Raw genomic sequence first — 141,123 nt, 5'->3', positions numbered from 1 at the left:
GCCGCCGCCTAGCCATGGATGCTCTGAAGAGTTTCTCCATAGCCTCAGACCCAAACTCATCATCCTCTTGCTACTTAGAGGAGCATGTGAGCAAGGAGGCTAACCATCTAGTCAGCAAGTTCCAGAAGCAGATGGAAGAAGTTGGGCACTTCGAACCTGTCAACTTAGTGGTGGAATCAGTGGCTAATGTCATTGGAGCCATGTGCTTTGGGAAGAACTTTCCCCGGAAGAGCGAAGAGATGCTGAGCATCATAAAGAGCAGTGAAGACTTTGTGGAGAATGTCTCATCAGGGAATGCTGTGGACTTCTTCCCCATCTTGCGCTACCTGCCCAACCCAGGCCTCAAGAAGTTTAAGAACTTCAATGATAAATTTGTGCTGTTCCTACAGAAGACTGTCCAGGAGCACTACCAAGACTACAGCAAGGTGAGACCGGGAGGCAGAGAGTAAACCCATCACTCACAGGCCCAGAGAAATCCCCTCTCATCCTACTCCACAGTACTCAAATTGCCATTTGCTGCCAAGACCTAATAAGACTCAGGACCACTCGGAGCACCTATATCCTGCAGTCATGCCTTGTACAATACTTCTCCCCCCGGGAGCTTCTTCCTACCCCAGAAAACAGGGGCAGGTGAATGGAGCCTTGGCAGAGCTTTGCAATATGGGGTGTTGTTCATCTAAAGGCCATTGTTCTGCAGGAACATGAACCTCAACAGGGGCTAAGTTACAGTTTCAGGTCACATTTCTTCCCTGTGTTCACACATACTTCTTCCTTCTCTGAAACTCAACTCCTGGGTTATGGGAAGAAGGGTCAGTTGCACAGGAAATAACTACGCTCTATTTAGGGCTGATGAGAGTTCAAAACTCTGAGCCCAAGTCCAGCACCTGGAGGACAAGGAAGTTTCCAGACACTGGGGACATCTCAAATGGGATGGGGCATGGTCGGTCTTTGGCTCTCAAAATGCTAAAGTTCCCTTAAACTTGTGTCCTCTAGAACAGTATCCAGGACATCACAGGTGCCCTGTTCATGCACACTGAGAACTCCAAAGACAGTGGTGTCCAAATCCCTTATGAGAAGATTGTCAACATTGTCAATGACCTCTTTGGAGCTGGTAGGAGCCATGCCCCTGCCCCTTTCTCCATTAGTGGCTATTTACCCATACCCACCCTATCTACTAACTCACCAACCACATGGCAGGTGGCACAGGACAGACAAGTGTGACGTCATGATGTGCCATTAACTCCTGGGAAAAACTCGACCAAGTCCCCGTTTGTTTTGGGTCCTGGCTTTTTCTATATGGAAAGTAAAAGGGTTCTACAAACTGGAGTCTGGCTTACAATTTCAGTAGCTGACTATGAAACCATGTTTGCTTCATTTGTTTGGGTTTTTGATGTGGTTGGTTCTGACTTCTTAAGTCTGAGACAAGGTGTCATCCCTGTATCCTACCTAGGCTGGTCTCAAACTTGGAACAATTCTCCTGCCTTAGACTCCATAATGTTGGGATTCTAGGTATAAGACACCATGCTTGGCTTCAAGTTTCTGTTGAGGACTCAGCCTTTCCCTCAGGATACACAGGGGTGGGAGCCCGAGAGGATAGGGCTTGCTCTGTTTATGGAGAAGCGTGTCTAAATTTTTTTCCTTCTCCCTGTTGTCCTTTCTCCTTCTCCCCACTCCCTGCTACCCAGGATTTGACACAGTCACAACAGCCATCTCCTGGAGCCTTTTGCTCCTTGTGACACGGCCCAATGTGCAGAGGAAGATCCACAGGGAGCTGGGTATGTGTTGCTCTCGACCCTCGAGTCAGAGAAGCCTTGAGCCTCCAGGTCACTTGTTGATCTACAAATAGTGTTCATGTGTCTACTATGTGTAAGTCCTAGGACATAGCATCCCCCACTTGTGCACATAGGTGTGGGTGGACCATACCTGTTCATGTGTCTACTATGTGTAAGTCTTAGGAACATAGCATCCCCCACTTGTGTACATGAGTTGTGGGTGGACCATGGGGTCTCAGAAACGTGCGTAAACATAGCCAACATAAAGTGACCCTAGTATAACAAGGACACATGTGTGTGGAGCAGTCAACACCCCATGAGCTCTGCCTGTGCTTTGCAGACACAGTGATTGGCAGGGATCGGCAACCACGGCTTTCTGACAGACCTCAGCTACCCTATCTGGAGGCCTTCATCCTGGAGACCTTCCGATACACATCCTTTCTTCCCTTCACCGTTCCCCACTGGTAAGGGCCCTGTTCTGTGACCCCTAAGTTGTCATACTGTTTACCTACCCTGTTCCTGATTTCTGGGAACAACTCAGGCTGTATCTCATTCCTGAACATGGTAACTTCAACATTTGAGCCCATCAATCTCTGGTCTAGCCCACCCAGTCCAGTTGCTTATGGCCTCAGCGGTCACTCACCTCCACTTGTGTTTGCTCCCTATGGAATCTTCTGCTCCAGCCAGGCCCTCCTCACCATCCCTCACAAGGGTAATCCAGACTACTATCAATCAGACCTTCTGCCTGGAAACGTGTCTATCCATTTATCTGGTTCCCAAACTCTACCTTTGCCTAAGGTCAATCCTGAGACATGAGTCTTTTATCTAGAAGCCTCATTTGGCTATCGGCCAAGTAGAGCTTCATCCTCTGAGGATTTGTAAGATTTACAGCCCAAGTTCCCCGACTGTGGGAGTTGAACATTCACCTCTGCCCACCCCATAGGCTAGTTATTCCTGGTACAAAATCTGTGGACTCCCCAGGGCAAGGCCCAACCACTGATTGCTTGGCTTCAGAGACTGCCCCAACGCCCATCTGAGTGCTGTGGGACAATAGTCTTTTACTCTGCAAAGATTTGTCACTTGTATTGGTTTAATTAAATGCCGTTTGGCTAGTAGCCAGGCAGTAAGTGTAGGTATGGCAACCAGAATAGGATAATCCAGGGAAGAGGAGAAGTTCAGTCTGCAGTTGTCATCCAGACACAGAGGAAGCAAGATGAGAATGCCCCACTTATAAAGGTACCAAGCTATGTGGTGAACACAGACAAGTATTATGGGTTAATATAAAATATAAGTTAGTAGCCGGGCGGTGGTGGCGCACGCCTTTAATCCCAGCACTCGGGAGGCAGAGGCAGGCGGATCTCTGTGAGTTCGAGACCAGCCTGGTCTACAGAGCTAGTTCCAGGACAGGAACCAAAGCCACAGCGAAACCCTGTCTCGAAAAACCAAAAAAAAAAAAAAATATATATATAAGTTAGTTAAAAGAAGCCTGACCTAATAGGACAACAGTTTATAATTAATGTAGGCCTTTTTGTGTTTCTTGGGGACTGGACAACATTGGAACTGGGAGGGACAGAAACCTCTGTCAACATCTGAGCACAAGAAAAGTCTAGTAAAGAAGTGTTGAAGTTGTAGGACAGGATCCCAGCAAAAGGAAGGATAATCCCCCCATGTTCCCCGCCCTTCATATGACCTTCCAGTATGGAACTTGGAGACTGTGGTAATCAGACACTGGGATGCAGTGGAGGGAGGAACACGCCACATCACAGCCTCTCCAAGCCCTGACTGGACACAGCTCTCTTCTCTCCTCAGCACAACGAGGGACACCTCACTGAATGGCTTCCACATTCCTAAGGAGCGCTGTATCTTCATAAACCAATGGCAGGTCAACCATGACGAGTGAGTACTTAGCCCTGGCAGGAAGGTCAATGCTCAGTATCAGGAAGGTTTTGTGTCCCTTCGGGAACTGCTTATATAAGGACCAACACTCACTGTTACATAGCCTGTCCCAAGTGACAAAACTTAGAGCTACTTCCTCAAACTCGGTGTACAGAAGAACTTAACTAGGTATCTGGTGTGGATGGTAAATGCCTGTAATCAGGTCTCCTTGGGAGGCTAGGCAGGAGGATTAGAGTGAGTTCAAGGCCAGTCTGAACTTCTTGGTGAGTTTTAGGCTAACCTAGGCTTCTCACCCCTCTCAAGAAAGGAAGGAAGGAAGGAAAGAAGGAAAGAAGGAAGGAAGGAAGGAAGGAAGGGAGAGATTGACTAGGAAGTCTCTTTGCTCCAAGGTCCCAGTTGGATGGATAATGAGGATACATCATATGACTTATGGGAATGATATAATGATCTCCTTGAAAAATTTCTCTCTTATTCCATCCAAATCAGGACATATTGACATGAGAACCCAACATATTTGTATTGTCAATTTTTAGTTCAGAAAGGAAGCATAAGCCAAGCAAGCCAGTGATTCCCCTTGCTATAGGCATACAGGGAATAGGAGGTAAAGAAACATGTTTTCCTTCTTTCAATTTCCTTTTGATAAAGCATTATATCCTTCAAGTAACAAATCAGAAAGGATCTATAGCTCACTGGTAGAGTATGTGATGTGGACGGTCTTAGGAGCAAATCTCAGACCACATTAAAAAAAGGAACTAAGAAAACCACTATCAGCCATTGGGTAGTGTTCCCACAAACCTTTAATCCCATCACTTGGGAGGCAGAGGCAGGTTGATCTCTGAATTCTCTGGCAGCCTGGTCTATAGAGAGAGTTCCAGGACAATCAGGCTACACAGAGAGACCCTATCTTGAAAACCAACACAACAAAACAAACCACTATCTTGTTTCATGGGAATCTTGCAGCAGGTAAAGGCATGTGCCGCCACACCTCGCATCCTGAGTTCAATCCCCAGGCCCCACATGGTAGAAGGGGAGAGCTGACTCCTGCATGTTGTCCTCTGACCTCCACATGCATACAGAAAATAAAAATAAAATTATAATTTAAAAATTAAAAATAGTCAAAATCCACTCTCCTTACGATGGGTCGTTTTAGAGAGAATGTTATTTTCAGAAGCACTACCATGATTGGAGGTGCAGCTCTGTGGGTAGAGTGCCCTCTACTGTGCCCAAGGTCTGGGTCCATCCTCAGCACCAGGTGTGGAAGCCCAGGCCTTCATCCCAGCACTTGGAGGTAGATGCAGAAGGGTCAGAATCTCACACAAGGTGACCTGGGGTCATCTATGGAGTTCAGGGCCAACTTTAGACCCAGGAGACAAGTCTCAAAGCAAACAAACACAAAAGAACCATCACAAAGGAGATAAACACCGAGTCTGGTACCTTCCCCACAGGCTCTTGTTACCCTCAGTCTTTTCTAACACCGTGTTCTCACAGAAGCTGGGAGGACATAGCTCCCCTTTCCTCCCAGAGCCCACCCACTCAGGTCCTGTCTGTTCCTCTTGCAGGAAGCAGTGGGAAGACCCCTTTGAGTTCCGTCCAGAGCGGTTTCTTACTGACGACAGCACAGCCATCAACAAGACTCTGAGTGAAAAGGTCATGATTTTTGGCCTGGGAAAGCGTCGGTGCATTGGAGAGACCCCGGCCAAGTGGGAATTCTTCCTCTTCTTAGCCATCCTGCTGCAGCAGCTGGAGTTCAGTGTGCCACCAGGCCTCAAGGTGGATCTGACACCAACCTACGGGCTGATCATGAAGCCTCCGATCTGCAAACACCTTCAGGCATGGCCACGCTTTTCCAAGTGAAGATGGCCAAGGCAGGGAAGAGGCATCCACGAACCACCAACTTGTTTCTTTCCCTTCTTTTTAAATCACAGCTTTTTTTGAGTACAAATCTTTCACCATTTAATTCACTTCCAATCAATTTTAGAATATTGTCTGTCAAAATCCCCATACCTGTACCCATTAAGATTCATGGCTATTCCTCCTAACCTGTCTCCCTTGCCCCTCCACAACCAATCTAGCTTTTGACAAGTAGATTTGCCTACTGTCACCATTTCACACAATGTCACCTGTTGTTTGGAGAGGCGGGCCGCTTCCCACCGCTCTTTACCCGAATTAATTACACCGAAACTGTATTCTTTTAAACACTGCTTGGCCCATTAGTTTTAACCTCTTATTGGCTAGCTTTTACATATGGATCTAACCCATTTCTAATATTCTACGTAGCACCACAAGCTGGCTTACCAGGAAAAATCTTAACCTGCGTCTGTCTGGAGTGGGAGAATCATGGCTACTGCCTGACTAGGCTTCTTTCTCCCAGCATTCTGTTCTGTCTACTCCGCCTACCTAATTTTCTGTCTTATTAAAGGCCAAGGCAGTTTCTTTATTAACCAATGAAATCAACACAAAACAGAAGTCTCTCCCCGATCAGTCGCCATGATGTGTGGTCTGTGACTGGCTCTTTTCACTTAACACAGTTCTTTCAAAGTTCATTCATGTGGTCTGTAGGGTAATAAACATCGGTTGCTTTGAGCCTGCGACTCCAAGCAGCCCTCATTCTGTTTCCTCATAGTTAATGTGGGCTCCTCTTTCCTGCTTTCTCTTCCTCTCTTCTTCTAGGACTTCAGTCTTTGAATACTTAAAAGGGACAGAGAGGAAGGGACCAGCCTGTAGTGAACATGTCGTCCCTAGGTCCTATCCTCAAAAAGTAGAAACCGTAACTTTTTGTGGTGAGGGGAGAATCACAACCCCAGATGTATGTGGGTTGACTGGAGAGTGAAGACAAGGACCTGGCCAGATGATTCTGTGGCCAAAGGAGATTGCTGTGCAAGTCTGAGGACCTAGGTTTGAACCCCAAGGCCTCATGTATAACATGGGGACATAGCCATACCTGCCTATAACCCCAAATCTATGGGGCAGAGACAGGTAGATCCTGTGAGCTTACTGGCCAGCCTAGCCAAACAGTCAGCCCCCAGGTCCAGTATGTAATCCTGTCTTAGAGGAATAAGGCTCAGAGTGATAGAGCAAAACCCCTGCCACACTTCTCTGGATTCTGAACGCACATGCATGGTTTGGGCATGCACACCCCCTTGTTCATGTGCACATACACACAACACACCAGACACAAACATAAATGGGGAAAATGGACATACAACTCATAGGATGGGAGATAATTGCAAAATATACAACATGTCAGGTATATGCAAAGACCTTTTATAATTCAAACACCCTCCAGTTTAAAAGTGGACAAGGGATTTGAGTCAACGATTCTCTAAAAAATATAAACAACTGGGGCTGGAGAGATGGCTCAGTAATTAAAGAGCCCTGACTTCTCTTCCAGAGGCTCCTGGTTAAATTCTCAGCAACCAAATGGTTACTTACATCTGTTTATATCTGTACTTCCAGGGGATCTGATGTCCTCTTCTGACTCAACAGGTACCCGGCATGCATATGAAACACAGATATACATACTGTTAAACATCCATACACATAAAGATAAATAAATCTTTAAAAGATATATAATTCACCAATGTACATAATGCATCTAATACCATAGTCACCAGGGAAACAGAAGTGAAAACCACAATAAGATGAGGTGGGTAGCAAACACCTGTGAGCCCAGTCACTCGGGAGACTGATAGGAGGGTCACTTGAGCCCAGGAATTCACTATAAGTATGGGCACCATAGCAAAATCTGCTCCCACAAAATCAAATTTAGCTAGAAGTGGTGGCATGTGTTTTTAATCTCAGCACTTAAAAGACTGAGGCAGGAGGATCATTAAGAGTTTCACACCAGCCAAGGCTATGAAGTTAAACCTTGTCCCAGTAAATAAAGAAATTTAAAAGTTATTCATGGCACAGCTTGTAACAGTTGAGTCCATCATGAAGGGAAGTCAAGGCAGGGACTCAAGGTACAGGAACCTGGTAGCAGGAGCTTAAGCAGAGACCATGGAGGAACACTGCTTCCTGGCTTGGTGTTTTCTTACACAACTCAGGACCACTTGGCTGGGAGTGGCACTGCCCACAGTGGGCTGGACCCTCCCACACCAATCATTAACCAAGAAAATGTCCATATACATGCCCACTGATCAGTCTATTGGAGACAGTTTCTCAGTTGAGGTTCCTTATTTCCAAGTGACTCTAGTTTCTGTCAAGTTGATAAGTAGGATGTCACTAATTTTTTAAATGGAACATGATAAGTATTGGGGAGCATGTGGAAAAAGTATAACCTTCATATGTTGCTGGTGGAAATACACTCTGTTTCAGCCTCCGTGAAGAATGATTCAGTAGTCCCCCATGAAGATAAACACAGATTTATCTAAGATGTGACCACACCACTCCTGCTCTTCCATACCCTCCCTACCAAGACAGAGTGTATCTCCTCAAACTGTAATCCCTGTAAAGTCTTCCTCCCTAAGTGGATCCCTGTGAGGCATTTGGACACAACCATGAGAAAGGACTCATACATGTGGTCAGCTCACAGAAAGGAACACTGGTCAGCCCAAAGTAGGTCAATTTGCATAAAAACAAGAGGTTTCCATAGGTTTAGAGAAGACAAGAATGAGGAGCTGAGTTTTGTTTTTCATTTTTGTTTTTTTGTTTTTTGACTTACCATCTAAGGAATATAATTTCTGTTTAGGATTATGAAAGAATTCTAGAAAAGGGATGGTCATTGTTTTGTTTGTTATTGTTTGTTTTAGTTTTCTAAGACAGAGGTTCTTTGTGTAGCACTGCTGTTCTAGAACTTACTCAGTAGACCAGGCTGGCCTCATACTCAGAGATTCGCCTGCAACTGCCTCCCAAGGGCTGGGTGGGATTAAAGACATGTGTCACAATGCCAGGTTCCTTCTGCACTCCTGTTCCTTCAGTTTATTTCTGCTCTCTTTAAGACTCAGAAAGTTCCAACCAAATATGACCTAAAAATTATGATTCTCTGAAATAAGGAGCTAGACTTATTTCCAAAGGGGTTAGTCCTCTTTGAACTAAAGCCTAGAGAGTTGTTGTCTGTGGATATCATATCATGGTTGTCTGTGGATTTGAAAAAAAATTAATATTGGGACTATAAGGAGGAGGAAAGCCCAGCCCTTGGAGGGCAGGGAGCAGCGGCCTTCTTCTCCACTCCTTGTTGAGAGAAGAGGCATAGCTCCAGTCTGAGGGGCATGGACCGCACTCCAGAGCCTTTAGCTTAGTGGAAGACTCCCTGGGCATGATAGCTCATATTTTTGTGATACCTGTGAGTCATTCATGGTAACAGGTGTCAACTATGACATTGTCATAGGTGTGTTTTATGTGTCTAAGCATAATATTCACCCCACCACCCTCTCTCATCACCTTCGGCTCCCACTGATTCCCTTCCTCTTCTCCACTAGTCTTTCTTTGACTAGGGTTTCTTCCATGAGCACAGGTGTCAGGTTTGTTTTTTTTTTCAGGAGATTGGAAAAATTACAAGTGGCTATACCACTAGGAAAAATGTCTCTTCCTCCTCCAGGAACCATTGACTGTCCATATCAGAAAAGGATGGGGCCTCATGATTCCCTCTCCCGTTTATGACTGAGCATTGACTGGCCTGGTCTTGTCAGGTAACCAGAGCTGCTGTGAGCAGCACCCTATCACGGCCTCAGCTCTCACAGATGTTCCAGCTCCTCTTCTCCAAGCCTTCAAACGGTTGATGCAGATGAACCAATCTTACATGCATACAACCTCACATCAAATGATACATTTGGGGCTGAGCATTTAACAGTCACTTATTCTTAGCTCTTTGACCAGTTCTAAGTCTTGGCATTGACTGCTTCCCACTGTAAAAAGAAGCTTCTCTCATCAAAGTAGGAATAGTCCTAATCCGTGGACATAAATACAAACATTTAGAAGGCAGTTTGACAACACATCCATTCAGCAAAACTACAGTAGCAGTGATCCCATCAGAGCCTAGGAGCTTGCCAGCTACTAGCTATTAGCAGGCTTCAAATCCAATCAAAGTGTTGGGCCTTACCAGTTATGCAACTGTTGTGCAAGGGAGCACATATTGGTGGTTAATCTTGAGTAACTTGATTGGATCTGGAATCAACTACGAAACACATCTCTGCATGGCCCCAGAGTGGATAGGCAGCACCCTCCATCAGCAGCCCAGATATAAAGAGGTCCAGGGTTGGGGGCTGGAGAGATGGCTCAGTGGTTGAGACCACTGGCGGCTCTTTCAGAGGACGCAGGCTTGATTTCCAGCACCCATGTGGGTGCTAACAACTGGCTGTAACTCCAGTTCTAAGAGATCCTCTGGCTTCTAGGGACACGAGGCAAATATGTGGTGTTCAGATTTGCATGCAGGCAAAACACCAACCACAGAATAAAAATAAATATAAATAAATAATTTTATATGATTATGTATAGTATTCTGCCTACATGTATGCCTGCAGGCCAGAAGAGAGCATCAAACCTCATTACAGCTGGCCGTGAGCCACTATGTGGTTGCTGAGAATTGAACTCGGGAAGTCTGGAAAAGAGACAGTGCTCTTAATCTCTGGGCCATCTCTCCAGCCCTAATAAGTTTTTGGAAAATGCAAAGCATGTACACGAAAATGAAGACATATCAGATAAAAGAAGCAGGTGTTTTTCTGCTTGACTTCACCTCTTTTGTTTGTTTGGTTTTTTGTTTTGTGGGGCTGGTTGATTAATTTTGAGAGATGGTATCACTCTTGTAAATCAGGCTGGCCTCGTACTCACTCTGTAGACCAGGCTGGCATTGAACTTACAGAGATCCATCTGCCTCTACTTCCCCAGTGCTTTGATTAAAGGTGTTTGTCACCACTCCCCAGCATGGATTTTCATTGTCCTAGCCTGGGGTAGGGACTTAAAAGTACAGAGTAGGAATTCAGCTGTCCCCAAAGGACAGTTGACACAGAAGTGAAAGTAGAAAGGACTCTAAATGCTTGGTTTACAGAAACCTCAGAAGTCCACCATCAATGGGGTGACCATGTAACTCAATATAGGAGCCTCCCCAACTAGTCTAGAATCTTCTAAGAATAAAAGAAGGCACTTTAAATATTTATGTCAGGACAACAGGTGTGCTCATGACTTCCTGCTGCTCTGGTAAAATAGCTGAGGGAAACAGTCTGAAGAAGGAAGGCTTTCTTTGGCTCTATTGTGGTAGGAGGGCACAGCAGTAGGAACATGGGCCAGGCTGCATCTGCTGTCTGGAAGCAGAGGGAGGTGAATGCGGCTACACCTGGCTTTCTCCCTTGTAGTTGGTCCTGGACCCAGACTCAAGAGACGGTGCCAGCCACATTGAAAGTCAAATCTCTTGGAAATACATTGGAACACTCAGAGGTGTCCATGGTGATTCTACCCTCCGTCAAGTTGACCATCAAGACTGACCACAACCACAGCGTTAGAACAAGACTGTCCTAGGAAAGTAACATTGCTTTAACTGCAGCAGGCAAGAGTCAGGCAGTGGAGGGCGGTGCCATCTGAGCCTGGGTTCTACCGACTGAATCTCAGTGGATCTCTGGGCACAGATAGGGAAGGTCCTCAGGGCTCATACGTTGGCTGCACTGGAGGGTGACTGGTGGGAAGAGGACACAATGAGAGACAAGTGACAGTTTCCACATCTCCACAAACTCCACTCTTCCCACACTCTTCCTCCCACCGTCCACTATTGTTTTTGTTCATGCTGTGCCACCTGCCTAGGTCATCAATACCTTCCCCTAAGTTCCTCACGTTCCTTCAGGTGCCCCAGAATCTCTGTGTCACCTGCCTCAGTCTTCTCTGGTTGCTGTATCATCTATGGGCTCTGCCCAGGCTTTCTTTGGGGTGTGGCTCCTCTCTTCCCTGTGGAGTAAGAGATTTTTGTAGGGTCTTGTTTCATTCCTAGCTTCTGCTCCCTAGCCCTCAGCAGTACTGACCAGAATCCCCCAGCTGTTGACTCTGTCAGGATGACTCCCAAGCTGTTTGCCTCCCTCCAGCCAAGAGCCCTCACCCTCCCAATGTGTTCCTGGTATCAGTCACTCAGAAAGCCAAGGAGCTTCTCACGCAAAGGCATAAACTTTGAACTTGGATTGGGTATTAAACTCTGTGCCAAGGTCTCCAAACCTTCTGCCTGTCAATTAGACAGGGATTAGCGAGGGCCCTGTTCCTTCCAATGTGGCTGTTAGCCCAGACAAGTCTTTGTGACAGTGGATGTAAGGTTCCCAATTTTCTAGTGCACAGGGCCTGGGGAGATGAAGGTCTTAGCTTAGAGCTTGAGCTTGTGGCCCTGCAGCTTCCCTTAGCAGGAAGATCCATAGCCTGGAAGCAGGATGCCAGAGATTTAGGCTCTGATTTCATCTGCCCCAGGTCACTGTGCCTGTTCCTTCTGGCTTCAGTTTCTCCAGCTGAGAAGGAAAAGAGAGACTGCCTTTATTAGCTAATGAAGGTTTTGGAGTCAAATGCCTGGTTGAGGACAGGAGCCAAGCAGTGAGGCTTCCTGTGTTCAGGGTGGCAAGTCTGAGAACTAGGTCTTCCAGCCATGATGAGCAGGTTTCCACGACTCCCTGGAGCTAAGGCGTTGCTAGGGACAACAGAAACAGGAGGAAGACAGTGACTGTAGAGCAGGCTGAGGGATCTAGAAGGGTCTGCCTCCCACTTCCTGGCCAGGATTTATGTCTGCACTAGCTCTTGCAGTTCTCTGGTTCTGGCTCCAAAATGGGTACCAGGAAATGTCTTAGTCTGAGTAGAGATGCAGTGAGTGGACCGGCTGTGAAGATGCTGAGAAGGCCACTCCACCTCCTATGTCTCCTGCTTGTTCTGTTGCCCAGCTTATCCCCTCCCCTTCCTTTTCTCCTATTCCTCATTGTCCTCCTCCTTGTTTTTATTTTTGCCAGTCTTCCTATGTTTGCTCAGTACTCCTGGCTGGGCTACTGTTACTATGTAGCCCAGACTGACCTGGAACTCATGGAAATCCTCTTGCTTCAGCTTCCCAAGGATTAGGTTAATAGGTTTGTACCATCATGGCCAGCACTTGTTACCTAATCATTATCATTATGTACTGGAGGCTCAATGCTACTGATGCCATGTATTCTTCTAGAATGCAGTTTTGGCAACCATTTCTTCCTCACAAAGACTTGTATACTTCATTAAATTTCAACATGCGGATTTCCTACATTGGGGCATAGAGGAAGAAGAAGCAGATTGGATAAGGATCATAGCTATGGGGTCAGATGTCCTGAGACTGGCCATGAAGAAGTGCTGGAACTGATATCAGGTGAACTCTAACTTGCTGTGGAAAGGATATGGGGGGTACATGGGTTATTGAAGACTTAAAATGGGGACCACTAGAAGCCTAGATAGGCAGACCTGGTGGAATCTGCAAGAGGTTCTAGTTTCTATCTTCAGATACCAAAGGATCTGAGCAAAAGTGGTAACAGAAAGCTTTTCACACTCTGGAAGGCACAGTGGGGAAGGAGTTGACAGAGTCCAAAAGCAAAGAGGACTCCATTCTCTAGGGAGCAGTGATAGGGGCCTTGATGAGACTGTAACCACGGGGCTAGACAGATGTCAAAATGAACAGAGGTGTTCTTGGTCCTTCAGTCTATTTCCAGCAGAGAAGCCTGAGTAATCTTGCTCAGGTCACACCAGGCCCACACTACAGATTCTCATCTTCCTTGTTGGGGGGAGGTACTTCCTGCACTGGGGCAAATGTCAAGAGAACATCCCCCATTCCCACAGCCCTACCCATAACTAGCCCTGTGGAGCCACTGTGTCTAGGAGGTGTACCCGCTACAGGTGCATCCCCAGGTAGGTACCTGGGAGGCTTCATTCTTCATTCGACACTTTTACCCCTGCCCAGTGTCATCTCAGACAGCATCACACCCCTGACAACCCCACTGCAGTTGCAAACTGACCTCTGTTTATCATTTTTGTTTCTATTGCGCCCCCTTTTCTGCACTATTTCTGTCTCTGTGTTGTGTTTCTTATCACCTGTCTCCCCCAGCAGATGATAAACGCCATCAAAGGAACACTGTTAATTCTGCTCCTAGCATCCAGCCCATCGAAGGCACTTGAGAATATTTGGGCAACTTGGGTGACTTGTGAGTGGAGAGGCTGCTGAGGGGGTGGATGAGTTTGGTTTTCAATTTTGTTTTGTTTTGTTTTCCGGTCTTGGTCCCAGAGCAGATGGCAGTGTTACTTCTGGGCTCGGGAGCTCACAGGAGAGGGCAGGTGAAGATGTTAGTTGGGAACAGGTGGAGCCAAGGTAACAAACAAGTTTAGCTTTTCTCCTTAGACTCTTACTGAGGGAGCACCCTTCAGGGCCAAAGAGCACCTCCAAACAGCCAGCTAGGTGTGCTGGGTGGTGCTGCTGGGTGTCCTGCCACTAAAAGTGTGGACACAGGCTGTCAGACCTTTGCTCTCAGGCAGATGCTGAGCTTCGCACGCGAGCCTGGCCCTTTGCACTGCCTGACTTGGTCTAGTTGCGCTCTTGCAAAGCCTAGATTATTTCTCTCTCTTGAGACCCACCCCAACGCCCAGAGAAACTGGCCCTTAAGAGCCTCACTCCTCCCCCTCTGCCTGTTAGCTTGGCTGCGACCCGTGCCCATTTCTGAGCTGGATGGCTCTTTTCATGCCATTTGTCACTTACGGGGCACCACATCCCCAGCCAGGTGGGGCAGGGACAGGCAGGCCTACCTCTGCCCCAGAGGACGGAGCATGCTGAGGCATGCAGGCCCCCCGAGAGCCTAGTGCCATGCATATCTCCCCACTGGCCCCTATGCCCCCTGCAGACCGCCTGGATCCCCCATCACCCTTTCCTCCACTATCTGCAAGTAGCTCCTCAGCTACTTCTCTGTGGTCTGCCTCTGTATACAAAACACTAGCAAGCCCCGGGAGCCCAGTGGGAGCTGCAAGAGGGGTCTGCCAGGCTTGTAGCTTGCAATAGGTGACATTAAAGGTGAGATCTGCATGCTCACCAGCCACCCTCAACCTTAGATCAAGCAGCGCGAACATGCATCATAAGCTGGTACCCAATCTGAGGGAAACAGAGTCATCCAGTGGCGCCACTGGTCTTCCTGTCCATCCTCGGGGCTGGGGTCATTGTGCTTCTCATGAGAGCTTGGACTCAGGAACCAGGCAAGAAAAGTCACCAAGTCACCAACCAGCTGCTCTCCCTCCACCAGGCTTTCCTGGCACCCATTGGCTTGAAGTGGGAGAGAAAATCTTACACACCCAATGTTTTCCTTGCATAAAATAGTGGAAAGGAATCCCCGTGGTCTGGGATGCAGCCCTCCCCCCCAAATTAGCTATTATGCTGCCCCAGGATTCCCTCAAGATCCTCCCTCAACAGGATAATAATCAAAACTGTATCATTTAAAACACTGCTTGGTCAATGAGTCTAGCAAATTTCTAGCAAGCTCTTACATATTTAATTAACCCATTTCTAATACTTTATATTTTACTATGGGGTGTGTGGCCTACCGGCAAGGTTCCACTTGGCAGCTTTCTTCTTTCTCTTCTGGCAGCTCCATGGCATCTCTCTGTCTCCACACACACACACACACACTCTCTCTCTCTCTCTCTCTCTCTCTCTCTCTCTCTATATATATATATATATATATATATATATATATATATATATCTTTTCAGCCTGGCTTTACTCTGTTAAGCCATTGACTGAAAGCAGCTTCTTTATTAACCAGTGGGAATAAAACATATTCACAGCATACATCACCTCCCACATCAAGGTCCTATAAAGGTGGTGGTGTCTTCACCCTGACCCTGAAGGTGGTAGGTAGTTCCTTGGAGCCTTTCCTGATCCTCCTTGGGATCCCCAGACAGCACTCGTGGGTTCAGCACCTCCTCACAGACGAAGGTGAGTACTGGGGGCTCCTGGTTTGCCCCTCCTTCCCAAGAAAAGGAAGTTTGGATGATGGAATGCTGGGTAGCCCCTCCAAGATGGAACACTAAGATTCTTTATTGTGATCAGGAAATTCCTTAGGGGAGAAACTGAGGCTAGAGAACTAAAAGGATTTGCCTAAGGTCCAGTAGCTAGTGTCAGATCTTTAGATGGAAATGAGATACCCTACACTTTCAGGTCAACTCCCACTGCCTCACTGATCTTTGGGGGCTTCCCCGTTCCTGCATGCACATGTAACCCCTTCCTCAGGACTGCCAATAGGGTAGAGGGCTCTCTCTGGGTGGGTAGGGTGGATAGAGGAGGTGTACTGAACTTTTCCTGTGTACTCCGTCTTATTTCAAAACTACCCCTGATAGCCTCCACCCTCCCAAAGGCTAGCATGGCAGAGCTGAGAGTTCTGCCGTGCTCAGCAGGAGCCTTGGAACCACCCACTGCTCAGGGGTTCCCTGTCCTGCTGACTGACTCTTCCATCCTTGCTGGGATACAGCCAGCTTGATAGATTGCTAGCTGGTGGAAACAAGAGTTGTATTTCCCCTGGCTCTTCCATCTTACAAAGGCTTCCTTGGGTTACCAATTATGTTGAAGGAGAAATCAAGGCACACCTAGGCTGGAGCTCTCCCCACTACATTGAAGGAACTAATTCTCCAGTATGCTTTGTGAGTTAACTCCTCTGGACAGCCCCTCTCTTCAAGGTGGCTGTAGTATTTGGGGTAGGAACTATACATCTTCTTGTCTTATGTGATTCAGATCTTTTTTTAGCATCTGCACTCTCTGAATTGGACAATCTCTTTTTGTTTGTTTGTTTTTCCAAAACAGGGTTTCTCTGTGTAGTCCTGTCTGTCCTGGAACTCACTCTAGACCAGACAGGCCCTGAATTCACAGATCCGCCTGCCACTGCCTCCTGAGTGCTGGGTTTAAAAAGCCTGCACCACCAGCTCCTGGCTGACTTGGGCAATCTTGTCTTACCTCTCTGGGTTACGTCACTGAAGCCCGAAAGGTAAAGCGACTTCTTCAAACTACCGGACTGGATGTCACTGCAGAACGACTCTCCCGGCTGGGCACACCCTTAGGGCAGTCTGTGTATTTGCCATTAAAGTGTGGCTCTGTTGAACTCAGAGCACTAGAGCTGAGAGGAATGTGGCTTGGGCACTGATTTTCTGTCCCCTTGCATCCCTGTCCTCTACCAGGGTTAAGTGGAATTCTTTAGATCCTAGGATGAACAGAGTGACCTGAGAACTCAAATTTTTTGTTTTTCTAAGGGAGGCACCTGTGATAGTAGCTGGAAATCCCGTGGAATTTTCCCTAATAGCTCTGAATCCTGACTCTGTTGCAATTGCTGGATGACTTGGGCAAGTCAGTGCCCCATTTGGAGGCCTATTTCCCTGCTAGACTATGAAGTGAGGCCGAAGGAGCAAATGATCTCTAATTCCCCAATAGCATGGCATCCAAAAAGTGTAGGACCCAACGGGACTGCTTGTGTGATTTGTGCTAATTGTGCAATTATTGGAATTGGTTGGGTGGTCCAAAGCTGTGTTTAGACACAGACACTGCTTAGGTTGCTGCTCATGATGGATATAAAACCGACAAAGGAAACTACAGCGTTGGGGTGAATGGAGACCACAGACATTGGAAGTCGCTGTTTGAAATCTCACAGTAGCAGTTCAGAGAGGCTCTCTGGAAGTGAGTGGCAGCAAGAATATTCAAATTCCCTAGCTGTGCAACTTTGAGACTGTCACTCACCCTCTCTGAGTCTCACTGCAGCCTTCTTTGTAGGTTTGGGTTCGAGATTGAATAAGAAACGTCTGTGTGTGGGAGGAATATGATCAAAACCAAACCACAATTTGCTTCCAGGGTACAGAGACTTCTCTATAAGAGCTCAGTCCACGAGACCCCAGCCTTACTGTGTGTGGAATTTTTGGCACAGAGTGGCAGCTCAACAAACAATCCCTGTCTCCCTCCATGCCCAGTGACAGGCTTCTCCTTTCCTTGACCAGCATGGTGACGCTTTAGGAAATCCGTCCCTCACCCTCAGTCTGATGGTCTGTCTTTCCTTTTCTTGCCTCTCCTCTCAGCAGCCACCTAGAAGATGCCTTCCCTATATGGACTTCTAACCTTCCTGTCAGCCACAGAGCTGCTCCTGGCCATCACCACCTTCTGCCTTGGATTCTGGGTGGTCAGAGCCACAAGGACCAGCATCCCTAAAGGCCTGAAGAGTCCACCTGGGCCCTGGGGCTGGCCCATCATTGGGCACATACTGACTCTGGGGAAGAACCCACACCTGTCTCTGACCAAGCTGAGCAAGCAGTACGGGGATGTGCTGCAGATCCACATTGGCTCCACCCCTGTGGTGGTGCTGAGTGGCCTGGACACCATCCGGCAGGCCCTGGTGAAGAAGGGAGATGACTTCAAGGGCCGTCCAGACCTCTACAGCTTTAATTTCATCAGCAATGGGCAGATCATGGCTTTCAAACAAGACTCTGGATCAGTATGGGTTGCCCAGTAGAGCCTAGCCCAGGATGTGTTGATGAGATTCTCCATAGACTCAGACCCAGATTCTGCATTATTTTGCTACTTGGGAGTGGTGGGGGGTATGTGAGCAGGGAGGTGTAATACCTAATCATAATGTTCCAGAAGCTGGTGGCAGAGGATGGTCACTTAGACCCTTAGAGGTGTTTGGTGGTGTCAGTAGCCAATGTCATCTGTGCCATGTGCTTTGGTCAACGTTATGACCATGATAACCAAGAACTGCTTAGCATAGTCAATCTGAGTAATGAGTTTTGGGAAGTTACTGCCTCTGGATTCCCAGCTGACTTCATCCCTGTCCTCCACTACCTACCTAACTCGTCCCTGGATGTCTTCAAGAACCTGAATAAGAAGTTCTACAGCTTCATCTAGAAGTTAATCAAGGAACACTACAGAACATTTGAGAAGGTAGAGGCTGTGGAGGAGCAGGTGGTGGTGGGAAGCAGGTCAGGTCCAGGGCCAGAACGTCACAGGCAAGCTTGAAGCCAGTGGCAGAGTACACTCCATTCTCACCAGGGCACTAGAACTTCTCTTGGTTAATCCCTCTGTGCATCCGTCAGACAAAAGCCACCAAATAGGAGTTCTGGGCCAGTTCTTGTTGGACCAGGAAGAGATAAAACCATGTCTCCTGGACTCATAGTAGAAAAAAATTCAAGAACGTCTAACACTAAGAGTGTCAGGCTCTGTGCCTCAAGGGTCCCGTGAGTTGGGGCCACCAGTTCTCTGAAGTAGGAAGGAGACTTGGAGAGGGAAAGGACAAGTAGGACAGCAGCCTCAGAGTGTCAGCTCTTGCACAAAGGCAGTAATGGCAGGGAGGGACCAGGCCTAGATGGAGAGGTAGGACTAGACTTGAGGTATGTCTCACCTTGTGCTCCTTTGCCTCCCAGGGCCACATCCGGGACATCACAGACAGCCTCATTGAGCACTGTCAGGACAAAAAGTTGGATGAGAATGCCAATGTCCAGCTGTCAGATGATAAGGTCATTAGTGTCATCTTTGACCTCTTTGGAGCAGGTGCGTGCTCTTCAGTGTATCATCCTGTGCTCAGGTGCCCGAAGCTGCCACATCCCTAACTTCTCTCCCTCTGTTCTGTCCTGGTCAGGGTTTGACACAGTCACCACTGCAATGTCTTGGAGCCTCATGTACCTGGTGACAAACCCTAGGGTACAGAGAAAGATCCAGGAGGAGCTAGGTACGTGGTGGTTCCATTCAGAGGAGTCTATGTGCAGGGACCCTTATAAAGTCTGGGCAATCCCTTAATCCTCTTGGATCCCTGTATTCTGTAGACACAGTGATTGGCAGGAATCGGAGACCCCGACTTTCTGACAGACCTCAGCTGCCCTATCTTGAGGCCTTCATCCTGGAGACTTTCTGACATTCATCCTTCCTTCCCTTCACCATCCCCCACAGGTCAGGCCATAGAGCTATTGGTATTTGATACTAGGCCTTAGTTAATATGCACAGCCAGTTAAGGCTCTTGAGAGGGACATGACATGAGAGACAGGGGACAGATTCTCCTGTGTCCCTGAATCTGACTAAGCTTCCTCTTTCCCCAGCACCACAAGAGACAGAAATCTGTGTGGCTTCTATATCCCCAAAAGATGCTGTGTCTCTGTGAGCCAGTGGCACATTAACCATGACCAGTAAATTGACAGAGGAAGTGGAAACTCCTGGGTGTGCGAGGTCCATCCTCTCCTGGGCTTCAGACCCTCTTACCTCTCGGGGATTGACCTAACTGTTGCGTATAAGCTCCTGAACATCTACTTCAACTCTCTTCCTTTGCTTACAGTGCGGTGACCCAAACAAGTTCCAGCCTGAAAGTTTTCTCACCTCAAGTGGCACTCTAGACAATTAATATCATTTTATGTGTATGAGTATTTTTCTTGCTTGCCTATTGTGTGTATGTGTGGTGCCTGTGGAGGCCAGAAGAGGGCGTCTGGTCCCTTGGAACTAGAGTTACAATTTTGAGCCACCCTGTGAGTGCTGGGATTGGAACTCATGTCCTCTGAAAGAGCCAGCCAGTGCTCTTAACCATCGAGTCATCTCTCAAGCCTCTCATTCACATTCTTAGTTTTTGTTATTCTTGTTTTTCCCTTTTGGCTTTTTAACCCTTTTCCCCACTAGCTTTTTCTTGATTCTTGTGAAATGTTTATGTGTATGGGTTTTTTCCTGCAAAGTGTGTTGGGGGTGGAGTGAGAGGGGAAGGTGCACTTCACAACACATGTAACTGGAGGTTTCTTTTCTGGTTACTATTTCCTCAGTAACCACTCTGAGGCTAAATATTAATTACAAACTGTTCAAGCTATTAGCTTAGGCTTCTTATTAACTAGTTTACGTGTCTTAACCCATTTTCATTATCCTATGTTTTACTATGAGGCTAATGGCTTGCTACTCATATCTTACTTCTCTGGTGGCTGCTAACATCTCCCAGACTTCACCTCCCCCCCCCCCCCATGTCTTTGCTTGGATTTTTTGCCTGACTCTATTTTGCCTGCCTATTGGCCAAATCAGTTTCTTTCTTAATCAATGGTAATAAAACATATTCACAGCATACAGAAGGGCATACCACATCATCTCCCTGTCTCTGTCTAATTAAAAAGGAGGGTTTTAACTTTAACATTGTAAAATTATATACAACAAAACAAGTATCAAGCAAGAGTAAAAGTCATAATATTTAGTCTATTTGTATTGGACAAAATTTAAAAAATGCTCTTATCATTTATTCTATCTTTGTGAGTCTAAAGTTTTATATCTAATTTGTCTTTGATCATAACTAAGGAAAACTATAATTATAACTATCTAGTATTCAACTCCATCAAACACCCCTGAAGGATATAATATTACCTATATAAATAGAAAATGCATTGTAAGCAGCTTTCAAAATTCTAAAAATGACAGAAACATCTGGCTGCCTGAAGAGTCACCCAAAGTTCTTCTGTAAAGTTGGGACATCCACCTTTCAGCCCAAAGGCCTAGAGTGACTGGCAGATTTCTCAGGGAAGCATGAAATCTGAGGGACTATCCTGCCCATTTTGGCAAAATTCATCAGCTTCCTTTTGTGTCCTGCAGAATGTCTGGCAGACTCCTTCATGAAGCAAGAATACTTGAAGGACTGTCCAACTTTGTTTTGGTTCAGCAGTCATTTTTTTTCTGTGGGTACTACACGTCCACGTTCTATAACATATTGTCAAGCAGAAGCAGGCAAGAGCAGTTTCTTTCCCAGATGTCTAGCCTTGCAACATTGAAAGCAAACTCCATAAGGAGCTTCTTCGATGCCCATCATCCTCTTGAAGTAATTGGTGCTGTCAGGAGCAGACATCTCTCACTGTTGAGAAAGGTCTAAACTCAAAACATTTTAAATACCATGTTCTTTAGGTCTTTGAAGTGTTCAAAGATTACCTATCTATCCAAAAATATATCTCTGCATATCTATAAAACCTAACATGAGAAGTTTGACTTCTTATGACTATTAATTTATATTTTTAACTATACATTACATTTTTTAATGAGCTGCATAAACATAAAACTTTAAAAATGAGTAGAAATATATATATATGGTATAACAAATTATATGAAAATTGACCTTAAATTTGTATCAATAAACCAAAATCCAAACCTATATAAAATATTCTGAGATTAACAGCTGTGTTTTGGATTAAAGTAGATTTAGCAATCTCTCTTTTTTATAGTTTCTATATCATATCCTTCTTTTTTTAGAAAGAGATTGACTGTGAACATTAACCATTTATAAACAACCTTCTTTAAATGAAAACAAATATTCTCAAACAATATTTTGGGAATTTCGGCATAGTTTTCCATCTACTTCTTGCTAATTGGCAGTAAACCAATCTTATGGAGACATAGCAAGAGAGTAGGCCAAGTCACAGAGATGCTATGTAGCCACCGAAGGAGACAGATGCCAGATGCTGGATAGAACCTTACTGGTAGGCCACAACCATGTGGCAATACACAAATTAATAGAAATTGGTTAATTTAAGATGTGAGATCTAGCTAGGAATACACTAGAACTGTTGATCAAGCAGTGCTGCAATTAATATAGTTTCAGTGTGATTATTTCAGGACTAGATAGCCAGGAAATAAACACGCAGCCTCAGACTACAGATTGGAATGCCAATGTGGGTTTGACTACTTCCATGTAAGAACCTGAAAAAACTTGGAAAGGAATTCTAGACCCAAAAGAACAGAGTTAAGCATGGCTTCTTGGTAGCCAGCATTTTTTTTCCCCAGATGGGCTCTGTTTGCTAGTGGCAAGCAGGAGACTGTGGCTTCTTTAAGAAAAGGCTTACTGACTCAGCATTAGAAATGGCAGCTTCCTGATTCATGCTGCCAGCATGAACTCTGACTCTTTCAGGAGGCCAAGAACTTAAATGGGGTTTGTGAGCAGCACATTGTTAGTAGTTTAATGGTGACATAGACCCGCTGTGACCCTGGAGCTGGGGCAGCGTGAATGGCTCTCAAAGGTAGCAAGCATGCCTCCACCATGTTGGACTGGGTGGAAACAACAGGTAGGACAATAGAGTTGGTCCTAGCCACAGCTGCTTAGCCTTTTTTTTTTTTTTAAAAAAGTGCTCCTGGTCAAAAAATAATTACAGATATGCATGCAATAAATATAAATTCAGATGGAAAAGACCTCCAAATGAGACTCAGTGTGTTTAAAAATGTACATAGCCTTGGGATATAGAAGAAAAAGAATATAGAGAGTTATAAAAAGAAGCAAATTATTTAAAAAATAAAACAAAGTCTTTAAAGAGACAGAGTACAGACAGTCATAGATTAAAGGAGTAAAAAAATTAACCACATAAGATGGAAAATACACAGAGAGTCTGGATTATGTACATTATTGTGTTTTCTTTGAATTTTTTTTTTACTGTGAAGGAGCTAAGTACAGAGAGACATTTCATTTGTAAGGGCTGCTAAGCTAAACCAACATATATATTTTAAAGGTATCGAGTTTGAAATTTGGGTCTAAGGATATGTTGCTTTGGAAAAGAGGTTCTGCTTTTGTTTCCACAGAGGATGAGATCCTGTGGATTCCTTCCAGACTAAGGTGCTTTGATGGAACAAGAGCCCCTGAAAGGTCTCCATAAACCCCTAAAATTATTTTACCCAACAAAAATCAGGAAGCAGTTTGGAGAGAACTGTACCCAAATTCCCAAATATTGTTTATAAACGTTTGTTTACATTAAAGGGGGTTATGCTATATAGATGAATATTTTGCAATGATATAGATCTTGATTTATTGATACAAATTTAAGGTCAAGTCAGTTTTGTTATATGTATATTTCTGTTCTTGATTAAGGTATTGTGTTTGTGTAGCTCATTTAAAAATGTAATGTATAATTAAGAAATATAGGTTAATAGATAATCATCTATAATAGTCAAGCTTGTAGTTATATTAGTTAGGTTTTCTAGATAGATAGAGATATATTTCAGTTAGATATGTATTCTTCAAACTTTTCAAAGGCTAACAGAATATGACATTTAAAATGTTTTTAAAACTTAGGACTTTTCATGACAATGAGGCACATCTGCTCCTGGTAGCACCAATTACTTCAAGAAGAAGATGGGCATCAAAGAGGCTCCTTATGGAGTTTGCTAGCCATTTGGGCAAGAAACTGCTCTTGCCTGAACTGCTTGAAGTTATGCTGTATAAACTGGACTGCAGGACCCACAAAAAAATGACTACTGAACTTGCCTAAAACTATCCTTCAGGGTTCCTGCTTCATAAAAGAGTCTGTCTGACATTCTGTAGGACACAAAAGAAAGTGACTGACCAACTGCCAACATAGGTGGAACTGTCTTTGAAATGTCCTGCTTCATGGAAATGTCTGCCAGATACTATGGACTTGTAGTCTGAAAATGGATTTCCCAATGATACAGAAAAACTTTGGGTGACTGTCCAGGCAGCAAGATGTCTCTGTCAATTCCAGAATTTTGGAGTTGATTGCAATGTACTTCCTGTTAACTTAGGTAATTTTATATCCTTCTGGGGTCTTTGATGGTGTTGAAGAATAGTTATAGTTTTCCTTAGTTATGATAAAAGATAGATTAGATATAAAAATTGGACTCACAAAGATAGAGTAGATGATAGAATATTTTCCTTAATTTGCCAAATGTAAATGGACTAAATATTATAACTATAATTCTTGCTTGATAACTGTTTTGTTGTATGTAACCTTGTAATGTTAAAGTTAAAACCTTCCTTTTTAATTAGACAGAAAAGGTGAGGTGATGTGGGATTCCCCTCTGTATTCTGTGAATATGTTTTATTGCCATTGGTGAATAAAGAAGCTTCTTTGGCCTATAATAGGGCTGGAAAAGATATAGCAAGAGAGTAGGCCGAGTCAGAGAGATGCCGTATAACCACCACAAGAGACAGATGCAGGATGCTGGATGGAACCTTACTGGTAGGCCACGCCCACGTGGTGGGTGCACAGATTAATAGAAATGGGTTAATTTAAGAGGTAAAATCTAGCTAGGAATACACTGTAATCATTGGCCAAGCAGTGTTGCAATTAATATAGTTTCAGTGTGATTATTCCTAGTCTAGGCAGCAGGGAAACAAACAAGTGGTCTTCGCCTAGAGTTGTGTGCCATCTGTAACTGGAGGTTTCTCTCCCACAAACTAGTTCCCAAATAACCACTCTGAAGCTTAATATTAAATACAAACTGTTTGGCCTATTAGCTCAGGCTTATTATTAACTAGCTCTTACAACTTAACCCATGTCTATTATTCGATATTTTACCATGTGGCTTGTGGCTTCTTACCTCACATCTTGTTTCTCTGGTGACTTCTGGCATCTCTCAGACTCTGACTCCTTTTTCCCTGTGTCTTTGATTGGATTTTCCCTTAGCTCTATTTTGCCTGGCTATTGGCCAAATGAGCTTCTTTATTAACCAATGGTAATAAAACATATTCACAGCATACAGAAGGGCATCCCTCAACAATCCCAATCAGCAGTCAGAAGGGTACTGAGAACTCTAGTTCCTCACATTCCTGGGACTAGTGATGGTGTGTGTGTGTGTGTGTGTGTGTGTGTGTGTGTGTGTGTGTAAGCTATGGTTCTAAGCTTTTCCATGAGATCCTCAGTATCAAGCCCAGGCCGGCCTAAAGCTTACTCTGTGGCCCAGCCTGGTTTCTAGCTCGAGAGTCAAGTCTTCCTGGCTCAGTCTTTCAGGTGTTAGGATTTCAGGTATGTGTCATCACACCTGCCTGGGCAAAGAGTTTGTTTCAAATTGGTCTTTAAAAACAGGTCAGGAAATGATGCAGAGAAAAGTGGGATAAGTCCATGTTATGGCCACTATTAGTAGCTTCTCTAGAATTTATGGAGTGAAAAGATGTAGTCAGAGGCTACTTCAACCGGTTAACTTAGACCCGAAATAATCACACAGAAACTGTATTAATTAGATCACTGCTTGGCCCATTAGCTCTAGCTTCTTATTGGCTAATTCTTACATATTAATTTAACCCATCTCCATTAATCTGTGCATCACCACGAGGTCATGGCCTACCAGCAAAGTTTCATCATATCTGTCTCCGGTGGCGGCTCCATGGCTTCTCTCTGACTCTGCCTCCTTTCTTCCAGCATTCAGCTTAGTTTTTCCCGCCTAGCTCTGTTCCCCCTGCTATAGGCCCAAAGCAGTTTCTTTCTTCATTAATGGTAATCACATCATACAGAGGGAAATCCCACATCAGAAAGACCTGAGATTTCCCTTGAAGTTGCATTTGTACCACAAACCACTTTCCAACCTGATTGCCTACTACTTCTGGTGGGGTCTGTGGGTTTGTGGGTAGGTCAACCACTAAGGGAAACAGTTTTCCCAAATGACCACAAGGGGGCGGCGCAGACCACACTCTCAGGGCTACAGCCCAGACCAGTGGAAGCTAAGGGCAGCTCTTGGTCAGAGAATTCAGGTGTGTGAAAGGAAAAGAGGATAAAACCAGCAGTTTAGCTGGGTGTTGTGATACACATCTTTAATCCTAGCGCTTGGGAGGCAGAGACAGGCAGACCTCTACGAGTTCGAGGTCAGTCTGCTCTAATTATGAAGTTCCAGGCCAGCCAAAGCTACATAGTGACACCCTGTCTCCAAAAACAAAAGGAAAGCTGGCAGCTACGAAACAGTGAAGATGAAGGACTTTTCTTCTGCCCACAGTTCACAATCCTGATTCTGTTTGCTTATTTATAAATGGTGTCTCACTGTGCAGTTCATGGCTGCCCTAGAATTCAGAGTGGCCAACAACTCCTGCCTTCTGACTGCGGGGACTGAAGGTGTGAGCCCAGATGATTCTCAGTCTCTCTCTCTCTCTCTCTCTCTTTCTCTCTCTGTCTCTCTCTCTCTCCTCTCTGTCTCTGTCTCTCTCTGTGTGTGTCTGTCTCTCCCTGTCTCTCCTCTCCTGTCTGTCTGTCTGTCTGTCTGTCTCTTTTCTCTCTCTCTCCTCTCTCCGTCTCTCTCTCTCTCTCTCTCTCTCTCTCTCTCCTCTCCTCTCTGTCTGTCTCTCTGTCTGTCTGTCTCTCTGTCTCTTCTCTCTCTCTCTCCTCTCTCTCTCTCTCTCTCTCTCTCCTCTCTGTCTCTCTCTGTCTGTCTTCTCTCTGTCTCTCTCTCCTGTCTGTCTGTCTCTCTGTCTCTTTTCTCTCTCTCTCTCTCTCTCTCTCTCTCTCTCTCTCTCTCCTCTCTCCGTGTGTGTGTCTCTCTCTCTGTCTCTCTCTCTCCTCTCCCTCTGTCTGTCTCTGTCTCTGTCTGTCTCTCTCTCTCCCCTGTGTAGCCTCACTGTCCTAGAACTAGCTCTGTAGACCAGGGCTGTCCTCGAGGAACTCAGAACCTGAGTGCTGGGATTAAAGGCATGTGCCACCCCTGTCCAGTGCCCAGATTATTCCTTTTTTTGTTTGCTTGTGGATTTTTTGAGACAGGATCTTGCTGTGTAGCCCTCAGTGATTCCTCCTGACCTCATGTCCACTCCACTTCAGCCTCATTTTTAAAAATTTTGTTTTTCATATGTACAGGCGTTTTGCCTGCACATATGTCCCTCCTCTACATGCCTAGGTTGTGTGACCCTGACGCACAAGGAGGCCACCAGAAGAGGGTGGATCATCTGGAACTGGAGCCTAAGAGGATCAGGACCGGCCATGTGGGTGCTGGATTGAACCTGAGGGGTCTGGAAGAGCTCTTAGCTCTGAGCTGTCTTTCCAGCCCCGGATTCAGCTTCTTTTTCATTGTTGTTTCATTTGTTTGTTTTGTTTTGTTTTTGTTTGGTTTGGTTTGGTTTTTGGTTTTTCAAGACAGGGATTCTCTGTGTAATAGCTCTGGATGTCCTGGAACTCACTTCGTAGACCAGGCTGGCCTTGAACTCACAGAGATCTCCTGCCCCGCACACGTCATGACTGCCAGCTCTGTTTCAGTCTCTTGTGGCAGGGGTTACAGTTGTGTGTTACATGGCTAGCTGGCTTCATTTTTTTTTTTTTACTTTTTTGTTTGTTTTTGTCTTTTGAGACAGGGTTTCTCTGTAGCTTTGGAGTCTGTCCTGGAACTAGTTCTTGTAGACCAGGCTGGCCTTGAACTCACAGAGACCTGCCTGCCTCTGCCTCCTGAGTGCTTGGATTAAAGGTGTGCACCACCACTGCCCTGTGCTGGCTTGAGTTTTTATTTCAAGTGTACATAAGGTGGGAGAGTGGGACAATTTCCTCTGAACATCAGGGCCTACTAATGGAAAAAGTGTTGAATTTGAAGGATACTGTTCCAGCTTGACACTTTGAGGCAGTCCCCCTTCTGAGTCAGGGGTAACTTGAGACAGGGCTGCTGGGAAGCAGGGAGCCTGACTCAGGGGTCGATCTTTTGCCTATCACAGGAGAGGCTCTGGATTCAACTCCCAGATTGGAAAAAGAAATCTCCATCCCATACTCAGGAGGCAGAGGCAGGCAGATCTCTGTGAATTTGAGACCAGATGGTCTACATAGAGAGTTCCAGGACATCCAGGGCTACTTAATAGAGAGACCCTTTCTACAAACAAACAAACAAACAAACAAACAAAACCCTACATCACATAGACATCTATAACCTCCCATAGAGAAGTCCATCTTTCTTCTCTGCCTACATTACCTTATACTTGTTTTAAATCATTAAATGGGATGTAGCTAGTACCTGGCCTACACAGATACCCAGGTTCCATCTCTAGCGCTGCACACAGCACAGCTGCACATGTAGCAACCAAAGGCATAGGCAGGGAGATTGGAAGTTTGAGGTTATTCTAGGCTCTTGTGATGTTTTGAATAAAAATGGCCTCCATAGGCTCTGTGTTTGAATATATGGTCTCTGATTGACTAAATGTTTGAGAAGGGTTGGGTGGTGTGGCCTTGTTGGAAGGGGTGTGTCACTGGGGGTGGGCTTTAAGGTTTCAAAGGACACCAGCCCCAGCATGCCTCTCTGCCTCCTGCTTACAGATCAAGACATGATCTGCTGCCTTAATGTCACGCTGCCGTTCTCCAGCCATGGCGGTGACTGGACAGGAAGCCCTAAGCTTGCCTTGGTTGTGGTGTTTTATCACAGTGATAGTAAGGAAACCAAGCCTAGTATATACTGAATTCCAGAACCTTTCTCCAAAACAAAACCCCAAACCAAACAAAAACATAAAAACCCACAAAAAACCAAAAAAATATACATGAAATAAAAATATAAATGTGAAGCCAAGCAAAGTGATACCTGACTCTGTCTCAAAAGCCAGCGAGGGAGCAAACAACCCGCCATATAGGCCAGTGAGCTGCCTCTGTAGGTAAAGCCAGAACCCACAGAACAGAGGAAGAGAACAGACTTCTGCAAATTGCCCTCTGACCTCCATATACACACACGTATGCACTAATAAAATAAACGTGAGAAGCAAAAATATAAAACCACTGGGGAAGCCAAGGCAAGAGGATCAAGAGTTCCATGCCAGTCCAGAATAGACAGTAAAACTATATACAGAGAGAAAGAGAGAGAGAGAGAATACACACACACTCACACACACATACACACACACACATATATCATCACAAAAAATCATAAATGGATGGACATAGTGGTGATCACTTGCCAGCCTAGGAGTCTGAGGCAGGAGGATTGAGAATTCTAGGCTAGCCTGGGGTACATGTTGAGATTCTGGTCTCAAAAAAGGGGGCTGGAAAAATTGCTCAGTGGTTAAGAGAACTTGTTACTCTTGCGGAAGACCTGGGTTTAACTCCCGGCATCCACGAGACGGTTTACGACCATCTGTAACTCCAGCTCAGGGAATCCAATGCCTTCTTCTGGTCTCCCCAGGCACTGAGCACATGTGGAACACAGACATACACGGAGACACAACACTTGTATACGTAAACTCAAACAAAAACAAAACAAACAAACAAAGAAGAAAACCATATATATTGGTCTGGAAAAATCTTCACATCATGGTATTATTTGATGTAGTGTGTCATTTTTTAGTCATTTTAACTATTGCTGGTATTAGTGGACTACTGAGCCATCCTAAATAACACAGAGAGAATTTCCAAATATAAATTGTTGTTGCTATTGTTTAGTTCTCGGGTTTGTAAAAGAAGACTTGTTCATTTTCATTCTGTGTATACAGGTGTTTTGTGTGTTTGTCTGACTGTGTACTACATGTATATAGTGCTTGCAGAAGTCTGAGAGAGGGTATCGGATCCTCTGAAACTGGCATTACAGACGGCCATGAGCCACCGTGTGCACACTGGGAATTTAACTCAGGTCCTGTGGAAGAGCAGCCAGAGTTCATAACTGTTGAATCATTTCTGTAGTCTTTTTCTGTTTTTTTATTTTATTTAGTGGCAGGATCCCAATGTATAGCTCTAGGTTGGCCTGAACCTTGCCCTCTAGACCAAGTTGGCCTCAAGTTCACAGGGATTCACTTGCCTCTGCCTCCTGAGTGCTGAGAGCAAAGGTGTGCGCCACCACTTCTGGTTGTTGTAGCGTTTTTTGGTCATCCCACCTCCATCTCGCAAGTCCTGGGACAGCAGATTTGTACCCACAAGTCAACCTTTCAATAGGGTTACTAGAGTAGCTTTGGCACAACAATACCAGCCGTGCCACAGTAAATCGCGTGCCTGCAAAGAGGATGGGGCAAGGAGCAGGAGTTAAAGGTAAAATGAGGAGACTTTCGTAAGTTATGTTGATGCAATGATCGTTGGCCACAGGATCAATAGCAAGGACCGCAATTGTCCAAGGTTGAGCAGACAGCGATGGGTACATGTTCTCTTTGTGAGGCTGCTATTGACTGTGTGGGGTGGTGTCTATGACAGTCTCTTGTCAACAGTTTTTCTTATTAACCATTTGTGAAATTGTTCTTTCTTGATTTTACTTTAGTGTCTTCTAATGCTTGACAAAAGCAATTTCACTTTCTTTCATTCGTTCATTCATTCATTCATTCTTCTTTCCTTTTCTTTTGGAGACAGTCTCACATAACTTGGGCTAGACTTGAACTTTTGATCCTCTTGCCTCCACCCGCTAACTGCTGGGATTATAGGTGTGGACCACCCTGGCAAGACTATGTTGATGCTGCTGAGAATAAAACCCAGGGCCTCGAGCATGACTGGCAAGAACTCTATCACTGAGCAACATCCCAGCCCTCCGTTCTGATTTTGACCACTGCCACAAAAGTCCTTACTCAACCAGACTTGTCAACCTGTGGGGCTCAGGTGATCCTATCACCTCACTCTCTCAAATAGCTGGGGCTGTTAGAGCACGCCACTGCCCCCAGTCATGTCTTAATCACTTTTTAAAAAATTATTCATTTGTATTTTATGGTACAATGGTATTTTGTTTGCATGTATGTCTGTGCGAGGGTGTCAGATCCCCTGGAACTGGAGTTAGGGACAGTTATGCCATGTGGGTGCTGGGAATTGATTCCCGGGTCCTCTGGAAGAGCAGCCAGTGATCTTAAACTTCTGAGCCATCTCTCCAGCTCCCTCCCCCCCCTCCACACACCTCTGCTTTTCTTTTAAAGATGGGGTCTCATGTAGCTCAGGCTGTCCTAAAACCCTTGCTATGTAACTCAGCATGACTTTGTACTCTGAGCCCTACTGCCTTTATTTCCTGCATGCTGGCATTAGAGGTGTGCTTGGTTTTCAAACCTCTGAGCAACAATCTATTTTTGAACATTTCAGTCATGCCAATCTGATGGGTAAAAACATATGTTTTTTGTTTTGTTGTTTGTTTGAGACAGGGTTTCTCTGTGGAACAGTTCTGGCTGTCCTGGAACTAGCTCTGTAGACCAGGCTGGCCTCGAACTCACTGAGATCCGCCTGCCTCTGCCTCCCAAGTGCTGGGATTAAAGGCATGCACCACCATCGCCTGGCTCAGCCACTGTTTTTATTAAAATTTTCTCTCTTGCTTTCCTTTTTAATGTTATAGCTTTTGTTCAAGTGTAGTGATTCAATACATTGCCTATAAGATCAGCAGTTGGGAGGATAAGGAGGGAGCTGGCTTTGAGTTTCATGCCAGTCTGTTCTGCCTAGTGAGATTCTGTCCCAAGAAAACCAAAATAAACAAAGTAAGCAAGTAAATGGATAAATAAAGTTTTGATTTTTTTTAAACTTAGGCTTGGTGGTTCATGCATGTCATCCCAACAGTCCGAAGGTTGAGACAGGAGTGCCATGAGTTTTATGACAGCCTGGGCTACCCTGCCTTAACACCCCCTCTCCAAAATTTGTAAAAATAAAATTATAGTTTTTTTTTCTTTTTAAGCTAGCTGTGCATTGTATTTCTATAATCCTAGCACTGCGGAGGCTAAGACAGTAGGAGTGCTGTGACTTGGGGGCCAGCCTGGTCTATATAGTGAGTTCTAAGATAGCCAGGGCTACAGAAGAAGACAATGTCAAGAGAGACAGAGAGAAAGGAGGGAGGTGGCACTCTCCCCTAATCCCAGCATTTGAGAGACAGAGATAGGAAGATCAGAAATTCAAAGTCAGCCTCATCTACATAAGTTCCAGGCCAGCCTAGACCACATGACTGCAAAACAAAACAAAAATAATGGGCCTTCAGGATGGCAGTTGGTAGAGGTGCCTGCTGCAAAGCCTGAAGGCCTGGGTTCTATTCCTGGAATCAATATGGCAGGAGAAACTGGCTCTACAAGATGCCCTGTGACCTCCACATGTATGCTATGACCCGCCTCCTTGGCCATCATATACACATCATCTTAACTAATTGTTAAAAATCTGGGCAGTAGAAACATAGCCCAGCCTAGGTGAGGTCACAGGCTTAACCCAAGTTGGAAAAAAAAAAAAAGAGCTCATATTTCCTGGGGCCACCTGACAGAGTTCTAGTGTGGCCAAGTGGGAGGTGGCTTTGTACATCCCACACCAGTCTGTGTGTGTGTGTGTGTGTGTGTGTGTGTGTGTGCACAAGGCCTGAGTTGTGCAGGATCTACTCTCCGTGGGCATGTGGGCAGGTGTGGCCAGGTGTGTGTCTGTGGGTGAGTGCACCAGGTGTGCATTCAAGTGGGCCAGCGTGCCAGTCAGGTGTGTATGTGTTTGAGGCTGGGCATGTGTTTGTAGGTGTGCCTGCCATCCTTGTGTCTTCGGGCCCTAGGAGCTTCCAGCTGGAATGGTGAGAACCTGGCGGGGGTGGCTGTGGGAGCAACTAGCCCAGACCTGGGAAGCCTTGGGAAGCAGTCTTTGCTTCTTCTGCTCCCTGGTAATGGTCACACTTGAGGCTGGGGACACTTGGAACTGGTGTCCATGCACGGGGGAGAAGAGTTCCTGCCCAGGGACTTGAGGGGTGACAGTGAGGAAATGTATACATGGGCGAGAACTAGTCAGACTTCAGCACCTCCCTACTTTGTTAATAAGGGCCAGATCAGGAGGGCCTATGGCGAGGATGGTTTCAGCCACTCCCCTAACCCCTGCCATGTCTTTTATGGGGAAAATGGAGCCCCAGAGCCCTTGATCAGCAGCCTGCCAGGTGGGGTCCCTCTGAGCTCTCAGCTGGATGTGGACAGGCAGAGTAGGAGAGCTGTCTTCCCTCCCTGACCTGTCTGTAGAGAGTAGAGAAAGCTGGGGGTGTAAGAGAAAGGGCAGTGCTGTCCTACATATGAAATGGTGAGCTGAGTGCCGGAAGTCTTCAAGTATCCTCAATTCCAGATGTCAGCCCTATTCTCTAACATATTTCGGGGGCTGTTACTTCGTCCCTTTGTAAAGAACAGGACCTTTGGCCTCTCCATGTCTATCCTTCCCTCATCTCTCCTGGCTTGGCTTCTAGGATCCAATGGTCTCCAGATTTGGCTTCCTTTCCTAGGCCATTCTTTCTGTTGGTCAGTTCTCAGCACTCATGGAGACTGCCCTGGGCCAGGACACACAGACAAATGAGAGCAGGGATCTGGGCTCCCATGAGGCCCCCGACCCAGCTGCAGACCCAGAGATGCCTAGTGGGGATGCCCTTCTCTGAAGGAAGGCGTGGGGGAAGCCAACCCAGGTGATATAGACAAGAGAAGCTAAGAGAGAGAGGCTTGGAACAGAAAGAGAGCCCTGCAGCTCCTGCAGGGCTGACGATAAGGGGGCGGTGACCTCTCCCACCAGGAGATGAGTTTCCTTCCCAAAGTTCCTTCTCACGCGATGGGCCGGAAGGGGTTGTCAACCTATTGTTCCCTAGCACGCTATCACCCTCCCAGCCCTTGCCAGCATTTGGGTGGGTAGGCGTGGGAGGAAGTGAGCTGAGCCTGGGTGCTGGCAAGACCCCAGTGCAGAGGGTGCAAGTCCTGGAATGCTGGCTCACACGTGTATCTGAGGGGTATACAGCTGCTCATGGTATGCATATAGGTTTGCTCCTACACTGAGAACACCTTTCCCAGTGTTTCTGATGTGTTTGTGTGTGTGTACACACACACACACACACACACACACACACACACACTCACCTGAGGCCTGACACTTTATACATACTCTCTCATTAAGCCTCTTACCAGCCCCATGAGTTAGGCTTATTATCCTCAGTTGCAAGATGAGAAAATCCAGACTCAGGTTATGCAACTGGCTAGTGAATTTGAGCCAGCCACCTGCTTATCACTTTCCACTTCCCAATCCCTGCTGAGGTGAAACACCTCTTTATTTGCTACAGAAGTGCAGAGATGAAGGAAGGGAGGGGAATGAAAAAGCAAACAAATGTCACTTTATTGTCCTTCTAAAGCCATAGGTAGGCAGGCGGGCAGGAAAGCACAGGTAGTCTCGGAAAAGACCAGAGGCTGTTTTCCTCCTCAGAAGGAGGTGAGCTTCTTCAGAACCAGGTGTGTTTCTTGCCTATAAAAGTTCCTACTACATAACCCGAGAGAACCCAGAGGACCCTGTGAACTGTGCCCTGGGAGAGGGATATTCAGAAAGCAGAACCTTAGTGACTAGCTGAGGGGGTGTTTCGTTAAGAGCTGGGAAGTTCTTAGTAAAGTGGAGGACAGACTTGGAGACCGACTCTTTGAACTCACCCTGGTCTGGGAGAAGCAGCGTCTGGATTCCTCAGTGCAGATGGTACTCTTATCAGTTACAAACAGTTCGCCTCATCCAGAGATTCCTTTGCCAACTGGAAAATCCTTGCTCGGGGAGCAAATTGCCTTAGGATGAAATTGACCTGGCAGATTTGGGTGAGAGGAAAGTTAGTGATTGGGTTCATTTGCCTAGGTACCAAGGGGGAGACATGACCTTGAGGATAAAACAACCAATAAGGAATGCGTGGCCCAGGGCCACAGCTCCTTCCGAAAGGACAAGCTGCTGTGCCCTCAAAGCAGCAGGACTGGCCTGGGAACTATCAGTAGACCCTATCTTGGGGTCTTTAGGTCTGGCTGAGAACTAGAGTGAGCTAGGTTTGCACTGCTGTCGGGAAAACCCAGGAAGGTGACCGCTGGCAACCCCTGTGTACCTCTGCTGGCTTTCTTCTGTGATACCATCCCCCGGGGGCCTATTGTATTGGGTTCACCTTCCAAGGTAGTCTGGCTATTGTGATTAACCCTCTCCCTTCCTCCATCACTGAATTATAGTTCCCAATACTGGGGATGGGGTGGAAGCTGACCTAAGCAATCTAAAAGAAAGACCTGATTGGTGGGAGCTGCTTAAGATAAAGAGCTAGGAATCTGAGATGTACAGACATGGGGACCAGAGGAGTCCCTCAACATCCATGGGGAGACAGAGGCAGGGTCCCAACTGCCTCTACCATTTCTTCTTTGCCCAAATTGTCCATGCCTGGTGTACCATACTTCAGTGTTAACCCACCTCGTGGAGTGAGATGATGTCTCTCAGATGATGTCTGCCCAGGGGCTGCCCAGGACAGACCGAGACAAAACTGGCTCCATATGCCCCTTACCAGCTGTCAGTCAGGAGTGGTGAGTGAAGGAACAAAGTCTCCTGTCCAATTGTCCAATTCTTCCTACCTTGGCTCTGGCCAGAGTGGCACCCTAGGTCACCTGGTTGAAGATTGACCATCTCCAGTCCATGTGCATTCAGATTGGTCCGTAACCATTAGATAACAATCAACAGATCAGTTTTGAAACTTTGCGGGAAGCTGGGCCTTGCTGACCTTGGATTGGAGAAGTATGTTGATATCCGCCATTGCCTCTGAGGGTTTATACATGCTGCTATGGTACCCAGTGCATCAGTCCGTGCTCTCCAGAGGAACAGCAGTGCTAGAACGAATACATATCATGAGATACGGTTGGCTTAGACAACAAGGGCTGTAAACACCAGCAAGAAGCAAAAGTGGAGCCGGGTGTGGTGATGGTGGTACACACTGGGGAGGGAGAGGCAGGAGGATCTCTGAGTTTAAGGCCAGCCTGGTCTACAGAGTGAGGCCCTGTCTCCAACCAACCAACCAGTCCCACAGAACAAAAACCCAAACAAAAGAAGTGAAGTCAACAGGAAAAACAGTGGCTTCTTTTGTTTTGTGGTGGGTGTCTTGGCTGCACACACGTCAGCCCATCGCACGCTTGCCTAGTGCCCCAAGAAGCCAGAGGATCTCTTGGAACTGGAGTTACAGCCAGTTGTTAGCCATCGTGTGGGTGCTGGGCATCAAAAGAGCAGCCAGGGCTCTTAATCACGGAGTCATCTCTCTAGTACCGCCCCCACAGACCTCTTCATCAGCTGCCCTCCACCAGGTGCTGCCTATCCACTCTGGGGCCATGCAGAGATGTGTTTCGTAGTTGATTCCAGATCCAATCAAGTCACTCAAGATTAACCACCAATATGTGCCCCCTTGCACAACAGTGGTTAAAGTCCAGCCACTTTCTGATTGGATTTGAAGCCTGCTAATAGCTCATAGCTGGCGAGCTCCTAGGCTCTGATGAGATCACTGCTACTGTAGTTTTGCTGAATGGATGTGTTGTCAAACTGCCTTCTAAATGTTTTTATTTATGTCCATGGATTGTGGTCCATGGATTGTGGCTCTCCTCACTTTGAGAGAAACTTGTTTTTTTTTTTTTTAAGATTTATTTATTTATTATGTATACAACATTCCTGCAATGTATGTTTGTATGCCAGAAGAGGGCACCAGATCTCATTATAGATGGTTGTGAGCCACCATGTGGTTGCTGGGAATTGAACTCAGGACCTCTGGAAGAGCAATCAGTGCTCTTAACCTCTGAGCCATCTCTCCAGCCCCGAGAGAAGCTTGTTTTACAGTGGGCAGCAGTCAATGCCGAAACGTAGAACTGGTCAAAGGGCTAAGAATAAGTGACTGCTAAATGCTCAGCCCCAAATGTATCATTGATGTGAGATTGTATACATGTAAGATTGGTTCATCTGCATCAACCGTTTGAAGGCTTGGAGAAAAGGAGGTGGAACATCTGTGAGAGCTGAGGCCGTGATAGGGTGCTGCTCACAGCAGCTCTGGTTACCTGACAAGACCAGGTCAGTCAATGCTCAGTCATAAACGAGAGAGGGAATCATGAGGCCCCATCCTTTTCTGATATTAACAGTCAACGGTTCCTGGAGGAGGCAGAGACATTTTCCCTAGTGGTATAGCCACTTGTAAGTTTTCCAAGCTCCTGTATAAAACAAACAAACAAACAGATCTGTCACCTGTGCTCATGGAAGAAACTCTAGTCAAAGAAAGACTGGTGGGGAAGAGGAAGGGAATCAGTGGGAGCCGAAGGTGATGAGAGAGGGTAGTGGGGTGATTATGCTCAGACACACAAAACACACCTATGACAATGTCATAGTTGACACCTGTTACCACGTATGAATAAAATGTCACAAAAACATGAGCTATCATGCCCAGGTAGTCTTCCACTAGCCTAAAGGCTTTGAAGCACGGTCCATGCCCCTCAGACTGGAGCCATGCCTCTTCTCTCAACAAGGAGTGGAGAAGAAGGCCGCTGTTCCCTGCTCTCCAAGAGCTGGGCTTTCCTCCTCCTTAGTGGGCTGTCTCGGAGCAGGGGCTTTCCTGTGGAACTCTGGTCCCCTTTTCCGTTTTGAAATATCTAGGACTGGGCTATGGCCTGATCAGTCTTGGAATCCTGGGGCATCACTCTCTCACTTTAGAATGAGATTGCCCAGGGTTAGAGATGTGCCTTTCTGAGTCTAGAAGAAGAGCTGGTCTCCTCCTGTCTGGAATTCCTTGAGGAGTTTGCCTTGGATTTGAAGATAGGTGGGTCATAGGCAGATGGAACTCCAGAAAGGGGCTCCATTGCTCCAGAGTTTATCACAGGTTGGCCGTGCTTTCACCTCCTAAACTTTATTATTACTACTTTTCTTTCAGGAAGATCTATCTTACTTTTAAATTGTGTATAGTTGTTTTGAGAGGGCCAGAGAGCCAGACCAGAGCCATGAAACGTTTCTAATAGGCCCTGCCAGGGACCGGGCCTTAGTTTCGGTTTCCTGGAGCTGGTTGGAGCTGAGCAAGCAGTTCTTAGGAAAACAACTCAGGGGCAACCAATCCTCAGGCACCCCACAGCCTTCTCCTAGCTAAAAACAGCTTCCTGCCCTGCTGCTGGGAAGACCCTAACCACCAGAGAAACCTACCAATCCTATGAACGTTTTGTTTAAAGTCACCAATTAGCCCCCAGACTAACCTCCGCTCCCTGGAGTTCCCTTAATCTTCTTTAAAAGGAGCCTGCGAGTGTCTCTTGTTGTTGCTATTTGCCACCCCAACATGTTGGCAGTTTTTAATAAACACTTTTGCTGATTGCATACAACTGATGGTCTTCTGTGGGACTTCTCGTGGACCCTGACAGTTCGTGTGTATCTGTGTGTCCATTGTGCCTGTGGTGTGTGTGTGTGTGTGTGTGTGTGTGTGTACTCACTGAGGTCAAGGCGTCTGGCCCCCTGAAGATGGAGTTATAGGTAGTTGTGAGCCTCCCAATGTGCCTACTGGGAAACGAAATTCCAGGGGAGCAGTACCATTATCCAGAACTTTGTATAGAGTTGACCAAAAGCTAAGCTGCATACTATGTGAAGAGATGATTGTGGGTCAAAGCATCTGTCAGTCTTTCCACTTCTTCCCCAATCCTACAAAGGGTCCATACAGATGTTCCATTTAGTACTAAACATTTGACAGTCACTTTGACCAGTAGTTAGGAGCTCCAACATTATTTTTTTAAATATGTAATCCCAAATATTATTTTTTCCAAGTCACAGAGAACCATGATATTGCTATCTGTTGTTGGGTGATAACCATTGGACAAAGCTCTTTGGAAATAAGTCTATCTCATTTTTGTTTCAGCTTGGAGAATCATAACTCGTAGGACATATTTGTTTGGAACTTTATGAGTCATAAAGATATCAGAAATGAACTAGAGGAGCAAGAGTGCAGATGGAGCCTAACATGGTGGCACACGCCTTTAATCCCAGCACTCTGGAGGCAGGCAGATGAATCTCTGAGTTTGAGGCCAACCCAGAACACAGAGAGCGTTCCAAGCAGTCAGGGCTACAAAGAGAAACCCTGTCTCAAAACAACAACAACAACAAAAACAAAACAAAACAAAACAGGCAAATAAAGGATTGCGACAAAATATGTTCCATTTACCATGTACGTATGCAGTTAAGGGTGTTAAGGTCATCCATAATGCGGTCCAACACTGACAGCCATCTGCTTCCTAGAATGTTTTATAATCCTAAACAGAAATTATATTCCTTAAACACTAAATATAAAAAACAAAAACAAGAAACAAAACAACAAAACCGAACTTCTCATTCTTGCCTCCTCTGAATCTCTGGGAACCTCTTGTCCTTATTCAGCGAATTTACCTACTTTGGGCTGACCAGTGTTCCTTTCTGAGTCCTTTCTCATGGCTGTGTCCAAATGCCTCACAGGGATCCACTTAGGGAGGAAGACTTTACAGGGATTACAGTTTGAGGAGATACACTCTGTCTTGATAGGGAGGGTATGGAGGAGCAGGAGTGGTGTGGTCACATCATAGATAAATCTGTGTTTATCTTCATGGGGACTACTGAATCATTCTTCACAGAGGCTGAAACAGAGTGTATTTCCACCAGCAACATATGAAGGTTATTCTTTTTCCATATGCTCCCCAATACTTATCATGTTCCATTTAAAAAATTATTGACATCCTACTTATAAGAGTTGACTTTTATCAACTTGACACAAACTGAAGTTATTTGGAAATAGGAAACTTCACTTGAGAAATTGCCTCCCTTAGATTTGCCAGTGGGCATGTCTCTCAGACATTTTCTTGATTAATGATTGGTGTGGGCAGTGCCACTCCCAGCCAAGTGGTCCTGAGTTGTGTAAGAAAGCACCAAGCCAGGAAGCAGTGTTCCTCTATGGTTTCTGTTTGAATTCCTGCCTCCAGGTTCCTGTACCTTGAGTCTCTGCCTTGACTTCCCTTCATGATGGACTCAACTGTTACAAGCTGTGCCATGAATAACTTTTAAATTTATTTACTGGGACAAGGTTTAACTTCATAGCCTTGGCTGGTGTGAAACTCTTAATGATCCTCCTGCCTCAGTCTTTTAAGTGCTGAGATTAAAAACACATGCCACCACTTCTAGCTAAATTTGATTTTGTGGGAGCAGATTTTGCTATGGTGCCCATACTTATAGTGAACTCCTGGGCTCAAGTGACCCTCCTATCAGTCTCCCGAGTGACTGGGCTCACAGGTGTTTGCTACCCACCTCACCTTATTGTGGTTTTCACTTCTGTTTCTCTGGTGACTTATGGTATTGGACGCCTTGTCTTATGTTCATTTGTCAATAATATATCTTTGAAAGATTTATTTATTTTTATGTGTGTTGTTTCTTGCCAGTATGTATATCATATGTATGTGTATCATATGCATGCCTGGTGCTTGTGGGGATGAGAAGAGGACATCAGATCCCCTGGAACTACAGTTATAAATGGTTGTGAGTGACCATTTTGTTGCTGGGAATTGAACCAGGGAGAGCAGTCAGTACTCTTAACTGCTGAGCTATCTCTCCAGCCCCAATTGTTTATCTTTTTAAAAGAAAAATTGACTCAAATCTCTTGTCCACTTTTAAACTGGGGTATCTTTGAATTATAGTTCTTTTTTTTTTCTGTTTTTGTTTTTCGAGACAGGGTTTCTCTGTAGCTTTGGTGCCTGTCCTGGAACTAGCTCTTGTAGACCAGGCTGGCCTCGAACTCCCAGAGATCCGCCTATCTCTGCCTCTCTGGGATTAAAGGTGTGCGCCACCACCGCCCGGCCCTTATAGAAGGTCTTTACATGTCCTTGACATGATGTATGTTTTGCAATTATCTTCCATGCTATGAGTTCTATTTCCATTTCCCTGTGTGTGTGTGTGTTGTGGTTGTGTGGTTGTGTGTTATGCTGTGTGTATGTTTAGTGTGTTGTGTATATGTGCACGTGTGCATGGGGGGTGTGCATGCCCAAACCATGCATGTGCATTCAGAATCCAGAGAAGTGTGTCAGGGATTTTGCTCTATCACTCTGAGCCTTATTCCTCTAAGACAGGATTACGTACTGGACCTGGGGGCTGACTGTTTGGCTAGGCTGGCCACTAAGCTCCCAGGATCTATCTGGCAACACCCCATAACTTTGGGGTTACAGGGAGGTATGGCCACGTCCCCCTGTTTTATGTGAGTCCTTGTGTAAGACTTTAAGACAATCCTGAAGCCATTTTTGACAGTTCTAAATCCTCTCAGCCTCTGTGCCATAGTGCTTCCCCTCCTCCCCTGGGAACCAAGGACCTAACAGCTACACTCGCACATACTCAGTTCCTGAACAATTACCCATATACGTATGCTTTGGTTCGGTCCCCTGGAAAACGGGGTCAAAATGACCTCTTACCTCATCTGATCTGGCAACAGCTCTCCAGTCAATTATTGGTAATAGTCCTTTCAAATAAGCCAATCAAAATAGTCAAAGAACAACCCCCCTTGCTTCTGTGGCCCCTTTAAAAGTAGACTGTACCCGCTATTCGGGGTCCCTCGGCTTCCCGAATGCTGGGGGACCCTGTCATGACAGAATTAATAAAATCCTCATGCTTTTGCATAGGCTGTGGTGTATGAGATGGTTTCTGGGGGTGACTCCTTCGCGGTGTTTGGACGTTAGAGTCCAACATTTGGTTCCCTGACCGGGAATCCAGTCGCTCCCAGACACACTCTGGGCCCAGTTGGAGGTATAAAGAAACGAGCTCATTTTTATGTCTGTCTGTTTGTGTTTTGTGTTTCTGTTTCTGTATAATTGTGAATCAGTAACTTGAGAATTGTACCTGCGCAGGGCTAGTATTTGAAGGGGACCAGGCAGTGGGACATACGTGTCCAGGAATACTCCCTGGCCCAGCCGTGGAGGATGCTTCACTGGCAATTTGTGAAACTAGGAGCGACCAGGTCATCTTAGTTTCTAGGGAGTGTGGCCCTTATCGCCCACTCCCTTCCAGGTTCGTATCAGTTTGTTGCTGCTCGGCTTCTGATTTTGAGTCTATGTCTGTCTTTTTGTTCTTGTGTATTTTCAGTTTTAAACCAGAGTGGTGGTGAGAGCACCAGCTTCTGGTTTTGAGTTTATGTCTGTCTCTGTATTTTTTGTTTTTGTATGTCGGTTTGTCTTTGTTAAAATCCACCTGCAGGAATTCAGAACCTGGCCCCGCCCCCTGGCCATCATCAGTTTCCCTGATTCAGAAAGCAGCCCCACTGCTGGAGGAGGTGATGGCTGCTGCTCCCCAAGCCCTTTGTCTTCTCTCTTTCCTGTACAGGAGCAAAAGAAACCCAGAATCCAGGCACCTCTGGTTCTCCTGATATCCAGCAGAGCATGACAGACTTCTCCCTCCTCCTCCCCCGGAGGAAGCACTTCGTTCCTGAGGAGCCCCGTTGGTCGGGGCCTAGCCCTGAAAACTTCAGTACTCAGCATCTACACTGGGACAGGGGAAGGATGAGAATGACTTCCCAAGCATTCCCCCTTTGCTCAGTAACAGGCCAATTACAATACTATAACCCTTCCTTTTCTCGGGACCTTCAGGCCGTGACCGGGCTTATAGAATCTGTTCTGGTTATTCATCAGCCCACTTGGGATGATTGCCAGCAGCTCTTACAGGTGCTCCTAACCACACAGGAAAAAAAGAATGTCCCAGGAGCTGACAGCAGGCCAACCCAATCACCAGACAAGATAGAGGATGGGGCTTCAATACTCCAGCTGATAGGGAGCAGCTCCGTCTTTATTGCCAGAGTCCAGTTGGCGGGTCTAAAAAAAAGGAGGGGGGGGTTGCAAAGCACCCCACTAATTTGCTAATTTGGCTAAGGTAAGAGCAATAGTACAAAGGTCGGATAGTACTCCTACAGGAATTTTAGAAAGACTATTGGAGGGGTACAGGATGTAAACCCATTTTGATCCCATGGCAGCAGATCACCAAGCCAATGTAGTGATGTCTTTTATAGGCCAGTCAGTATCAGACAGCAAGTTGCAGAAAATGGAGGGACTGCAGAGATGCTCCCTCCAGGACTTAGTAAAGGAAAAAAATTAGACAGATAGGGAGGCAACAGAAGACGACAGCTGCAGAGACTGCGCACCTCAGACAGAGCAGCCCCTGAGTGGCCGAATGCGGACTTCATGAGGAAAAATGGCCCTACAGAACTTTGGGCTCAAGACACTTCCCAAAGCAGCTGCTGAGCAGAAGCGGGTCGGAGAACGGTGCCGAGCACAGCCGGCTACTGAAGCGATGCTCTGCCCACCTGAGAGGCCAATGCAGCAGCCACAATAATAGTACTGAAATCCCCCCCCCTTTGCTTATGCTGTGCACCCAGGTGTTCGATTCTGGGGTGTACGGAAAAAAAAGGAAAGGGGTTCCCCCTTGCTATGTCTAAAACTTTTGACCATGGACACAAGGACTGAGGATTATTCCTGAGTGTCCCACGCTTTTATTAGAAAAAGACCTGTTGGAGACTTTGACTTCCCCTACTGTTCTCCAGGGCTGTAAAGAATAGCAGGCTACTCTCTGCCTTTGCCATGCCCACCTTGCTGAGGAAGGCTTTGCAGCGGCTACCAGCTGAATCCTCCTCCCAGCTGCCTTGGTCACAGCCCACGCCTGGGGACTCTGCTTCCAGCCACCTGCCCCGGCAGGTAGTGACTGATTAAAGCCAGGAGGGGCTGGGAGATGCCGGAGCCCAATTCCAAACAGCCTTCCTGAACTGCTTGCAAGTTTCACAGAAAACAACTGCCCACAGCTCCCAGACCGCAGCTGTGTGAAGCTTGGGGTTCAGCAATGCCCAAGCAGAGCCGGTTTTGGTGGCGCATGCTGGTAAGAAGGCAGGGCAGCAATGAGCTGAGCAGCCTACTTAAAGGGACATCAGCCGAAAGGCAGAGAAGCTTTTTCTTACCAGGACTAAAAAGATCAAAGAAGAAATCTTCTCGAGGTTTGGCCTGCTCAAGGTAATCGAGGTTGATGGTAAAACTGCCTTGTTGCTCAAAAAAGTCAGGGCACAGGTAAGACTGGAAAAAATTACATTGTGCATACAGACCCCCAGAGTTCAGGACAGGTAAAAAGGATAAATAAAGACCCTTACCAAATTAGCCTTTGGAATCTGGCACTAGAGACTGGGTACAGCTCCTTCCCCTAGCCCTGTTCTGTGTACGAAACACCCCGTCTCAGCTTGGACTAACCCCCTATGAGATCCAATATGGGGGACCACCCTCTTAGTTTCCTAAGGCCCCTCATGACCCATTTGCTCACAAACCCGATCTACAGGCGCGGTTGAAGGCTCTCCAGATCTCCGAGCCCAGACATAGAGACCCCTGGCCTCCCTGACACCTGAAAATCTCGCATTCGTTCCAGAATTGACACCTGGGGTATATCCGGAGGGACATGAGGAAAGCTATAGCACCCCACAGCCAAAACAGCAGCTGCCCCTGGAGGCTGGCAAAAGATTTTCCCCTGGAGAAAATATTTGGACACGGGGGTTCAGACATCTCCCCCACTTGTTTCCCAGGGGCGAGAAGCGGGACTGTCTCCATGGGTGTCGGGAAGGACTTGGGGCATAAGATGGTATTTAAAACCAAGTACTATCCGACCAGAGCCTGCTGCTGCAGGCCAGACTAGACCCTCCCTAAAGGGGCCCTAGTTATCCCGGCTGCTGCCCGCTGGACTAAGCTACTCTCCCTGCTTCTCTGCTGGCACCTCCCAACACCAGCCCGGGCACCCGGAAATCTCACACCCGTTCCAGGTTGGCGATTTTGTGTATGTTCAGAGACACCGGTCCCAGAACCTTAAACCTCGCTGGAAGGGACCCTACACCTACTGCCCTCAAAGTGGACGATATTGCAGCCTGGATGCATGCCTCTCACATCAAGCTTACACCTCCACAGGACGACCCAGGACTATCCAAAGAAAAGCTTCAGCGTACCCAAAATCCTCTCAAGGAGGCCTGACTCTGCCAGGCTTGCTGATCTTTGCCCTGATGTTTATACCTCAGGACTTAACCTGGACCCCGACTAACTTTGAGACTGGGCCAGCCTTAAGGCTAGCCACTGGAGTTTATTCCCTGAATACCTGGTTCCCCCAGCTAACTTTTGACCTGTATGTTTTAACAAATTACTCTTGGGAGGATACTGAGAAAACCCCCAGAAACTTTTATCCTGTATACAAATATTCTGAATGATATATTTGTCCGGGGGGAAGCAATATGGGGGGGCCTAAAATATTTTATTATGCTGCCTGGGGATGTAAAACCAATGTCAATGTCTCCTAGTTGAGGGTTAACAAAAAGGACTTAGTCTCTTTCACCCGTACCACACCAAAAAAAAAAAAAATCTAAAATCACAATCACTTTCACTGAGAAAAAAAAAGAGCTAACCAGTTAACAGACAATGCTTGGGGTTTATAGTTATATGATCCAGGAAGAAAGACATAGGGATTCTGTTCACCCTGTGAGTTGTTGTAACAACTCCTGCTTCACTGCTGGCAAGCTCTAGTACAGGCCAGTGACTGTTTAATCTGGTAGTGGGAGCCTTTTCTTTGCTAAATAGTACTGACCCCAGCTTGACACAATCTTGCTGACTATGTTTGTCAACAAAACCTCCCTATTATAAAAAAAACAACACTGGCCGGGCGGTGGTGGCGCACGCCTTTAATCCCAGCACTCGGGAGGCAGAGGCAGGCGGATCTCTGAGTTCAAGACCAGCCTGGTCTACAAGAGCTAGTTCCAGGACAGGCTCCAAAACCACAGAGAAACCCTGTCTCGAAAAACCAAAAAAACAAAAAAAAAAACACTGGTTTGTTAATCTCTGTGTACAGATCCAAATGGTCCTCCAAATTTACTAATATCTCAAGAGTGAGATATTTGACCAAATAAGAAGAGGGAATGTAAGACTTTAAGACAATCCTGAAGCCATTTTTGACAGTTCTAAATCCTCTCAGCCTCTGTGCCATAGTGCTTCCCCTCCTCCCCTGGGAACCAAGGACCTAACAGCTACACTCGCACGTACTCAGTTCCTGAACAATTACCCATATACGTATGCTTTGGTTCGGTCCCCTGGAAAACGGGGTCAAAATGACCTCTTACCTCATCTGATCTGGCAACAGCTCTCCAGTCAATTATTGGTAATAGTCCTTTCAAATAAGCCAATCAAAATAGTCAAAGAACAACCCCCCTTGCTTCTGTGGCCCCTTTAAAAGTAGACTGTACCCGCTATTCGGGGTCCCTCGGCTTCCCGAATGCTGGGGGACCCTGTCATGACAGAATTAATAAAATCCTCATGCTTTTGCATAGGCTGTGGTGTATGAGATGGTTTCTGGGGGTGACTCCTTCTTGGTGTTTGGACGCCAGAGTCCAACATTTGGAGCTCAAACTTAGGCCCTCAGACTTGCACAGCAATCTCCTTTGGCCACAGAATCATCTGGCCAGGTCCCTGTCTTCACTCTCCAGTCAACCCACATACATCTGGGGTTGTGATTCTCCCCTCACCATGAAAAGTCACAGCTTCTACTTTTTGAGGATAGGATATAGGGACATGTCCACCACAGGCTGGTTCCTTCCTCTCTGTCCCTTTTAAGTATTCAAAGACTGAAGTCCTAGAAGAAGGGAGGAAGAGAAAGCAGGAAAGAGGAGCCCACATTAACTATGAGGAAACAGAATGAGGGCTGCTTGGAGTCGCAGGTTCAAGTAACTGAGTTTTATTACCCTACAGACCACACGAGTGAACTTTGAAAGAACTGTGTTAAGTGAAAAGAGCCAGTCAGACCATACATCATGGGGTTTGTGTGAAATGGCGACAGTAGGCAAATCTACTCTCAAAAGCTGGATTGGCATCTGGAGGGGCAGGGGAGACGGGTTAGGAGGAATAGCCATAAATCTTAATGGGTATAGATTGGGGGGGTATGACAGACAATATTCTAAAATTGATTGGAAGTGAATTAAATGGTGAAAGATTTGTACTCCAAAAAAGCTCTTATTTAAAAAGAAGGAAAAGAAACAAAGTTGGTGGTCTGTGGATGCCTCTTCCCGTCTCGGCCATCTTCACTTGGAAAAGCGTGGCCATGCCTGAAGGTGTTTGCAGATCGGAGGCTTCATGGTCAGCCCGTAGGTTGGTGTCAGGTCCACCTTGAGGCCTGGTGGCACGCTGAACTCCAGCTGATGCAGCAGGATGGCTAAGAAGAGGAAGACTTCCCACTTGGCTGGGGTCTCTCCAATGCACCGACGCTTTCCCAGGCCAAAAATCATGACCTTTTCACTCAGAGTCTTGTTGATGGCTGTGCTGTCGTCAGTAAGAAACCGCTCTGGACGGAACTCAAAGGGGTCTTCCCACTGCTTTCTGCAAGAGGAACAGACAGGACCTGAGTGGGTGGGCTCTGGGAGGAAAGGGGAGCTATGTCCTCCCAGCTTCTGTGAGAACACGGTGTTAGAAAAGACTGAGGGTAACAAGAGCCCGTGGGGAAGGTACCAGACTCGGTGTTTATCTCCTTTGTGATGGTTCTTTTGTGTTTGTTTGCTTTGAGACTTGTCTCCTGGGTCTAAAGTTGGCCCTGAACTCCAGAGATGACCCCAGGTCATCTTGTTTGAGATTCTGACCCTTCTGCATCTACCTCCAAGTGCTGGGATGAAGGCCTGGGCTTCCACACCTGGTGCTGGAGATGGACCCAGGCCTTGGGCACGGTAGAAGGCACTCTACCCACAGAGCTGCACCTCCAGTCATGGTAGTGCTTCTGAAAATAACATTCTCTCTAAAACGACCTAACGTAAGGAGAGTGGATTTTGACTATTTTTAATTTTCTATTGAATATTTATTTATTTATACATATGAATGCTGTTTCTGCATGTATGTCACCATGACAGAAGAGAGCATCAGATAGAAGAGGACACCAGATCTCATAGATCGTTGTGAGCTATCATGTGTTTGCTGGGAATTGAACTCAGGACCTCTGCAGAAGTAGGCAGTGCTCTTAACCAATGAGCCATCTTTCCAGCCCGATTATTTTTAGTTTTTAAATTATAATTTTATTTAAATCTTCATGTGCATGTGGAGGTCAGAGGACAACATGCAGGAGTCACTTCTCCCCTTCTCCCATGTGGGACCTGGGGATTAAACTCAGGATGTGAGGTGTGGCGGCACATGCCTTTACCTGCTGAACCATTCCCATGATGCAAGATAGTGGTTGGCTTTGTTGTGTTGGTTTTTCAAGACAGAGTCTCTCTGTGTCGCCTGGTTGTCCTGGAACTCTCTGTGTAGATCAGGCTCGCAGATAATTCAGAGATCAGCCTGCCTCTGCCTCACAAGGGATGGGATTAAAGGCATGTGGGAACACCACCAAATGGTTGATCATAGTTTCAATACTCTTTTGTATTAGTTCCTTTTTATTTCCTTGATGTAGTTCTGGGAATTGAACCTAGGGCCTTCCATATGACATACACTACCAATGTTTGTTCCTTCAAGGAAATAATGTGTTATCTAAAAAAAATTTCAAAAGGATAACATGTTTCTCTCCCTCCTATTTCCAAAAGGCCAGTGGGAAGGGAGATCACTGGCTTGCTTGGCTAATGCTTATTATAATCTGGTACTAAAAATAAACTATACAACATGAATGGGGTTCTATGTCAATATGTCCTGGTTTGGATGGATCAATCGGCCTGATTACAGATTAGAGTGGATTTTTTTAGGGAGCTCATTAGACCATTCCCATAAGTCATATGATGTATCCTCATTATCCATCCAACTGGGACCTTGGGACATGGGGAAACTTTCTAATCAATTTCTCCTTCCTTCTTTCTTTCCTTCCTTTCTTCCTTGAGACAGGTATGCACCCTGGCTAATCTAAAGCTCAAACTGGCCTTGAACTCACTCTAATCCTCCTGCCACAGCCTCCTGAGGAGACTGGATTACAGGCATTCACCAACCACTCCAGATACCTAGTTAAGTTCTTCTGTACACCGAGTTTGAGGAAGTGGCTCTAAGTTTTGTCACTTGGGACAGGTTATGTAGCAGTGAGTGTTGGTCCTTATATAAGCAGTTCCCGAAGGGACAGACAACCTTCCTGATACTGAGCGTTGACCTTCCCGCCAGGGATAAGTACTCACTCGTCATGGTTGACCTGCCACTGGTTTATGAAGATACAGCGCTCCTTAGGAATGTGGAAGCCATTCAGTGAGGTGTCCCTCGTTGTGCTGAGGAGAGAAGAGAGCTGTGTCCAGTCAGGGCTTGGAGAGGCTGTGATGTGGCGTGTTCCTCCCTCCACTGCATCCCAGTGTCTGATTATCACAGTCTCCAAGCCCCATCCTAGGAGGTCATGTGAAGGGCAGGGAACATGGGGAATTATCCTTCCTTTTGCCAGGATCCTGTCCTACAACTTCAACACTTCTTTATTAGACTTTTCTAGTGCTCAGATGTGCACTGGGGCAGTCTCTGAAGCCAAGATATCAGGAAATTGGCCTTGCCCTGGAGAGTCTGCAGATTTTGTACCAGAATTAACAAGCCTATGAGGTGGGCAGAGGTGAATGTTCACTCTCACAGTCGGGGAACTTGGGTTGTAAATCTTACAAATCCTCGGAGGATGAAGTTCTACTTGGCCGATAGCCAAAAGAGGCTTCTAGATGGAAGAAGACTCGTGTGTCAGGATTGACCTTTGGTAAGAGTAGAGTTTGGGAGCCAGATAAGTGGACAGACACCTTTCCAGACAGAAGGTCTGGTTTAAGCAAAGTTGACAGGTGGCTGGATTACCCTTGTGAGGGACAGTGAGGAGGGCCTGGCTGGAGCAGAAGATTCCATAGGGAGCAAACACAAGTGGAGGTGAGTGACCGCTGAGGCCATAAGCAACTGGACTGGGGCGGGGGTAGACCAGAGATTGATGGGGTCAGATGTAGAAATTAGCATGTTCAGGAATGAGATACAGCCTGAGTTGTTTCCAGAGCTCAGAAACAGGGTTGGTGAACAGTATGAAAACTTAGGGTCACAGAACAGGGCCCTTACCTGTGGGGGATGGTGAAGGGGACAAAGGATGTGTATCGGTATATTTCCAGGATGAAGGCCTCCAGATAGGGCAGCTGAGGTCTGTCAGAAAGCCGTGGTTGCCGATCCCTGCCAATCACTGTGTCTGCAAAGCACAGGCAGAGCTCATGGGGTGTTGTCTGCCTCACACACATGTGTCCTTGTTATACTAGGGTCACTCTATGTTGGCTATGTTTACGCACGTTTCTGAGACCCAATGGTCCACCCACGCCTTATGTGCACAAGTGGGGGATGCTATGTTCCTAAGACTTACACATAGTAGACACATGAACAGGTATGGTCCACCCACACCTATGTGCACAAGTGGGGGATGCTATGTCCTAGGACTTAAACATAGTAGGACACGTGAACACCTATTTGTAGATCTACAAGTGACCTGGAGGCTCACAGCTTCTCTGACTTGAGGGTCGAGAACAACACATACCCAGCTCCCTGTGGATCTTCCTCTGCACATTGGGCCGTGTCACAAGGAGCAAAAGGCTCCAGGAGATGGCTGTTGTGACTGTGTCAAATCCTGGGCAGCAGGGAGTGGGGAGAAGGAGAAAGGACAACAGGGAGAAGGAAAAGAATTTAGACACGCTTCTCCATAAACAGAGCAAGCCCTATCCTCACGGGCTCCCACCCCTGTGTTTCCTGAGGGAAGGGCTGAGTCCTCAACAGAAACTTGAAACCAAGCATGGTGTCTTATACCTAGAATCCCAACACTAGCCTAGTCTGAGTCAGGAGAATTGTCACAAGTTTGAGACCAACCTGGGATACAGGGATGAGACTTTGTCTCAAACAAAACAAATCAGAACCAAAGAATCCAAACTCAAAACAAATCAAACAAACAAGAACCTCAGAGACGCTTGTTTCCTAGTCAATGGCTGAAGTTACAGACCTGGACTCCAGGTTGTAGAACCCTTTTACTTTCCAGGCAGGGAAACCCAGGCCCAAAAGGAGAGGGGCTTGGTTGAGTTTCTCCCAGGAGTTGGTTACACAACATGAAGTCACACCTCAATCTTATGGCAAGTGTCTGTCCTGTGTCACCTGCCATGCGGTTGGTGAGTGAGTAGATAGGGTGGGTATAGGTAAATAGCAGCTATTGGATCAAGAGGCAGGGGTAAGGCTCATACCAGCTCCAAAGAGGTCATTGACAATGTTGACAATCTTCTCCTGGGGGATTTGGACACCGTTGTCTTTGGAGTTCTCAGTGTGCTTGAACAGGGCACCTGTGATGTCCTGGATACTGTTCTAGAGAACACAAGTTTAAGGGAACTTTGGCATTTTGATGGCCAAATGCCAGACCATGCCCCATCCCATTTGAGATGTCCCCAGTGCCTAGGAACTGCATTGCCCTTTGGGAACTGGGCTGGGACTCAGAGTTTTGAACTGGCATCAGCGCTAAATAGAGCATAGTCATTTCGTGTGCCACCAACCCTTCTTCCCCTATCCACAGGCATCGGGTTTCAGAGAAGGAAGAAGTATGTGTGAACCCAGGGAAGAAAAGTGACCCAAAGCTGGAGTTTAGCCCCTGTTGAGGTTCATGTTCCTACAGAACAAAGGCCTTTAGATGAACAACACCCCATATTGCAAAGCTCTGCCAAGGTTCCATTCACCTGCCTTTGTTTTCTGGGGTTTGGGGAAGCCCCCGGGGGGAGCAGTAGGGAACAGGGCATGACTGCAGGTCACAGGTCTCTGAGTGGTCCTGAGCCTTCCTAGTACTTGAGAGCACATGGCAGTACAAGTACCTTGGAGTAGGATGTGAGGAGATTTCTCTGGGCCTGTGAGTGATGGGTTTACTCTCTGCCTCCCAGTCTCACCTTGTTGAAGTCTTGATAGTGCTCCTGGACGGTCTTCTGTAGGAACAGCACAAATTTATCATTGAAGTTCTTAAACCTCTTGAGGGCTGGGTTGGGCAGGTAGCGCAGGATGGGGAAGAAGTCCACAGCATTCCCTGATGAGACATTCTCTACAAAGTCGTTGCTGCTCTTCACGATGCTCAGCATCTCTTCGCTCTTCCGGGGGAAGTTCTTCCCAAAGCACATGGCTCCAATGACGTTAACCACCGTTTCTACCACTAAATTGACAGGTTCAAAACGCCCAACTTCTTCCATCTGCTTCTGGAACTTGCTGACTAGATGGTTAGCCTCCTTGCTCACATGCTCCTCTAAGTAGCAAGAGGATGATGACGTCGGGTCTGAGGCTATGGAGAAACTCTTCAGAGCATCCATGGCTAGGCGGCGGCGGGCAACCCACACAGGTCCACTGTCTGGGTTGAAGGTCATGCTTTTACCGTTAGTGATAAGTGTGAAACTGTAGAGGTCTGGTCGGCCCTTGAAGTCATCTCCCTTCTTCACCAGGGCCTGCCGGATGGTGTCCAGGCCACTCAGCACCACCACAGGGGTGGAGCCAATGCGGATCTGCAGCACGTCCCCATACTGCTTGCTCAGCTTGGTCAGAGACAGGTGTGGGTTCTTCCCCAGGGTCAGCATATGCCCAATGATGGGCCATCCCCAGGGTCCAGGTGGACTCTTCAGACCTTTGGGGACCCGGGTTCTTAAAGCTTTGACCACATAAAATACTATACAGAAGATGGCAGTGGCCAGTAGTAGCTCTGGGGTCAAGGAGATGTTCTGGAACAATGCCATCTGTACCAGCTGCAGGGGAAATGGAAGGGTGGGGTGGTTTAGCACGGATTCTGAGCCTCCCTTTCTTCCTTCACTCTCTCATTCAGTCGGGATACTTTCTGTTTGACTTTCAGCCACACACCAGGACAGTGAAGATATACCTGTCATGTGTCCTGCTCTCTCAGGAATTTGCACTAACCCCATCGCAGAATTCAAGGGCTGCAAAAGAGTCTCACAAGCCTTACGTTTCCCAACTTTAGTGTCTGAATTTCCACCCCAGGCTCTCCTGTCTATGTCTTCTCCCATTTCCATTTCTGAGACTGGTGTGGATACAAATGACCATTCCAAAACAATGAAGCTAAAGACATCTCCTCACCAGCCCCAATTACAGAGTGTTTGCTGGGCTTTCTACCAAAGGGTCTAACACAGTGTGGGCTCCCTGTTGGAGCCCTCTACACACCCATGGAGCAGAAGACGTCCCCCTGCCCAAACAACAGAAGGTCAGTGTCCCTGGAATCATAGCAATGATCTGTGGCATTCCCCTTCCTCGATGACTCTCTATCAATACTACAGGGACATGGCCTCTAAAAATGAGCCTTCATTGACCTTCATTCTTGGAGATTGAAGCAGGCGACAGCCAGGTCCAAGGCTCCCCAGTGCTAGGCAAGTATTCTCTCCCTGTCTTCTTACTCCAGGCAACCTCCTTAGAGACAGCCTATTTGAAACTCCTTAATTAAAGACTGGGGGACAGTGAGATGACTCAGTGGTTCAAAGCACTTACTGCTAAGCATGACAATCTCAGTTTGAGCCCTGGAATCCACATATGGAAAGAGAGAACTGACAACTGACTCCTGAAATTTATCCACTGAACTGTGGCATTCATATAGACAGACGGACACATATCACACACAGACACGCACAGACACACACACACACACACACACACACACACACAGAGAGAGAGAGAGAGAGAGAGAGAGAGAGAAAGAGAGAGAGAGAGAGAGAGAGAGAGAGAGAGAGAGAGAGTGTTTTAAAAGGATAAACTAAGGTTCAGGACGGAGAAGCAAGAAGCAAAACCTCAGACCTCCTTCAGTCTTCAGAGTATCCCCCTTTCTCCATCTCTGAAAGCATTTAGGATATAGAAGCTGATTCTGTGATCAGAAAAGACACATATACCTGAAGGGTAGGAGCTGGAGATTGCAGAGTTGTAGGAGTCAATCCAGGACATCTGGGTTAGGGTGAGGGGCCTTTTATAACACCACCCTCTCCGGACTGGCCCAACTGTTTGAGTCACTTGATATCAAAGCTGGTTATTGCGCAAAGTTTAAAGGATCAGTTCTTGGCTTTGTGTCAAGATCCCTCTGCCCCGCATTCTATTGTCTTTGGATCAGAAGATGTTCAGATTCCTTAGAGATAAATATTCAAGGTATTTTAGGGTCCAGGGTAGATAATACAATATTTCAAAGACAGCAGAGTCCAGGGGGTAAAAGTTAAGCCTGTGGGCAGTACACCCCCTTTTTTTTTTTTTTGCATTGTACCCCAGGCCAACCAGAGGCAGCTCATGCTCCCTGTGAAAGCAGAGAGGGAGTTGTATTATTCTACTGACTTTTCTCCATTGACAAACTACCTGACGAAAGTGAGTTAAGGAAGGAAGGTGGCTTTGACTCACAAGTTTGGAGTGTAGTCCGTGGTGGCAGGGGAGTCACAGCAGGAGGAACACGAGTCAGTGGGTCACATTGCATCTACAACAAGGAGCAGAGAGAGATGAATGCTGCGCTGCTGCTTGGGACTCTCCCTCCCTCCCTCCCCCCCCCCCCCCCTCTCTCTCTCTCTCTCTCTCTCTCTCTCTCCTCAACCAGGGACTGAAGCCTAGAAATGTCATCCATGGTTTGATCCAGGTCAGAATGTGTCTTCCGTCCTCAGTTACACTTTCTGGAAAGCTATGCCCTTGGGGCATCTTCTAGGTGACTCTAAATCACATCAGGATGACTCTGGAGATTAACCTTCATGGGTATGTTCTAGCTAAGTCAACAATCCCTACACCTCTGTGGTGTGTGTGTGTGTAATTGAACCTACATACACTAACATACTTGATGAAGACTCTGGCACTGAACTGTGTCTTGACTCCTCCCCCAAATTTTTATTTTTTCGAACTTTGTATTCTAAAGAGAGACCTTCTTTACCCTCTCTTTCCAGTGTATGATGGTAAAGAATTAATTAATGTCATCAATTGCTGCTTATGCCAACTGGCTTGGATTCATAGTCAACATCATTGGGCAGGCCGGCAGGGGAAGCACCAACAAATCAGACAAGTTCCAGAACCAAGAGACAAAAGAATTAAAAACAAATGCAGGGTTGTGTATAGTAGCACACCTTTCAATCCCAGCACTTAGGAGGCAAAAGTAGATGGATCTCTATGAGTTCAAGGTCAGCCTGGTCTACATAGTAAGTTTGAGGACATCTGGGTTACATAGCAAGACGCTTTTTAAAAAAAACATAAAATACTGTATATGAACTTGATTGGAGTCTCTGTTTAACAGAAACTAATTTTTAAAGTCACAGAAGACATTTTTTGGAAGGATAATTAAGGACTCATGGACATGGCCTGGAGAATATGTTACATTCCCGAATTAATGAATACTATTTATCTCAGATGTGACATACGATCATGCTTACATGCTATCTAGAACAGAACTAGCTAGTCTCCTAGTCCTATGAAGAGGCACCATGACCAAGGCAAGCCTTATAAAATAAAGCATTGAATTGGAGGCTTGATTGCAGTCTTAGAGGGTCAGTCCATGATCATCATGGCAGGAAGCAGACAGGCATGGTGCTGGACTAATAGCCGAGAGCTTTTCATCTTTAACCATAGATAGAAGGCAGGGAGATATCAAGATTGGCTTGTTGTGGAGATTTGAGACCTCAAAGGCCACCCTCAGTGACAAAACTTCTCCAACAAGGCTACACTGCCTAATTCTTCCCACCAGTTCCAGTGACAGGGGATCAAGTATTCACAGGTATGAGCCTATGAGGGCCATCCTCATTCAAACCACCACACGTGGGACAATGTTCTTGTTCTTAGGAGGCTAATGCTGTATGTTTCAGGGGTGCAGTTTCATGATACCTGCAACCTTTCAAGTGGTTCTTTTACAAAAAGCCAAGAAAAAAAAAACCCTGTATTTTGGAACTTTTGAGATGCTTCAGTGTGTTCATATGCTTGCCACCGAGCCTGATGGCCTGATTTGCATCCTCAGGTCTCAATGCGCTAGGAGGAATTGTCCTATGACCTTCACATGTGTGCCTTGGCACATCCACTTATTGGCAAATGTGTGTACTCTCTCTTTCCCTCCCTGCTACACACACACCTACACAATAGATAAAAACTTTAAAACTTAAAAAAAAAAAAAGCCGGGCAGTGGTGGGTGGTGAATGCCTTTTAATCCCAGCACTCAGGAGACAGAGGTAAGCAGATCTCTGAGTTTGAGGCCAGCCTGGTCTACAGGAAAAAGTTCCAGGACAGCCAGGGCTACACAGAGCAATCTTGTATTGGGGAAAAATAAAATAAAATTTTTTATACACACACACACACACGCACACACACATTCTGGACTGTCAAAAATGGCTCCGTGGGTTAAGGCACTTGCTGCCAAGCCCAAGGACTTGGCTCTCCGGGACACATATTGTGGATGGAGAGAATAGATCCTGCTGGATATCCTCTGACTTCCATGTGAGTGCCAAGGCACACAGACAGACACATGTTCGTGTTTCCCATGCTACACACACACACACACACACACACACACACACACACACCTTTAAACTTCAGGATCAACTTGTGCACACGTCAAGGATGTATTGTGGGATGTTTGTACACTGGGTGTCTATGTAATTGCTTTGACTGATGTAATTTAAAAAGTTGACTTGTCAATAGTTAGGCAGGAGACTGTAGGCGGGACTTCTGGGCAGAGAGAGAACTCAGGGGAGAGGAAAGGCTGAGTTGTCTGCCAGTCAAGGAGGAAGCAGGATGGGCAGCATGGAGATGAGGGAACAAGTCATTTAGAAGAATATACATTACAAAAATACGGGTTCATTCAAGTTATAAAAATTAGTTAGGAACAAGCCTAAGCCAAGGCTGAGCTTTCATAGTTAATATTAAATCCCCGTGCCATTATCTGTGGGCTGGCAGTCCTGAAGAGAAAGCACTGCGATAGGATGGGGACTCTGACAGAGTCACAGAGCAGTGTGAAGACAGCTGGGAAGGAGGGAACACGGTTTCCTGTCTGAGTCTTCACTGCGTTCAGCTCACTCAATGGAACAGGTCAACCTGGAAATCAGCTAAGTTTCACACAAATTTCTTTTCTTCTTTCTCATTAACTGAACTCCGTGGCTTATTTTATCTAGATGCCTTCCCACCCTTTATTATGAGACAGCAGCTGTCTATTGTAGCCTTGGCTGTCCTGGAACACACTATGTAGACTGGCTTCCAACTCAGAGATTTATGCCCTTTGCATTCTGAGCGCTAGGATTAAAGGTCTGTGTCATGATGCCTGACTATAGATGTACTTTAAAATAACAAACAGACAGAAACTGTTTTTATTTTATTTTAGGCATGTGTGAGTGTTTTGCCCCATGTGAGTTTGTGAATCACATGGGTGCAGTGCCCATGGGGGCCAGGAGAGGGCATCAAATACCCTTGGGACTAGTGTATTCTTCCTTTAGAAGAGCACTGAGCCACCTCCCCAGCTCCTAGGTGCCATCAATTTTCATTTACTGTTATTTATTCTTTTCAGGGTCCCTCTTTGGGATACTAGGTGATATTTAGACATGGAAACTCGGCTGTGACAAGGTTCTCAGGCTGCCCTTGGTTCTGATGAGCCTGGGTCAAGTGTTTTGCTGTACATCTCTGTGTTAGAATTGGTCAGCTGCTTTTCTTCTGGCAAGCCTGAGGCTGTGGGTTGTTGGTAGAAGGGTCTCAGAGGTAAAATGACATTAACACTATCAGCCATTGTCTTTGAGATTTTCATAAGTTGACTGAATAGTGACTGTCAACTTTCTCCAAAGTATACTTGATGTTAAGCTGAGAAGTGATTTTATCCATTTTTTAAAATATGTATTTCAGCATAATTTCTTTATTGGTTCTTTGGGACCTTCACATCATGTACCCTCATTCTGCTCATGTCCCAGTCTGCCACATCTGCCCCTCATCTTTGCAGCATCTCCCCAACAGAAAATTTTTAAAAAGCTAAAACCAAACCAAGCAAGCAGACAAACAAAAACCTGCTCCCCTGTCTTTCCCATGTTCCAAGCACCTCTTCATCCATCTTAGTGCCATTTTAGGGAGTATGGTGTGTCACACAGCATACCGTGCTCGTTGCAGTGAGTCACTGGTCCGGTTCAAGGCCTTTGTTTTCTGGTACACCATCATCACTTGACCCTGACGGACCCTCTTCTCAGATATCCTGCACCAGCTCTGAGTCCAGTCCCTTCACGAGCTCCAGCAGGTTATTGATAGGGTAGATGTTAGGGATGTGGTCCTGTGTGGTAGCTGACCTGGTGTCAGTCTGGGCCACTGAGGCAACACTCCTCAGATGAGGGAGGGGTGGAGCCAGCTCTCCTAGGCTCATGCCATCAAGGCCAGCTCTCTCTTGGCTATGGTGAGAGATGGGACTATCTCTCCGGAGTGCTGTGGGCTATTGCTGCACTGTCCTGCGAGGGGCAAGGCCAGCTTTCTCAGGGCCAGCAAAGAGTGGGTCTGGCTCAGCAAGGCCCTCTGATTTCATCACGCACGGCTCCTATGTCCTCCTGTAGTAACACAGGCCTCAGACATCAACACACACCCCAGCTGCAGCAGCACCAGGGCCAGGACAGCACCAAGGCTACGGGTGGCACCGCAGGCCACTCAGATCAGCCTGGCTCTGGAACCCACAAGGCCCTCGGACGCCAATAAGGCCACAGGGTGTAGCCCAGACCCTAGGCTTCTGTGCGACCATTAATAGCAACATAGGCTTCTGACTTCAACACAGACCCTGGATTTTACCCATTTTAAAGTCATTTTTTCTCTCTCTCTTTCCAGTCTGCACCTTTTGAAAGAAGCCACTGTGCACAGCTCACACCTAAGTAGTGAGGAGTAGCTACATAAATATTTGGACATTTTTCTATGAGAGATTGCTTTTTTAAAACAATGTTTTTGAATATTAAATACAAGAGAGCAGGGGGTGCAGCTCAGGTGGCACAGGACTTGCCAACCACGCATCAGGATCCAGTTTGATCCTTAGCTTTTTGTCAATGGAGCATGGTGATGCACGCCTGTAAACGCAACTCTTGGGAGGTGCGGCCAGGAAGGTCAGAGGTTCAAGGTCATTCCTGGACTCCTAGGGATTTGGAGGCCAGTCAGGGCTACTTGAAAGTTTCTCAAAAATAAAACAAAACCCTCACAATAAAGAAAAGTGCACATATCATATCTAGCTCAAGGAAATTTTTTGTTTGGTTTGGTTCGGTTTGAGACAGTTGTACTATATAGCACAGTGCACATGCACACCTCCAGGAACTTGAATATGACTAGGGCATCAGGGGAACGACGAAAAGACAGACAGATGGACAGACAAATAGACAGACAGAGAGAACGCTTGGATCAGGTTCTGGGCTCTCAAATGGAGGAACTTCAGTACCCTGGAAGCTCAGTGTGTTTATTGTATGGAGTTGAACGGAGTGGTGGGGTTAGAAGACACAGCTGAACAAGGAGGTGGGGTTATCACAAACCGATAAGGAGGCGGGGTTTATGGTACACAGCTGAATCAAGAAGACAGGTGTAACTAACCTCAGTGGGAGCAGTCTCTGGAGGGGAGTAGACTTCAGGTTGTAAATATCCAGGGAGTGACAGCTGTGGTAGACATTTTCTTCACACACTGTCAACATCTGCACACAGATCAGAAGAAATGCATTGCCTCTGAGCCTCACTTTGGGGGAGAAGGCTTTCTCTCCATGAGTCTGAGGCTCTGTGGTCCTTGGCATGGCTGTGCCTGTGGCAATAGCACACATTCACCCAGGACTTCAGTCACTCAGAGCTTACTTTGCTTGCTACAAAATAGTCCAGTCTGGCCTAGAATTCAAAAGCCTGGGGTCTACAAATACCGGAAATAGAGTCACATAGCCCTAGTGCCTGGCCTCCATGCATCTTTACTAACCTGACAAGTAAGGCTAAGTATTATTTGTGTTACGTGCGTTTGCTTGCAAGAGTGTGTATGCACCACATGGCACTCAGGAGCTCTCAGAGGCCATATCCTCTAGAACTGGAATTATAGGTTATCGTGACTATCACATGGGTGCTGGGAACTGAACTTGGGTCCTCTGCAAGAGCAGTAATTGCTAAGACATCAATTTAGCCCTAACTTTTTTTTTTTTTTTGTTTTTGAGACAGGGTTTCCCTGTGCAGCTCAAGCTGTCATGAAACTCACTGTGTAGACCAGGCTGGCCTTGAAGTCAGAAATCTGCCTGCCTCTGCTTCCTGAGTGCTAGGATTAAAGATGTACGTCATCACTGCCCAGCCATCTAGCCCCGATGTGGAGACACAGAACTGGCTTAGAGTGCAGGCTCCTCCTGGGACAGATGAGACGAAGTTGGGAAATGGTTGCTTGGCAAAGCAAGCATAGATGAAAGCAAACTTTCTCTGCCTATTTCTCAAAAGTTCTGTCAGAATCTGTACCCTGGATAAGGAAGTGGCCTTTGAGCTCAGTTCTTCACGCTCTACCAGTTACAAAGTGTGCTTTGCTTCTGTATACTTTTTGTCTTGTTTCTATGTTCTTCTTTTCATTTTTATTACTGTTATTAATTGAGGTATTGTTTCTTGCAAGGAGAGGCAAGAGTTTCTCATGATCATGTATGTGAGTAAAGGGGGGTTTCAGAGTTGAGGTAATGCTTTTTAGTCTGTATAAAAGCCATACAAAATAAAGCTTATTATGCAGTTGTTCACACTCTGCATTCCCTGTGTCCTGATTTGCCCGAGACCCTTACCCAGGGACCCCAACGCACTAGACGTTGACACCCCAACTTTTACTTAATAATGTTATTTTTTTTTAAATTTATTTATTATGTATACAGTGTTCTGCCTCCATGTATGCCCGCAAGCCAGAAGAGGGCACCAGATCTCATTACAGATGATTGTGAGCCACCATGTGGTTGCTGGGAATTGAACTCAGGACCTCAGGCAGAGCAGTCAGTGCTCTTAACCTCTGAGCCATCTCTCCAGCCCAATAATGTTATTTTTATTAATTAATTATTTCCCCTCCCTCCTCTTCTCCCAGCCCCTTCCAAATCCCCATCCACTCCTCCTTTCTCTTCAGAAAAGGGCAGACCTCCCATGTATGTCAGCTAGCAATGATGTATCAACTGGCAGTAAGACTAGGCACCTCCTCTCCCACTGAAGCCGGATGAGGCAACCCTGTAGGAGGAAAGCTTCCTAAATGCTCCCTCTGTTAGCAGTCTCACAAGAAGACCAAGCTACACAACTGTAACATATATGCAGAGGACCTAGATCAGTCCCATGCAAGCTCTCTGGTTCAGTCTCCGTGGTGCCCTATAAACCCAAGGGAGTTGATTCGGTAGGTTTCTTGTGGTGTCCTTGAGCCCTCTGGCTCTCACAACCCTTCCTCTTCTACTTCCACAGGATTCTGTGAGGTCTGCCTAATGTTAGGCTATGGGTCTATGCGTCTGTTTCCATCTCTTGCTGGCTAAAGCATCCCTGACAACTGGGCTAGGCACCAATCTACGAGGATAGCAGAGTATCATGAAACATCATTTCACTGACTATTTTTTTCTCCAGTCATGTTTGGTTATGAGACAGAGTCTCACTGTATGCCTTTGGCTGACCTGGGAGTCGCCATGTAGTCTAGACACATCTATCTGCCTTTCTCCCAGTGTTGGGATTAAAGGTGTGTGCCACTATGCCTGCCTCCACCTTTATATTCTCTCTCTCTCTCTCTCTCTCTCTCTCCCTTCCTTCCTTCCTTCTTCTCTCTCGCTCTTTCTTTCTTTCTTTCTTCCTGTGAGACAAGGTTTCTCCACATAGACCTGGCTGTTCTGGAACTCACTATGTAGATCAGGCCAGCCTTGAACTCACAGAGAAACAACTACCTCTATCTCACAAATGCTAAGATTAAAGGCATGAGCCATCATGCCCAGCTACCTTTATGAACTTTTAATTTTATTTTACTTCAAACATTTAACTTTTTAAATTTTGTGTGTATGAATGGTTTGCCTCCATATATATCTGGAGACCAGAAAGGGTGTCATATCCCCTGGGACTGGAATTAATGCCAATTTTGAGCCTTTGTGTGGGTGCTGGAAATTGAAGCCAGGTCTTCCGAAAAAATAACCAGTGTTTTTAATCACTGAAAAAAATCCTTCCCTTTAAATTTTATTTTATGTGTATGGGTGTTTTTCCCTGCATGTATTTCTGTGCATGTCTGGTACCCATGGAGGCCAGAAGAGGTCATCAGATCCCCTGGAACTAAAAATACTAGCTTCCATGTGGGTACTGGGAATCAAATCTGAGTCCTCCAGCCCCAAAGAAACAGTTGTTTCTTGGGTTTTGTTTGTTTGTTTAGAAAGGGTCTTACTATGTAGCCTGGCTGTCCTCAAAGCCATGATAAAGATCTGCCTGCCTCTGCTTTCTAAGTGCTGGGACTAAAGGTGTGCACCTGGATCCACCTATACTTTTGGACAGAGTCTCTTAATGGACCTAAAACTTATTGGTTTGGCTAGACTGGAAGGCCAATCAGCTTCCAGAATCCACCTGTCTCCTCACCTCCAGGGCTTGGGTTACAGGTATACGACATTATTCCTGGTTTTTAAAAATTGTTTTAGAATTTATTTGAAAGCTTTTTTTTGTATGTATGATGTGTGACTATTCGTGGGCATGCATTTGCCATAGGTCAGAGTCCAGCCTCAGGTTTCAGTTCTCAGCCTCCACCTTTTATGAGACGGGTCTATTTTTATTCACTTCTCACGACAGGACTTCTGACCCTTGAGCTTCCTGGGAGTTTTCTGACTCCAACTCCCATCTTGCAGTAATTGCTCAGAAATGATAGACACTTGCTACAGTCTGGCTCTGTGTGGGGTTTCTGGGATCTGATCCCAGAACTTGGGTTCTTCATGCTCGTATGGCAAGCTCTTTCCCCACTGAGACATCTCCCCAATCCACACCTGATTTCAAGGAATCTGAATTCAGAGTGAAGGCACTGCATCCAAGACAATGCCAAGCACCGCACAGCAAGAGAGAAGGAAACTTCCACAGTCTTTGTCTGTGTGTTGAACTCCACTCTGCCTTTCTGATCCAACTCCTGCTCATCATTTTATACCCTGCTCAGCTGTCACCACACCGCCAGGACCCTCTAATTCTTACAGCCTTACCTATCACCTTCCTCCCTTCGGGACTATGAGTAGGTAGAGTTTTTCTGTGTCCTGGCAGTCGTTCCCAAATAGTCACGCAGAGACTTATCATTATAATATCTCAACCAGTAGCTTAGGCTTGTTGCCAGCCAGCTCATACAACTTAAATTAACCCATTTTTGTTCATCTGTGAGCTGCCCCAAGGCTTGTTTAGCACATCTATGAACTTCCCATATTGCTTCTTTCAAGTCTGCCTTGGTCCTCCTCAGACGTCTCCTCCTTCTTCCCAGCATTTCCTTAGTCTGGTTTTCCCACCTAACCTTATCCTGCCTAGCCATTGGCCAATACGCTCTTTATTAACCAATGAGGGTGATACATATTTACAGCGTACAAGGATTGTTCCACTGTGAATAACTTGGGGTATTTGGGTGTTCTCCACGGGCCCATATGCTTGAGGCTTGGATCCCAGATCAGTGCTATTAGGAAGGGGGTGAAAACTTTGAACTGTGGCCTTGTTAGAGGTTTGGGGTCGCCAGAGGACTACCTTTTAAGGGGATTGTGAGACCCTAGATTTCCTCTTTTTTTTTTCACCTCCTAGCTTTAGGGGAAGCAATTTTGCTCTGCCGCACTCTTCCCTCCATAGGTCCAAATCCAGCAGGGCCTTCTGACTGTGGACTTCAATTTCTGAAACTGAGCCAGTGGACTATCTCCCTCTCCAGGCCGATAAGCTCAAGTATTTGTCGTAGGAGTGGAAAGTTGGAACGCAGAGGTTGACGCAGCCTCAACATTTATGTATACCTATAGTCTCTAGTGCTGGGACCAGCACATAGCGTGTGCCCAGATAAAGGGTTGATAAATTAATTAGCATGCAGGGATGTGAACCTGCACAAGAGTTTGGTGATGGCTCTTCTTACTGCTTTGGTCGTACAGACGAGTAAGAACGCTTAGTGTTCCCTGACCTACTAAGCTCAGGCTCTCCTACAGTTAGCACAAGACATCTCTGCTTCAGCTGCTATCTCTATAGGTAGAGCCACTATCGTCTCATTTATTGTTTGAATCAGTGGAGTTGCAGAGGTGGTAAGTGACTGACCGGAGCCAGATGTAGGAAAGGGCAGCAGTGGGCATGGGCAGAGGAGGGGCAAAAGCAGAAAGTTACTGTGAGTAAAGATTCAAGGGAATTCACTTTGAAGAGAAGGGGCAGGGTGTCCCTCATTTATCCAAGGCTGTGGATACAGCTCACTTGGTAGAGAGCCTGCCTTACATGCATGAAGCCCTAGGTTCAAGCTACAGCGTCGAATACAATCTGGCACAGTGGTGTATGCCTGCTGCCACAACACTTGGGGGGTGTAGGCAGGAGACCAGAAGGTCAAGGTCATCTTTGGTTGCCTGGGGAGACTCAAGCTAGCCTGAGCTACAGAAGACTGTCTTGGGAATTCAACTCGGGCTGTCAGTCTATCTTGCCTGCCTGAGGAAAGGTTTTCTATTCTTGCTGTTTGTTTGCTACAGCCGTGAAATGTGCTAGCAGAACTGTCACGCTGAGTGCTTTATTCTCTCGGATTTTAAGCAGAATTAGACACCCACAGCTCTGCAGTCAATGCTCCATGCTGCCACCTAAGGGAACTTTGTAAAACTGCATGCCGGATTCCCCTCTTCTAAAATGATTTCAACTTGGCACAAATTGAAACAAAACTATTCAGCACAGTGGTAGAGCACTTGTCTAGTAGGCGTGAAGTTCAGGTTCATCCCCAACTCTGAATGTGTGTGGGTATGGGTGTGTGTGTGCGCACACACACACACACACACACACACACACACAGTATCATTTACTGTTCTAGACAAAAACTTTCATTTCTGAAAAATGCATTCAAGCCTTGCATTCATGGAAGAGTCTAACAATAAGCTAATTAAAACAAAACAAAACCCCAAAACCCTTAAGGTGTTGTACAGCCTGTAGTTACTCAGGTGTGTGAAAAGGGAGAATTTCTTGGGCACAGGAGTTCAAGACCTGTCTGGGCAACATGGCAAGAGCCTGTCTCAAAAACAAGTAAATAAAATAATGACAATCAAACAAACAAGCTGGGAGTGGTATAGTATACACCTATAATCTCAGCACTTGGAAGACTCAGGCAGGAGGGTTTAGAGTTCCAGTGTAGTCTAGGCTGTGTATCAAGTTCAAGGCTAGTATGGGAGCTATAATAAAATACTGTCTAAAGAAAACAAAAAAAAAAGGAAAGACACAAAACAAACCAGGATAGCAATCAAACAGCTCAACAGGCCCAGGTTGTTGGCCATCCCTTGTGCTGCCTCCTCTGTGCACCGCGCCCTGGCCCTGTGGACCGTCAGTGCCTCCAGCTCTGCCTTCTCTATGTGTTCCACCCTTAGGCTCTGGTGTGGGACAGGAGAAAAGAAGGAGAGTGAAGCTGGATTTCCCTCCCTCAGACTCCTTGTGTGAAGTTATACCTCCCAGGCTGCTCTTCTGAGTGTCTGAGTTCTGGAGCGGAGGGAACTGGGCAGGGAAGAGAATAAACCAGGGTGGGGGATGTCAGAGAAGGGATGGAGCAGCCAGAGAAGTGCCTCCCAGGAAATTGCAAGGATTTCTCTCAGAGCCTTGGAAGGTTAAACATCCTGAAAACTTCAAAGTTATCCATCTCGGGAAGACTGACTATATTTCCGTAGCCAGGAACTGAAGGGTTGAGGCTGACAGAGGCAAAGAGCAAATGAAGCAGCAGGAACCTGACCATAGCTACCTGCTTCCTGAGGCATCTAAGAGTAAAAAGAGCCACATAGACTCTCGGCTTTGCTGAGAGCAGGCGTCCCCTCACAGACACTCACCAGAGAACAACCCAACAGCATCACGGGCTTCTGGAAATGTGGCTAATTAATAAAAGCTGTCCTGACGCTGAAGGGGAGAACAGTAGAAAGCTGAGACATGGGGGCAACTTCTTCGGACTCTGTCCAGCCTTGGTGAACTTCTTTAGGTACATTGTATGGGCAATTTCTGTTATTGTTGTTGTTTGTTTTGTTTCTGTTTTGGTGGGGGGAGTCGAATCAGAGTCTCACTAGGTAGCTCTGACTGACCTTGAACTCACAGAGATCAACCTGTTTCTGCCTTTAGGGTTAAAGGCACCTGATGCAGGGTCGCCTAACAGGCAGAGAGTGCTGGGTTTGGTACCCAGGCTGGCAGGCTTGGATTATAATTCTTGCACAAGTTCCTGATGCCCAACTCATACTATAAAATGGAGAGGAAAAGAAGGGACAGAGGGAAGAAGAGAAAGGCAGCAGTGGGGAGGAAGGAAAAAGGGATTGGGGCGTAGAAGAACCCAGTGGTGCTGATTTAATTCAAGTGACAAGGATACAGGATGAGGATATAGCTCAGCGGGTAGAGCGCTCCCCTGGTTTACCAAGGCACTGATGAGGTTATAGCTCAGCGGGTAGAGCGCTCCCCTGGTTTACGAAGGCACGGAACTCAAGCCCTAGCACTGCATGAACATCAACAAAAACCTCAGAAAGCAACAAAAGCATAGGCCTGGAAGGATGGCCCAGTGGGTAAGACACTTGCTGTGCAAGCATGAGGACCGAGATCACACTAGCAGTACCCATGTAACGCTTTACCTGTAAGCCCAGTGCTGTGTGGGGCAGAGACTGGAGGACCTATGGGACTTGCTAGTCACCAGCCAAATTCCCAGCTCAGCGAGGGACCCCGTCTCAAGGGAGTTAGATGGAGAGTAACAGAGCAACATACCCAGTGTCCCCCTCGGCATGTGTACACACACACACACCACACACCCTGGTCAGCATATACATGCGCACACACACACCACACACCCTGGCTGGCATTTACATGTGTACACACACACCACACCCTGGTTGGCATATACATGCACACATACACCCACACACCCTAGCTGTAGGAAAATCTGGTTCTAGGTACACCTAGCTATCAATTCCCTCTCTGTGATTGGTTTGTTTGTTTGGTTTTTGTTCCCCCATCTCCCTTCCTCTCCTTTTTTTTTTTTGACATTTATTTTGTATGTGTATGAATCATCTGACCAGCCAAGTGATGATTTTCTCTTTCCTTTTCAAGACAGAGTTTCTCTGTTTATCCCTGGCTGTCCTGGAACTAGCACTGGAAACCAGACTGGCCAGGAACATGGCAATCTGCCTGCCTCTGCCTCTGTCTCCTGAGTGCTGGGATGAAAAGCATGTACCACCGCTGTCCAGTGAGACCAGGGTGGTGGGTAGGGTGGGTGTCTTCTATAGACCAAGCTAGGCCAGAACCTTCTCTCTGTACCTGAGCCTGCCCTGTCTCCACTTTTAAAGTGGCATTTATAGATCCTGGACACCACGTCCTGCTCCCACTGTGACTTTCTTTAAAAATGAGGCCCAGATAACTAGTATAACCACCCCTGCAGAAAGAGAAACTCTTTTTTTCTCCTGGTAGTTCCATCAAACTCCCACAGGAAGGCAGCTATGCTCACCACCTCCGCTATCCTACCAATGAAAAAGCCACAGCTATTACAATGAGAAACCCTGTCTAGAAAAACAAAAACAAAAAAACAAAGAAGCCCACAAAACATCCACAGTGTTTTCATTGGCCTAGCCTGGGGTAGAATCGTCCTCATAGTTTAACAGTAGACAGCAGAGATCCAGCTGTCCCCAAAGGACAGTTGACACAGAAGTGAAAGTAGAAAGGACTCTAAATGCTGCGTTTACAGAACCCTCAGAAGTCCACCATCACTGAGGGGATCATGTACTCCATGTAGGAGCTTCCCCAACAAGTCTAGAATCTTCTAAGAATAAAAGAAGGCACTTTAAATATTTATGTCAGGACAACAGGTGTGCTCATGACTTCCTGCTGCTTTGGTAAAATAGCTGAGGGAAACAGTCTGAGGAAGGAAGGTTTTCTTTGGCTCTATTGTGGTAGGAGGGCACAGCAGTAGGAACATGGGCCAGGCTGCATCTGCAGTTGGGAAACAGGGGAGGTAATCGCGGCTGGGCCTGGCTTTCTCCCTTGAATTGGTCCTGAACCTTCACACAAGAGATGGTGCCAGCCACATGGCAAGTCAAATCTCTTGGAAATACATTGGAACACTCAGAGGTCAGGTGTCCATGGTGATTCTACCCTCCGTCAAGGTGGCCGTCAAGACTGACCACAACCACAGCGTTAGAACAAGACTGTCCTAGGAAAGTAACATTGCTTTAACTGCAGCAGGCAAGTGTCAGGCAGTGGAGGGCGGTGCCATCTGAGCCTGGGTCCTACCGACTGAATCTCAGTGGATCTCTGGGCACAGAGAAGAAAGGTCCTCAGGGCTCATACGTTGGCTGCAGTGGAGGGTGACTGGATGAGAAGAGGACACAATGAGAGACAAGTGACAGTTTCCACATCTCCACAAACTCCACTCTTCCCACACTCTTCCTCTTGCCTTCCACTACTACATTTTTGTTCATATGGTGCCACCCTCCTAGGTCGTCAATACCTTCCCCTAAGTTCCTCACGTTCATTCAGGTTCCCCAGAATCTCTGTGTCACCTGCCTCAGCCTTCTCTGGTTTCTGTAGCATCTATGGGCTCTGCCCAGGCTTTCTTTGGGGTGTGGCTCCTCTCTTCCTTGTGGAGTAAGAGATTTTTGTAGGGTCTTGTTTCATTCCTAGCTTCTGCTCCCTAGCCCTCAGCAGTACTGACCAGAATCCCCCAGCTGTTGACTCTGTCAGGATGACTCCCAAGCTGTTTGCCTCCCTCCAGCCAAGAGCCCTCACCCTCCCAATGTGTTCCTGGTATCAGTCACTCAGAAAGCCAAGGAGCTTCTCACGCAAAGGCATAAACTTTGACCTCAGATTGGGTGTTAAACTCTGTGCCAAGGTCTCCAAACCTTCTGCCTGTCAATTATCCAGGGATTAGAGAGGGCCCTGTTCCTTCCACTGTAGCTGTTAGTCCAGATAAGTTTTGGTGACAGTGGATGTAAGGTCCCCATTATTCCAGTGCATAGGGTCTGGGGAGATGAAGGTCTTGGCTTAGAGCCTGAGCTTGTGGCCCTGCGGCTTCCCTTAGCAGGAAGAACCATCGCCTGGAAGCAGGATGCCAGAGATTTAGGCTCTGATTTCATCTGCCCCAGGTCACTGTGCCTGTTCCTTCTGGCCTCAGTTTCTCCAGCTGAGAAGGAAAGAGAGACTGCCTTTATAAGCTAATGAAGGTTTTGGAGTCAAATGCCTGGTTGAGGACAGGAGCCAAGCAGTGAGGCTTCCTGTGTTCAGGGTGGCAAGTCTGAGAACTAGGTCTTCCAGCCATGATGAGCAGGTTTCCACGACTCTCTGGAGCTAAGGCGTTGCTAGGGACAACAGAAACAGGAGGAAGACAGTGACTATAGAGCAGGCTGAGGGATCTAGAAGGGTCTGGCTCCCACTTCCTGGCCAGGATTTATGTCTGCACTAGCTCTTGCAGTTCTCTGGTTCTGGCTCCAAAGTGGGTACCAGGAAATTTCTTAGTCTGAGTAGAGATGCAGTGAGTGGACCGGCTGTGAAGATGCTGAGAAGAACACTCCACCTCCTATGTCTCCTGCTTGTTCTGTTGCCCAGCTTATCCCCTCCCCTTCCTTTTCTCCTATTCCTCATTGTCCTCCTCCTTGTTTTTATTTTTGCCGGTCTTCCTGTGTCTGCTCAGTACTCCTGGCTGGGCTACTGTTACTATGTAGCCCAGACTGACCTGGAACTCATGGAAATCCTCTTGCTTCAGCTTCTCAGAGATTAAGGTTATAGATTTGTACCATCATGGCCAGCACTTGTTGCCTAATTATTATTGTTACATACCAGGGGCTCAATACTATCGTTGCCATGTATTCTTCTAGAATGCAGTTTTGGCAATCATTTCTTCCTCACAAAGACTTCTATATCTCATTAAATTTCAACATGCAGATTTTCTCTATTGGGGCATAGAGGAAGAAAAAGCAGATTGGATAAGCACCATAGCTATGGGGTCAGATGTCCTGAGACTGGCAATGAAGAAGTTCTGGAACTGACATCAGGTGAACTCTAACTTGCTGTGGAAAGGATATGGGGGGTACATGGGTTATTGAAGACTCAAAATGGGGACCACTAGAAGCCTAGATGGGCAGACCTGGTAGATTCTGCAAGAGGTTCTGGTTTCTATCTCCAGATACCAAAGGATCTGAGCAAAAGTGGTAACAGAAAGCTTTTCACACTCTGGAAGGCACAGTGGGGAAGAAGGAGTTGACAGAGTCCAAAAACAAAGGGGACTCCATTCTCTAGGGAGCTGTGATAGGGACCTTGATGAGACTGTAACCACGGGGCTAGACAGATGTCAAAATGAACAGAGGTGTTCTTGGTTCTTCAGTCTATTTCCAGCACAGAAGCCTGAGTAATCTTGCTCAGGTCACACAGGTCCACACTACAGATTCTCATCTTCCTTGGAGGTGGTAGTGGTGTACTTCTGGCACTGGACAAATGTCAGGAGAACACAGTCCCATTTCACAGCCCTACCCATAATCAGTCCTCTGAAGCCACTGTGCCTAGGAAGTGTACCCGCTACAGGTGCATCTCCAGGTAGGTACTGGGAGGCTTCATTCTTCATTCCATACTTTTACCCCTGCCCAGTGTCATCTCAGACAGCATCACACCCCTGGCAACCCCATTGCAGTTGTAAACTGACCTCTGTCTATCACTTTATTTTTCTTCCTTCCTTCCTTTCTTTCTTTTTTTTTTATTTCTGAGACATGGTTTCTCTGTATTGTAGCTTCTTTTTGGAGCCTGTCCTAGAAGTTGCTATGTAGACCAGGCTGGCTTTGAACTCACAGAGATCCTCCTGCTTCTCCCCCACCCCCACCCCCAGTTTCGGGGGTGCACAACCACCGCACGGCTATCATTTTATTTTTCTATTGCACATTTTTTGCCGTATGCCAGTCTCTGTCTCGTTGCTTATCACCTGTCTCCCCCAGCAGAGCGTTCACTGTGTCGTAGGAAGACTATTAGATTTCTTCCTAGTGTCCAGAGCATAATAGTCAGCTGTGAATATTTGTACAATGTATGAGGGTGTCATGGGACTGGAGTGGGAGGTGAGGGGGTGAATGAGGTTGATTTTTTATTTTGTTTTGTTTTCTGGCCTTGGTCACAGAGCAGATGGCAGTGTTACTTCTGAGGGCAGGTGAAGATGTTAGTTAGGGACAGGTTGAGCTGAGTTAGCAAACAAGTTTTGCTTTCCTCCTTAGACATCTTACTTTGGGAGCACTCCAGTTCCCGAGAGTGCCTGCAAAACAGCCAGATAGGTGTGCCGGGTGGTGCTGTGTGTCTTGCCACTAAAAACGTGGACACACGCTGTCAGGCTTTTGCTCTCACGCAGAAGCCGAGCTCCGCACGCAAACCTGGCCCTTTGCACCGCCCCGTTCTGTTTAGTCGCACCCTTGCAAAGCCTAGGATACTTCTATCTCTCAAGCCCCACCCCAACGCCCCAAGAGAGACTGGCCCTTTAAGAGCCTCACCCCCGATTCCCCTCCCCCTGCTTGCGTGACAGCACTGGAACCCGCGCCCGGTTCCGAGTTTGGTAGTTGGGTGGCTGCACGCGGGCCTCCAGACTCTTCTCACGCTACTCCCGGGCACCTTGCCCCCAACCAGGTGGGGCGGGGACAAGCAGGCCGACCTCTGCCCCCGAAGGATGGAGCAGGCTCAGGCACGCAAACCCCAAGAGCCTGCTAGCATGCCAAGCATTCCCCCCCTCCGCCCCGCTTTGTGGCCCCTGACCCTCTTGCCAACTCGCGTGGATCCTCCCTCCACCCTTTCCTCCACTATCCGCAGCTTGCTTCGCAGCTACTCGCCTCCAGATTTCTCAATGTGGTGTGTTTCTGTATGCAAAACACTAGCAAGCCCCGGGAACACAGAGGTAGCTGCAAGAGGGGTCTGCCAGGCTTGTAGCTTGCCTAAGGTGACCCTAGAGGTGCAATCTGCATGCCCACCACCCATCCCCACCCCTAGATCCAGCAGCACGAACTTCGGCCAGTACTCAATCTGTGGGGGACATAGTCATCCTATGGCGCCACTCGCCTTCCTGTACGTGACCTCGGGGCTGGGGTCGTTGCGCTTCTCACGCGAGCCTGGACTCAGGAACCAGGGAAGGAAAGACACCAAGTCACCACCCAGCAGCTCTCCCTCCACCAGCCTTTTCTGGCACCCATTGGCTTAAAGTGGGCGAGAGAACCTTACACACCCATTGTTTTCCGGGCACAAAAAGAGTGAAAAGGAATCCCTGTGTCTCTAGATATAGCCCCCCATATTCGCTTATTAGGTTCCCCAGGATTTCCCCTCAAACCCAAACCTAGCAGGATTCTGTGCTGTCTATAGAGAACCTTGAAAGTGGAGTGACTCCAGCTTTTACTTTTTTATATGCCAGCGCCTACATCAGCAAGCCCACAACAAGGTCTTGCCTATCTCACCCCCTCCCCCTCCTGCCTAGAGCATTCCCTAAGGCTGCCCCTCCCTCTGACCCACCACTGGGCTCCAGGGAAGAGGGCGTGGCCACAGACAGTCCTATAAAGGTGGTGGTGCCTTCACCCTGACCCTGAAGGTGGTAGGTAGTTCCTTGGAGCCTTCCCTGATCCTCTTTGGGATCCCCAGACAGCACGTGTGGGTTCAGCACCTCCTGACAGACGAAGGTGAGTACTGGGGGCTCCTGGTTTGCCCCTCCTTCCCAAGAAAAGGAAGTTTGGATGATGGGGTGCTGGGTAGCCCCTCCAAGATGGAACACTAAGAACCTTTATTGTGACCAGGAAATTCCTTAGGGGAGAAACTGAGGCTAGAGAACTAAAAGGATTTGCCTAAGGTCCAGTAGCTAGTGTCAGATCTTTAGATGGAAATAAGATACCCTACACTTTCAGGTCAACTCCCACTGTCTCACTGATCTTTGGGGGCTTCCCCGTTCCTGCACATGTAACCCCTTCCTCAGGACTGCCAATAGAGTAGAGGGCTCTCTCTGGGTGGGTAGGGTGGATAGAGGAGGTGTACTGAACTTTTCCTGTGTACTCCGTCTTATTTCAAAACTACCCCTGATAGCCTCCACCCTCCCATGGCAGAGCTGAGAGTTCTGCCGTGCTCAGCAGGAGCCTTGGAACCACCCACTGCTCAGGGGTTCCCTGTCCCACTGACTGACTCTTCCATCCTTGCTGGGATACAGCCAGCTTGATAGATTGCTAGCTGGTGGAAACAAGAGTTGTATTTCCCCCGACTCTTCCATCTTACAAAGGGGATACCAGCTCTGTAGAAGGAGGGATTATTGCACACCAGGCTGGCTGTATCCCAACTGCTCTGAAGGAATTGAGCCTCTAGTGTGCTTTGTGAGTCAACTTCTCCAGGAAGACCCTCACTTCAAGGTGGCTGTAGTATTTAGGGTAGGAACCGTACATCTTCTTGTCCTACGTGATTCAGATCTTCTTTTCCTAGCATCTGTACCCTCTGAATGAGGTGATCTTTTATTTGTTTGTTTGTTTTTTCAAAACAGGGTTTCTCTGTTAAGCTCTAGCTGGTCTGGAACTCTCTCTGTAGACCAGGCTGGCCCTGAACTCACAGATCCACCTGCCTCTGCCTCCTGAGTGCTGGGATTAAAAAGCCTGCACAATCAGCTCCCAGCTGACATGGGCAATCTTGTCTTACCTCTCTCCATATGTAACTGAAGCCTGGAGGTAAAGCGACTGTTCCAAACTACCAGATTGACCTGCACTGCAGAGTGACTCTCCTGGCTGGGCACAGCCTTAGGGCAGTTTGTAAATTTTCATACATTTTTTAGAACAAGGCTAAAGAAAAGTATCCTCTTAGTTTTTGTTAAGTTTAGATCCATTCTTGGTTTTTCTGACTCCAGGCGATAGTTTTCTTATAACCCTAGCCTGGCGGGACTCTCCCATTTATTTTTGGATTTTTTATGACCTGAAGAAGTGGGGGAAGCCCAGGCTGTTCATTCATGGGAATTGAGCACTACAAAGAGTCCACCCTGGATTACTGTTATCGACACTCGATCTAGCTGCTTTTAAAGTGTGGGTCAGTTGAACTCAGAGCACTGGAGCTGAGAGAAATGTGGCTTGGGCACTGATTTTCTGTCCCCTTGCATCCCAGTCCTCTACCAGGGTTAAGTGGAATTCTTTAGATCCTGGGATGAACAGAGTGACCTGAGAACACAATTTTTTTTTTATTTTCTAGGGGAGACCCCTGTGATAGTAGCTGGACAGTCCACGAGACTCCAGTCTTTCTGTGTGTGGGGAAAAAGAAATGAGGAATTTTTGGCACAAGGTGGCAGCTCAACAAACAATCCCTGTCTCCCTCCATGCCCAGTGACAAGCTTCTCCTTTCCTTGCCCAACATGGTGACGCTTTAGGAAATCCGTCCCTCACCCTCAGTCTGATGGTCTGTCTTTCCTTTTCTTGCCTCTCCTCTCAGCAGCCACCTAGAAGATGCCTTCCCTATATGGACTTCTAACCTTCCTGTCAGCCACAGAGCTGCTCCTGGCCATCACCACCTTCTGCCTTGGATTCTGGGTGGTCAGAGCCACAAGGACCAGCGTCCCTAAAGGCCTGAAGAGTCCACCTGGGCCCTGGGGATGGCCCATCATTGGACACATATTGACTCTGGGGAAGAACCCACACCTGTCTCTGACCAAACTGAGTAAGCAGTACGGGGATGTGCTGCAGATCCGCATTGGCTCCACCCCTGTGGTGGTGCTGAGTGGCCTGGATACCATCCGGCAGGCCCTGGTGAAGAAGGGAGATGACTTCAAGGGCCGTCCAGACCTCTACAGCTTTAGTTTCATCAGCAATGGGCAGAGTATGACTTTCAACCCAGACTCTGGACCAGTATGGGCTGCCCGGCGGCGCCTGGCCCAGAATGCCTTGAACAGTTTCTCCATAGCCTCAGACCCAGCTTCTGCATCCTCTTGCTACTTAGAGGAGCATGTGAGCAAGGAGGCAGAATACCTCATTATCAAGTTCCAGAAGCTGATGGCAGAGGATGGCCACTTCGACCCTTATAGGTATTTGGTGGTGTCAGTAGCCAATGTCATCTGTGCCATGTGCTTTGGTCAACGTTATGACCATGATAACCAAGAGCTTCTTAGCATAGTCAATCTGAGCAATGAGTTTGGGGAAGTTACTGCCTCTGGATTCCCAGCTGACTTCATCCCTGTCCTCCGCTACCTACCTAACTATTCCCTGGATGTCTTCAAGGACCTGAATAAGAAGTTCTACAGCTTCATTCAGAAGTTAATCAAGGAGCACTACAGAACATTTGAGAAGGTAGAGGCTGTGGAGGAGCAGGTGGTGGTGGGAAGCAGGTCAGGTCCAGGGCCAGAACGTCACAGGCAAGCTTGAAGCCAGTGGCAGAGTACACTCCGTTCTCACCAGGGGCCTAGAACTTTTCTTGGCTAATCCTTCAGTGCATCCGTCAGACAAAAGCCACCAAATAGGAGTTCTGGTCCAGTTCTTCCTGGATCAGGAAAAGTTAAAACCCTGTCTCCTGGACTCATAGTAGATAAAAATTCAAGAACGTCTAACACTAAGAGTGTCAGGCTCTGTGCCTCAAGGGTCCCGTGAGTTGGGGCCACCAGTTCTCTGAAGTAGGAAGGAGACTTGGAGAGGGAAAGGACAAGTAGGACAGCAGCCTCAGAGTGTCAGCTCTTGCACAAAGGCAGTAATGGCAGGGAGGGACCAGGTCTAGATGGAGAGCTAGGGCTAGACTTGAGGTATGTCTCACCTTGTGCTCCTTTGCCTCCCAGGGCCACATCCGGGACATCACAGACAGCCTCATTGAGCACTGTCAGGACAAAAAGTTGGATGAGAATGCCAATGTCCAGCTGTCAGATGAAAAGGTCATTAGTGTTGTCTTTGACCTCTTTGGAGCAGGTGCGTGCTCTTCAGTGTATCATCCTGTGCTCAGGTGCCCGAAGCTGCCACATCCCTAACTTCTCTCCCTCTGTTCTGTCCTGGTCAGGGTTTGACACAGTCACCACTGCAATCTCTTGGAGCCTCATGTACCTGGTGACAAACCCTAGGGTACAGAGAAAGATCCAGGAGGAGCTAGGTACGTGGTGCTTCCACTCAAAGGAGTCCTTGTGCGGGGACCCTGATAAAGTCTGGGCAATCCCTTAATCCTCTTGGATCCCTGTATTCTGTAGACACGGTGATTGGCAGGAATCGGAGACCCCGACTTTCTGACAGACCTCACCTGCCCTATCTGGAGGCCTTCATCCTGGAGACTTTCCGACATTCATCCTTCCTTCCCTTCACCATCCCCCACAGGTCAGGCCATAGAGCTATTGGTATTTGATACTAGGCCTTAGTTAATATGCACAGCCAGTTAAGGCTCTTGAGAGGGACATGACATGAGAGACAGGGGACAGATTCTCCTGTGTCCCTGAATCTGACTAAGCTTCCTCTTTCCCCAGCACCACAAGAGATACAAGTCTGTGTGGCTTCTATATCCCCAAGGGACGTTGTGTCTTTGTGAGCCAGTGGCAGATTAACCATGACCAGTAAGTTGACAGGGGTGGTGGAAACTCCTGGGTGGGCGAGGTCCATCCTCTCCTGGGCTTCAGACTATTTTTCTTCTTGGGGATTGACCTAATTGAGGCTAATAAGCCCCTGAACATCTACTTCAACTCTCTTCCTTTGCTTACAGGGAACTATGGGGTGACCCAAACAATTTCCGGCCTGAAAGGTTTCTCACCCCCAGTGGCACTTTGGACAAGGTCCTCAGTGAGAAGGTTATTCTCTTTGGATTGGGCAAGCGGAAGTGTGTTGGAGAGACCATTGGCCGATGGGAGGTCTTTCTTTTCCTAGCCATCTTGCTGCAGCAAATTGAATTCAGCGTGTCACCGGGGGAGAAGGTGGACATGACTCCTATTTATGGACTGACTTTAAAGCATGCCCGCTGCGAGCACTTCCAAGTGCAGATGAGGTCTTCTTGACCTCAGCATCTCCAAGCTTAGACTGCCTTATATGGTCACCAGACCAGGGGGCGTGTTCAGGGATTTAACTACTTTAACTACAGCCAGAAACACTGATTCTGAGTGGCCGGGCAGTGGTGGCGCACGCCTTTAATCCCAGCACTCGGGAGGCAGAGGCAGGCGGATCTCTGTGAGTTCGAGACCAGCCTGGTCTACAAGAGCTAGTTCCAGGACAGGCTCCAAAACCACAGAGAAACCCTGTCTCGAAAAACCAAAAAAAAAAAAAAAAAAAAACCACTGATTCTGGGGAATCATGACTGCCTCATATTTTGGAGTTACTTCTCTATATACTGACCACAGACAGTGGGCACAGTCGAGGCCCACAGGAATTTCAGAACTTCCCCAAGTTCAGCATCAGCTAGGAGGCCTGAAAGGTTAAGGAGTTCCATGGACCTCAGACAACTTCCGAAGAGCTCTCTGGGTTCTCGAGTGGCTGTCCTGTTTGAAAAATGCTTCAAGCGGGTCATGCCAGGGCCTTTCGGGTTTCTTTGACAATTGGGATCTACCCAGAATAGATGGAGAAGACGGGTCAAAATACTGCCACAGAGGTGTGCTTGTCATTCGCTGAGCAACCTTCCCACATGGGTCTAGGACTCTGTCTGTCGGGATCACCTTTATTTATTCTACAGAGGAATAAACAAGGTGCCCCTGTCCTTGCAAAGCCCCTCTTCCTGTTCAGAAATGCTGGCTCTTGTGTCTAGGAAGATCCAAGAACAGAGGGACAGACTCTCTGGGCAGTAGGACCATGTCCAGAGCAAAGGCATGACTTTTGAGACAGAGTCTCGTGTAGCCCATGCTGCCTTTAAACTTACTGTGTAGCCAAGGATGGCCTTGAATTCCTTGTTTGTTTGTTTTTTCCTGTTTTGCCAACCTACCAAGTGCTAGGATACAGTCATGGATCACTACATCAGCTCTTGGTCTCTCTTCTTTGCTGTATAAAATGTTCATTTAAGAAATGTTTATACGTAAGTTTTTTTATTTTAGCCAGTATTTTGCTTGTACATTTATATTAGTCATATCTTAAAAGCTTTAGATCAATGCACTTAATGCCACATAGAAAATCCTAACTCCAGTATCCAGAAATATATAGACAATACCTACATGATCTAAATAAAATATTACCTGGAAGTACTACACATGGAAAGGGTTGTTGTTGGTTTTTTGTTGTTGTTTTCTTTCTTTCTGTCTTTCTTTCTTTCTTTCTTTCTTTCTTTCCTTTCTTGGTCAGGATTTCTCTGTGTAACAACTCTAGCTGTCCTAGAACTTGCTCTGTAGATCAGGCTGGCCTTGAACTCACAGAGATCCATAAAGGCATACTCCACCACTGCCCAGCCATGTGGAGAGGTTTTCAACCTGAAGTTAAGCCACATTCACACCTAGAGTTCAATCTTATGTTGTGTTTTCCCATTGGGAAGAGAGGAGTGGCAACAGAGAGGTGAAGGGACTCCTCTCAGGTGGGTTGTTAGTGGTGCCTGCCTCTCTAGCTTGTCACACATCGATAGAATGCATTCTCTTGAACTCTAAACATAAGTCTGCTTTCAGAAGCCCCTAACGCTGGTGGGAGGGTCTGATCCACAAGCATATCATCTAATCCATGCTAACCAGGGGCTTTACCAGTCCTGCACAGGGAACGTGGATTCTAAAGCTGGGGATAGTGTTGGTGGGAAGGGATACTGGGGTCTTTGGGAGGCATCTGAGCAGAGCCTTCCTTAAGGATGAGAAGCAGTCTCTTGAGGGGCTTGCATATCAATGCAAAAAGCCTTATCCCTCAGGAATCTCAGTGTGGCAGTGTCAGGCAGGGGTGTATGCCAGAGCTGCACAGTCAGAAGTTCCTCTGGCTGACGTGCTAAGAGGACATGCATATTGGGATATGATCCTTCCTAGTATCACCCCCTTCAGCTTCCTTCTTGAACAGCTTGTAGTGGCTAGCAGCTACCATTCATGCTTCCTGATTGGAGTTAGACAGTTTCCACTCACAAAGAGTTTCAGGCCACCGTAAGGAGCAAACCAAAGTCAGAGGACACAATGGTGCCCAGTTACCATTCTTACAGCTTTCTTTAAAAAAACAAACAAAAAAAAAACCTTTGGAGCTAGAAATGTAGCTCAGTTGGATAGTAGTCTAGCATGGCCAAAGTCAAGGGTTTCTGTAGTAGTACACACCTGTAATTCTAGTAAGCAGCAGCTAAAGACAGGATGATCAGAAGGTAAGCGTCACTCTCAGCTACAGAAAGTTTGCAGCCAGCCCAGAATACATGAGATCCTGCTTAGAAACAACAAGCAAATCTGTATTCTATGCTGTAATGTAGAGATGCCTATAAACTATCCAGAATAGGCAAACTAATATAGCCAGAAATTAGGTTAGTGATTCTCAGGGAACACAGGGCAAAGGGAATTGAGAGGTGCAGAGTCTCTTCTAAAGATAGGAGTGATGATTGGATAACTTTATGAATATTGTAAAAAACAAAGCAGCAGCAAGCCAAGGAGGTCTAGAGAGATGGCTCAACAGTTAAGAATTCTTGTTGTTCCTCCAGAGGACCCAAGTTCCACTCCCAACACCCTTGTAGAACAGCTCACAATTGCCTGTAACTCTAACACCAGGGGAAACTCCCTCCTAACATGTACATATACCCGCCCAAAACCCACATACCTACAAAAAGTAAACCTTCATAAAACAACAACAACAATGGATTATGCATGTTAAAATGGTAGGAAAAATAGCATTCTAAAACTAAGGACTCTGGACAGCATATGTAAAACAATTTATGTAGCACACACCTTTAATCGCAGCACTTGGGAGCCTGAGGCAGGGGATCTCTGAGTTCTAGGCTAGCCTGGTCTATTGAGCGAGTTTCGGTTCAGCCTGCACTAAACAGTGAAAACCTGTATTGAAAAACCAACCAACTAATCAATAAACAAACAAACAAAAAAAGCTGAAAACAACTCATGTAACTGTTCGCAGATGTTCGTAACCTTGGAGATGGTGATATCATTATTGCTCTCTTGAGATTATAGTATGATGAGGGGTAAACAAATGAGACTTGATAATGGTATTCAAATTTATCATCCCCTTTATCTTAAGGAGCTAGGAGTTTAGAGTATAGCAAAAAGAAGAGACTGTTGTTACACAGAGGTTTAACCAATATGATACATCTCTATCTGCTTCTTTGTTAACTTCTTAGATCTGTTTGTTTTCAGATACAGGGTCTCAATTTGTGGTCCAGACTGGCTCTAGCTCTTGATCTTCAAGTCTCACCCTCCTGAGCTGGGATATGCAAACATGTACCATCCATCATGCCTGGCTAACATCCTAGATCTTAGAGGCCAGCTCACAGAAATGAGCATTCTAACTTCCTAATACCCAGATTGTGATCCAGGGCTTCTAGGGAAAACAACTGCCCACAAATCTGGGACAGAAGATGTAGTGAAAAAGACAATCCTGGAACACTTGGTCATGGCAGATGGTAGAGCTGCTACAAAAATTCCCGGAGTGGATTGAATCACTCTGGAACCAGCTTGAGCAGTTTTCAAATTCTTAAGATAGGACAGTTTGATTATTTATAATAATTTCTACTGGGTATGGTGGCACATGCCTTTATTCTCAAAACTCAGGCAGGAAGATTGCTTTGGGTTTGAATCTAGCTAGGGCTACATAGCAAGACACTGACTCAAAAAAAATTTCCCATAAATTAAAATTCTTCCAGTGTGTTTGAATCTATAAGCTCATAAAAATTTAATTTTTGAAGATTTATTTTATGTATACTGGATATTTCACCTGCATGTATGTATGTGCACTGTGGTAGTTTGAAAGAAAATGACCCCCAAAGAGAATGACACTATTCTTGCTCATCAACTTGACTATATCTAGAATGAACTACAATCCAGAAATGGAGGGCGCACCTGTGATCTGGATCTTGAGGCAAGAAGACAACATGCCTTTGATGTGGATCTTGAGATTGGATGGCACACTCCTTTAATCCAGATCTGGAGATTGGACGGCACACTCCTTTAATCCAGATCTTGAGGCTGGAAGACACACCTGGAATCTGGGCCACACCTTCTGCTGGAAGCCTATATAAGGAAAAGGGAAGAAAGAAGGGTTCATTCTTTGCCTGCTTGCTCTCGTCTTGTTAGTGCATCCATTCCTTCACTGGCATAGGAGCCTGCTTCTTCAGGATTCCAGCATACACAGAAGACCAGGTGAGGCACCCAGTCTGGTGGGACTGAGCAGTTACTAGATTCTTGGACTTTCCATTCACAGCTAGCCATTGTTGGACTGCAGCCTGTAAGTCATTCCAATAAATTACATATATATATATATATATATATATATATATATATAGAGAGAGAGAGAGAGAGAGAGAGAAAGAGATTCATTCCATAAGTTCTGTGACCCTAGAGAACCCTCACTAATACAGGAGGTATGGCCTTGGAGTGTGTATGGCCTTGTTGGAGGAAGTGTGTCACTGTGGGGTTGGGTTTTGAGATTTGGTATGTTCGAGCTACTCCCACTGTCACAGACCCCTTCCTGTTGCTTGTGGATCAAAGATGTAGAATTCTCAGCTCCTTATCCAGCACCATGTCTGCCTGCCTGTTGTTACGTCCCACCATAATGATAACCGATTGAATGTCTGAACTGTCAGCCAGCTCCATTAAATGTTTTCCTTTATGAGAATCGCTGTGGTCATGGTGTCTCTTCACAGGAACTGAAGCTGTAAGACATGCACCATGAGTTTTATTGGTTCTCTCAGATGTCAGAAGAGTGTTCAATCCCCTGGAAGTGGGTTTACGGGATGGTTGTGGAAGAGCTACACGTGCTTTTAACTTCTGAGTAATCTCTCCAGCCCCAAAATTCTCTCTCCAATTGCTGAAATGAAACACCATGACCAAAAATCAACCTGGGGAGGAAAGGGTTTATTTTGCTCATACTTTTCACATCACTGTTCATTATTGAAGGATGTCGGGACAGAAACTCAAACAGGGCAGTGTAGTGATATTTTGTTTATTTCTTAACAAATAAAGCTTGCCTGAAGATTAGGTGCAGAGCTAAGCCCGTAGAGGCCAGGGAGTGGTGGCACACCTTTAATCCCAGGAGTCAGGAGACTGAGTCAGAGGGATCTCTGTTATTTCAAGACCACACTGGGGTTATGCGAGATTGAATCTGTCTAAAAAAAGAAACAGCTCATACAAAGGTGCTCCCAGCTCTTGGAATTCCACACCTTTAATCCCAATACCGGGGAGATGGGAACAGGAGTGATATGGCTGGGCGGAGAGAGAAATATAAGGCAGGAAGAGACTGGAACTCGTTAAAGTCTGAGGTTTGGTGGAGACAGAGGCAGTCTGAAGGTTGGTGGAGACAATTATAGTCTGAGGATAGGATCGCCCCCTTGGTCTGAGCATTGGTAAAGGTATATGGTCTCTAGTGGCTGGCTGAACTGCTTCTCTGAGTCCAGCTTTCACCCCCTAATATCTAACTCTGGGTTTTTGTTCATTAAGACAATTAGAATTCCTGCTACAGGGCAGTATCCTGGAGGATCCCGGAGCTGATGTAAAAGCCATGCGAGGGTGTGCAGCTTACTGGCTTGCTCAACCTGCCGTCGTATTGAATCCAGGACCACCAGCCCAGGGATGGCACCACCCATAATTGGCTAGGCCCTCACCCACCAATCACTAATTAAGAAAAATGCTTTACAGGTCTACGTATAGCCGGATCTTATTCTTATGAAGACATTTTCTCAATTGAGGTTCCGTCCTTTTAGGTAGCTCTAGCTTGTGTCAAGTTGGCAAACTAACCAGCACATTTCCATACTTTCTTCTCTCGTTCGCTGGCTAGCTCTCTTCTCAGTTTTACATCCTTTCAAATTTCGTGGGAGTCCCACCCTCTGGGCTCCTAGCGCCAGCCTATTACGCTTCAACGGAAGTGACATCGCCCAGGTCGGCGAGGCGCGGGGGCGTTTCCGGCGGCGGTGCTGGCGGCTGCTTCTTTGACTGTGGAGGTGGGCGTGAAGCCCCTTAGGTGGTGTTTTGGCGTGGTGGGATCCGCTTGGTGTGGTGTCCCGCGCAGGCTGGGGTAGACGGTAGGGAGGTGAGCGCGGGGGAGGCCGGGTGTTCGCGGTGCTCGTTGGTTGGCGCTTCCGGGGTGGTCAACTCAGTTTGCTTTTTAGGCTGCGAGCTTCCAGGCCTTGTAGACCTTTACATTGGCAGGCAGGAACTGGTGTGTGTGTGTGTGTGTGTGTGTCGCGGGCAAGTGTTGGGGTGTGTTGGAGGAACAGTCCTTATTGGCTTCGTTAGTTGGTTTTCAGTCTCCCAAGTGCAGAGCTAAGAGGAGCCTCGATCTTTCCACAGTAGAAGCGACTTTCCCTGAGCTATTAGTATCGCATTTGGAATCGTGAGGTGTGTCTAACCCAGTTTTTGTTTTTGTTTTATGTATTGGGCACAGGATTCCTAGTTGTTGATTTCTCTGAAGTAAAAGTGTTTGCAAAGAACGGCCCGTTTTGGAGACACTCCACTATGTAACTCAGGCTGGTCTAGAACTCTGTATGCAGACCAGACTGGCCTGGAACTCGCAGAGACTCTCTTGCCTCTGCCTCCTGAGTGCCGGGATGACTTGTCAAGCATTCTTGGTTTTGACGTTACCAAGACAGTCTCCCGTTTGGGTCCAGTTGCTTTAGCCTCTGGAGTACTGCGATTCTGGGTGTGCACCACTATGCCTGACTCTACCTGACAGTTTCTGATAACTTTGGCTCTGATTTTCTGTGTAATATGAACAAGAACACAAGTAAAAAGTTAGGTATTTAAGCAGGAACTCAGGATTGAAAATAATCCAGCTGTTTATTTTAGTAGTCTGGCTTAAATAATTGCGGTGCCCCTGAATAATACAGTCCAGACAGTGTGGTTAACATTCGCTCCATGTTTCACAGATGTCCTGGTGACGTTTGAAAGCAGCGTAGACTGATCTTTCATGGTGTCAGAATAGCTGCGCCTTTGTAGAGACCCAGTGGAGCTCCCTGTGATGTTTAGGTCATGGCTCAATGGGGGATTACTGTGCACATTTTTGGATGACCAGATGTCATGATGTATACCCGTAATCACAGTACCCAGGAAGCTGAGACTGGGGATCTTGAGTTTGAGCCTGCTCTGGCCACATAGTGAGGCCCTGTCTTTGTTTTTTTGTTTTGGGTTTTTGTTTTATTTGGTTTATAACTAGATGGAAAAGTAGAAAATAAAATGTCTCAAGATTTATCCTGTGCTAGGGATTTAACTCGGTGACATAGCTTGTCTAGCAATAAGCGCAGGCTCTGGGCTTGATCTCCAGCAAAACACACACTACAGGTAAAAAAAAAAATAGCCCTAGGCAAGTGTAGTCAGGCAGGTTGCTTAGTTCGAGACCAGCCTGGTCAAAAGAATTAGTTCCAAAACAGTCAGGGCTACATAGAGAAACTCTGTGCCCCTGCCAACCTCCCACCCCAAATCCTTTGCAGCTCCTATGGATCCTGCTTCAACTGTAGCTTTTTGACGCGGAGGCCTTAGACTTGTAATGATGGAACACACTTCCTCGGAGTAGTCGCAAGAACACTAGTCGCAGTAGTCCAGTGGGGGCAGTGATCACACTGTTTACACTGTTTGAAGTCTGTTTAGTGTCTGCGAAATGAAAAAGTTTTGTTTTTGGCAGTATTGGGGTGTCGATCCAGAATTTCATGTACACATTCCTGGAAAGCGTTCTCCCACTGAGCTTCGTGCCCAGCCCTAGGAAATTTGGGTTGGTTTTCGTTGCTTCTTTTGAGACCTGGCTTCTCTGTGTAGCCCTGGAGGGCCTGGAACTTGCTCTCTGCATCAGGCTGGAATCAGACCGCAGACTCGGCGGCAGTCCTCCTGCTTCTGCCAGACATGCACTACCACGCCCACGTGAACTTTTTTCTTTATAGAAAAAGCTGTTTGATGAGTTTTCAATAAAATATCGGTATCTTTTATGGGAGATTTTCCAATAAAAATGGACAGTTACACACTAATACAGAGCCAGATTTTTTAAAAATCTGCACTTATCACTAAAAGCCACATTTTCAAAGTGTCAACCTTTTGATTCAGTAGTGAGCACAGTATAAATTTGAATATAAAAGATCAGGGCATTAAAGATACATGTTGACTGGAGAAGCAAAAAGAAACTTGTTCTGGTTAAATTCTAGTTGTTGTTGTTGTTGTTTTTCTTATGACAGCTTTTTATAATGCATCTATCTAATACCTAAGCAGATGCCAAAATAGGATTATGATGGAGTATAAGGGAAAGGCAAGAAAATTTATGCTACTCTGATATAAAATAGGCAAAATATGATCAGGAATAGAAAATAAGCCTAGAGTAAGTGTCTTTTATATGTAGCAGTTTATTTAATTAAAATTTATTTTGTTTTTATGTGTGTGTTTAACTGAATGTATTTCTGTGCATCATGTGTATGCAGTGCTTGAGGAGGCCAGTAGAGGGCATCAGGGCCCCTGAACCACAGTATATATATGCTGGGAATTGAACTGGGATCCTCTGGAAGAGCAGCCAGTGTTTTTAACTGCTGAGTCTTCTCTCTAACCTTTTTTGTTCAGCTTTTCAATTTTTTAAGAGTTTTGATGGTGCTAAAAATTAAACCCAGAACTTTGTGCTTGCTAGACAAATACTCCTCCACTGCTGGGCCACATCCCCAGCCTTCTCTTTTGAAAGATTCTGCACCATTATCTGCAATGCATATACTAAAACAACGACATGGTCTTTGGGTTGCTTTTTTGTTTTTGTTTTTTGTTGTTGTGTTGGTTTTTTAAGGCAGTGTTTCTCTATGTAACTCTGGCTGTACTGGAACTCAACTTTGTAGACCCGGCTGGCCTTGAATTCAGATTCCCCCTGGCTCTGCCTCTAGAGTGCTGAAACTAAAGGCCTGTGCCACCACTGCCTGGTGTCTACATGGTCTTTGTATACATATATCAATATTGCTTATTAATCTGCATGTCCCTACTAAAAAAGATTTTTGGTTTTTGAGGCAGAGTCTTACTTACTGACCTAGAACTCTCTGTGTAGACCAGGCTGTAGAACTTAGTCCTGGCTGACCTAGAACTCTCTGTGTAGACCAGGCTGGGCTAAACCTGTCTCTGCCTCCCCTCCATACGTCCAGCACTAGAACTAAGGCCTTTTCAGCTGGGCATGGTGATATATATCTTTAACTCCAGCATTCAGGAGGCAGAGGCAGACAGATCTCTGTGAGTTTGAAGTCTATGTAACTAGTTTTAGGCCTGCAAGTTACATGGTAAGATGTGATGATACTTTGTTTTTACTTTAACAAGTAAAGTTTGCCTGAAGATCAGAGTGTGGAGCTAGCCACACTAGTTAGCCATAGAGGCCAGGCACTGGTGGTACACACCTTTAATTCCAGCACTCAGGAGGCAGAGGGATCTCTGTGAGTTCAAAGTCACCCTGGGCTACACAAGATTAAGTGGTGGCCTACACTTTTAATCCCAGCACTAGGGAGGTGGAGACAGGAAATGGATGGTATGGCTGGGAGTAGAAAGGACTATAAGATGGAGGAAACAGGAGCTCCGGATTCAGTCTGAGGATTCCATAGGGACAGAATCACCCCTTTGAGCTGAGGATTCCGTAGCAGTAAGAACTAGTGCTCTGCTTCTCTGATCTTTCAGCATTAGCCCCTATATCTGACTCCAGGTTTTTATTATTAAGATCAGTTAGAATTTGTGCAACAGTAAAATAAAAATAATATAGAGTGTGTGCAGTTATGCCTCACTTCTTACCAAAGTTGTTTTATTTTTTATTTATGCTTTATCACCTTAGGCAGAGCATCGTCAGTTAGCGCTAAATGCAGAGCCTGCCATACTTGCTGAGTTAAGTCTTTCTTCAAGGTGCACTGAATGCTTCCTTCTCTTCACAGTGACCCCACACCGGGAACATGGCTATGGATTGGCTAGGCAGTATTGTATCAATCAACTGTGGAGACAGCTTGGGTGTCTATCAAGGAAGAGTGTCAGCAGTGGATCAGGTCGGCCAGACCATTTCTCTTACGCGGCCCTTCCACAATGGAGTAAAGTGTCTCGTACCAGAAGTCACCTTTCGGTAAGTGTGCTGCTTAGCGCCCTTAAGAACCAGCCTGGTGGTCTGTGGTGCTGGGAAGGGGTCTGATTGACAGTGTTTTCTCAGCTGGGCTCTGTTTTGCCTTGAGTCTTGCCAAGAAGGAGAATTCATAGTTTTACAGGCCTTAGAGTACTGTTGCTATTCTCAGTGGAGACTTTACATTATAATACAATTTCGAGCTAACGATTTAGTGTTCACTGTTTCTAACCTCTGTTAGACATGGAATTTTATTTAAATTCAGCATCACTTTTCAAAATTTTTCTCAGTATTGTATTATATGTGCTTTTCTACATCAAAGGTCTCATCAGTTTTTTTCCCCCTTAGCATAAATGTGTTTGTCTTTGGAGATATGTGTGATTTATCCCCAGAAACACATGGTAGTTAATAACTAAAGGCCTTAGTTATGGGGAGTTCTTTTCTTAATATTTACCAATAGAGCTCACTCACTTGTCTCTTGACACTCTCATCTCCATCACTTTGAGAGTCAGCCTCCTGTATGTATATTCCCAAAATGAGGCTGTCAGGTGTGAGTGCCCTTATTTCCCTGAACAATTTCTTCATATTTGAGTACCTGTATTTTTCTTTTTTCTTTTAATTTTTTAGATTATTTTTAATTACGCAAGTACGTATGTGTCTCAGGGTACATGTGTGTCTTGGGGTACATACTGTTGAGTTACTTGCAGAGCTAGAAGAGGGTCAGATGCCTTGGAGCTAGAGTTATAGGCCAGAGTGGCTGCTGAGAACTGAACTTGAATCCTCTGTTAAGAGCAGCAAGTGAGGGCTGGAGAGATGGCTCAGCGGTTAAGAGCATTGCCTGCTCTTCCAAAGGTCTTGAGTTCAATTCCCAGCAACCACATGGTGGCTCACAACCATCTGAAATGAGATCTGGTGCCCTCTTCTGGCCTTCAGGCATACACGCAGAAAGAATATTGTATACATAATAAATAAATAAACATTAAAAAAAGAATCTTTAAAAAAAAAAAGAGCAGCAAGTGAGCACTCAGGAGGCAGAGGCAGGCAAATCTCTGTGAGTTCGAGGCCAGGTTGGTCTACAAGAGCTAGTTCCAGGTCAGGCAGAGCTGCACAAAGAAACTCTGTATTGAAAAAATAAAAACAAAACAAAAAATAGCAAGTGCTCTTTTGGTTTTTTGTTTGTTTTGTATGACAGGATTTCTCTGTGTAGCCCTGGTTGCCCTGGATCTATAGACCAGGCTGGCCTTGAGCTCACAGAGATCTGTCTGCCTTTGCCTCACTGAGTGCTGGGGTTAAAGGTGTGCACCACCACTGCCAGGCATAGCAAGTACTCTTAACTTATTGAGGCATCTCTCTAGCCCTGGTATACTGCCTGCTCTTAACTGCTTATCTTTGTGGTCTCTGGAAGTAGCCCTTGTGTTTGGTCTGGCCCCTTCATTTGTGTTTGAGATGCACTCTGCCTCCTTCGAGACCTTATTTCATCTTCTCTGTGTCTTCAGCATCAACTTTGGTTGTACTCTTTGTATTCTACCGTTTGACCTCCCTCATGTGAGGCACCCCACCCGCCATTTCCCACTAGCTAAAGACAGTGCCCTATCCTTCTCTTCCCTTTATAGCCATATTCTTGTTTAGATGAAAATAATTTGTCTTTACTCGGTTTTGCAGCTTTATTTTTCAGTCCCTTGTTTGTGTTTTTCTATCATCATCCTGGATTATCTCTTGCCAAACTACAGATGATGTAATGTCAGATTCAGAAGCCCTCTTCTCTTGGTTTCTTCAGCTTGCCTTTAAGATTTTTTTCTTTTCAGATTCAAAGATTGGTTTATTCTGGATTCTGTATTTTTCCCCCTCAATATCAGATCAGAGCTTCTAATTTTTTTCTACTTAAACACTCTTTTTTTTCTCAGACTCTTGAGACAGAGTTTCACTATGCAGCCCAGGCTGGCCTGGAACTCACAGAGTTCTGGTGGACTCTGCCTCCCCAGCACTGGGATTTAAAGAATGAGCCACCATGTCTGGTTCCTAGACATTTTAAAGTAATTGTAGCATATAGCCATAGAAAGTAGGTATACAAACAAAACATCTACTGCTTTTCAGTCATGAAGATATTTATTTTAAAATAATTCTTTGGTATTCTTATAATTTTACCACTTAGTAAATGTGAAGTGTATTTGGATACTAATGAGGTAGGTATGTATATTTATTTTACATAGAGAATTAAAGCTTGTATAAATATTTGATGGTGTAGTACACAAAATACTTTATTTTTTCACTTTAACTGATGATACTGATCTTATAGTTGTCAGTGCGGGGAATGTTGATTCACAAATGTAGCATAAATGGAAATGTATTTAGGGACGTTTGAGAAATTATGAAAATTCTGTCCTAAGCCAAAATTCATTTTAACTTTCTTAAAATATTTATGTGCCAGGTGGTGGTGGCACATTCCTTTAATCCCAGCACTGGGAAAGCAGAGGCAGGTAGATCTCTGTGAGCTCGAGGCCAGCCTGGTCTACAAAGTAAGTTCCAGGAGAGTCAGGATTGTTACATAGAGAAACCCTGTTTTGAAAAACGAAAAAAAAAGAAAAAAGAGAAAATTTTATGTATTTAACTGGCAGTGGTAGAGCATGCCTTTAATCCCAGTATTGGGGAGGCAGAGATAGGCAAATCTTTTGAGTTTAAGGCCAGCCTGGTCTACAGAACAAGTTCCAGGACAGCCAGGACTACATAGAGAAACCCTGTCTCAAAAAAACAAAATATTTAATTATTTTAATGTGTATATTGTGTACCTACGTGTATGTGTGTGCACTGTATGCATGTAGGAAGTCAGAAGAGACTGGATCCCCTGGAACTGGAGCTACAGATAGTTGTGAGCTGCCATATGGGTGCTGGGAATAGAACCCAGGTCCTCTGCAGGAGCCAAAGGTGCTCCCAACTACTGAGCCATTTCTCCAGTTGTGTGTGTGTGTGTGTGTTGAGACAGGGTTTCTCTGTGTTGCACTGGCTGTCCTGGAACTCAGATCTGCCTGCCTCTGCCTCCCAAGTGCTGGGATTAAAGGTGTGAGCCTTTTTCCGTTTTTAGATGAAACTTAAGTTACTTAAATTAGTAACTCAAGCAACAAACTTGTAACACTATACATTTTGGAGATTTGCTAATTTGATGTTTACATATTGAGAAATGATAGTAGAAAAATATTGAAAGACTTTGTTTTCATAATAAGACTATTATGTTTCTATGAGGCCAACAATCTTTGTAGAGTAGAAACCCTACACTGTATAGTGTGTAGTAGTCTCTGATTTGAGCCACGGTATTTGAGGCAGCAGTAGTGGGTTGGAGGGCACGACGGCATGCACAGTGCAGAGTATGCAGAAGCACACTGGATTTGTTATATGTTTGATTTAGTTCTTTTCTGGTCATGGCATGTTCAGAAGTCTTTTACTATTGCCAAGTTTTCCCAAACCCCAAGTTCACCTGTGTGGAGCCACAGCCCACAGATTAAGCTGGGTTCTAGGCACTCTTGTGTATTCTTTTATGTATTTTAGTAAGAACTCAGATCTTTGTCCTTTGAACTCATTGTCTGAGCTGTTGATACTTTGTGGCCTGGTCCTTCCCAATTGAATATTCTCTAGTATGATCTCAACGGAAGACTTAGAAGCTGAACAGCTGCTTATTTGCAGGTTTCTTCTTCCAGAGGTCCACTGTAGGCACCTTTCACCAAAGTTAGAAATGGAAAGATTGGGCTGGTGAAATGGCTTAGCAAGCCAAGTTCTTACCAACAAGGCTGACAGCCCGAGTTCAGTTCCCAGAACCACCTCCTTCAAAGTTGTATTCTGACTTCCACGTGCACACTGCGACACCCTGCCCCCGCCCCCCCCCCCGTCTCTACCCTTCCCCATGCAATGAATAAGTACATGTAAAGAATAATTTAGAATCTGTTCATTGGAGTATCTGGCTGCATTATACATTGTATCCACATGTGTGCCTGGTACCCAGAGAGGCTAGAAGAGGGTAGTGAATCCCATGGAACTGGAGTTATAGTGTGAGTCCTCTAGAAGAATAGTCTCCCTAACCTTGAATCATCTCTCCAGCCCAAGGGAAAAACATTTTTGTTGTTGTTTTGTTTTGAGAAAAGGGTCTCAAAAGTGTAGACTTGGCTGACCTTTAACTCACTATGTAGGCCAGGCTGTCCTCAGACTCACAGAGATCTGTTAGCATATTCCACATGTCCAGGCTCAAAAAAGAAAAAAGAAAATAAACCTTTTCCCCAAATATAAGCTTGAGAGGATACTTTTATTAGAGTTTGACAGAAAACCCTTATCTCAGCAGCTACTTAGTGTGGGAAAAGCCACACTATTTGAGTTGCCAGCATGGATATCCTCCACATGGTAGCAGACAGCCATATGACAGGAGAGGACTTTAGGAAAAGAATAAGGATTCTTTCTGACTTGTTTGAAACAAGTCTTTGTAGTCCTGACTATCTTTTAACTCTTTATGTAAATCACACTAACCTTAAAATTGAGCTCCTGCCTCTGCCTTCCAGATGGGAGGGTTCTAAGCAGGAGCCTGGGTGCCCTGCTAGTTTCTCCCTCCCTGTTGCCATGGGAAAAACCATTGTGCTCATGATCTGGGCCCTGGTTATCACTTTATTTTCCTGATGGCCCCCGTCAGTGTTCTGTCCTTATGTGATACCATAGGCAACATTGGCAGTTCTTCCTGTGGATGACGTCACATTTTCGTAGTCTCTGAACCTCTGGCTGAGATGTCTTTCTCCTTACTATTCTCTGCTTGATTTGCTTTTCCCTCCTCCTATCTTGTACACCCTGACATAGCTTAACTAGTCCATATGCAGTGTGAATTCAGGTATTTTGTTTCTGGGCTCTCTGGTGCCCTGAGTTTATCTCTGTACTGGTATTTGACACTCGATTGTTTACATGTGTCTTTTTCCAGTACCCAGACTGAGTTGTTTATGAGTGTGTACTGTGTCTCTGTATGTCCTGCTCCTAGCCCAGGGTTTACCACATAGTAAAGACATTATATATGCCCATTGAATGAGCAAGTGGGTGAAATAATTTTAAAAAGCCACTAATGTTCTGAAAATCTAAGATGGCTGTAGAGTTTTGTTATTAACAGCTTCTCTCTCTAAAGGCCAGTAGAGTTGAAAATTGGTGGCTGAGCACTGTCTCTAAATGCTCTGCTACCTTCTTAGCTTTTACGTCCGATAGCTCCCTCAAGTACAGCTTTGCAGAGGGGTAACTGATTTCCATTAATCCCAGCTTCATCCTTAGCACTTTTCTATTGCAATTATAATTTTGAGACTCGGACTTTTGTGTATTTCAGGGCAGGTGATATTACAGAATTAAAAATTTTGGAGATACCAGGTCCTGGAGACAACCAACAGTTTGGAGACCTTCATCAGACAGAATTAGGCCCTTCTGGTGTTGGGTACCAAGTGGGTATCAGTCAGAATGGTACGGGCAAGGTGGTCAAGAAGCCAACCTCTTCCAGTAGTACCCCTCAGAACATCCCTAAGAGGACAGATGTGAAGAGCCAGGATGTTGCCGTTTCTCCTCAGCAGCAGCAGTGCTCAAAGAGTTATGTGGACAGGCACATGGAATCCTTGAGTCAGTCTAAAAGCTTCCGTCGTCGGCACAACTCTTGTAAGTACAGTCAAATTGCCGTTTTCATAACCTGCTGTTTCCGTGTTGTAAGCTCTTTAAATTAATCCTTTATTTTGTAAAGTGGGGTACTGGCGGAGTTTGACAAAAATATAGTGCGTTTCTGTCTTCCTAGGGCTAATCCCTTAAGATACCAAGGAAAAGAAAATGAGTTATTAGAGGTATTCCTAAGCTTCTTGCCCACCTTTCTTCCTTTTCAGGAAGAGTTGGGGATCTGCACTGTATTGGTGTTTGAAATCTGTGGGGGGTAGTTATGATGTCTGAATTGACTCAGGCTGTTCTAGTTAATTTTGTTTGTTTGTTTTTTGTTTTTCGAGACAGGGTTTCTCTGTAGTTTTGAAGCCTGTCCTGGAACTAGCTCTTGTAGACCAGGCTGGCCTCGAACTCACAGAGATCCGCTTGCCTCTGCCTCCTGAGTACTGGGATTAAAGGTGTGTGCCGCCACCACCACCCGGCTCTAGTTAATTCTTGAGTAAGACTTCTGTTCTTGGAGAGGAGGGGCTATTGTAGGCATCACTGTTACCATCATTCTGACAGACTGAGTATGTTATTTGTTGAGGTGCTGTGGGTTGAACTCAGAGCTGTGTGCATACCTGGCAAGCATTCTGTCACCAAGCTCCAGCCCCAGCCCAAACGGACTCTTTTACTTTTATTTCTTTTTACAGCACATTTATTTATGTGTATGTGTGCAGGGATGTATATGTGGAGGTGGGAGTTGGTTCTCCTTCCAGCATGTGGATCCTGGGGATCAAACTCAGGTTGACAGGATTGGTGGCAAACACCTTTATAATAATCTCACTGGCCTCCAAACTGATCACTTAAATTTTGTTGTGTTTACTGTCCCCACTAGAACATTAAGGAGAACATATATGGATATATATTGCTCTCTGGTTTTGTTTGCTAGTAACAGATTATTGAATTCCACGTGCTGGTTTTAGAAACATAGATGGGTCACTAGAACCTGTAATGTTTTTTAACATGTGTACTAGAGTAATGTAATTTGATACATAATAGATTTGTTCACATCTCTTATTGTTCCTTAAATACATATGAATGTCTTTTAAAAGTTCCTTCTAGGGAGCCTGGATAGTCAGCTTGATGGTTAAGAGCCTTGTTCTTGTAGAAGACCCTGTTTCACTTCCCAGCATCCAAATGGTGGTTCGTAACTGTCTGTGACTCCAGTCCTAGGGGATGCAGTGCCCTTTTCTGATTTCCAAAGACACCAGGCACACATGTGGTACATGTAGGCAAAACTCTCGTGCATAAAGTAATAAAATAAATACAATTTTAAAAATTACTTGTAGACCTGGAAAGATAGTTCAGTAACTAGGAGCACACTTTTGCTGTTCCTACAGAGGACCTGAGTTCAGTTCTCGGCACCCAAATCAGTTGGCTCACAGCTGCCTGTAACTGCAGCTCCAAAGCCTCCAAAGTCTCCAGACTTCTTTGGGTACCTGCAAAATATATATACATATAAATAAAAATAAATATTAAAAAATGCTTCTAAATGATAAAACTTCTTGTCTTAGTTAGAGTTACAATTGCTGCAGTGAAACACATGACCAAAGCAGCTTGGGTAGGAAAGGGTTTATTTAGCTTACGCTTCCACATCACAGTTTATCATTAAGGAATTCAGGATAGGAACTTAAGCTGGGCAAGAACCTGATGCAGAGGCCACAGAGGAGTACTGCTTACTGGTTTGTTCCTCATGGCTTGCTCAGCTTGCCCTCCCATAGAATTCAGGACCACCAGCCCAGGGATGATACCACCCATAATGTCTGTCCCTACCCCTGTCAATCACTAACTTAAGAAAATGCCCTACAAGCTTGCCCACATCTTGATCCTATGGAGGCATTTCCTCAGTTGAGGTTCCCTCCTCTCAGATGACTCCAGTCTGTGTCAGATTGACAAAAAACTTTCCAGCACATTCTTTTTTTTTTTTTTTAAGATTTATTTATTATTTGTACAGTGTTCTGCCTGCAAGCCAGAAGAGGTCACCAGATCTCATTATAGATGGTTGTGAGCCATCATGTGGCTGCCGGGAATTGAACTCAGGACCTCTGGAAGAGCAGTTAGTGCTTTTAACCTCTGAGCCATCTCTCCAGCTCTACATTATTCTTACTTTTATGTGCATTTTATTTCTAGAAATAGTGGCAAAATATATTGGGAATTTAATAACATAGAAACTCATAAACTAGAGTCATGTTAAGGCTAAGTAAGGCATTACCTCCTAAAAGGCAGAATTTAGAATGAGTTGCTTTCTGGAGCCCACATTAAAGAGTTGATTAAAGAAAGTTCCAGATGTCACTTACTGTCCTTTTAGTTCCTCATTTAGTCTCAGTGGCCTTGTAGTAAGGTTTTAGTGTGCTGCTTTAGTTCTAGCTTGTGATGTGACATTTGTGTCAGAACTAACATTTTAAGTTATAAGAATGCTTACTTTGGGCTGAAGAGATGGGTCAGCAGTTAAGAGCACTGGCTGCTCTCTAGAGGACCCAGGTTCAATTCCCAGCATCCACATGGGGGCCCACAATAATCTGACCACAGGGGGCTAGAGAGATGGCTCAGTGGGTTAAGAGCATTGGCAGTTCTTCCAGAAGACCTGGGTTCACTTCCCAGCACCCACATGGCAGCTCACAACTGTCTGTAACTCTAGTTCTAGGGGATATAACACCTTCATACCAATGCCCATAAAATAAAGTTAAATAAATTATTTTTAAAAAAATTTAAAAAATAATCTGACTACAGTTCCGGGGATCCAGTACCTCATACAGACACACATGCAAACAAAACACCAATGCACATAAAGTAAAAATAAATCTAAAAAAGCAAAACAAAGGAAATGCCTACTTTACGTGGGGGGAAAAACAATAAAAAAGGTATTTCTAGGCAATTTAAATACCTATAGGCAACGGTTTTAATTGGTGATGGCCTGAAACAGGAGACTGAAATGTTTGCAGTAGTACTTCTGTATCCTAAGGAAAACTTAAAATGGCTTAGATAGTGACTCTTTCCACTTAGAAACCTTTTTTGAATAAACTACATATTTTATTCAGATTGCCCTTGTATTTACCTAATGTCTTGGATCTTATTCGGTATCCATTTCATTTAGAAGGTACTAATCTTGGACTGACTGTTTTTTAAAGATTTGTTTTATTTTGGGGGGTGTGTGTAGACAGGTACCTAAGGAGGTCAGAAAAGGATATCAGAACCCTTAAAGCTGGAGCTGCAGTCAGTTGTGACTGGCGTGTCCTGTAGAAGAGCACTGTGTGTTCTTAACACTGGCCATCACTCCAGCCATAGACTTCCTATCTTTGTTCACAGACAGTTTGGATGCATACTGGTCAGGTATTTTGTAGCAAGTCCCTCAGCTGATACTTTCCTTATGATTAGATTAGTGATTTGGGGGTTTTGTTGTTGTTGTCGATTTGGTGGGGGGGAGAAAAATACAAAAGATAAAATGCTGTAGCTGATACTTTTCTTATGATTAGATTAGTGATTTGGGGGTTTTGTTGTTGTTGTCGATTTGGTGGGGGGGAGAAAAATACAAAAGATAAAATGCTGTTTTCATTACATTGTGTCAAGGTTGTGTACAATGACCATAATTTATGACTTTCCATCATCAGTTTGGTCACCTGATTAAAATAGCATGTCAGGTTTCTCCTTTGGAAAATAATTCTGTGTAGCCCACATCCAAGGAGTGAACAATTAATGATACTTCTCCTTGGCAGTACAATGTTTTCACGAATTATTTGGAAAAACCTGCACCAGAGATCCCCTACCCAAGTATTTATTTATGCCTTTTTATCTTCTGAGTCAGGGTCTCATTGTGTAACCATTGGCTGACCAGGAACTCATTATGTAAAAAAGCCTAGTCTATAACTCACAAAGATCAGCATTCCTCTGCCTCCTGAAGGCTGGCTTATTCAGTCAGTCATTTAGAGTAGTAGAGTTTTGACTTACAAGTGTTTATTTAGTCCTTGACTCATTGATTGTGTATGTGCCTGTGGTGTACCAGATGTATTTGCGCACATGTATATGCACATGTCTGTACATCTGTGTGTGCTTGTAGAGGCCAAAGGTTGACATTGGGTATATTCTTCATCACTTTTTCTTCCTTACCTTATATTTTCAGAGAGTTTCTCACTAAAACTGGAGTTCACCAATTGACCATATTGACTGGTCACTGATCCCCTGTGATGTAGTGATGTTTTATTTGTATTTTAATAAATAAAGCTTGCCTGAAGATCAGAATGTATAGCTAAGTCACTAGAAGCCAGGGAATGGTGGTACACACCTTTAATCCCAGGACTCAGGAGACAGGTGGATGAATCTCTGAGAGTTCAAGGCTACCCTGGGCTACACAAGGTTGATCCTGAAGGAGATCCAAGTGGTGGTGGCTCACACCTTTAATGCTGGTGTTTGGGAGTCACACACCTTCAATCCTAGCACTAGGTAAGTGGAAACAGGAGCTGTATGGGTGGGTGGAGAAAGGAGTATAAGAGAGAGGAATTATAAAAATATAAAAGAGACAGGAACTCACTGGAGTGTGGAGTCTGAGGATTCATGAAGACAATCTCGCTTTTTCAATCTGATGATTTGGTAGAAGTAAAAGGTCTAGTGGTTGTCTGCTTTGCTTTTCTGATCTTCAACTTGAACCCCAATATCTGGCTCTGGGTTTTTAATATTTGTGCTACAAATGACACCCAACATTTCGGGTATAAATCCACGAAAAAGCCATTTGCCTGTAGCTTTACAGCCATTGGCATAGACCAAGCTACATGTGGCTGGAGTCATCACCCTACCAGCTAGGGTTTTTTTTTTTTTTTTTTTTTTTTTTTTTTGATTTTTCGAGACAGGGTTTCTCCGTAGCTTTTGGTTCCTGTCCTGGAACTAGCTCTTGTAGACCAGGCTGGCCTCGAACTCACAGAGATCCTCCTGCCTCTGCCTCCCGAGTGCTGGGATTAAAGGCGTGCGCCACCACTGCCCGGCTCCAGCTAGGTTTTTCTTCTCTTCTGGCAGGCTCTCAGTGAACCCCCTTCTCAGGCTGCTGCCAAACTAGGTAATTGCCTTGAAATTCAGTCAGGCTTTTACTATTCAATGCAGCAGCAATAAGCCTCACATTTAGTAAACTGGGAGCATGGGGACCACGGGAGAGGGTTGAAAGGGAGGGGAGAAGAAGGAAAGGGAGCAGAGAAAAAGGTATAGCTCAATAAAATCAATTAAATAAAAAATTAAGCCTCATATCTTCATCAACTTTGGCAGCAGATTTGGTAAGACATTGGGAATTCTTAAAGGGATGAATTAGTTAAGAGTTTTTTCCCCACATTAAAGATGCTGCAAATCTGAGTCAGGAAGCCTCTCTTAATGAAGCCTTGCCTCTAACAAACAGAGCCTAGTGGAAAAAACATAGTTACCAAGAAGCTGTGCTTGACTCTGTTCTTGTCTGTCTAGAATCCTTTTTTTTCCCCCCACTTTGGTTTTTCAAGACAGGATTTCTCTGTGTAGCTTTGGTGCCTGTCCTGGAACTAGCTCTTGTAGACCAGGCTAGCCTCCAACTCATAGACTCCTCCTGCCTCTGCCTCCTGAGTGTTGGAATTAAAGGCATGTACCATCACCACCTGGTATTAGAATCCTTTTTATAAAGCTTTCTCAGGCTTTATGTGGAAATTCTTGCGAAATGTTTGGGGACCATTTGTAGACAGAGACTGCACTCTCGTTTACTGGCTTTCCAGACCCAAATAATCACACAGAAACTTTATTAATTACATCATTGTTTGGCTGATGGCATGGGCATATTTCTAGCTTGCTCTTACATCTTAAATTAACCCATTTCTGTTAGTTTATGTATTCCCATGTAGCATTACCTCATTTTCTACCTGTCTTGTTTCCTCGGTGGCTGACTGGTATCTGCTTGACTCTGCCTACTCTATTTATCTGTGTTCAGATTTCCCACCTGACTTTACTCTGTGAAGCCATTGGCCAAAACAGCTTTATTCATCAACCTATAAAAGCAACACATATACAGAAGGACGTCCTATATCACACCACTAGCTGAAAAACACCACCTAAAGATCGACTTGGGACTACAACCTTCTCAGAACAATTTCAAAGTGGCTAGCTGAGATGATACAGTCTCACAGACTTCTCTAGCCAGGACCTGAGACCAGCCCTGCACTTCCCAACTGTTGTACACAGAGACTGAACAACAAATGATAGAGCTACCTCTCCCAGGACTTGATAATTAACCTAAATCTCTTTTTTCAGGATTCCCTAAAGATTTTCCTCACCCCCAGACAGCAGGAAGTAAATTTAAGAATACAGTGCCCAGCTGGGCGGTGGTGGCGCACGCCTTTAATCCCAGCACTCGGGAGGCAGAGGCAGGCGGATCTTTGTGAGTTAGAGACCAGCCTGGTCTACAGAGCTAGTTCCAGGACAGGCTCCAAAGCCACAGAGAAACCCTGTCTCGAAAAAACAACAAAAAAAAAAAAAAAAAAAAAAAAAGAATACAGTGCCCACATTCCCAAGAGATGGGGTGGGTAGTTTTTGGTCTTTCATTGGGTTATGGATATTTGTCATTGTTTATGGGGCTTAGTTACAATCTGTTATTGGTAATGGTCAGGAAAACTAAACCGAAGATATTAGATTCAAGGTTATTGGTTTTTTTTTTTTTTTTTTTGGTTTTTGGAACTAGCTCTGTAGACCAGGCTGGTCTCGAACTCACAGAGATCCGCCTGCCTCTGCCTCCCGAGTGCTGGGATTAAAGGCATGCGCCACCATCGCCCGGCTTCAAGGTTATTGTTTTGAAAAGAAAAAAGAGAGTGCTATCGATATGATAGGATAAAAGGGTAGGTCATTGAGTCTATCATACAGATATAAGATAAAAAGGGAAATTATTGAATCTGCTTTTAAAAAGCAACTACTAGTTTTAAATATTTTACATTGAATTGGACTTTTGTATATTTTATACAAATTTTGTATATTGATACAAATTTAAGATTTTGTTAGAACATACTATATATACAATTCTACTCTTCAAGGTATTGTACCTGTACAACTCACTTAACAGTGTATTGCAAATTTATAGTCCTTGAAAATTATTATTACCAACTGTTTAGGATAATAAGGAAATGCAGGTTAGTAGTTAATCACCTATTATAATCAATCTTGTAGTCACATTAGGTATGTTTTCAAGGTCAAACAAAGATATATTTTAGATAAGTCATTTTCAAACTCTTCAGAGATCTACAGAATATGGCATTTAAGATGTTTTAATAGGCTCTTTTTTTTTTTTTCTGGCAATGAGACACATCTGCTCCTGGAAGCACTAATCTACTTCAGAGACAATGATGGGTATCGAGGAAACTCCACGTGAAGTTTATTTTCTTTGTGGCAAAAGTAAGCCACTGGGCAAGAAAGTACCCTGGCCTCAACCGCAGACAGTATGCTGTTCTAAATGGACAAGCATGACTAAGAAAGAAATATGACTGCCAAACATTGTCAAGACAAGGAGGGACAGCCTTTCAGAATATTCTGCCTAACAGAAAAATGTGCTGGATATTTTTAGGCCTGTAGACCAAAGATGGATACCCCAATGTTACATAGGAACTTTGGGTGGCTGTCCAGGTAACCAGATGTTTTTGTCATTTCTCACATGATTTGGAAGTAGCTTGCTTGTACTTCCTGCTTGTGCAGTTAATATTATTTCTTGAGTATGAGGGAGTTGAAGATTAGATAGTTATAGTTACAGTTTCCCTTGTTTTACCAGATGCAGAAAGCAAGTTATAATAGAAAGTAAATTAGGTACAAGACTTTGGACTCACCAAGATAGGATAGATAATGGAATATTTTCTCTGAATTTGTCAAATGCAAATGGACTAGACATTGTTGATGTACTTATTGCCTGTATATATTGAATGTAGTTATTGTACTTACTGTATATAGTTTTTCTTATTTTAGTAGTAGCCTTTTTAATTTTTGACAAAAGAGGGGAAGTGTAGTGATATTTGTATTTTAATAAATAAAGCTTGCCTGATCAAAATGCAAAGCTTAGCCACTAGAGGCCAGGGAGTGGTTGCACACACCTTTAATCCCAGGAGTCAGGAAACAAAAGTAGACAGATCTCTGTGAGTTTAAGGCTACCCTGGACTACACAATACAATCCATAAACAGATTGAGGTGGTGGTGGCTCACACATTTAATCCCAGTGTTTGGGAGTCGCACCCTTTAATCCCAACACTAGGGAGGCAGAGACAGGAGCATTATGGGTGGGCAGAGAGAGGAATATAAAGGGGAAGAGACAGGAACTCACTGGAGTGTGGACTCTGAGTATTCATGCAGACAGGATTTTGCCCTTTTGGTCTGAAGATTTGTTAGAGGTAAAAGGTCTCTCTAGTTGTTGCCTGCTTTGCTTCTCCCATCTTCAGCTTGAATCCCATTATTCGTCTCTGGGTTTTTATTATTCGTGCTACCCTTGTGATATAATGTCTCTATCTCCTAATGCCGGAATTTCAGCTGTGGTTTTGTCTGTGGGTGGGTGCTGGGGATCTGAATTAAAGTTCTGATGTTTGAACTTTACACACTGAGGGGTCTCCTCAGCTCCTACTCTATTGTTACTTTGTTGCTGTGGGTTAAGCAAGGGGTTTGTTATGAGTAGTGTCCCTAGCTACTGTGTGCCATTTGGTGACATATTATTTCAGCTTTGGTTATAGAAACACTTTTTTATTGAATCCCATGTCTCTTTGACATACTCCTGACATAGGGAAGTATTTTTTTAATTCCCTAATACTTATTTTATGACATTAAAGATAACTTGAAGCTTATCTTGTGTATTTTCTTCCTGAAATGAATCAGGAGGAATGTTATTTCCTTGTTGGGAAAGTAGTATTTAAAACCAAAATGTGGGCTTTGATCATTGCTAACCACTGTCATTCTTTTAACTGAAAGCAAAGAAACAGATGTGTCTATTTAATTGGTTTATAATCTGTAGGGAACCATGTATACTATACCATGCTAAATGTGAGTCTATTCTGACATCTCCAACTTAATCTGTTATCTCATTGTGTTAGTTAGATTTGTGAACTTGACAAAACTAGAGTCACTTAGCAGGAGGGAACCTGAATTAAGGAATTGCCTCCATCAGATTGACTTTTTGGCATGTTTATGGGGCATTTTCTTGATTAATGATTGATGTAGGAGGGGTGTAGCTCACTGTGGGTGGTGCCACTACTTTGTATGTTGTCCTGGGTTGTATTTTAAAGCAAGGTAAGCAAGCCAGTAAACAACATTCTTATTCTCTATGGCCCCAGCTTCATTCATTTCCTGCCTCCAAGTGCCTGCCTTGACTTCCCTCCATGATAGACTGTGATTGGAAAGTGTTAGCTAAATTAAACCTTTTCCTCTCCATGTTGTTTTTGGTTATGGTGTTTATCAGAGCAACTGAAATCAAACTTATGTTCATGGATTAGTTTTGGTTGTTGTTGTTTTTGGGTTTTTTTTTTTGCTTGTTTCGCTTTTTGAGACAGGGTTTCTCTGCAGTTTTGGAGCCTGTCCTGGAATTAGCTCTTATAGACCAGGCTGGCCTTGAACTCACAGAGATCCACCTGCCTCTGCATCCTGAGTGCTGAGATTATAGGCATGTGCCAGCACCACCTTGGAGGAGTTACTTTCATTGGTTAATAAAAAAACTGCCTTGGCCCATTTGATAGGCCAGTCCTTAGGTGGGTGGAGTAGACAGAACAGAATGCTGGAAAGAAGGGAAGTTAGGCAATTGCCATGCCTCTCCTCTCTGGGTCAGAGACGCGATGGACCCAGCCGCCAGGTCAGACATGCTGAATCTTTCCTGCTAAGACACCACTTCGTGGTGCTACATAGATTACTAAATATGGGTTAAAGCAAGATATGAGAGTTAGCCACTAAGAGGCTAGAGCTAATGGGCCAGGCATTAAAAGAATACTATTTGTGTGTTGTTGTTTCTGATGGCTTTAAAGAATAGTTTCTATGACTGTCAGAAAACTTACCAAATGGGTGAATGGATCAACCATCTGGTCCAGGTTACAGAGGGAGACCACTTACAGTTTTACTAAGTGTATAGATCACTATGTGGGTAAAAATCCTATTTGTCATGCTGGTGGTGTAGCTTAGTTGCTAAAGTGCATGCTTAGCATGTAAATCTGGCTAGATCCTCAGTGCCACATACGCTGGATTTTGGTGCTATGCGTGCACTTTACAGGTGTCATAGGTGCAGGTGTGCACACATACACTAATAATAAATTTAAAATCATGTTTTTCAAATCCCATGTCAGCTGAAAATAGTGACTATTAGGGACAAATAAAAGACACTCTGAAATCACATTACAGTCATGAATGTGACAGACATTGGCTACATACTATTAAATGGTGAAGCCTTTTTTGCCCATAGGACATGAAAGTAGGTAGCTGGCCTTGTGTTCATTTTTATATAAGCAAAATGTCTTACAGTATGTATAATTTCAGCTCCAGAAGATCTAATACTTTCTGCTGGCCTCTTAGGCACACACCCACCTATCCCAGAATCACATATATACAAAATTAGAAGTAAAATATAATCATAGGTACAGAATTGTGTCTACTTGGTACCAGATTCTCCCTTCCTCTTTTGAGGATAGAAACTGGGAAGTATAGTTAAACCTTTTAAAGACGTTGGATGTTAACTTGCTGCAGCATGGTTGGGCTTTAATGGCCTATTAGATCTGGTAGCCATCTGCAGTTGGAACTTATGATTCCATGGTTCTGCTGGAAGTCCCCTTGACTTCGGATGTGCTTCGTCTGTTTTCCATACTAGAGAGTGCAGCGCTGTGATTTGGGAAATAACTAGAGTGCTCCAGTATTGTCAGGCTTTCTGTCATAAATTCTGAGTCTAGAGCTAAAATATTTTCAGTTTGACTATCAGATACCTTTTAGAACTTTAAGTGTAGGACAAAGTTTTCTTTTGTAATATGTGTGTGACAAAAGCCAATTAGTGACACTGAGGGTTACACAACAGTGGGTTTGTTACAGAACGTCCTGGCCAAAGGGCCTGTGTATCAAAGGCTGGCAGGAAAATGGCACAGGAAGGCCAGCTTCCAGTCCCACATGCTTGGCCCTTGTTTGAAAGGTATACAAGCCTGGGAAGTGCTGTTTATCTTTTCCAAGGGAAGTTCCTTGTGCTCTCAGTGGCCAGAAGCCAGTTTGCTTAATGCCCAGCCAGACCCATGGGCCACGTGAGCCAAGTACTGAGCCAAGTGCTGAGCAAGCTTGTTCACCAAAGACTTCGGTGTATTTTGTATTCAAGTATGGGGAAATGGGAGACTTAAGACAAATGACAATTTTGCCTGCTTTTCATTTTTTAAAAAATGTTTTATTTTTCTGGTCATTTTCCCCTGACTTTTGGAATTTTCAGTATTTTTGAAAAAAAATCAGTGTTTTTCTTGGAAAAATATTGACAGTATTGGAAAAATAGATAGTTCTTAGTTTAGAGTATGGCTCTTGGATGAATAGTCTTGTGGAGAGAACACAAGCAGCAGATGATAAACAGCTGTGGGTGCAGTTAAATGTGTCAGAGTTCTAGAGCCAAGCCAAAAATAGTGTCCAGTGTCCAGCATCTTTAGGGCAGACAACATTTTCTGTCGTGAACCGGGCTGCCGTTTATTGTGGTGGGGTGTTTTGGTAGCACGCCGAGAAAGCTCTACAACCATCTAGGGTTATTTTCATTGATTTTGTACTTGGCATTTCAGTAGCTTTTCATTATCTTGCACAGTATTGAGTACACACTATTTATTAACTTGTCCCTAATGAACTCAGTGCCTGACCTTGCTCCCCGGTGCCACTATGATGTCAGCCACAAATGTTATACAGAGAGTACAGCTGACAGCTGTGGACAGGTCCACAGAGTATGACCTGGTGGAGAACCCAATTTGCAAGGCTTTGGGAACTCTTGTCTTTTGGATAGTAACTGTCAATTTTGTAGAAATCTTGTGAAATCATGACATTTTCCCCTCTCATAATAGGATTCATCCCAAAATATCCCAGCAATGTATACTCTCCCCTGCACTATGGGGCCCTACTATAAAAGCATTCACTCTATCAAACCTTTATTTCTAGTCGAATCTACATAAAGCTAAGTCCCCCACAATTATCCTCATTGACAGGACTTATTGACAAGAAAAGAGCTCTGAGCAGAGAGACAGTATGTCTGCTCTTACTGATAAACAGGTCTGGGAGGCCTTGAATTCTCTCACAGCCGAGTCAGGAGAGTATAGCCTGCTGGTCTTTGCTCTGCCCTAACAAGCTATTAATATTCTGCACTTACCTTTACCTTTCATTTGACATGAGGTCTTAGTCTAAGAAATTAACTGTTTGTACTTTTACCCCTAAAATATATAGGAAAAAAGCTTGGGCTGCTAAACCAGCCCCAGAGAAAGAAATTCCTTCTCCCTCAGTGCCAGTAGATACAACACCAGGATGCTTGGCCCAGGGGCAAGCTCCAACCTAATCCTTCTGATATCTGCTGGACAACTGCACAGTCACGCCCCTTCTGAGACATAAGGCGCCTACCTGGTCAGTCTTTTATCCATCCTGTTAGCCCTAAAAAAAGGATGCTTGTTAACTACGTGTGGGTATATAAACTGGAAACCTTGTGGGATGAGTAGAACAGCGAGGAACAGCAAGGGACATGGAAGAGAAACATCCAAAGGAACATCGAGAGAGCATTAGAGAGAGCACAGGAAGAGTAAATAGGACATGGTGAAAAGACTCATGTAGCTAATTTATTTCGTCTACCCTCAGACCTAATTAGTCAGATTTTTGCCTGATATAGTAATCCTTCTGAATCCTGAGGGGCTTATTGGGGCTTACCCCAACATAAACCTCGATACCACTAGGAAACCCCCAAAATGGTTAAGACGGTGTGGGCATGATGACACAGATCTATAATCTTAGCATTTTCAAGACTGAGACAGGATAACTAGTTGGAAAGTAGCAGGATGCATAACAAAACCCTGTCTCATGCCTGGAGGTGGTGGCGCACGCCTTTAATGCCAGCACTCATAAGGTAGAGGTATGCAGATCTCTGAGTTTGCGGCTAGCCTGGTCTACAGAGTGAGTTCCAGGACCTGCTCCAAAGCTACATAAGGAAACCTTGTCTCAAAAAAAACAAAAGAACCATATCTCAACTAAAACTAAAATGATGAAAAGTCTAGGGGTGTGGCTCAGTGATGGAGCACTTGCTTAAAATATGCAATATGGACCAGGCGGTGATGGTGCATGCCTTTAATCCCAGCACTCGCCTTTAATCCCAGCACTCGGGGGGGGGGGGGCAGAGGCAGGCGGATCTCCATGAGTTCAAGGCAACCTGGTCTACAAGAGCTAGTTCCAGGACAGGCTCCAAAGCTACAGAGAAACCCTGTCTTGAAAAACAAAACAAAACAAAAAATGCAATATGGGCACACACATAGCAGTAGCAACAACAACGTGGTGGGGGGGGTAAAAACAGGCGAACTTATGTAAAAAGCTATGTCCTGTAATGATATTTCAGTCATTAGCTGGCTGAATACTCAAGATTTTATTCCTGGTGATGCAGCAGTCTTTGTATGTATAACAACCAAACTATATATACTGTTGCACAACTCATGCTATATAATTTAAATATTGGTGCATATTTAAATTATGTATGGCACATACATGTAATCTTAGCATTCCAGGAGGATCGTTACTGGGCTACATGGCACAGCATGTTCTAGGGAAAGACTTTGTTTTCAAAAAATTATGTAAGTCCACTTAACATGGACAGACTTGTTAGGTAGAGAACATTGCGTTTTCTCCAGATACCTCAGAAATGGTAGTGATTTACTGGCATGAAGCCTCCTAGGATGTCGGTGTCCATCAGCATATTAAATTCATGAGGTGTATGTAATTTCCCACAATTTTTACTTAAAAGTGAATAAAATGTTTTTTGTCATCTTCTATATCCCAGTGGAGTATCCTGTTTGGACCTGGGGATGAGAGGCAGTTGGGTTGCATGCCTGTTTCCTAGTAGATAGTTGATTTAATATTTAATATTGAATCAGTGCAGTGATCATTTGAGAGCTGGACTTTCTGTCCTGTTCTTTCTTCCCTTTAACTACAAATATTAATAATAGTGTATTTGTAGTTTCATGCCTGTTATGTTCTTAATCCAGCTGTGTGTTCTCGTGGCCTGAGGAGAGGGCTCCATGGGTAAGAGCACTTCTGTGAAAGCATGCAGACCTGAGTTCAGATCTCCAGCACCAAATCTGAACACATCCTGTGTCTGTAACCGCAGTGCGGTGGAGGTCAGAAACAGGAGGCTCTCTGGGGCTGCCAGCCTGGCTCCAGGCTCAGTGAGAGACCTCATCTCAAGGGAATAAGGTAGAGCATGCTAGATCAGGTCACCTGACTTCTTCTTGTGGGAACACACACACCTTTTAAGATTTGAATCCACGCTGAATTTTCACTGTTTGTATACTTTATTTTTCCTTAGTTAGTATTGATGATATATCATGTATTCCCAGCACCTAGTTATAGCACTCAGTGTTCTCTCACTAAATGTCTGGTAAACAATTGAAAATGGAATTTAGTCTAAACCACTTCTTATTTTGTAGGGGTTTACAATCCGAGTTAATGGTGCCTCTCTGTTCTTTACCCTCATGTTTTGTTTTTTTCCCTCAGAGACCAAAGTCACATATTCCCTACTAACACAGCTTTTCCATACTGAGGCATTAAAAAAACATTGAGTTATATTTGCATAATGTATATTCTTCAGAATAATGTTAAATGGCCTTGCTAGTGTTGCTTAATTTGTCAGTTTTTTATTGACTGCTTAGAAACTGTGCTGTGAACATTTTGCTTAATGGAGATTGAAGCCCTAAAATGTTGAAAAGCAAATATAAGATTATACATAATTCTTACTTTTTGCTTTTGTTTTTAAAACAAGATCTCACGTAGCCTAGGCCAATGGATGACCTTGAGTTTCTGTCCTGCCTCTTCAAGTGCTTGGATTACAGGTTTGCCCCACCATTTCCAGTCTTTGTGGTGCTAGGAATTGAACCTAGGGGTTAGTGCATGCATGGCAAGTTCTCTGCCATCTGGGCTTCAACTCCATCCCCAAATTATATAACTATGTGTGTACATTGTGCATGTGTGTGTTCATGTGGTTATATGCATGTGTGCATGCCCGTACACATCCACATGTGCATGTGGGTGCCGGAGGTCAACATGGTGTTCTCTTTCATCCCTTTCCGTCTTATTTTTTGAGACAGAATTTCTCTCACTCAGCCTGGGTCTCACGGATTTGGCTCGGCTGTCTGGCTCACCCCGTAAACTTTCAGGGATCCTTCGGTTACAGATGCGTCCACTTTTGCATCCAGCTTTTACATCCGTGTTAGTGATCCAGCTCAGGTCCTCATGTTTGCCTCACATACTTTAATGACTGCCATCTCCTCAGCTTCTAGATGACATAACATCTTGATGACAAAACTAGATTAAAGATCTTCTAACTCTTGGCACATTGAAAGATTATGAAAAGGGAATGCAGTTGAGCTGAAATGAGTCGCCTACCTGTATGTGTGGGTGTCATTTATTCCCTGAATGACTGATTGGGAGAATTTTACAGGGCTTTCTCTGTGATTGCTAGAGTAGTGTTGATTGATATGCAGCAGCCAAGTAGTCTAAGAGATAGGGTGGCCGGTTGCTGCAGTTCTGGTGTTTATTTTGCTGTGATCACTTGTCTTTGATAGTGCAGACATGTTTATGTATAGAAGAGATACAGTTCTGAGAAAAGAGACCATGGTAGCCAAAGACTGAAAGGCATTTCAGATGATCTGGATCTGTTGTCTGGATTCTAGCCTGCCGTGATCCAGCCTGAGAATACGTGAAGTCAGAAAGGACCTTGGTGGGTGCACAGAGAATAAGAGCTGAGCAGTGTCTTCCTGTGGACCATTCTTTTACTTTGGTAGCAGCAGCCATCCTGGCCTTGCCGTGGCTCTTCCACTTCTCATTTGATAAACTTCTGTTGCCTTGTTGGTGGGGCACACCTGTAATCCAAGCTGTTTGGGAGTTCAAGGCCAGTCTAGTGGGCTTATTGATGACCTCATTGACAAAGAGCTTCTGCTATCACCTCTTCCCTTACAAAAGGCAGCACTGATTAAGATTTATAAGAGTATTGTTCATTTCATGTTTAGTTATTTGAATGGTTTTTCAAATTTATTGTTCCTTGTGAGCTTTGTGCTCTTGCTCTTTTTTTGCTACTTAATGTGATTTAGAAATACCTTCCCCTTTATTTGCTGCACACTGATTTTGATCTTTATTTTTTTCCCTCAGGGTCGTCTAGTAGCAGGCACCCCAATCAGGCAACCCCAAAGAAAAGTGGTTTAAAAAATGGCCAAATGAAGAATAAAGATGACGAGTGCTTCGGAGATGATATTGAGGAGATCCCAGACACAGATTTTGACTTTGAGGGGAACCTGGCCCTTTTTGACAAGGCAGCTGTGTTTGAGGAGATTGACACCTATGAGAGGAGAAGCGGCACCCGTTCCCGGGGTGTCCCAAATGAACGGCCTGCCAGGTACCGCCACGATGAAAACATCCTCGAATCAGAACCCATTGTCTACCGAAGAATCACGGTACCACACGTTGTGAGCAAGGAGTTCTGCACAGGTGAGTTCTGTTGACCCCACCATGCACAGGTGAGTTCTGTTGACCCCACCCTGGGCTACTCTTCCTTTTGAATTTGCTTAAAACAGAAAAACCTAATTGTTTGAAAGTCAGCATCTTGCATCAGGAATTAGTGACTTGGCGGTAGTGTGATGTTATTGTCTGTTGGGGATGATGGCTAACTTAGCTCTGAGCTGTGGTGGAGGGGCCGTTTCAATACTTGTTCCTTTATGTCCTGTATCTGGCAGACTTCGTGTTAATCTTAAGTCTGGTTTCCCTGATAAGTGTTTGCTTCACCAGAAATGTAGCTCTGTTTAGTAGTTATTGGCTGATGCACAGAGGTGAAGATGGGTAAATTTCATGTGCTAAACTTGGAGTTTCAGGAAATTACATTTGTCCTACTCCCTTTACCTTCCGGTAGCCTTGGTCATTGAGAGTTTGGTTAAAATCTCACCTAAATAGTCCCTTTGTAATCATGAAAGCCACTGGATTATAGTGTGTTTCTCTTACCTTAATGATTTCCTTTTAGGTTGATTTACTTTTTAATTTTATGTGTGGATGTTTGCTTGCATGTATGTCTATACATGTATGCACTGCCCCTGGGGCCCAGGAGAGGGCATTAGATTCCCTTGGAACTGGAGTTACAGTCAGTTTTGAACAGCCATGTAGGTGCTGGAACTACAACTCCAGTCTTCTAGAAGAGCAGCCAGTACTCCAGCCTCTGCCTCAGCTAGTTTTAAGGGTTTTGTTTTCGACAGGGTAGCCAGGCTGGCCTGATCTACCAGCTGCCTATTCCTGCTGCAGCTCTCTGTGCTGCTGTCCTTGTGGCTATGCAGAGGTGGTTGGATTATGAAGTATGTGGTTTCCTGGAATTATTTAGACCACAGGAATTCCTAAACTTGGGAAGATCATGGTCTGACTTGTGGTTAAATGACTAAAAAGTAAGAGTTCATAACGAGAAAGAAAAACATTTCAGATACCAAAGAAACTGAGAAAACATTCCTAAATAGACCAAAACAGGGGTAGTAATTTGTCTTAGTTAGGGTTTTGATTACTGTGAAGAAACACCATGATGACGGCAACTCTTACAAAGTAAAGCATTTAATTGGAGCTGGCTCACAGTTTCAGAGGTTTAGTTCATTATCATCTTGGTGGGAAGCATGGCAGTGTGTCGGGGGAGACAGGGTACTGGAGAAGGATCTGAAAGTTCTATTTAGAGCCACAGGCAGAGAATGTCCCACTGGGTCTGACTTGAGCAATTCTGAGACCTCAAAACTCACCCCCTAGTGACACACTTACTACAACAAGCTCATACCTCCCACTGCCCAGGGCACGCCTTTAATCCCGGTACTGGGGGGGGGGGGCAGGTACATCTCCGGGTGTGAGTCCCTATGAGCCTGTGGGCCATTTTCACTCAAACTTCCACGTCATTTTTCCAATTAGATACTGTACCTCTCCAACTTTGTTTCCATACATCTTTTATTTTTAATGACGGGAATAGACAGTTCTGTCCTCTTGAAATTATTTTCCTATACTTGCCAATAAATACACTACAAGGCACACATGCTGGCTCTTGATCAGCAACTCAGGATAGCAGCCTGTGTTGTGTGGCAGTCTCCTAGGGCATGGAGTAAGGGGACAAGAAGCCCAACAGCCTCTCGCCACCTGGTTTTTCTTGTTTTCCTTAATCGTGGTTAGAAATAAAGCCCTTCTGTTGTTCTAGAAATAGAGTAACAGTTGTCTCACTAAGCAGTTTCTCCTCCAGATTCAAAACACAGTCAGTCCTCAAGCAGGCGTGTACTGAGTAGTACTCAAATAGTGAAGAGCCGAACGCTTTTCAGTTCCAGATGTTAACAGCTGAGTGAGGCTGTCTGTCCAGAATGTTTGGAGAAATGATCTAGTTGACATACCTTTTTGTCTTGTGAATGTGGACAAGTTAAGACTGTAGTATAAGAAGAGAAATCTGGGGCAGGGGGCTGGAGAGATGGCTCAGCAGTTAAGAGCCTTGGCTGCTCTTCCAGAGATCTTGAGTTCAATTATAAGCAACCACATGGTGGCTCACAGCCATCTCTAGAGGGATCTGCTGCCCTCTTCTGTCATAAAGGTGTGTATGCAGATAAAACACTCACACATAAAATAAATAAATTTTAAAGAAAGAAAAAAGAAGCTAAATCTAATTAATAGCAAGCAGACTGCAGTTTCCAAAAAGTGTGGTCTCCGAAATGGACCAGTCTGATCAATAATTTGCAGAAGTGGCCTGGAGAGCCCTCCAGTCTAGCTTTGTGTCATTCATGTTTTTAATTCTAAATGCTGTCATCCTGCTCGTACCTAGAGCACTGAACGTGGAGCAACATGTTTATTACCCATTTGGTGGTAGCTTTGGCTTTAGAGTTCTAACAGCTTGCTGCTGATATCCTGTATGTTCATGCTAAGTGGTGCCAACAGCACATAGACACTTATTTGGGAATTGCACAAACTCCCCTTAGCACTCTTCTTTGCCAGCAGAGAGGGAGGAGGTGTGAGCACCTGAATGCGTGTTTCTGTGCATGAGCACGTGCTTATTATAAGAGGTCGGTTGTTCAGGAATCAACTAAATTTGGTTCCGTGTTTATGTTTAACTCAAATTTCTCTGGAAAGCCTTTTCTGGTCCTTTGGCATGGCTGATTTTTCTACAGTGACAGGTTGTAAGACAGTCTAACTTGGGCCTTAGGCCTACCCTGTAAAATAATAATGTTCAGCAGTTACCCCCAAATGGGTCAGGATATCTCTGGATCTGGACTTGCGAGCTAAGAACTCTCTGGAAGCAAATGGTTTGCATGTGTGTATGTGAGTGTACCACATACAGTGAAAAAGTCCCCAGAGAATACTGGCAAGTGCCAGAGAATAGTTTTTGCTCAAATTTTATAATATTCTAAAATGCATACTTAGGACCATTGGGTCCCACAAGACACTGTGCTTAGGCTGGGAAGATTGCTGAGTCAGTAGAGTGCTTACTGTGTAAGCACGGGAATCTAATCTGAGTTTGGTAGCACAGTACCCACATAAACACAGGGTGTGGCAGGACATGCCTTATTCCCAGTGCTGGGGAGGTGGAGACAGGAGGATGGATTCCTGGAGCTTTCTAGGGAGCCAGTGTATCTGGGTCTTTTCTAGACCTGGTCTTAAAGAGTAAGATAGTGAATGAGGGTGACACCCATTGTTAACTTCTGGCCTCAATATGCATACCCACAAGCACACAAACACCAGGGAAAAACTGCTGTGCTTATTGTAACCTGCTCTTAAGAATGTAATGGAAGCCAGGCGTGGTGGCACACACCCTTAATCCCAGCAATAGAGAGGCGGAGGCAGGTGTATCCCTGAGCTTGAAGTCAGCCTGGCATACAAAGCAGTTCCAGGACAGTCAGGGCTACATAGAGGAAGCCTGTCTCGAAAAAGCAAAAGCAGAAGAAAAAGAATGTAGTAGAAAGAGCTGTGTGCAGACCAGCTTAGCAGTCAGGAGCCTGATTTAGATGCTCACTCAGCATGGGGATAGGAATGGGGAGTAAGAGATGGAAAGATCCCCGTGTGCGGGTGCTGACAGTGTGTGTGCTAGATGTTGAAAAGCGGGCGAGCTTAGGATGGGGTTGAGAGCCTGAACAGAAGCTCATGGGCAGGATTTTCTAGGCTGAGAAGAAGAGGATGTTTATTAGAAAATGAGGCTTAACTTTACAGAGAGCTGTGCATAGTTTTGTGATTTGAGTTGTCTGCCCCTCTTTTCTTCTGTATTGCTTTGTGGATGAAGCTGTAGAAAGCAAAAGGTATAGTTGCCACTCTAGAGGACAGAGAGTGAGAAAGTGGTTGTGAGTTTCATTGAGAAGGATCTTGAGTTATAAGGCCAGTAGGAAGCTAATGAGTCTGTTCCTTATCTGATGTCTGCTTATGTGAGTTTGATCTCCAGAACTCACATAATGGTAAGAACTGACTCCCGCAAGATTTCTTCACCATTGCATGTGTGCACAAATAAGTAAGTACATATAATGAAATGTTTTAAAGTAAAGATTGAGAAAAACTAATGCGGTGAGAGGGGAGATAAGAGTCTAAGGTATTTAGGGCTGTTGGAGTAGAGACAGGAAGTGAAGAGTGTACTGAGGCCTGACAGAGGTGGTGCGTGTGTGTGAGGGAAAGGCTGTGAGATAGATGCAGCCAGGATAAAGGCTTGTTGCCAGGATGTATGTTGTTGCATATCTCTAGGCTTCTCTTAACAATTCCTCCTGATGCAACATTGCATTTTGTGGTAGATCTCATATAGATCTGCAGGGGCTACTTATACATTGCTAGTCTGAAGGTGCTAATTTGCAGGTGGTTTTGAACCACAGAAAGTATGCTACCTCCTCCCAGAGCCTCCATTTTGGGACTGCCACAGAATAGACTCAGTTTATAGACCTAGAGAAATCTCATGCCCATCAGTGGTGCTACATGGAGAGGCACTTTGTTGTAAGAGTCTGGTTAGAGGGCTGGAGAGATGGCTCAGTGGTTAAGAGCATTGCCTGCTCTTCCAAAGGTCCTGAGTTCAATTCCCAGCAACCACATGGTGGCTCACAACCATCTGTAATGAGGTCTGATGCCCTCTTCTGGCCTGCAGGCATACACACAGACAGAACATTTGTATACATAATAAGTAAATAAATATTTAAAAAAAAAGAGTCTGGTTAGACAGGAGAAAGGCTAGACCTTGATGGATGAGAGGGGAAGCTTGAATGTGGTGCTTCCAGATTGGGGCATGGAGAATATGAGGACGTGTGTAGTCTATAAGGAGAGAAAGACCTGAAGTGGTGTAGATTGGAATGGGGAATGCATAAGTGATAGTGTGATATGATATGTGATATGAAAGGACAGATATTTGCAATACTGGGCCCCTGGGTCCTGAGAGACAACCTAGCCCCACGCTGTAGAAATAAGCAATGCAAGGAGGAGCCCCCTTTCCGTTCATGCAGTCTGTGCTTGTTGGTTTTCCTTGATATCTAGAGGTTAATGGGAGCCTTGTGAATGTTCTGCCTGTCACAGATTGCATAGTTATATCCCCCTTTCTTACTTCAGTACAGCTGTTAAATGCATACTAATATCCAGAGAAATCCAGAAACCAATCGACTGCCTTGATTCTCAAACAATAAAGATCCACCTTGTAACCCAAGCATAATTATTAGACGTGGACCGTGTTCAGACTGCCAGTGTTCTAACATAATTATTAGACGTGGACCGTGTTCAGACTGCCAGTGTTCTAACATAATTATTAGACGTGGACCGTGTTCAGACTGCCAGTGTTCTAACATAATTATTAGACGTGGACCGTGTTCAGACTGCCAGTGTTCTAACATAATTATTAGACGTGGACCGTGTTCAGACTGCCAGTGTTCTAACATAATTATTAGACGTGGACCGTGTTCAGACTGCCAGTGTTCTAACATAATTATTAGACGTGGACCGTGTTCAGACTGCCAGTGTTCTAACATAATTATTAGACGTGGACCGTGTTCAGACTGCCAGTGTTCTAACATAATTATTAGACGTGGACCGTGTTCAGACTGCCAGTGTTCTAACATAATTATTAGACGTGGACCGTGTTCAGACTGCCAGTGTTCTAACATAATTATTAGACGTGGACCGTGTTCAGACTGCCAGTGTTCTAACATAATTATTAGACGTGGACCGTGTTCAGACTGCCAGTGTTCTAACATAATTATTAGACGTGGACCGTGTTCAGACTGCCAGTGTTCTAACATAATTATTAGACGTGGACCGTGTTCAGACTGCCAGTGTTCTAACATAATTATTAGACGTGGACCGTGTTCAGACTGCCAGTGTTCTAACATAATTATTAGACGTGGACCGTGTTCAGACTGCCAGTGTTCTAACATAATTATTAGACGTGGACCGTGTTCAGACTGCCAGTGTTCTAACATAATTATTAGACGTGGACCGTGTTCAGACTGCCAGTGTTCTAACATAATTATTAGACGTGGACCGTGTTCAGACTGCCAGTGTTCTAACATAATTATTAGACGTGGACCGTGTTCAGACTGCCAGTGTTCTAACATAATTATTAGACGTGGACCGTGTTCAGACTGCCAGTGTTCTAACATAATTATTAGACGTGGACCGTGTTCAGACTGCCAGTGTTCTAACATAATTATTAGACGTGGACCGTGTTCAGACTGCCAGTGTTCTAACATAATTATTAGACGTGGACCGTGTTCAGACTGCCAGTGTTCTAACATAATTATTAGACGTGGACCGTGTTCAGACTGCCAGTGTTCTAACATAATTATTAGACGTGGACCGTGTTCAGACTGCCAGTGTTCTAACATAATTATTAGACGTGGACCGTGTTCAGACTGCCAGTGTTCTAACATAATTATTAGACGTGGACCGTGTTCAGACTGCCAGTGTTCTAACATAATTATTAGACGTGGACCGTGTTCAGACTGCCAGTGTTCTAACATAATTATTAGACGTGGACCGTGTTCAGACTGCCAGTGTTCTAACATAATTATTAGACGTGGACCGTGTTCAGACTGCCAGTGTTCTAACATAATTATTAGACGTGGACCGTGTTCAGACTGCCAGTGTTCTAACATAATTATTAGACGTGGACCGTGTTCAGACTGCCAGTGTTCTAACATAATTATTAGACGTGGACCGTGTTCAGACTGCCAGTGTTCTAACACAATTATTAGACGTGGACCGTGTTCAGACTGCCAGTGTTCTTGTTCGCAGTATGCACGTTATGTTCTTGCTTCATTTCCTTTGCAGCTTATTTTATTCCCCCTGACTCTTTTTGATAAGCAAGTCCAGCTTCTCGAACTTTCTTTATAATGTTTAAAAAAGGAATATTGTATGATTCTCATGCATTCCTTTTGGAGAAGCAAACAGCAGGCTCTCGTAAAGTCCCCAGCGTATGACTTCAGGCAAAGAGGATTCTAGCCTCTCTCGCTCTAGGTTATAGAAATATGCAGCCCATCAGCACAGCCCATCCTGTCTGCACAGACCAGAGGAGATGGTAGGAGATTCAGTTTCCAGCTCTAGTAGTAGCTTCTAGCCAGAGTGGGGAGTGCTCGTTTCCCCGATCTCCAGAATTTTATTCATATTCTTCAGGGCTATGAGGCGAGAATGGGCTGAAAATGGATCCACTTGTTCCCAGAGAGATTTCTGTCTGTGTACAACACAAGAGCCAGAGTTGGAAAACTTGATTTATAGGGTAGCAGACTCTGTTAAATACCCAACAGCACCAGTTCAGGTAGACAGGTGAAGGAGGCAGGCTGAGGGAAAGCTCTACTCTGCATGGCTTTGCAGGGAAGGAGGCTTTTGAAGCACATAGGTGTATGACTGTATGACTAGTCCTGACAGGTTTGGAGTACGACAGCTCAGGAGGCTTGGAAACTCAGCCTCTCAGGGCTTCACCAGGAAGCTCTACAAATATGTGCCTGTCTAAAGTGGGCCATAAAAATATGGCTGTTTTAGTCGCGTTTTGATGTATAAGGTCAGACTGCACCCTCAGCCTTAGTGCCTGGAACACCAGTGACTTAAATTTTAGAGAGGGGTAGGAAGAGAGTCGGTGCTTGAAAGGTGCTGTTGGTCATCTCTGCCCATAACAGAAATGGGTTGGGCAGGTAAAAGCACTCAACTGATTATTTATTTTGACAAATGTTAGGCACTTTTCATTATGTTTTTCCTGTATTAAACTGTGTTGGTCTTCTTCACTTGAGGAGATGCAGACCTGACTGCTGTAGAATTGGGCTTTCTGCTTGGTTCCTATTGCTAAAACATACAAAAGCCTCCTTTTGTCTGGTTTGGGTAATCTACACAGTCAGGACTGGATTCATGATAGAAGTAAAAGAAATTTCTCAATGGACAGTGACAGCACACACCTTTAATCCCATTTTCAGGAGGCAGTTTCTCTGTGAGTTCAAAGCCAGTCTGGCCTACAGAGTGAGTTCTGTGACAGCCAGGACCACACAGAGAAGCTCTGTCTCGAAAAAGAAAGAAAAGGAAGGAAGGAAGGAAGAAAGGAAAGAAAAAGAAATTTCTCTAGAAATGACCAGCGGGGCAGGGAAGTTTTTCTAAGCAGAATGCTGGAGCAGTGATCCACAAGAAAACTTCTGTTTTTAGACCAGATCATAAATAGCATGAGGTTTGTATCTATACATTTGACCAGTTGGTGAGACCTTACCTGTCTTGACGATGGAGGTGCAACAAGCTAACACGCTCCTGAAACCATGGCTACTGATTTAAAACAGTCACCTCCCTGCTTGGAGTTCACAGTCCAATGTAATTGAGGATACAGGATCTAAAATGCCAGACACAGCCAGTAGGCAATCCTCTGATGACTTGCTAGAGCTTGTTTTGTTGTTGGTTTTGTCTTTTAAGCATGTGTGAGTGTTTTGCCTGCATGTATGTGTGTGCCATGTGTATACAATACACACCGAAGCCAGAACGAGTGTCCGATGCCCTGGAACTGGAGTTTACAGATGGTTGTGAGCTGTCTTGTGGCTATTGGTCTCAGACCTGAATCTTCAGAAAGAGTAGCCAATGCTCTTAGCCTCTGAGCTGGTTCTCAAGCCTAGAGTCCATGTTTGTTTCTTCAGACAAGGAAGCTAAATGGTCTTCTTTGGCAGTAGGTCTGATCCTCTGGGGCCAGTCCAGCTTTGGCATTTGTAATACGGCATTAAAGTAAGGGCTTCAGATCACCAGTTTTTACCTTGGTATTTCTTGCTTGCTTGGTTTCCTGCTTTCTGAAGTGTCACTGGTCTGAAGATACTGATGTATGTATGTGGGTACACCACATAAACTTTTCCAAGTATACTAGCTGCCAGGGAATTGTTAGAATTTTGTTTCTGGGGAATGAAACAAAATGTTCATTTAAGTAGCTTGACAGTTGTTTTGCTGTGGCCAGAAGGTTGGGTAGTATGTAAATAGGGGAAAATGACATTTGAGAAAACAAGTTGCTGTCTAAATTTCCTTAAGCTAAGAGGAAGAACTAAGTGGAAGAAAGAAATAAGAGGAAGCAGAGAGCAAATGGGTAGAACTTCCTGCCAAGAAATTGATGAGAACAGCAGTGTTCAGAAAGGTCAAAGGGCATTATTGTCTGTTCCAATTCTTGGGAAAGAGGAGCAGCCTATTTATGAGGAAAACTACAGTCCAGGGTGACTTTCCCCCACTTTGGGGAAAGTGTGCTCTCTTTATTGTGATGGATTGCTGTGGCACCTGTGCACAGTGATCTGAAGCCGAGTGCCTTCAGGGAGGGCAAAGTCCTCCTTGCTTTGTGTTGATCTGCATCAGTTCCTTCTGTTGTGGTGACCCCAACCATAAAATTATTTTTGGTGCTACTTCATAATTGTAATTTTGTTACTGTTTTGAAGCGTAATATAAAAATCTGTTGTCCGATGGTCGTAGGTGACCCCTGTGAAAGGGTCATTCGAACCATGGGTTGAGAACACTGATCTAGACCAAATTGTGTCTAAGTTGTCATTTACTCTTCAAGCATGCCTTTGCTTCAGGGAGGAGAATGGATCAGGTGAGGATTGGTCTTCTTTTTTCAAACAGGCTCTCTACATAGCCGTGACTGTCCTAGAACTCACTAGTAGACCAGGCTTGCCTCAAACTCATATCTGACTGCCTCTGCCTCTAGAATGCTGAGATTAAAGGCATGCTTCAGCATGCCTTGCAAGGCTGAGTCTTAAAAAGTTGACATTTGGCCTAGAATACAGCTCATTTGGTAGAGTTTTTGCCTAGCACACACAAAGTTCTGGGTTCAGTTCTCAATACTGAATAAATCGGCTGTGGCTGTGCTCACTTCTAATTTCAGCATTTTGGAGGTGGAAAAGGGATTTGGAGTTCAAAGTCACCCTTAGCTACATAGTAAGTTTTAAGCCTGGGCTACATGAGAGACCCTGTCTCAGAATCTGCATAGAATGCCTACATTTTTTTTAAAGCCTGGTTTCTTGTAATAATTTTCCCTTGCTTCTTGCCTCTTTTAACCACAGACTCTGGCCTGGTGGTCCCAAGTATCTCCTATGAGCTACATAAAAAACTGTTATCTGTGGCTGAGAAGCATGGGCTGACCCTAGAGCGGAGACTTGAGATGACTGGTGTGTGTGCCAGTCAGATGGCACTGACTCTCCTCGGAGGACCCAACAGGTAAGTGACCCTGCTGAGTGTGGGCTGATGTCCTGCCTGGTCAGCCCACAGCACCTCACATGCACATAGGGCCTATCTCCTGTGAGCCTCCCTTATGCCACATGTCTCCGTTTGCCTCTCTCCTACCCATCTCCTGGAAGTCCTTACCCTCCCTTCCTTGCTGACAGCAGCTGTCTGGGCTTTTGAGCTCCCTACTGATTGTCAGGCCTGACTTCGAAAGACCTTGCAGAGATCTGGGCTTCGACACCCAACCTTTTACTAGGAAGCGCATCAGTTTTGAGCACCATACCTGAAACTTCTAGAAACACCCTAAAAACCTATCAGAGGAGATAGTTCCTGCCTGCCCAAGGTCATTGTTAGAAGCAGAGCATGGTCTCACCAGTGGGTATGTGCTAGACCGTGTGTTTGACACCGCACACACCAGTGACAAACACAGCACACTCTCCTCCCGCCCTCTTGTAGCCTGGGTAGTCTGGAGGACATGCACTGAGTCAGTCGCTGTGGTGACTGGAGCAGAGAGGAGTGTCTAGGACGTCTCCATCTGTGCTTGGCTGCAGTGTCTCCTGGCTCTGAAGCAGTCTCAACAAAAGCAAGTTTGATCCGGGATGGATGGATTTCACTCTGGCCGCTACTTGTTTGTTGCCTTGTAGAGTTAGGAGTATTTGTTTCCCCTTGTGCTTTGCTTGGGCCTATTCTTTGCTGTACAGGGTCTCTGATGTTCCTGTATAGGAAGAAGACTCCCCAAGGAGGGATAGCTTGTTGCACACACTATGCTCAGAGTAGCCACTCGGGTAGGTCTTGGAATGAGTTCCTTGGGGAGAAGGGTTTTGGAGCCGTCTGGAAACCGCAGCATGGGCATGCTATGCGTGTCCTCACCAGTGCACTCTTCTTCAGCTAGCTTTTTGTGACTAGTGTTTTTCTTAGTCTGAGCTTTCAGGAGACCCATCTGTGTCCTTTGTAGCAGTTGTCAATAGGCCTTTGGGAGCCAGACGCTGTTTCTACCTGTGTGCACTGTGTGTGTCAAGTGCTGTTTTCCACAACAGAATCTTATGTGCTGCTCAGAGGTTCACACTAAAGAGAAATATTACCGCCCCATGATTTAAGAGGAGCAAATTATGGCTCAGAGCTTGAAGGACTGCCCAGGTAACACTGCTGGTGTACTGGGCGCCAGATCTCCACTCTGTAGAGGTGCTGTGGGTGCTAGACACCTGTCACTTTCTTCTTGGTGAAGGCTTATGATGGGTGAGGGAAAGCCCATTGGAGAAGCAGCCCCTGTGAGTCAGGTGCCAGCACCCTGCAGTTTCTGTCTGAAGGAAGAAGTAGTCTGTTTCCTCTAGAGCAGTGGTTCTCAGTCTTCCTAATGCTGCAGCCCTTCAGTACAGTTCCTCATGTTGACCATAATAAAATCATTTTCGTTGCTATTTCTTTTTTTTTAAGAGCTCAAGTCTTATCACTGCTTTTTCATAGCTATAATTTTGCTGCTGTTAAGAATCGTAATGTAAATCTCTGATATATGACCCCTGTGAAGGTTGTGGGGTTGTGTAGCCCTCAAAGGGGTCATGGCCCACGTGTTGAGAACCACTGCTCTAGAGGCAGAGATAATGGGGTAGTGACTAACTTGGTGTCTGTGGAGATGATGATACTAAGTTCTCCCAAGAGCCTTTGGGAAGGGAAGTTTGTCTTGATGATACCTATCCTCTTCCTCCCTGTGGGGGATGGGATTGGCACTGCTCCACCCCTAAGTCTTGCAGTTTCCCTCTCCTCTACCTTCTGCCTTTGATATGGGCCCCTCCGGGGCTGATCTGAGCCAGTGGCATGGCAGCTTTGACTAGCAGGAAAACAAGTGGCTGCCTTCTGCAAGGCAGGTCCTTCCCTGGTGCCTGGTCTCAGTTGAGATGCCTGTGTTGGGGAGTGCTTTTCATCCATTTGCTCACACAGCCCCCTCGGAAATACTAGGAGTCATCCACAGCATTGCCCTCCTCAGATTATTGGCACCTGAAGGCAGATGTGGATTGGCAAATAATCAAGGACAGTAGGGGTCAAGAAAGGGAAAACAACTAGCATGAGTCAGGGTATCCCCACAGAGCTGAGAGCCTTGGTCTGAACTAAAAGAAAAGGTTGCCAGTGTCTGGAAAGTAAAGGACTGTTTGCTCAGAGGCCATAGTTTGAGCACAGGCAGGAAAGAGCCTTACAACTCCACGGAAGAATGAGGAACCTGACCTTGTTGTTCTGGGGGTGAGAGATGGAGCAATTCTGTCACGTGGAGTTTTGGATCTAACGGTTCACATGAAGACATCCTTGGGTCAGAACATAGTTCTGGCAAACAGGGTTTTATGTTACTTGTTCTGGGTGAACTCCTAGTGGGAAAAACAAGCAGTGAGGGCCACACTACAGGCCTGTTAGATTTGTAGTGGACTTGGGTTTCTCTGGGACTTAGGACTTGGTCAACAGTGGAGAGTGGGAGTGGGGTGCCCCTGAGAGCAACAGTTACCTGTTTCTGTGTTGGGGACTTAAGGGATTGGGCCAGTCTGTGTCCAGAAACTGTTTCTTCACTTTGTGTTCTAGGTTGAATCCTAAGAATGTCCACCAGAGGCCTACAGTTGCCTTGCTGTGTGGGCCCCATGTGAAGGGGGCTCAGGGTATCAGTTGTGGGAGGCACCTAGCCAACCATGATGTGCAAGTCATCCTCTTCCTGCCCAACTTTGTCAAGATGCTGGAGTCTATCACCAACGAACTGTCTCTCTTCAGCAAGACCCAAGGTCAACAAGTGTCTAGCCTAAGAGGTGAGCATTAGTATTGGAGGGTAGCTCTTTCTGTGTCAAGACCTAGGTTCACCAAAAAAAAAAAAGTGCCCAAAAATTGGGCAAGGTTTTCTGCTTCCTTGGTAGCATGACAGTCTGGTGGTGCCATCTGGTGGTGCTAAGTAGAAAAGCATGACATGGGTGGAATTTTCTGCTTTAGTTCAGTATGGTGGTGGCCCACACGTAAAATCTCAGCACTCAGGGCATGGGGACAGGAGGTTCTTGAGTTTGAGGCCAGCCAGGACTACATAGTGAGACTCCATCTGGGGGAAATACATGTGTGTGTGCATGCACATATGCACACGCAGTGCTCTGCTTCTAAGGGCTCGCTCTTTAACTCACCTAAAGGAAACAGCCTCGGCCCTACCCTTTTCCTACCGATACCCACTGACTCATTACATAAATATATATGGGACAAGTACTTTTCCCAGTTACGGGAATAAACATGGCAATGATTTTTAAATCCATTTACCGAGCTGGATGCAGCTTTAGTCCTAGATTCAGTCCACATGGCAGCCCAAAACCCTATGTAGCTCCAGTTCTAGGGTATCTAACAGTCTTCTCCTGGCCTCCACACAAGTGGTTCATATTCATACTAAAATAATAGATCAGAGAGAGAGAGAGAGAGAGAGAATGAGAATATACTCTAAATGTTTTGGCCTGAGTCCCTGCCTCAGAAGTGGAACTTGACAGAGAAAGAACACCTCAGGTTAGACGTTAGTAAAGTGTTCAGGGGTTGGGACTGATGCTGCCAAGCAGGAAATTTTGTGACTCTGTAGTAAAAGGAAGGGTCCAGCCTGGAGTTTCAGGTATTGAAGGATATGGAAGCTGAAAATAGCCAGGAAAAGGGAAGAAGGACAGAGGACTGAGTTCTTTGTTTCTGAAGTTACGGAGATGGGCAGGAGCGGTCAGGGAGGGAAAGGGAGGTGCAGTGGTCTGTGTAGCTGACAGCCAGGTGGAGGAAGGAATTCTAAATTAATTCATGGGAAGACTGAGAATTAGATTTGGCAGTGTGGAGGCCAGGGATATTTAGAAAGCGCAGTTTTGGTGTAGGAACAGTGTCTCAGACTTAAGAGATAACAGGGTAAGAGCTGGAGGAAAGATGGTACAAGAGGGAATGACCTTGCTAGAGGCCACATGGCAAGTCAGGAGGAGCCTAGACCAGAACCGCAGGCTTCTGTGTACACACAAAGGGTTCCATTCTTAATCTTTCGAGCCATTCATGGCCCACAGGAACTTTATAGTGGTGCGTTTTAAGGAGGGAAGCTGTGAATCTCTAATTGAGCAATGCTATTAACTATAGGCTGAGTATGAGGATGAATTACAATTCCTGATGCAGTGCCAGGTTCCAGCCAGTCTTCCTTCTAGCTGTCTAAAAAGCTTCCTACGGCAGATGCTTCAGGAGGCTGTCAGGTTGATTTCTTAGGTAATCCACGATTTGCATACATGTTGAGACTTCCTGTTCTTACACTGTTACAGAGGTCTACAGCCTAATCAAGAGCAGAGGCATTTTTTTAACATTGCTATTACATTTTACTAAAGTTTGTGTGTATGTGTGCACATGCTGTGGCATGTGTGTGGTCTAGAGGAAAACTTAGAGGAGTCGGTTCTCTCTTCCACCATGTGGGTCCTGAGGTGGGGGCAAACTCAGGTCATGGGGCTTGACTGCAAGTGCTTTCACCAAGCACTGAGCCATCTCACTGGCTGACAGAGAAGCCATTTTTTTTTTAAGTGCTGGGAGAACAGAGATCATTTTTCCCTGTTACTAAGTTAGGGCTGAGTAGAGGATCCCTTTGTATAAGGAATTCCCAGAGAAGGGCAGGCTGGCTGGAGTGGGATGCACAGACCAGCCTTTTGCGTATAAACACCTACTGCCAACTAGACAGACAATGGACCAGAGAGCATCTCTGAACTTGTAGCGTCTGCAGAGTTAGTCAGATAGAAAGCCCTATCTGCAAGGCAGAGGTGGTGAGGGCCTCATGCTCTTGAGTAGGCTGGCCTTTGGAGAGGCTAATATTAGAGTTGGTGCCACCTCAAACACCAAATCTCATGAAGCCATAAACCCTGGTCCAGCCTGCTGTCTGCTCCAGGAATGTTCAGTTGCATTCTTTCCATCTACAGATCTCCCTACTAGCCCTGTGGACCTGGTTATCAACTGCCTGGATTGCCCCGAGAACGCCTTCCTGCGGGATCAGCCCTGGTACAAGGCAGCTGTGGCCTGGGCCAACCAGAACCGGGCACCAGTGCTCAGCATAGACCCTCCGGTGCATGAAGTGGAACAGGGCATCGATGCCAAATGGTCCCTGGCACTGGGCCTGCCTCTGCCACTGGGGGAGCACGCAGGCCGAGTCTATTTGTGTGACATTGGCATTCCCCAGCAGGTCTTCCAGGAGGTTGGCATCAACTACCATTCACCCTTTGGCTGCAAATTTGTCATTCCCCTGCACTCTGCATAGAGGGCTCTTGGCAGCTGGACCCTATATTCCCCTGCACTTCTGCCGCCAAACCCAACAAAGGAGGCCTTAAGGATGTGAAGCTTTGTGGACCTTATAGATTCTCTTTTGGGTTTCTTATATGAAAGAACACAAACATACTTAAAACTTGCCTGCCACCTCCCCTTCATCAGGGAAGGCTTTCCCACTGGCATGCATGTCAGGGACAGACTAGTGGCTCCAGGCATCTTTTCTATCCTACCATGCCTCCATTCAAGTGGGGCTTTGTTTACAGACATAGGCAGCTCTAAGACTGTTTCAGGTTTACAGCCACTGGGCATGGGCTGGCACCTTGTGGGGTTGGCCAGGGCCTATTGGAGCCTCACCCACCTCATTTCAGAAGGCTTTCTCCTTTCCATGCGTCCTCTGGCCCTGCAGCCAGCCAGCTCACCCTTACTCTAATCATGTAGATTAGGCTGCTATCAGGCAGCTATCCAGAAGGCAGACCTGTGATCTCCTAGGTCCTGAGAGTGCTGTCTCTGCCTTCCCCCAGTGCCACCCAAGTTTTTTTAGAAGCTTTGGACCCTCCTGGAATGTTCCAGTTTTATGTTGGAACTTTTCCTGGGGAGTGTATCGGGACGATGACTGATGAGATTCTAGGCTGGCTGCTTTGCTGTCATCTTTAACAGAGGGTTTGTGCATGTCAGGCTACAGTGCCCACACCTCCTAGTTGGGAGCCAGATGTTCAGGATGCAGCTTTTCAGTACTGGGGAAACCCTGGGGAGTTTGGTGCTGAGCCAGAGGAGGCTCCTTGGTGCTTTAGTTCTAGGCCGTCATCACTTCCTACCTCCTCCTTACCCATAAATAGTATTTCTTGATTCCCCTTCTGCCTGCCTCTGGAAATGCCACCCCCCCCCATGCCATGGCTTCACTCTTATGTCTGGGCTTTAATCCTTTATAGTTGCCCTCCCCTATGTGCAGACTTGGGACTAGAGGTCTTTCTCAAACATGGCCAAACAGGAGCCCAGTTCAGGATGACCTTGCTGATGGGGTTAGCCATGGGAACATCACATTGCTCAGATCCTAGGGCATTATCCTCGGGGTCTTCCTGGATTTGGGCCCTACAGGCTAGTAGGATAGGACCATTCCTGGAGCCTTAGCAGGGACCTTTACAAAGGACTTGTATTTTGAAGCTCTCCCCCTCCATGGTTCTTTCTGTTGTGCCCATCACTGGTGGGCATAGGCAGACATGCAGATGGGCTTACTACCCTGATATTGTAGATTTCAGGCTATCTCTTTTTTTGTAGGAACTTGGCCCCAACAGATGAGAATAGCCTTTCCTTTCCCTCCATCTTTTCTCTCAAGTTATTTCCAGTGGCAGGAAAGGACTGGGAGCCTCAGCTGCACACTTCAAGAAAGACTTTGTAACTTTCAAGCTAGGCCTCTTCTCTGAATGCAGGGTTACAGTTGGGACAGCAGGCAGCCACTCCAGGTTACTAGACACATACAAAGTATGTGAAGATGGCTAGCATCAGGTAGTTATGGTGACCCTGGAGGTGGTAAGACTTTGAGAAGCCTCTCTTTTTCCCTGCCCTTGGCCTGAACCCCCACTTGAGTTACTGAAACTCTTTTTGGAAGTCCCTGCCCAATGGCTGGTTTCAGACAAGTGGTCATATCTTTCAGTAACTCATGCAGCTCTTGGGAAACTCAAAGCCAGCACTACAATAAAGTGAGTTCTGTGCTGTCTCAACTGCTTTGTAGAGTGTGAAGTGCTGCTTCCCCAAATTCTTAGGAGCCTACCCTGATCACCGTGATTGCTGGGCATGTACAGGCTAGCTATAGTGTGCTATGTCTACCCTTGGGACAGAAAGATGCAAGAGCCTTCTAGGTCTGGCAAGTCTGCCGCCTCATTGCCATCCTGCTGCCAAAAGTGCTCTACTTAAAACTCTAGAGCAATGGCTCTCAACCTTTCAAATGTTAACCCTTTAATATGGGGTTCCTCATATCGATGAGCCCCAACCATAAAATTATTTTAGTTACTACTTCATAAGTTTGCTATTGGTGAATCATAATGGAAATATCTGTGTTTCCTGATGGCCTTAGGTGACTTGTGTGAAAGAGTTGTTGAGCCCCAAGGTTGAGAACTGCTGCCCTAGAAGATGTTCCAGCTTACTCATTGGCTTGCCTTTCTGTGTCTGGCCCAACCCACACTTAGCTTTCCACAAGCTGAGCTGCTAAGAAAGACTTTATTAATAAGTCAGTCAGAGAAGGGAGAAGGCAAGGAGCCTGGAGATGGACACACTGGTACCAGGGGGTTACAAACAGTAAGAAACACTTTATTATAACTTTACAACATATAAATAGCTTGGGTCCAATCTGTGCTTTCTGGCAGCTGGGCACCACATCCCCCTGTCCCTTGCAGGCTCCTTGCCTTCCTTCACATTGCACTGTTCATCGGTGGCCCTGGCTCCGAGGCCAGTGGGAGAGGCTGGAGAAAAGGGGCCAGGAGCCCAGTCCAGCTCTCCAACTCTTCGTATGCTGGCCTGCACTTGTCATCTGCTGGGGTTACGGCTGCTGTGGAAGGACCGCTCCTCGGGGGTCAAGCCAGCAAAGAAGGGATGCAGCAAGGCTTCTGCCAGTGTGATGCGCTGAGCAGGGTCGAATTCTAACATCCTCCTCATCAGGTCAAACAGCTGTACATGCTCCAGGGAGTCCTGGAGCATGTAACTCTGCTCAAGGACACAAGGTGCCTCAGTGTGATAGCAGGGTTGTGGGAAGCCACGCAGTCCCCTTGCCTCTGGGATACCTCGCTGGGATGGGTCAAGGAGGTAGCTATGCCTCCTTGGAGGACTACTTCTGCCCTCCAGGACAGAACAACAACTTTCCTTTCATGCTCAGAACTTAGGCTACCGGGTGAGATCTTGCTGGGTTGGTGCTTCTACCCCACATGCAAAGTTCTAATGGATGGGTAGAAATCACCTCTGGAAAATGCACTTGGCCAGGTACCAAATAACAGTTGACAGTCCTCCTGGCCACATCTAGGTTTTCCCTCCCTCTTGCCTTAGTCCTGCCTAGTTCTTCCCAAAATTCAGAGAAGAGAAGGGGACAGGAAGCAGCAGTCTGACAGCTGGCTCTTCTGGTATGTTCCCCATTACATTCTCAGCCCCCTGTGGAAAGGGGCAAGGCTAAGGGCGCCTCGGGCAGCTTGCAGAAAAAGCCTTACTGCAAGTACCCAGTAGTCTTGGGTGCTGCCTCACAAAGAACTGATATGATCAGGCAGCTGTTGGCTGCCCATCCTGTCTCTACTGCTTGTTTGCCCAAAACCTGGGGTCTCCTTGAGTGAGCTGAGCTGGGGGAGCCAGAAACTGACCTTCAAAGGTTTGCAGTTCTCCTTCACATACCGCCCATCAGAGCTGTTCTCATCCCAAACCAGGCCCCCTTTGTAGAAATATTTCTGCTTCCTAGAAAGACAAGGGAAAAAAAAGGAATCAAGGAGTAGAAGCCCTCAGGTCTGGACTTAGGTGGGAGGTGGGGAAAAAGTGGTTCCTGGCAGTCTTCAGGTAGTAACAGGGACAGAAAATAGGTGTTAGCCTGACCCTGCAAAGGTTGGTAGGGGCAACAGCTTTTACCAGACAGGTTTGAGGAACATACAGTAAAGGTTATGAGGAGCTGGGAGAACCACAGGAATACTTGACAAAGGCTGTGTCTCTGGTACCCAGCTGACCCAGAGCCATGGAGACTTCTTACCTGGTACGGTGGATCATGTGTGATGGGATGGGCCCTAGGATCTTCTCCATCATAACCAAGTGTTCTCTGTTTTCATGAGTCTGCAGAAGATCAGGGATAGAACAAGTAAGAATTAAGTCCAACTTCTGCCCATTTTGGAAGAGTAAAGGGTGAGAAAAGACAGGCCAAAAGCTCCCCACTCCAGGAGAGGAAAACTGTCTCAACCTGGTGGCATCCCACAGGCCTAGATAGAACCAGGGCTGGACTCATGTTTTTCAGTCCCATAGGTGGACCTGGCTGGCTGATTGCACACCAGGTTGGTTCTTCATGCCACAGGATTGCTATGATAAGTTCTTGCCCAGACAGAATCTGTTTGTACCCAGTCTTTTCCTGGATGAAATCCTCCCTACCTGCTTTAGACTCTTAACTGATTCCTTGCCCTGAGCAACTATAACCCCTAAGAGTCTAGATTCACATGAACTGGTAGGGATGGAATGGAAAGTATCAATTCCTTAACCACACAGCTTCTTGACCATGTGCCCTACAGCCCACCAACCCAGTACTATACCTGGAAGAGGGTAAAGCCACGGTAGTACTCGAAAAGAATACAGCCAATACTCCAGACATCACAGGGCTGTGCCCAGCCCAGCTCTGTAAGCCAAGATGGCAAAATGTGAGACTCAACACCCTACATTCCCAGGAAGCTGCCATTCTAGCTGGCATAGCTATTGCCCAAGCCCTACTAACAAGGCTGTGTCTGACTAACACCAAGTCTACCTTGGTGTCTTGGATATTGTCCAGTCCGGGCAGCAGATTGATTGGTACTGTTTACCACATGCCTCACTTTGAGACAGGGTCTCGTGTAACCAACGCTGGTTTAAACTGATCTTTTCTGCCTTCTAAAAACTTGGATTACAGATGTGTGCCACCACATCCAGACATTCATTCTGACAACTGCCCAGTGTAAACAATACTGGAGGCTATGAAACCACTCACCAAGGATCACCTCAGGTGGGCGATAGTGACGGGTAGCCACAATGGTGGTGTGATGTTCGTGGTCAAATGTGGCACTGCCAAAGTCTGCCACTCGGATGCTGGTGTTCTTCACTGACTTCTCCTCGCAGCTCTGAATGCAAGGCAGGCCAGCTAGGTCAGTCTGCCCAGGTAGGTAACCTACCTTGGAGCAGGGCCACACTCTTGCCCACCCAGTCAGTGCTCTACCTTGTGCTCATTGTAGAGGGTTTCAAACTCAGAATTCACAAACAAGATGTTCTCTGGCTTCAAGTCTGTGTGGGTCAGCTGGTTCTCATGTAGAACTAGAGGAGAGAGAAGCACAGATTGAGACCCTAGGCTTGCCCACCAGCTTGTGGCCAGAGCTGCTCACTTACAACCCTAGCCCAGTTCTGTAAGGCCTCTTCATAATCCAGAAGACAGGGAAGGAAGGAATGCTTTCCATCAGAAAACCCCTCCACCACGCTCTAGAGAGGCAGAGCCTTACCATCTCACTGACGCCACATTAGTGAGTCCTCTCCTCAGTACTAGCTATATAATGGCTCACTGCACCAAAGTGTGACTGTTGGAAAGCATGCCTATGAAGCCATCCCGGAGAAGGAAAGTCTTCTGCATCCAATCACTGTCACTTTCTACTTTTCAACCTCAATGTTCCCATTTGGCCTATAAGATGCTCACAAGGCAGTCTAGACCTTTGCAGAACCTTGCCTCTTACTTGGTTCTTTTCCCCATCACCTAAGGTACTTAGGCCTGTGTAAGGTAGGTAGGCCTGCGTATCTTAGCTCTAGGCCTTGTCACTTTCCAAGCTGCCTTTCTACCTAAGTCCTACAGTGCACTGAGCACTGGGTTCCAGCAAAGCTGCTCTTCAAGGTTGGTGGACAGGTGAGTGACAGAGGTCTCTGAGTAGCAGGAGCCTGTCGAGTCCACTTTCTACCTTTTCCTCTTCTATGAAGGTGAAGGCAAGGTCAGTAGCTAGGCAACTTCTAGAGCACTTTCTCTTTTCTTCCTAAGCACTTGTGGAAGAGCCTGGCATATGTGGTCCCTCTAGCCTCACACTGAGATTCCTATCTGAAGATAGAAGAACCTTTCAGCCAGGGGCCCTAGGCTTAAGAGACCTTGCAGAACCATCAACAGTGTGCTAGAGGAAAGAGGGTGGCAAGACCACTAGGCGACTTTGTTTTGAGAACAAAGTACTCCATGCTCCAACCACCAATGGGCACTTACATCTAAGGGCATGGCAGAGCTGGTAGGCCATGTGCCGGACATGTGGTAGGGGGTAAGGCTGGAAGTTGTTCTCCTTCAGGAACTCAAAGGTGTTCTTGCCCAGGAGCTCAAAGGCGATGCACATATGACCATGGAAGTTGAACCAGTCAGACATCAGGACACACAGGCTAGAGGAAAAAAGGATAGGTGGGGTTCAAGCTCCGACTCACCTGACTCAACATTGTTTTGCATACCATGATACGATGCAACAGAGCACGTGTCTCAATCTACTATCACACAGATGGGCTCTGAGTGAGAAATGAACTCCCTACTGTGTGGAGGGACTTTAACTTTGGGATTAGCTCACCCGTGGCTGGAATGGTAAGCAGCCCTGCCAGTTACGAGGGGGAGATAGAATTACACCAGTACAACACAGGCCTCCGGGTACTACTAAGCTTCTTGAGGGCCTGGGCAGGTACATCCCCTCTGCTGAGTGTAGCACAGTGAAGTGCTTGGTATCTATCTGCCAAAGAAAAGCTCTGTAAGTGTCCAAACAAGCGTCACAAACCTGTGAAGTCCCTAACTCATAAATGCAGGGCTAGGACGACTTCAGAACACAAAGCCAGATTAGATAGAGCCTGAAGTCCAAGGGCTCTTTCCAGAAAGAACCCTGTCACACTCCCCTACTGAGTGTTTTGAGAAAGCAGTACCGAGCTCCTGTAAGACTCTGAGAAATCCCTGGGTGTTCGGGCAGCTGGAACTAGAGGATGCTACCCCACTGAGTGATGCCCTCTCACTCCTTGTAGATACTCACAACTTATTCTCTTTGTCCTTCTCCTTGATTTTCTTGAGAACATTAATTTCTAGACGAGCAGCCTCCCGGTACTTGCCCACATTACGGATGATCTTCAGGGCAACCTGTGACTTCCCTCTGTAGATCAGGAAAGACACGAAGGCTCTCATCAGCCAAGTGCCCAGCATGCTATCCTTTTCTGAAACCCAGCAACTCAATACCACTACATAATCCAGATTCTGAGGCAGTGTTTATACTTGAGGTACAACCTGTTAAAGCAACACCAGACCTCTGCTCACCATACAAGACCCCCTGGCATCTGTATGAACTCTCTTGGTTTCCATGCTGACGTATACCTTTATGATCTGAGAAACTTCTAGCTCCCCAGGGAGAATCTAGGCAGAAGAGTTGAGGCCAATCCTGACTAACCCCAGTCTCTGGAAGCTTATCTGATAACCTACCCTCCTGTAGGCCCCACTTCTTCACTGGAAGCCTGGGCCACTCCCTACACTACACTCTAATCCAGGTCCTTCCCCCAACTAACTAACTGTATCAGCATTTCCCACCAGCTACAGAGGGCCAGGAAGTTTCTCAGTGTCCCATGAGAGTTCCACTGTTGTTGCTCTACCCCACCCTAGCAGGCCATTTGTAGGATGTGACCGGACAAGGAAACATGCCAAACTGGGTTGCCAAGACTTGTCAATGAGAGCTAGTATTCAGGTGCCAGTGGAGACCTAAGATGAGGTGGCCCTGGCCCAGCAGGGTATACCCTCTGGTGCTTCAAGGGATGGCACTGATGCTGTGAATAGGTTCATAGACCCACAGGCAAAGACAACTTCAGAATTCCCTGCTCTGCTAGCCCTCATCCATTTTTCTGGTTTCATGGGCAGTGCAGGCTGAAGAGAGGCCACTACTTCAGACTTCTGAAACAAGTTGCCCCCTGCCATACACCCACACAATGGTCTGTCAAGGCTGTTGGCAGAGCTGAATTCTACCTCCACTGGCCCTGCATTGACTCCCTTTGAATTCTTTAAAGGTTCCCAAGACCTTATGTCTGTCCTTTAGTGACTTCAGAGGCTTATATCCCACCCCCAGCTTCAAAGAACAGTCCATACATTGGTAGCTGTCTTTCTGTATCACAGTTCTTGGATCGGTTATGTCTACATCTGGTCACAAGACAGTGAGTACATGTTCCTACACTCATTCTTGGGGGTCATGGTGGATGAACAAGCATTTGAATGGAAACTGGGAGCAGAGGAAAGCTTCTCGGTCACATTAGCACTTCATCTCACAGCTGACTTTGGGTTTAATGGTCCTTTCTAAGAAGCCCACTTAATGTGGGAGAACCATCAACAGCCCAGCTCGTCATCAAAGACTGAGGTCTAACTTGGGACACCACAGAGGATATTAATGCTTCATCTCTGAAGCAGTGGCTGGCATGGCTCACATGAGAGCACCAGCACTCTTTAGCTAATGTACTAAAGCAATTAGAGGTTAGTAAGGCAGGAACAACTGGTTCCCAGAGGGCTGCCTCACACCTACGGCTACAGGGAAGAAAGCAAGAATTCTAGTCTTGCAGATGATGAGGGGATACGTGTTCACCGCTAGGACTGGAGGGAGTGATTTGGTCTCAGTAGAATGACACAGACAGGCACTGCCTCTGTAATCTGGACCAAGTCAACATGAACTAGTCAAGACCCTAGTCACAAGCCGGGCAGTGGTGGCGCACGCCTTTAATCCCAGCACTTGGGAGGCAGAGGCAGGTGGATCTCTGTGAGTTTGAGGCCAGCCTGGTCTACAAGAGCTAGTTCCAGGACAGGCTCCAAAGTTAGAGGAACTCAGTCTCAAAAAACCAAAAAGGCCCCTGTCCCACTAGGGTGGGCAGCAGATGCTAGATGTGAAGGCCAGAGTTTCATGTCTCTCATCTGGCCCTGGGACCTCTCAGGCAGACATGGCAGGAGCAAAGGCAGCATGAGGCCAGGCCGGCAGCACTCTCATCCTTCTGACAGAGAGGGAGGCGAGCCCACTACTTTAGACTTCTGAAACAAGGTGTACCCCTCCCACCCCGACACAACACAGGTATAACTCATTCCAGGGCTGTTGGAAGAACTGAATTATACCTCCACTGGCCCTGTATTGACTCCCTTTGAATTCCTTATAGGTTCCCAGATCCTTTTATAGCTGTCCTTTTCTCTGCCCAAGAAATCAGAAAAAAAGAGATGCAGCCTGACCAAAAATCTCTAAAAGCTCATGGGATGCAGTTCCAGGCCACACCACAGAAGCCAGGCCTTGGCTCTGCCTGGTTATCAATGCCACAGCTCATAAAGGGCAGAGGCACCTATTAATCAGAAGTTCTTGGGCAGCGATGTCACATGCCTGTCAAATCTCATGAATTTCTCCCTTACTTCATGAGATTAGTAAAGCCCAGCACATACATCAGCACTGGTGCTACCCCCCCAAAAAGAGCTACACCCTGAGGAGAATCAAACTAGCTCTTCCAAGCATGCTCACACCCAGAGCTGGCTATGCCGCCCCTGCATGCTCACCTGGCATGGTCCAAGCACTCCACCACCTTGCCAAAGGTTCCTTCACCCAGGTTCCCCACGATCTCATCTGTGAGAGAGAAGAAGCTGGGCATCAGAGTCTGGAGGGCGGGAGTCTGGCAGCTCCTGCAAGTTCACAGCATTCAAATCCTCAAAAACAACAAAGGTTCTTGCTCACTGCTACACTCTTAAAAACAGAAGTTGCTAGTGTCTGTGTCATTCAGGCAATTACTGGTGGCCCCACTAAGGCGCCACGCGCACTAGGGCCCCTCCACGCAGGAGAGGTCTCATCTAACAAGGGGGGTAGAAAGTAGAGAGGTAAAGTTTTACGAAAGGTGGCTGTACATCGCTCTTGGAGCCAATCGCCGATCCGGCACACCAGGTGACCCTCCTTGTCATCTTCCACACTCCGGCTGCTGCGCTTACTGCTCTGTTGGCTTCTCTGCATGCACCGCCCCCCGAAACGCCATCCGACCAATCGCATGGTAGGCGGTTCCGATTGACAGATTGAGGTGTCAGTCAAAGGCAGAGGTGGAGACGGTGAGGAGCCGGTGGGTTGGTTGGTTGGATTTTCCAGATCCCAGCATTTCATAAGGCACACAGCATATATAACGATAGGGATATTGCAAGGGACACGTCAAGACACAAACTGACTTCAAAACAGAAAAGCAAAAACAGCTACAGGTATGTAAGAAAACTCGGACATTATCTCTAAGAAGAGTGCCACAATGCTCAGAAAGATGTCCAGCCTCTGACACAGAGGGGCCAGGCCCCAAGGACAGCCACAGCCCTGACTCCCTCCTCTTCTGAGTCTCCCCCGCCCTGACCCTCCCATGACTTTGGCCAGAGCTGAAGACGCAGGGAGAGTGGACGGCGCAAAAAGGCAGCTGGCCCAACCTGGGTCCAACCTTCAGGACTGATCTGAGGGCTATCCTGGCTTCTGCAGCAGCAGCATGCTCAGCCTGTCCTTGCCTGCCTCTGTTCGCCCACACAGCCTCACAACATGTTCAACAGCTGCCACGTAAAACCAAGCTACCACCTGCTCCCACATGACATCCTTGGCCAGACTTTTAAGCAACTACCAGAAACAGCCTTCTGCCAGCAGTCCTCCTGCCACCAGCCTCCAGCAGGAAATGAGCCTGGCTGAGATCCTCCAGGACAGCCGACCTTCAGGCCCCAAGCCAGCTCCTGGCCTGGCCTTAGGACTTGTGCAACTCATAAGCCAGACCCGTCCCACAACAACAGAGGGCACCCTAAATAAGCAGAGCAACAGACTTACACTGCCATCCAGTGGCAGCGTGTGGCACTGTGTGAGGCCACAGGCCATGCTGGATTCACTTACAAGAGTCAACCTTCAACCCATGCCACTCAAGTCACAGAGACTGGGCAAAGAAGATACCTCCACTGAACCCACCACTACTATTCAGAGGCCTCTTGGCCAGCAGGAGGACAGCATGGGGAGAAGAGATGGGGAGAAGAGAAGACAGCACATAACCTCAGAAACACACATGTGACTTTTCTTTTCCATGGGATTGAGTACAGTGTGGACTCTTGGTCTGTTCAACCCACCACCCTAGAATGCTGGCCAACCTCTGTTTTTAAGGGGTCAGCAACAAGGTGAGGCCTAGGTGCCCCAGCACACAAATGGCTGCCTCTCCTCATCACAAGTGCCTCACCTATCAAGGAACAAGGCAGAAGAGAACTGACTGTCAGGGCAAAGTGATATACGCTTACAGACCAGCAGCTTAGACGGCTCAACACAGAAATTCAAGATCCGTATCAAAAAAAGAAAGGGCTAGAAACTCAGGAAATAAATAGAGGCAAAAGGATCAGGAGTTTTAGGCCAACCTAGATACTTAACAAGATTTTCAAAAAACAAAGAGGAAGTGTGGGAACCAGGGTGTGACATACATCAGTGGTGGAGCACTTGCCTAGTATGTGTTGGCTCTCGGTTGGACTCCCAGCATTTAAAAAGTTAAAAAAAAAAAAAAATCTGACTGGTAAAGTGTCCCTTTTTCATTGGGTGATGGAGACTCTAGTACTCTGGGAGAGGGGGGCTGTGAGGTAAGGCGGCAGAGGTGGTTAAGTCCGCACTCAAAGTACTTAGCTAAGTGTGGGGAGTTGGGGGGAAGTTTGGAAGGGGACAAGACCTGATATGAAAAAGACCAGGCCGTATAACTCCAAACCATCAATCTTAGTACAATTCCTGAGGAGTGTGTACCAGACATGTGTACCATGTAGCCTAGATCTGGAACAGTGGGTAGACACAGACAGGCTGGAAACCAGCCAGCGCCGGAGCCAGAGCCCCTACAGTTACCACTGGCAAGGGGCCAGAAGATGGAGGGCATAACATCCTTGCTCAGCCCTGTACCAAACACGCACACGCACACACATATGTGCACACACAATGGTGTGTATGCACAGGGCTGCCAGTACTCACCCAGACCAGCCAGCCTGAGAGAAGGCTAGAAAGAGATGAGGCCTTTAGGCCCCTGTTAGCACACTCTGGCCACCACTCACCGAGGAGGCGCTGCTACAAGACCTGGTACGACGTTTGTGACAGTGGTGGGCATGCTTGCGGGTACGGTATGGCCCCCTCTCTCGTGACCGTCTTCGATGTCGAGAACGTGAAGACCCATAGCAGTCCTCTCCAAAGGATGGGCTCCGCTCCTCACACCGGTATGTATCGCTGTCACGGTGCTCGCGGTATCTCCGCTGGTAGGGTAGGCGGTCATGGCTGCCAAGAGGGGGTGGGGACATGAGTCAAGAAGGGCCCTACCAGCTGGGTTCCTGCCAGCAGGCAAGAGGCTTTTCTTTGCAAGGCCCCTGCAAAGACTCTCAAGGAAAGTGTCAGAGCTGAAGCATCCATGCTGAAGGAACTGAGCAGGGAGAAGGAGCAAAGGTACCAAGCTTACTCTCAGAGCCTTGGGTAATAACAGTGTCCTTCCAGTGCCACAGGAGGAAGAAGCAGAAATAGCAAGCGAGCACAGGGAAGGGCCTCCAACAGTGACAGAGTTGACTAGTCTGGTACAACTATTACTTTGGTCTGGGGACTCAGATAGGACTCAGGAGCAGTCTTTCTAAGGCTAGGACAATGTTCTACTTCCCACTGAGGAAGGCTCACAGTTGGGTGGCCTAGAAAATACAGAAGAAGGAGGATCATTTTGTGACAAAGACAGGACAAGGAAAGTGGCTTCTACTGAAGCCAGGAAACACAAATAAGGATATGCAAGCAGCCCAGAGATCGTGACAGGGTCCATGGGCATCTGGGCAGAGGCAGTCACCTAAAGGAACTTAAGGCCACCAGAGTCTCTGGGCCATCTGCTCATCTAGCTGAAGAAAGAAGAACTTCCTCCAACCCAGCTCCCACTCACCTTCTGGACCGTGATCTCCTTGGGGGAGGCTCCCTTCGGGATGGGTATCGTAGTCTACCTTCATGCTCCCGACTGTAAGACCGCCTCCTCTTCCAGCGGTAGCTCAGGTATGGGTCTGGCTCTGGGGAACGGTATCGCTTACAGTGATGCATCTAGGCCACAAGAAAGAGAAAGCCCTGCTCAGCACACAGCTCACTGCTTCCAGTCACAGGGCTGCCTGGTGCAGGCAGGTGTTCCTGAAGAAGAGGCCCATTGTTCTATTTAAGGGCAGCCCTCCCCCGCCCCAGGAGTTTATGAAGTAAAGAACTCTGAGGTCACAGTGACAGAACAGCATACAATGGGTGACTCTTCCTTTGCCAGTGAGTAAACAAACAGGTGCCTCCCCAGCACGGCCTAGGGGCCTAAACATTTGAGCCGGGTGAGCAGGGTCCAGATACAGAAGTAGAGCTCTTAGAGGGATGCTGAGCACTGCCACAGAGATTCCAAGGGCAGGGGGAAAGAGCTTCTTTGCTCAATTTCTTCCTACTATATCTAAATATACCAGGAGTCTGGAGCTAAAGAACTGGTGGCATGGAGCCAATGTACTGGTTTCAGAAACTGAAAGCTGCCCGGCTAAGGCACTGAACTGGATTCAACTCAAAGAAGTTGAAAACTCTTAAGTCAGTGACGAGTCACAGTAGAAAAGAGAACACTGACTCTTGAGCAAAGACACAGTATCTCATCAATATTCCCTACCTCTACCAGGGTCTAGCCAAGTGAATATAGGCCCAGAGGACCTGCCCAGCCCTTGTTGGCCCATCCAGTCTCAGCCCAGAAGATGCCACGCTCCTCGGAGAATCTAAGCTGCTTGCCTGAGGCACATTTTAGTGGCCCTCAGACCAACTCAGACCTATGCCAGATGCTCCACCTTAAACCAACACTATCACTGCCATCCCGCCTAGCTCCCCTAACAGCACTGTTTCCTGTGCTGCTGGTTAGATGCCAAGAGGTGGCTGCAGGTCTACACTTGGAAGCAGAAGCAGGCTTCCCATTCACTATCCCTAGCTACTGAGGACTGATATCAACAGAGGAGACTCCCAAGCTGGATCAGCAACCAGTTGAGGAAGATGGCTACATGAGGCTGGTACCCTTTTCACACATATCCTGCCCCTTCACATTTTCTCCACCAGATGGCCAGGCAAGAGCCCACACTGCTTGTTTGCTTCCCAAGCCGGCAACTGCTCACACCCAACCTCTAGTCTTGCACAGTTCTAGGCTTGCCTGGCCAAGTATCTTTTAAACAAATCCATCAAGGTTGCTTCATCTCACCAGCATAATCCAAAACTGAAACAGCTACTTGTGTATGTGCAGGACAGGGAGGCCAATTCATCTAAACCTCTGGGGGCCTCTGGAGAACTTAAAGGCACTGCCTTCTATCTCCCCACTAGTACACCTCCATCTGAAAAATCTGGGCCACCCAGAAATCCTTGAAGATAAACACTACACAAAATCGGTAGATTTGTTATTTTCCCAGTAGTCTGAATAATGTTTCTGTTTTCATTTTTTCCCCAATTACCTTAAGGCAAGTGCTCAACCTGTGTCCTGAAAGCAGTATTTCATGTCTCACTAATTGACCCAAAAGACATCCTACTGGCCAGGGCACATATCTTCCCCACAAGGCAAGTGTGGTCCTGCCCATCCTCATCAGGCAGACAAAGACCTATCTGGAGGATGTGGTAATGTGGTCTAATATACACCAGGCAACGTTTTCCTTCTGGGACCTAGAAAATTTTTATGACCGTATGTCTACTTGGGTGGAAAGTCACAGCTTCAGAGTCCAATGTCAACCTAATCCATGCCACTACCACTGCCACTGTTTGCCTTTGGGCAAGTTATTACACTACTCTGAGCTTCGGCCTCCTCTTGAAAGAAGGAAACAATAATCTCTTGCAGGTTCTGTAAGAATTAAGTATATCTGCCATATAAAGTCAAAAGCCTAGCACAGGTTTGGGCCTCAAGAAGTAAGACAGTCTGAGAAGGTTCCGGGTAACACTCAGCGTTATGATGAATGGCACAATTTATAATCCTTTCCATGGGAGCCGGTAGGAAGTTTTGGCAGAAAACCCTGAACTCAATCCCAGTGCTGCCACTTACTGGCCCTGTGGCCTTATTTATACGAGTCACTTTTGAGCTCGGTTCCAATGCCTGGAAAACGAAGATAAGACCTCCCAGACAGGCAAAGAAGGCCAAGTATGACGGCCATAAAGTACAACGTATAGGGTAGCAATGGAGATCACCTCCCTTGCAACTCAGCCCGGGCAGGTGAAATATAGGAACTATCAGGTGTCCCACGTCATCCCAGCCAGGGCTCTTGGGCCCATTTCTCATAAATTCCCTCCGATTTCTTGAGACCTCAGTAGAGAGGCTTTTTAAAACTTAAGCACCACAATTATGCATTGGGAGGCTCTGCACAATGGAAAAAAGGCAATGGTGACCAATGAAACCAAGCTAAGGATGCCAGCTTTTCTCTGAGCACAGGCCTGGCTGGCTTCTCATTTGCTGTTCCTGGCTAGAGAACCGGGCTGGACAAGAAGAACAGCCAGCCAGGTCAGCGGCTGCCCTCCCGGATTCCTGCCACCCCAGCGACCCATGGTTATTTTTGGCTGGCAGTGCCCCACCACTGCAACCTCAAACCTGCCACCTCGCAAGCTGCGGCTGCCACCGGGCAAAACGCTCCTCCTTTTCAAGGGCACGGAGGAGGGAAGCTGGAAGGCCGCCAACTCCGCCTTGACGGGGGCCAGACTCAAGCAATTCCCACCCAAGCATCAGGGCACCCGCACCCGGAACTAAAGCATAGAAGCTCCCGGCCGGACCGAGGAGCAGCCTGGACACTTGTACTCCCGGCTTGGTCTGACCCACTCTCCGGGATGGAGCGGTTCCATCATAACAAAACACCGAGGGGGCCGGAGGCCCTCACTCGAGTCCCTTCCTTCCGCCCGGATCCCGGGGACCTCAGAGCCCCGTTCCCCGTAACCGCCAAGGGAAGACCCGGCGACCAGAGGGAAGGCCAGCCTGAGCCAGAATCAAACTCCAGGCGGCTCGCGGCGGAGGTCTGCGGGCTAAGCCACGAGCCCGGGGCAGGGAAAGCCTTTCCAGGTTAGCTTATGTCGGACGCGAATCCAGCCCGCGGGGCCCGATGGGGATGCTCCCAGTCGCCTCGGAGGCCGCCTGGGCTCCGCCTCCAACACCGCGGGATCCAGAAAAGGGGTCTACAGTGACCGCCCTCCGGGAGAGAAGCGGCGGGTCAGGGGTGAGAGGTCGGGACCCGCGGCCTGACGTGGGCCGAAAAGGGAAAAGGGTACAAGCCGAGACCCGACCGGGAGCCGAGGTGCCCGTACCAGCTTGCCCGTCCCCACCGACTCACCCAAGCCGCCCGGCCGCGGGCTCGGGCCCATACTCACCGTCTCCCAGGCTCCGGCTGCGGCTAGGCCCCACTCCCCACTCCGAGCGCCTCTTCCGCTTCCGGCTCCGGCCTCCGCCCGTGGCAGCACCGCCCCCTCGCGTGACGCAGCCGTCGGCGGCCCGGGCTCGACCCGGCCCAGAGGCCTGGCCGCTCTAGCCCCCAACTCGCAGGCTCTGGAG

At 46.1% G+C, this 141,123-nt stretch overlaps 5 protein-coding genes and 1 pseudogene across 8 annotated transcripts in view; 4 read left to right on the top strand and 2 right to left on the bottom strand.

Annotated features, from left to right (window-relative positions):
* Positions 1-5,952, top strand: part of LOC121445352 (cytochrome P450 1A2-like) — a 7,479-nt gene extending 1,527 nt beyond the window's left edge. Inside the window, exons 2-7 of the mRNA XM_041647450.1 lie at positions 1-425; positions 994-1,111; positions 1,686-1,775; positions 2,113-2,236; positions 3,582-3,668; positions 5,228-5,952. The exon at positions 1-425 is cut by the window's left edge and continues 412 nt beyond it. Coding sequence (XP_041503384.1) covers positions 1-425; positions 994-1,111; positions 1,686-1,775; positions 2,113-2,236; positions 3,582-3,668; positions 5,228-5,522 — 1,139 coding nt within the window. The 3' untranslated portion in view covers positions 5,523-5,952. The remainder of the gene's footprint in view (positions 426-993; positions 1,112-1,685; positions 1,776-2,112; positions 2,237-3,581; positions 3,669-5,227) is intronic.
* Positions 5,953-17,623: 11,671 nt separating this feature from the next.
* Positions 17,624-19,767, top strand: LOC121445358 (annotated as a pseudogene).
* Positions 19,768-46,678: 26,911 nt separating this feature from the next.
* LOC121445350 (cytochrome P450 1A2) lies at positions 46,679-53,886 on the bottom strand. The gene is made up of 7 exons (XM_041647447.1): positions 53,806-53,886; positions 51,823-52,659; positions 51,136-51,253; positions 50,445-50,534; positions 49,982-50,105; positions 49,093-49,179; positions 46,679-47,332 (listed from the first exon to the last, which is right to left on the bottom strand). The coding sequence occupies exons 2-7, from the start codon at positions 52,648-52,650 to the stop codon at positions 47,038-47,040; spliced, it is 1,542 nt and encodes a 513-aa protein (XP_041503381.1). The 5' UTR covers positions 52,651-52,659; positions 53,806-53,886; the 3' UTR covers positions 46,679-47,037.
* An 18,700-nt stretch (positions 53,887-72,586) lies between these two features.
* On the top strand, positions 72,587-78,132 carry LOC121445349 (cytochrome P450 1A1). Its single transcript, XM_041647446.1, has 7 exons — positions 72,587-72,669; positions 74,441-75,291; positions 75,771-75,897; positions 75,986-76,075; positions 76,170-76,293; positions 76,440-76,526; positions 76,673-78,132. The coding sequence occupies exons 2-7, from the start codon at positions 74,455-74,457 to the stop codon at positions 76,959-76,961; spliced, it is 1,554 nt and encodes a 517-aa protein (XP_041503380.1). The 5' UTR covers positions 72,587-72,669; positions 74,441-74,454; the 3' UTR covers positions 76,962-78,132.
* A 4,791-nt stretch (positions 78,133-82,923) lies between these two features.
* On the top strand, positions 82,924-126,933 carry Edc3 (enhancer of mRNA decapping 3). 2 transcript variants are annotated; one of them, XM_041647452.1, is made up of 7 exons: positions 82,924-82,993; positions 86,915-87,096; positions 92,426-92,745; positions 109,114-109,449; positions 119,466-119,619; positions 122,185-122,402; positions 124,542-126,933. In XM_041647452.1, exons 2-7 carry the CDS (start codon positions 86,933-86,935, stop codon positions 124,874-124,876), a joined length of 1,527 nt encoding a protein of 508 aa, XP_041503386.1. In that variant the 5' UTR covers positions 82,924-82,993; positions 86,915-86,932; the 3' UTR covers positions 124,877-126,933. The 2 variants fall into 2 exon arrangements, with proteins under 2 accessions (XP_041503386.1, XP_041503385.1); XM_041647451.1 differs by having other exon boundaries at positions 82,948-83,082.
* Positions 126,934-127,079: 146 nt separating this feature from the next.
* On the bottom strand, positions 127,080-141,093 carry Clk3 (CDC like kinase 3). Of its 3 annotated transcripts, none has more exons than XM_041647445.1 (13): positions 140,943-141,093; positions 137,503-137,654; positions 136,649-136,865; positions 134,474-134,570; positions 134,132-134,198; positions 131,607-131,723; positions 130,814-130,980; positions 129,800-129,894; positions 129,575-129,704; positions 129,147-129,229; positions 128,600-128,679; positions 128,223-128,313; positions 127,080-127,581 (listed from the first exon to the last, which is right to left on the bottom strand). In XM_041647445.1, exons 2-13 carry the CDS (start codon positions 137,652-137,654, stop codon positions 127,405-127,407), a joined length of 1,473 nt encoding a protein of 490 aa, XP_041503379.1. In that variant the 5' UTR covers positions 140,943-141,093; the 3' UTR covers positions 127,080-127,404. The 3 variants fall into 3 exon arrangements, with proteins under 3 accessions (XP_041503379.1, XP_041503378.1, XP_041503377.1); XM_041647444.1 differs by lacking the exon at positions 140,943-141,093 and adding an exon at positions 140,906-140,929; XM_041647443.1 differs by lacking the exon at positions 140,943-141,093 and adding an exon at positions 140,176-140,790.
* Positions 141,094-141,123: the final 30 nt, after the last annotated feature.

The sequence above is a fragment of the Microtus oregoni genome, unplaced genomic scaffold, assembly GCF_018167655.1.
Source record: "Microtus oregoni isolate MIOR12 unplaced genomic scaffold, Mior012 000179F_ref0000403, whole genome shotgun sequence".
Taxonomy (NCBI): domain Eukaryota; kingdom Metazoa; phylum Chordata; class Mammalia; order Rodentia; family Cricetidae; genus Microtus; species Microtus oregoni.
Note: the sequence above shows the minus strand (reverse complement) of the source record. Positions and strands in the feature narration are given on the sequence as shown.

What these genes read in the sequence shown, in the direction of transcription:
- Edc3 (XM_041647452.1), top strand. Translation starts at nt 86,933, where the DNA reads ATGGCTATGGATTGGCTAGGCAGTATTGTATCAATCAACTGTGGAGAC. An exon ending in GTACCAGAAGTCACCTTTCG is followed by an intron (nt 87,097 to 92,425) that starts GTAAGTGTGCTG and finishes TGTGTATTTCAG; the next exon opens with GGCAGGTGATATTACAGAAT. An exon ending in CCGTCGTCGGCACAACTCTT is followed by an intron (nt 92,746 to 109,113) that starts GTAAGTACAGTC and finishes TTTTTCCCTCAG; the next exon opens with GGTCGTCTAGTAGCAGGCAC.
- Clk3 (XM_041647443.1), bottom strand. Translation starts at nt 140,307, where the DNA reads ATGCTTGGGTGGGAATTGCTTGAGTCTGGCCCCCGTCAAGGCGGAGTT. An exon ending in CCCACCTGAGGTGATCCTTG is followed by an intron (nt 129,230 to 129,574) that starts GTGAGTGGTTTC and finishes CTTGGCTTACAG; the next exon opens with AGCTGGGCTGGGCACAGCCC. An exon ending in AGAACTGCAAACCTTTGAAG is followed by an intron (nt 127,582 to 128,222) that starts GTCAGTTTCTGG and finishes GTCCTTGAGCAG; the next exon opens with AGTTACATGCTCCAGGACTC.
- LOC121445350 (XM_041647447.1), bottom strand. Translation starts at nt 52,650, where the DNA reads ATGGCATTGTTCCAGAACATCTCCTTGACCCCAGAGCTACTACTGGCC. An exon ending in GAAGATCCACAGGGAGCTGG is followed by an intron (nt 50,106 to 50,444) that starts GTATGTGTTGTT and finishes TGTGCTTTGCAG; the next exon opens with ACACAGTGATTGGCAGGGAT. An exon ending in CCCTTCACCATCCCCCACAG is followed by an intron (nt 49,180 to 49,981) that starts GTAAGGGCCCTG and finishes TTCTCTCCTCAG; the next exon opens with CACAACGAGGGACACCTCAC.
- LOC121445349 (XM_041647446.1), top strand. Translation starts at nt 74,455, where the DNA reads ATGCCTTCCCTATATGGACTTCTAACCTTCCTGTCAGCCACAGAGCTG. An exon ending in ACTACAGAACATTTGAGAAG is followed by an intron (nt 75,292 to 75,770) that starts GTAGAGGCTGTG and finishes TTTGCCTCCCAG; the next exon opens with GGCCACATCCGGGACATCAC. An exon ending in CCCTTCACCATCCCCCACAG is followed by an intron (nt 76,294 to 76,439) that starts GTCAGGCCATAG and finishes CTCTTTCCCCAG; the next exon opens with CACCACAAGAGATACAAGTC.